Raw genomic sequence first — 144,179 nt, 5'->3', positions numbered from 1 at the left:
TTCATTTAGCACCCACATTTGGGGGTTCTCCTCTTTATCCTCCCAACATGCAGTAAATTATCCTATCAGCCGTCTAATTGGTGTAAAGTGTGCAGCCCCAGTTACTCTGCCTGCTTGTTTTTTTGTTTTTCCTATTAAAAAGAAAATTCTCAAACTGTTAACTTCCAGGCCTGTGACTTAAGACAGTGAAAATGAAGCCAGGAAGGCAGATTTAGCCTGGGTTGGTGGAAAGAGCCTGGCTCCTGCTGGGTGCTGGGTAAACTTGGACAACTCACTCAATGTCTCTTTGCCTCAGTTTCCTTGTCTTTAAAATACCTGTTCTTCCCTCCCCCTTCGACAATGAGTCCCATGTGGGTCTGTGCCCGATCTACTTATTCTGTACCGACCCTAGCAGTTAGGATAGTGTTTGGCGCATAGTAAGCACTTCACAAATACCACAATAATTATTATTGTTATTGAGAGACCTGGGTTCTAGAGCCAGCTCTGACCCTGGCCCGCTGAATGGCATTGGGCTGGTTGTTTAACTTTTCTGGAACTTAGTTTGTTCATCTGTAAGACAAGGATGATATCTGCTGTCTCTCCCTCTTTGACTGTCAGCTCCGTATCCGTCTACCCCAGAGGTCCTCTTAATACCTGGCATAAAGCAAGTATTGAGAAGCAGCGTGGCTCAGTGGAAAGAGCTTGGGCTTTGGAGTCAGAGGTCATGGGTTCAAATCCCAACTCCAGCACACGTCTGTTGTGTGACATTAGGCAAGTCACTTAACTTCTCTGAGCCTCAGTTCCTTCATCTGTAAAATGGGGATGAAGGCTGTGAGGCCCCCATGGGACAACCTGATCACCTTGTATGCCCCCACAGCGCTTAGAACTGTGCTTTGCACATAGTAAGCACTTAACAAATTCCATCACTATTGTTATTAAGAAGGGTCCTGGTAGCCAGAAGACCTGAGTTCTATCCCAGCTCTGCCACTTCCCTGCTTTGTGACCTTGGGTAAGTGAATAGGCTGCTCTGTGCCTTGGTTTCCTTAACCGTAAATGGAGATTCAATTCCCGTTCTCCTGCCTACCTAGACTGTGAGCCCCACGTGGGACAGGGATTGTAACCAGCCTAAGTTGTATCTGTCACCGCACTTAGAACAGTGCTTAACACATAGTAAGTGATTAACAAATATCATTAAAAATTAAGTCAACCACACCAAAAATCTCTTAATCAGTGATGATTTCACTGTGGTGACCATCTCCTTTCTCCCATTCTAACTACCCAATTATCCAGGGGGCAGTTTTCTCCAGCTTCCAGATTATTCTCTGGCAGAGAATATTCCCAGCCAGAAGGAAGTGGAGGGATTCATTCATTCATTCAATCGTATTCATTGAGTGCTTACTGTATGCAGAGCACTGTACTAAGCACTTGGAAAGTACAATTCAGCAATAGAGACAATCCCTTCCCATAACGGCCTTACAGTCTAGAAGATGGGGGACAGACATCAAAAGCAAGCAAACAGGCATCAAAAACATCAATATAAATAATTAGAATTTTAGATACATACACAGCAAAATAACTAAACAGGCATTGAAGAGAGTCCAGAGAATTGAAACAGCAGGGAATATCTAGTGGATAGAGCCCAGGCCTGGGAGTTAGAAGAATCTGGGTTCTAATCCTGGCTCTGCCACTTGTCTTCCGTGTGACCTTGAGCTAGTCACTTCAATTCTCTGGACTCAATGACCTCATCTGTAAAATAATTGTAATAACAGCAATAATAATTATGGTACTTGTTAAGCACTTACTATGTGCCAAGCACTGTTCTAAGTGCTGGGATAGAGAAAAGTTAATCAGGTTGGACACATCTCTGTCCCACATGGGGCTCAAAGTTTTAAAATGGAGATTAATAATAATGGCATTTATTAAGTGTTTACTATGTGCAAAACACTGTTCTAAGCACTGGGAAGTTACAAGGTGATCAGGTTATCCCACATAGGGCTCACAGTCTTAATCCCCATTTTACAGATGAGGTAACTGAGGCACAGAGAAGTGAAGCAACTTGCCCAAAGTCACCCAGCTGACAAGTGGCAGAGCTGGGATTTGAACCCATGACCTCTGACTCCAAAGCCCGGGCTCTTTCCATCGAGCCACGCTGCTTCTCTGATAGTCTTCCCTGATTAAGACTGTGAGCCCCATGTGGGACACGGATGGTGTCCAATCTAATTAGCTTGTATCTATCCCAGTGCTTAGTACAGTGTCTAGCACATAATAAGCACTGAACAAATATGAAAATTCATTAAAAAATTTAATCCAGGTCATCCAGACAAAATAAAGCTAAAATATATTGCTGGCTTGAGCTGTTTTCAGTATACCCACATGAGGAGATCAAAGCTGCAGTCAAGGACCAAACATGAGCCTCTCCTGAGCTGAACACAATCAACAGTTTCAGACGCATCAGCATTGGCATTCTGTGGAAAAGTGTCCACGGCAGCCCACTCTAAAACAATTTTAAGGAACTGCTTTATTCAAGCTCTATCAAGGGCATGATAAAATTGGATTTCCAAAGACCAACAGCCAGCTTGAATACAGTCAACTTAAAGAGGACTCAAAGCTCAAACTTTACAGTACTAGATTATTTTCTTTGCCTTCCTATGAGATTTTTTTTCCTGAAAGGACTTTGTATGATGTTTCTTAAGTGCTTATTATATCAAGCACTGTTCTAAGCACTGGGGTAGATACAAGATAATCTTACCAGATATAGTACCTGCCCCACATGGGGTTCACAAACAAGTGGGAGGGAGAACAGGTACTGAATCCCCCTTTTGCAGTTCAGGAAATTGAGGCATAGGGAAAGTAAATGACTTGTCCAAGCTCACACAGCAGGCAAATGGTAAGGCAGGATTAGAACCCAGATTCTCTGGCTCTCAGGCCCTTACTTAGTCCATTAGGCCTGGAGGCTTCACTGGCAGATATTCTCAGTGCCTCTTTCTTAGGGGTGAAAAAGCACTGTGAACAAAGTTTAAATGTAGTTGTTACCGCTCTAATGACTCTTCAAATCTCTAAACCTCTTAAAGGAAACTAACTGCAGCTTCGCTATAAAGGTCTAACAAATTATTTTATCATTGTTGTTTTTTCTGTTGTCCTTTTAGAATGGATGACAGGATGCGATTGGGTTTAAACTTGTTTTTATGCTTCAAATTCTGCTCGTATCAGTAGGGCTAATTAATGTGAAGGTTTTATTCTGCCGCTAAGGGCATCATGAGCACATCATTCATCGTAACTGGCATTCTGTCATCAGCAGAGGTTCGGGACTGATTAAGAGAGGTGCCATATGTCATACTCAAAGGGCCTTTTCAGAGCCGAGAGGAGCTACTCGGTCTGGGACGGATTTGAGAGAAGAATTAGCACGGGCCTGGGAGTTAGTGGCCCTGGGTTTGAAATCCAGCTCTGCTGTGTGACCCTGGGCAAGTCACTTCACTTCTCTGGGCTTCAGTTCCCTTCTCTGTAAACAGGGGAATATCTACTAGCCCTTCCTTCTCCTTAGACTATGAGCATCATGTGAGACCGGGACTGTGTCTGACCTAAATTCCTTGAATCGACCCCGCTCTTAGTTCAGTGCTTGGCACATGGTAAGCATTTGATAAATGTTATTATTATTATTATTGAGACAGAACTATATGTCTCCAGAACCAGCATATTGGGTCCATTTCTTAAAAACAGCTCTTTATAATTTATGGTGTTTAGTGAGTGATCACTATCTCTGTTAGATCCAGACAGATAAAAACAAGGAATATGAAAACAGAAAACTGGAAGTTTGAGTTGGAGGATGACTCTAGCATTCATTCTGGGGGAGGAGTCCCATGAAGAACTCAGCCTCTAATTCAGGGAGAAAGAAAAACGTAGCCTCCGGGGACTGTCTTTCTTCGATTCAAGTTGAGAAGTGGGGGTATAAGTTCAACTGGATTGTGCGTCTTGGTTTTGGAAAGTAGCAATGGCTCTGCTCAGTAGAAAAGGCGGATGAGGTAATACCATCATAAATAATTGCTTAAAGCACCTTGGGATTATGGAAGCTGAAATTTCAAAAACGGGGGAGGGGAGGAGAAAAAATGGAGTTGGGGGGAGGAAAGAAAGAAAGAAGGCGGAAAGAGAGAGAAAGACAGATACTTTCCGAGACCTGCCGGTGTAAAAACAAGGGAAAGATATGCTCTTAAGGTAACTGAGGGCCTTTCATAAAGTGGAATCTTTTTACAAACCATAGCTCTAAATCCAAATTTGTAGTCCCTGCTAGCTGATAGCTGAAGATCAAAGCAGCACAGAGATTTCTACAGCTTGTGTGGGCTATTACCAACAGAATTAAAAGAACTAAGGGAACATGAGTGATGTAGATGCCTCTCTGACACAGTGGAGGGATGCAATGGGGAAAAGGTGTGGGTCATAATCAACCCAGAATTTTTGAAATGCATCTCACTCCAGATATTGAAATTAATTTTGGCTCATCTATTTAAAAAAAAAACCTCTGTTAATTGGATTGATTTTTAAACATGAATTTTGTATTTCATCTTTAGCTCTTTTCAGAAAGCTGATTTAATCGTGAATATGAAAAGAAAACATACACACACACACCCACACTCCACTATTCTAGTTTTCCAAAAGTCTACTTGTTTTTTATACTTCATTGAAGCAGAGCTCTTCCAGTAAAATTTAGGAACTATATGTCTTTACAACTGCTGCATTCTGTTCTGATTGGAAGTCTAAAAAATTCAGCAATCCAAACATTATAAAAAGAGGGAGAAAGGCAATTAATCAATCAATCATGTTTACTGAGCGCTTACTACTGTACTAAGTGTTTAGGAGAGTACAGTATAACAGAAATGGTAGACACATTCCTCTATGTAGACAGCCAAAGTGGATTATTTAGGGGCAAGGACAATATTGCTTTCATTGGCTATAAAAAAACTCAATCTGGGAGACTTGCTTCATTTTATAACTCATTACTTTAAAAGACAGAGAATGGCTTCTCCAAAGGATGATCTTTCTATATTCCAGTGGATGATCTGTCAAACCATATTTCTGGATATTAAGAGCACGATCAAACTTTATGACTTGTTTTGAGAATCATCTCTTTTTTAAGAGGGTCAAGGAATGATCACGTGATTGAAACCAAGTGCAGAAGAAAAATCAGGCTCAGCCTGCTGATGGACCAGAAACCACTGAACTCTAAAGAAAGAGCAAGCACCAAAATGCTTTGCCTCTCTGTGCTGCCTCTTCAGAAAAATCTGAAGCACTCTTCAAATAATGATCTGGCGCCAACATCCCATTCAGCCAATGGGGCAGAATTTTATTTCTTCAACAGTCCAACTCCTACCAATCCAGCCTCCATCCTGCAAAGTCCCATATGCCCATTGTGTGCACAATTTCCAAGTAAAGGGGACTTAAGAAGCAGCGTGGCTCAGTGGAAAGAGTCCGGGCTTTGGAGTCAGAGGTCATGGGTTCAAATCCCAGCTCCGCCAATTGTCAGCTGTGTGACTTTGGGCAAGTCTCTTTTGCGTGCTCCTCCTCCCCCTCTCATCCCCTTACTGTAGGGGTTCCTCAAGGGCCAGTTCTTGGTCCCCTTCTGTTCTCTATCTACACTAACTCCCTTGGTGAACTCATTCACTCCCACGGCTTCAACTATCATAACTACACTGATGACACCCAAATCTACATATCTGCCCCTGCTCTCTCTCCCTCCTTCCAGGCTTGTATCTCCTCCTACCTTCAGGACATCTCCATCTGGAGGTCTGCCCGCCATCTAAAACTCAACATGTCCAAGACTGAACTCCTTGTTTTCCCTCCCAAACGCTGCCCTCTCCTTGACTTTCCCATCATTGTTGACGGCACTACCATCCCTCCTGCCTACAAGCCCGCAACCTTGGTGTCATCCTTGACTCCGCTCTCCTGTTCACCCCTCACATCCAATCCATCACTAAAACCTGCCAGTCTCAGCTCTGCAACATCGCCAAGATCCACCTTTTCCTCTCCATCCAAACCGCTACCCTGCTCATCCAATCTCTCATCCTATCTCGACTGGATTACTGCATCAGCCTTCTCTCCGGTCTCCCATCCTCCTGTCTCTCCCCACTTCAATCTACACTTCACGCCGCTGCCCGTATCGTCTTTGTGCAGAAATGCTCTGGGCATATTACTCTCCTCCTCAAAAATCTCCAGTGGCTACCAATCAACCTACGCATCAGGCAAAAACTCCTCACTCTCGGCTTCAAGGCTGTCCATCACCTCGCACCCTACTACTTCACCTCCCATCTTTCCTTCTACAGTCCAGCCCTCACGCTCCGCTCCTCTGCCCTCCCCACAGCACCTGTGCATATGTATATATGCTTGTACATATTTATTACTCCATTTATTTACTTATTTTACTTGTACATATTTATTCTATTTATTTTATTTTGTTAATATGTTTTGTTTTGTTGTCTGTCTCCCCCTTCTAGACTGTGAACCCGCTGTTGGGTAAGGACCATCTCTATATGTTGCCAACTTGTACTTCCCAAGTGCTTAGTAAAGTGCTCTGCACACAATAAGCGCTCAATACATACGATTGAACTAATGAATGAATAAAAGTCATTTAACTTCTCTGTGCCACAGTTACCTCATCTGTAAAATGGGGATTAAGACTGTGAGTGCCCCGTGGGACAACCTGATCACCTTGTGACCTCCCCAGCACTTAGAACAGTGCTTAGCACATAGTAAGTGCTTAATAAATGGCATTGTTATTATTATTATTATTTTTTAATTATTATTATTATTTCAGTTGCCGGAGCTAAACAGAGCATCACCTACAGCTCATCCGAAACCCAAATCCGAGTCTGATGAACTGAGGGATGGGCTATCAGTGGGAACAGGGCCAACTTGGACGCTGTGAATTTGGGCTTTATGAGGGAGGAGGATAAGGCAAGCATTAGAAATTAGGAACTCTCAGGTCAGAAATTGGAGATTAAGAGAGGCTGGAAGTCAAGTCCCAAAAGCTTTAAGATGCAATCAGTGTATTCCCCCCCTCCCTCCAGGTGGATAGTTAAGGAGCCAGTGATATACCAAGGCTCCATGGGATTGGCATGTGTGTTACCAGAAATCAGTATGGTGGTTCTTCATTCCCAGCAGTGATATCTGCTGCAGGTGGGTCTGGAGAGTCTCTATGTGGTTACGATTATTTCTTATATGCTCAGTGGGGAAATACACCTTTTTTCCCCCTCCAACATTTGAGCATGTCCTGGCTGACAGGAGTGTATTAAATGGTCTTTACGGTCTGAATTCCTATCACCAACAGACCGCCACTTTGCACAACTCTTTCCCTCCTGCGGTCATACTCACTAAGCATTCAGGAACTCACTGTGCCCAGCAATTGATCAATCAATCAATCATGTTTATGGAGCACTTACTATGTGCAGAGCACCGGACTAAGTGATTGGGAGAATACAACAGACCTGGAAGCCCGGTTTCCTGCCCAAACATTTGCTCTGTATGACTTCCCACCTAATTTGCCTACTGCATGACTATGGGTAAGTCACTTCACTTCTCCCTGCCTCAGTTATCTCATCTGTAAAATGGGGGTTAAGATGGTGAGCCTTATTACTATGTTCCTACATCTGCAATTAGTACAGTGCCTGGCAAATGGTAAGTAGAGAAGCAGCATGGCCCAGTGGAAAGAGCCCGAGCTATGGAGTCAGAGGTCATGAGTTCAAATCCCAGCTCCGCCAATAGTCAGCCATGTGACTTTGGGCAAGTCACTTAACTTCTCTGTGCCTCAGTTACCTCATCTGGAAAATGGAGATTAAGACAGTGAGCCCTCCATGGAACAACCTGATCACCTTGTAACCTCCCCAGTGCTTAGAACAGTGCTTTGCACATAGTAAGCGCTTAATAAATGCCATTAAAAAAGTACTTAACAAAACACCATATACAATATACATATTTTCTCTCTCTCCCCCTTCATATCCAGCAGATCACTACTTTCCCCCTCTTCAAAGCCCTACCGAAATCATATCTCCTCCAGGAAGCCTTCTCTGACTAATCTCTCATCTTTCTACCCTATTTGCCTTCTCTTCTAATTCATCTATTCTTTTGATTCCATATAATAATGATAAAAATGATGGCATTTCTAAGCACTTATTATGTGCTAAGCACTGTTCCAAGCGCTGGGGTAGATCCAAGGTAACCAGGTTGTCCCACGTGGGGCTCACAGTCTTCATCCCCATTTTACAGAGGAGGTCACTGAGGAGCAGAGAAGTGAAGTGACTTGTCCAAGGTCACACAGCAGACAAGTGGCAAAGTCGGGATTAAAACCCATGACCTCTGACTCCCAAGTCTGGGTTCTTGCCATTAAGCCATGCTGTTTCTCCCTATGCTGTTCGATAATCCCCTCCTTTCTCCCTGATACCCACTTGATTCCATACCCCCTAAGCACTTTGATCACCCCCTCAAGGTAGCCTCTGGAGAGTTTCCAATACCCTACCAGTCTTGGCCACGGGAAGGAGAGTCAAGCAAAGGCCTACCCATTCCTTTCCTAGCTTGGCCAGTGGCTAGCAAGTGTCAGACAATCTGCTACAAGTCAAAACTCATCCGTGCTGGACAGCAGCATCGTGAGAGAGAGAGCCAAGGGTGGAGACTCAGGTTTACTGCACAGAAGGAGGCAACTGTGAACCACTTTTGGATTCTTACTAAGAAAACTCTCTGGTTCCACTACCAGAACGATTGCAGAAGGAGGAGGGGCCTCCTGGGAAAGAGGTGTCCATGGCATCGCTGTCGGTCGGACACAACCCGACAGCATAAAGACAACAGCAACAAGCATTTTGCTATCCCCCATCCTCCCTCCTATGCCCTCTTTTCCTCTTCTCCCTCTCCCTTCTGTAGCACCCTGACTTGCTCCCTTTATTCACAGCCTCTCTCAGCCCCACAGCACTTATGTACTTATCTATCATTTATTATTCATTTATATTATTATTTTATATTAATGTCTGTCTTCCCATCTAGACCGTAAGCTTGTTGCGGACAGGGAATGTATCCTTTATATCCAGAGAAGCAGCGTGGCTCAGTGGAAAGAGCACGGGCTTTGGAGTCAGAGATCATGGGTTCAAATCCCGGCTCTGCCAATTGTCAGCTGTGTGACTTTGGGCAAATCACTTAACTTTTCTGGGCCTCAGTTATGTCATCTGTAAAATGGGGATTAAGACCGTGAGCCTGCTGTGGGACAACCTGATCACCTTGTAACCTCCCCAGTGCTTAGAAGAGTGCTTTGCACATAGTAAGTGCTTAATAAATGCCATTATTATTATTATATGGTTTTATTATCCTCTCCTTAGTGCTTAGTACAGTGTTCTGCACACAGTAAGCACTCAGTAGGTATGACTCACTGACCAACTGACAATATGCTCTTGATCCCATATCCCTTAACCTCTTTGCCACTTAAATCCCCCTCCCCAAATCCTACCTTCATATCCTTACACTTTGTTCTTTCCTCTATCTGCAATTCATCTTTAGGTCTGTCTCCCCACCTAGGTTATAAGTGCCTTGAGGAGTAGTAGTAGTAGTAATGATATTTATTAAGCAATTACTATGTACAGAGCACTGCACTAAATGCTGGGAAATTACATAGGTGGAAATTAGAGATGGTCCCCGTCCATTCGGGAAACTCACAATCTAAGAAGGCAAGAAAACTGTCTTCCATCTCTAATTAGTCAATCATATTTATTGAGCACCTCCTGCATGCTAAGTGCTTGAGAGAGTACGGTGAAACAACACAACAAACACATTCCCTGACCACAACAAGCTCACAGGCTAGAGGGGGGAGAAAGACATTAATATAAATAATTCAATTCCAGATATGTACATAAGTGCTCCCCTCTCAGGGTTGCACCTGGAGAGTTTTCAGTCCTCTATCAGTCTCATCTATGTGGGGGGAGAGTCCAGCACAGGCCTACCCATTTTTTTCCTAGCTGGGGGACTGGCTAGCGAGAGGAAGGCAATCTGCTACAAGTCAAAACTCACCCATACTGGACAGCAGCAGCATGGGAGGGAGTCGAGGGTGGAGACTCATGTTTATTCCATAGAAGAAGAAATGATAAACCAATTCTGGATTTTTACCAAGAGAATTCTCTGGATCCATTACCAGAACGATTGCAGATGGAAAGCGGGGCGTTCTGGGGGAGATGTGTCCATGGTGTCGCTATGGGTTGGAAACGACTTGACGGCCTAAGACAAGACACGAGAGCTTTGGGGCTGGGGGAGGTGAATAAAGGGAGCAAGTCAGGGTGACGCAAAAGTTGTACTCTCCCAAACACTCTGCACATAATAGGTGCTCAATAAATATGATTAACTGACTGAATCACTGCCTTATTAAAAAAGCGCTGTGGCCAAACAACCACAGAGATTGTGATTCAAAAAGTCAGATTGGGCACAGCTTAAAGGAAAGAATGCATGCTTAATGTGGAAAATGATTTGCCTTAAAACTCCACGTGGTGTTGTCAGTGAAATTGCACAAGAGAAAAAAACAAATGAAAAGTTGAACACTGAACATCTTATAAAACTTCAGACACTATTTCCTTAGACTTACGGGATCGTACATTTCATGGCACTATCAGTACATTTTTGGACTATCTTCTTTTTTTTCCCTAAAATTTCTCGAGCGTCACGAGGGACTCTCTTAAAGGGATTGTCCCACGTGATCTAATTAAAGAACGAGCCCAACGAAGAGGCCGAAAAAGACAGGTATAGACATCGCCCTTGTGGACCGGAACTCCAGAGACTTGGAATAGTGATTACAATTGGTCCCAGTCTCATCCGGAGATTTCCCAACTTCCTGGTCCATTAAATATTTGGACACCAATTCCCTAAATGGTTAGGATTTTCAAAATGATATCTGGGTCATATGGAAGCGAATTCTCCCAGGATCGAAGCTAATTTCTAGGCGTACCAGGCTCTTTGGGAAATTGTAGCCAGGAAAATTAGCACCAGACGTGCATATACCCAAGGCACTAAAGAAATCAGAGTGGCCCTCTCTGATGGGATTTTTTTTTTCTTTTAAGAGCGTCTGCCTTGAGGGAATGAGAAATTAACGCTTTGGCAGTGAGACTGAATCTACACATGTGAATTCCACCCACCCACCAGTGTAAATTGGAGAACCTCATACCCCTGTTTAAATGCATTGCGGGAGTGTGTAGTGTGTGTGTGTGTGTGTGTGTGTGTGTGTGTGTGGCAGGAAAGGAACAGCTATGTGACATTGTATCCTGTAAACAGGAGATGAAAAATCATGTTTTTATTCATTTATTCATTCAATCGTATTTATTGAGCGCTTACTGTGTGCAGAGCACTGTACTAAGTGCTTGGGAAGTACAGGTTGGCAACATATAGAGACGGTCCCTACCCAACAGTGGGCTCACAGTCTAGAAGGGGGAGACAGACAACAAAACAAAACATTAACAAAATAAAATTAATAGAATAAATATGTACGAATAAAATAAATAAATAAATAGAGTAATAAATACATACAAATATATACATATATTTGGTATTTGTTCAACACTTACTATTATGGTAGAGAAGTGTTGGAGAAGCAGCATGGCTCATTGGAAAGACCCTGGGCTTTGGAGTCAGAGATCATGGGTTCAAATCCCGGCTCTGCCTGTTGTCAGCTGTGTGACTTTGGGCAAGTCACTTCACTTCTCTGGGCCTCAGTTACCTTATCTGTAAAAAGGGGAAGAAGACTGTGAGCCCCCTGAGGGACAACCTGATCACTTTGTAACCTCACCAGCGCTTAGAACAGTGCTTGGCACAGAGTAAGCGCTTAACAAATACCATCATCATCATCAGAAGTAGAGTTTCCTAATGGTCTGGGAGTCAGAGGAGCTGGGTTCTAATCCTGGCTCTGTAAATTGCTGGTTGTGTGCCTGGGAAATTAATTGAACTCCTCTGTGCTTCAGTTCCCTCAGCTGCAAAATGTCAATTCATTAGAGAAGCAGTGTGGCTCCGTGGAAAGAGCATGGGCTTTGGAGTCAGAGGTCATGGGTTCAAATCCCGGCTCCGCCAATTGTCAGCTCTGTGACTTTGGGCAAGTCACTTAACTTCTCTGGACCTCAGTTCCCTCATCTGTAAAATGGGGATTAAAACTGTGAGCCCCCATGGGACAACCTGATCACCTTATAACCCCCCACAGTGCTTAGAACAGTGTTTTGCACATAGTAAGCACTTAATAAATACCATCATTATTATTATAATTCATACCTTTTCTCCCTGTTATTTAGATTATGAGCTTCATGTGGGGCAGGGACTATGTCCAAAATGTTGGTATCTATTCCAGAGCTTAGAACAGTGCTTGACACAGAGGTAGAGCTTAAGAAATACCACAATAAGAATAAGAATAATTTTACTTTCCCAAGTGCTCTTCACATGATCTGCGTACAGTAAGTGCTCAATAAATAACATAGATTGATGTGTTATTGATTGAGATTTATAGATTGAGAAGCAGCATGAACTAGTACACAGGCCATGGGCCTGGGAGTGAGAAGGTCCTGGATTCTAATCCCGGCTCTGTCACTTGTCTGCTGTGTGACCTCAGAAAAGTCTCTTCGCTTCTCTGGTCCTCAGTTACCTCATCCGTAAAATGGGGATTAAGACTGTGAGTCCCAAGTGGGACAGGGACTGTGTCCAACCGGATTTCCTTGTATCCACCCCAGCACTCAGTACAGTGCCTGCCCACAACGAGTTTATAGTCCAGAGTCTAGACTGCCTCCTTAGTGTTGTAAACTCAAAACCAATGTGTTAGAGAATGTGTCTACCAACTTCATGGCATTGTTCTCTCCTAAGAGCTTACACACAATACTCAACAAATGCAACTGATTGACTGATTGTATAGCTGAAACTGGCTGGCCAAGTGTTATCTGTATTAAAAAACTTAAAAAATCGAGGACTTCCGATGGAGTTTTCAACATGGCTTATATCCAAAGTTCTCTCAGTCTTACCTGAGCACTTTCCTTGGTGGAGTAAGCCAACGAAACCCTTCCGTTCTGCCTTATTCCACAGAAGGAGAGAGAAAACTTCTAAAGACAAGCGGGATTTGATTAACTGTGCTATTCGTGGCTTACCGTGGCCTGAAATAGACCATGTCTCCTCTCCTGTTGTCCTCTATTAATATTGTAGCAGGTTCACAGAAGATCGGAGTTTCTGCTAACAGGTTTAACGGTCTCCCAGAGAGAAGAAAACATTCGCTCTGCTGTCAGGGCTTGAGCAGCTGGCTGCTGATTAACTTTATGCCATCTTTCCTAACATTTTCTTTCTTCTCACCAGGCTATAGACGGACAGCTGATGGCACTCAACGAGATTGTTTTCTTTACAATGAAAAGCTTTTTGCGGAGTTCTCTCAGGAAGACTCCAATTACCCTAGCCACATCAAAGAAAGAGCCAACGCGGGAATATGTACTGCGCAGAACTGTCTTTAAAGTAGGTTGTATATGTCAGGATTTGAGAAGCAACACTACCAAGGAAAATCTCAGGGATGTTTAAAAATTCAGAGATAGCGTATTTTCGCTTACACCGAGTGCCAAATTCCCGAATACACAGAAGCGTGAGCGTGGGTGTGTGTATGTAAGAGATTGGATGGGTGGGTGATTATTTCCAATTTCCCTAGTCATAGAAAACAGACAAGTTGTCCCTCTAGACTGTAAGCTTTTTGCGGGCAGGGAATGTGCCGGAATACTGTTATATGGTAATAACAATAATAATGATAATGATGGTATTTGTTACGCACTTACTATGTGCCACACACTGTTCTAAGGACTGGGCTAGATAAGAGGTAATTAAGTTGGACACAGTCCCTGTCCCAAATAAGGTTCACACACTTAATCCCCATTTTACAGATGAGGAAACTGAGGCACAGAGAAATGGCGTGACTTGCCCAAGATCACACAGCAGACAAGTGGCGGGGTCAGGATTAGAACTCATGATCTTCTGACTCCTGGGCCCATTCTTTAACCACTGTGCCAAGCTTGTACTCTTTCAGGCACTTAGTACAGTTCTCTGCACATAATAAGCACTCAATAAATCCGACTGATTGACTGACTGACTGCTTTTCAACAATTTTGGATTTGCTTTTGTCATCAGAGCCCTTGGGTTATATAGTCATAGACCATACAATAATAATAATAATAATAATAATAATAATAATGATAGCATTTATTAAGCGCTTACTGTGTGCAAAGTACTGTTCTAAGCACTGGGGTGGTTGCAAGGTGATCAGGTTGTCCCACGGGGGGCTCACAGTCTTCATCCCCATTTTACAGATGAGGGAACTGAGGCCCAAAGAAGTGAAGTGACTTGCCCAAAGTCACACAGCTGGCAATTGGCAGAGCCGGGATGTGAACCCATGACCTCGGACTCCAAAGTCTGGGCTCTTTCCACTGAGCCATGCTGCTTCTCTAAGCTCGTTGTGGTAGGAGAATATATCTGTTGATATAATGTACTCTCCTAAGTGTTTAATACAGTGCTTTGCACACTGAATATGCTCAACAAATATGATTAAATGAATGAATGAATAATGCACTCTTAGATGGAGAGTGGTTTCAAGGAAAGATCACTGACCAGGAATTCAGAAGCCCTGGGTTCTAATCCTGCTCTATCACTTGCCAGCTGGATGATGTTGGAAAAGGTGTTTAACTTCTCGGTGCCTCAGTTTACTCATCTGAAAAATAAGGATTAAATAACTGTTCCTTCTCCCACCTAGCCTGTGAGCCCCATGATGGATGGGGACTGTGGCTCAATCATGAGGCTCATAGAAACCGCTATGAAACAGTGTTGTCTAGTGGGTAGAGCATGGCTCAGAATTCAGAAGGACATGGCTTCGAATCCTGACTCCGCTGCGTGTCTGCTTTGTGACCTTGGGCAAGTCACTTGCCTTCCCTGTGGCTCGGTTACTTCATCTTAAAATAGGTATAAGAGTGTAAGCCCCATGTGGGACGGGGCTGTGTCCAACTGGATTAACTTTCATTCATTCATACAATTGTATTTATTGAGTGCTTATTGTGTGCAGAGCACTGTACTAAGCACTTGGGAAGTACAAATTGGAAACATATAGAGACGGTCCCTACCCAACAACAGGTATCTATTGAGTGTTCACTGTGTGCAAAGTACTAAGCACTTGGGAGAGTATGATACAACCACAGACACATTCTCTGCCCACAAAAAGCTCTCAGTCTAGACGCTGCATCTACTCCAGTGCTTAGAACAGTGCTTGGCACACTGTAAGAGTTTAACGGTATTATTATTATTATTATTATTATTATTATTACTCCCAGCATGAAGTATCAGGCTTCACCCATATAGAACCACAGTGAAATCTAACTTTGTCCAGAAAAATCCTGTTAAGTAGACCACCGCTCTTGGTCTAGACATAATGTAATAATACTTGTGGTATTTGACTCCACGCCCCTTGATCATGAGTTCCTTAAGGCAGACAGTACAACATTATACTCTCCCAACTGCTTTGGAAATAGTGTGGCTTAGTGGAAAGAGCTCAGGCCTGAGTTCTACTCATTGATTCATATTTATTGGGCACTTAATCTGTGCAGAGCACTGTACCAAGTGTTTGGAAAGTACAGTTTGGCAAGAGAGACAATTTGTACCCAACAGTGGTCTCACAGTCTAGAAAGGAGGAGACAAACAGCAAAACAAAACTAGTAGATAGGCATCAATAGCATCAATATAATAGGTATAATTATAGATACATACACATCATTAATAAAATAAGTAGAATGGTAAATATATAGATATGTACACAAGTGCTGTGGGGTGTGGAGAGGGGTAGAGCATTCATTCATTCATTCATTCATTCAATCGTATTTATTGAGTGTTTACTGTGTGTAGAGCACTGTACTAAGCACTTGGGAAGTACAAGTTGGCAACATATAGAGATGGTGCACAGGGAGGGAGTCGGGATGATGGGGAGGGGAGGAAGAGCGGGGCTCAGGGAAGGCCTCCCAAAGGAGGTGAGTTTTCAGTAGGGCTTTGAAGGGGGGAAGTGTGTTAATTTGACAGATGTGTGGAGGGAGGGCATTCCAGGCCAGAGGAAGTACGTGGGCCGGGGGTCGACGGTGGGACAGGTGAGAATGAGGCACAGTGAGAAGGTTAGGGGTGGCAGAGGAGCAGAATGTGTGGGCTGAGAAGGAGAGAAGGGTTGTGAGGTAGGTGGGGGCAAGGGGATGGAGAGCTTTGAAGCAGAGAGTGAGGAGGGTTTGCTTGATACAAAAGTTGATAGGCAACCACTGGAGATTTTTGAGGACAGGAGTGACATGCCCAGAGCATTTCTGTACAAAGATAATCCGGGCAGCAGAGTGAAGTATAAACTGAAGTGGGGAAAGACAGAAGGTTAGGAGGTTGGGAATCATGGTTCCACCACTTGTCTGCTGTGTGTGACCTTGGGTAAGTCATTTAACTTCCCTGGGTCTCAGTTCCCTCATCTGCAAAATGAGGATTCAATGCCTGTTCACCCACCTACTGAGACTTTGAGCTCCATATGGGACCTGATTATCTTTTAGCATCTACCCTGGTGCTTAGTACAGTGCTTGGCACATAGTAAGAGCTTAACAAAAATCAAAACAATGATGATAATAATAACAATAATAATAATGATAAAAATCACTCTGCACATTATTCTGTACTCCATAACTGCTCATTTAATACCAGTGATTGTTTTTAGATAAAGCTTAGCCAAACTAAATCACCCCAGGCTACAAATCAATCCTTCCACCCAAGGGGAAGTCTTTTGATATGCCTAATGTCCTTGGAAGCATCAAATTCCCACGGGCTCTCTCTACACTCCTCACATCGATGGGCAAACCTCATAATACTACTATTCCTAATAATGATAATAATGGTACTCGTTAAGCACTTACTATGTGCCAAGCACTGTCCTAAACATTGGGGTAGATACAAGCTATCCAGGTTGGACACAGTCCCTGTCCCACATGGGGCTCACAGTCTTTGTTCTGATTTTACAGATGAGGCAACTGAGGCCCAGAGAAGAGAAGTGACTTGCCCATGGTTACACAGCAGACGGGTGGCAGAGCCGGGATTAGAACCCAGGTCCTTCTCACTCCCAGACCCGTACTTTAGCCATTATTCATTCATTCATTCATGCAATCGTATTTATTGAGCACTTACTGTGTGCAGAGCACTGTACTAAGCGCTTGGGAAGTACAAGTTTGCAAAATATAGAGACAGTCCTTACCCAACAGCGGGCTCACAGTCTAGAAGTGGGAGACAGACAACAGAACAAAACATATAAACCAAATAAAATTAATAGAATAAATATGTACAAGTAAAATAAATTAATAAATAGAGTAATAAATATGTACAAACATATATACATATATACAGGTGCTGTGGGGAGGGGAAGGAGGTAAGGCGGGTGGGATGGGAAGGGGGAGCATTAAGCCATGCTGCTTCTCCTCTGTCTCAGTGAAATCGTATTCATACACTAGAGACTCCTCAGACCACCTTTCACAGTACTGAATGCTGCTGAGAGGCAGGAAGGGGTGGTTACTGTTTAATTAGTGGCAGGATCCACTAATTAATAATAATAATAATAATAATAATAATAATAGCATTTGTTAAGCACTTACTATGCACAAAGCACTATTCTAAGTGCTGGGGAGGTTACAAGGTGATCAGGTTGTCCCACATGGGGCTCACAGTTTTAATCCCCATTTTACAGACGAGGCAACTGAGGCACAGAGAAGTTAACTGACTTGCCCAAAGTCACACAACTGACAGTTGGCAGAGCTGGGATTTGAACTCATGACCTCTGACTCCAAAACCTGGGCTTTTTCCACTGAGCCACGCTGCTTCTCCACTAAGAGATGTTTGGTGTTCCCTTTCCCAACCGCAGACTATCTCACCCATTGCAAGAGTACATGTTTCAGGAAATGGAAACAACTCTGGCCCTCTGCTGAGTATGCAATATGTATGATATAATACTGCCATAAATGCATTTAAATTAAATTACAGAAACTGCCTGAATCTTTTCGTTGGTAATCCCCAGACTCTCCTTGTTGGGAAATTCTCTGAGTGAAACAACGACTGCTTCTTAAGCTTGTTATTACCGATGGTAAAGTCCCCAGCACAGTAATGAAAGCTTATAATAATAATGGAATTTATTAAGTGCTTACTATGTGCAAAGCACTGTTCTAAGCGCTGAGGAGGTTACAAGGTGATCAGGTTGTCTCGCGGGGGGCTCACAGTCTTAATCCCCATTTCACAGATGAGGGAATTGAGGCCCAGAGAAGTGAAGTGACTTGCCCAAAGTCACACAGCTAACAATTGGTGGAGCGGGGATTTGAACTCATGACCTCTGACTCCAGAGCCCCTGCTCTTTCCACTGAGCCACACTGCTTCTCATGTTGCTCTCTTCCACTAATAAAGCCCAGATTGAAGAGGCTGTTCCTGGATTATCCCCCTCTTCCCCATTCCTGACATTTGGAGGGGAAATCCCAGATTGAGAAAGTCATGGGGTGGTTTTTGCACTAGACAAGGCATATACTGAAAATGGTCTCCAGCTTCCCTTTGCACTCCCCAGCTCTGTAGAACAGGTTGGAAGTTGCACTGTAGGGGTGCTTAGCATGTAGTATTTTTTTATGGTATTTATTGAGTGCTACCCGTGTGCAGTCCACTGGTTTGGGAGAGCACAATGCAATAGAATGGGCAGACACAATCTCTGCCTAGAAGGATTTTATCATCTAGATGGGGAGACAGACAGCAATGTGTCCATTTATTGTTATGATGTACTCTCTGAAGTGCTTAGTACAGTGCTCCACACACTTTAAGAGCTCAATAAATTAGGCCTTCCCAGACTGAGCCCCCTTTTTCCTCTCCTCCTCCTCATCCCCCCCAGCCCTACCTCCTGCCCCTCCCCACAGCACTTGTATATATTTGTACAGATTTATTATTCTATTTATTTTACTTGTACATATTTACTATTCTATTTATTTTGTTAATGATGTGTATACAGCTATAAATCTATTTATTCTGATAGTTTTGACCCCTGTCTACATGTTTCGTTTTGTTGTCCGTCTCCCCCTTCTAGACTGTGAGCCCGTTGTTGGGTAGGGACCGTCTCTATATGTTGCCGACATGGACTTCCCAAGCGCTTAGTAAAGTGCTCTGAACACAGTAAGTGCTCAATAAATATGATTGAATGAATGAATGACTGAGTAAATACGACTGACCATTAACTCAAAAGGCAGGTCACTGTTCCTACCAGAATCAGATCAGAGCTGCCAAACCCCTCAGAGCATATGGCCAAATAAAACTCTATTCTTTTACCCTCTAGACTGTAAGCTTATTGTGGGAAAGAAATGGGTCTACCAGCTCTGATGCATCATACTCCCTTAAGCATTTAGTACAGTGCTCTGCACACAGTAAGTGCTCAATACATCCAATTGACTGACTTCCTGATAGAAGTGGGTTTGGAGACATGGAAATCATCCTCACTGGCTCCTTGGAATGGGTAAATCTTCAGAAATGGAGAGAAGCAGTATAACAATAATAATAATAATAATTAATAATAATAATAATAATGGCATTTCTTAAGTGCTTACTATGTGCCAAGCACTGTTCTAAGTGCTAGAATAATAATGACATTTATTAAGTGCTTACTATGTGCAAAGCACTGTTCTAAGCACAGGGGAGTTTACAAGGTGATCAGGTTGTCCCACAGGGGGCTTGCAGTCTTAATCCCCATTTTACAGATGAGGTAACTGAGGCACAGAGAAGTGAAGTGACTTGCCCAAAGTCACACAGCTGACTATTGGTGGAGTCAGGATTTGAACCCATGACCTCTGACTCCAAAGCCCATGCTCTTTCCACTGAGCCACGGGCTTAGTGGGTAGAGCTCCCAGGCCATGGGTTCTAATCCTAGCTCCGCCACTTGTCTGTCACTTAATGATGGCATTTATTAAGCGCTTACTATGTGCAAAGCACTGTTCTAAGCGCTGGGGAGGTTACAAGGTGATCAGGTTGTCCCACGGGGGGCTCACAGTCTTCATCCCCATTTTACAGATGGGGAACTGAAGCCCAGAGAAGTGAAGTGACTTGCCCAAAGTCACCCAGCTGACAAGTGGCGGAGCCGGGATTTGAACCCATGACCTCTGACTCCAAAGCCCGGGCTCTTCTCCACTGAACCACACTGCTTCACTTCATTTCACTTCTCTGGGCATCAGTTACCCTATCTGTAAAATGGGGATTGAGACTGCGAGCTCCATGTGGGACAGGGACTGTGTCCAACCCGATTTGATTGCATTCACCCCGGCGCTTAGTACAGTGCTTTACTCATAGTAAGTGCTTAACAAATACCTTGATTTTTAAAAGAAATATAAAAATGTGTCAGTTCTGTTCCCTTTCTTGGTTCGCTGCTGAGATGGATGTTCTCCTTGGTGGTTTGTAAGTGGGCATTTCTTACTAGCTTTCTTAGTTCCCAGATTGGCATTACTGGGGTGTGCGGAGGGGGCACCAGGGTATTATCTTGGAGCATAACCAGAGAGCTCCCACAAAAATCAGACCAGCCCCCAAAATGAGGTCTGTACTTAGACCAATGGCCTTGAAACTGAGCAGAAGAGGAAAAGACATTCTTCCAATAGATCGATCGTTCGTATTTTCAATCAGTCATATCTACTGAGCATTCACTGTATGCAGAACACTGTTCTAAGAGCGTTGGAGCTCTTAGACTGTGAGCCCACTGTTGGGTAGGGACTGTCTCTATATGTTGGCATCTTGTACTTCCCAAGCGCTTAGTACAGTGCTCTGCACACAGTAAGCGCTCAATAAATACAATTGATTGATTGATTGGGAGAGTACAATGTAAGGGAGTTGGTAGACATATCCCCTGTCCACAATGAGCTTTCAGTCTAGAGGGATAGGAAGACATTAATGGAAATAAATGAATTATGGATATGTACATAAGTGCTGTGGGGCTGGGATGGGTGATGAATTCATTCATTCAATCATATTTATTGAGCACTTACCGTATGCAGAGCACCGTACTAAGCACTTGGGAAGTACAAGTTTGCAACGTATAGAGACGGTCCCTACCCAACAGCGAGCTCACAGTCTAGGAGGGGGAGACAGGCAACAAAACAAAACATATAAACCAAATAAAATAAATAGAATTGTCAGAAGAGTGACTTTGGGCACATCACTTCATTTCTCTGGGCCTCAGTTCTAACCTGTTAGGGTGACACAAAAGGGAATGGGAGAAGAGGAAAGAGGGCTTAGTCAGGGAGGAGACGTGCCTTCAACAAGGTTTTGAAAATGGTGAGAGTCATTGTGTGTCAGATAAGAATCAGGAAGGCCTTCCAGACCAGAGGCAGGAAGCGAGACAGATTTCGGAGGCGAGATAGACGAGATTGAAGTATGGTGAGAAGGTTAGCATTAGAGGAACCAAGTGTGCGGACTGGGTTGTGGCAGGAGAGTAATGAGGTGAGGTAGAAGGGGACAAGGGGATTGATTGCTTTAAATCCCGCCCTTCCAGAGGTGGAATTATGTTTTAAGTAACTCTTCAGGACATGACTGTTGCAAAAATACCTCCCATGAGTCTGGCCTTGTAGAGTCTTTGGCTTCCAGTCAGACTTGGTCTGAGACTTGTCCTAAGTATAATATTGTTGTATCGTACTTCCTCAAGCACTTATTACAGTACTCTGCTCACAGTAAGAGCTTAATAAATACGACTGAATGAACTGAATGAATTAAGCCACCCTTTAAGTCACAGAAGACTGGCAGATGAACTTGGGAGCTGTAATCCTCGAGAACAATAATTCCGTGGAGGAAATATTCTAGCTTCCCATTCTTCAGTAATGCTTTGGTTCTTTTGTGATCTCGGATTCCCTGATTCTTCTCTATTGACATTGAAAGTGTTTTCCTTTATCTTGAATTTCTTCACAAGGTTTAAAATAGCAGTTAGACTCGGGGCTTTTCATGATTCTGCACCAAAGAACACAGTGGATTGCCTTTGTAGTTTGAGGGTGGACTAGCTCTCTAAATAACACTCTGTCCTTTTGTTCTTTCTTAACCGTCCTAGTGCCACTCTTTCTAGTTGCCTGCAGTCATCTTCAGCTCTGGCCGATTTCACAACCTTGAGAAGAGGACCAGTCAACCATTTTGTGGGCTGTGTTAATGTCCCAGTCACCATGTGGGCAAGTAGAAAGCAGTTAGAAAAGACTCTGGAGTGGCTGTCTGGGTGACAGGTGTGTTGGTATATTGCTTTGTATCAATAGTTCAATCATTCGTATTTCTCGAGCGCTTACTGTGTGCAGAGCACTGTTCTAAGCGTTTGGGAGAGCACAGGATAACAGAATTGGTAGATGAGTATCTTGCTCACAACAAGTATGTGCTGGTGTGTTTTCTGTGAATGTGGGGATGGGTGTGCACACTTTTTTGTGTGGGTGTGCAGATGTGTGAAGGCTAGTGTGTGTGTGTCTATATGAGCAGGCAGGTGTGTGTGTGTGTGTGTGTGTGTGTGCGTGTGTGTGTGGTTATTCTAGACTGTGAGCCCATCTTCTAGATTGTGAGCCCATTGTTGGGTAGGGACCGCCTCTATATGTCACCAACTTGTACTTCCCAAGTGCTTAGTACAGTGCTCTGCACACAGTAAGTCCTCAATAAATATGGTTGAATGAATGAATGGTATGAAATGTAAGCTTCTTGTGGGCAGGGATCGCAATCTAATAGAAAATTTTTCTCTCCACATTCAAAGCCTTACTGAAGGCACATCTCCAGCCTTCCTGGACTAAACCCTCCCTTTCTCTTCTCCCTCTCCCTTCTGAGTCGCCCTGACTTGCTCCTTTTATTCATCCCCCCTCCCACATCCAAAGCACTTATGTCCAGATATGTCATTTATTTCTTTCTATTCATGTCTGCATCCCCCTCTAGACTGTAAACTCTTTGTGGGGAGGGAATGTGTCTGTTTATTGTTATTATTGTTAGTATTATTATTATTATCCCTTTGGAGATGTATGACCTGTGTCTTATGAAATCTATGGGTAGTGCAATTATTTTGCAGGCTGCATTTGGGGTTGGAATTCATTCAGCAGGAACAAGAAGTGAACTTTAGACATTCTCAACTGGAAATTCTTCAGGCCATTTTCAGCGAGACAGAATGACCTAAAGTCAATTTGGAATTGCACATAAGTCAAGGAATAAATGCCCAAATATTCAGCCCAGTAAGCAGAAAGCATTATAGATAAAGACAGCTCTTAGTAAATATTTAAAGATCTGACCTTTCAGCAAGTTGAGAAAATGCTTTATTATTTTCACAGTTCCAAGAGGAGAAGATAGAAACAAAAAATTCTGACCTATCCATTAGCTACATGCAGAACAAGCCTTGGTTCTTGGATTAAATAAAAAACCACATACACACAAACTCCTTTTTATCTATGTAATGTAATGCAACTTATAAGCACCCTCCTGAGTGCTTAGCAGAGTGCTCTACTCACAGTAAGTTCTCAATAAATATGGATGATGATGATGATGGAGATAATGATGAAAATGCTAGAAATAATAAGCAGAGGACAAGCTTAAAACCCAGGTAATAATAATAATAATGGCATTTATTAAGCACTTACTATGTGCTAAACACTGTTCTAAGTGCTGGGCAGTATACAAGGTGATCAGGTTGTCCCATGGGGGGCTCACAGTCTTAATCCCCATTTTACAGATGAGGTCACTGAGGCACAGAGAAGCTAAGTGACTTGCCCAAAGTCAAACAGCTGACAATTGGCAGAGCTGGGGTTTGAACCCATGACCTCTGACTCCAAAGCCCGGGCTCTTTCCACTGAGCCACGCTGCTTCTCTTACTACATGTTTATGTGTGGAAAATTTGCAAGCTTGGCTGGACTATAGCATCAGTTATGACTTGGAGAACTATTTCATGAAGAAATGACTCACGCGAAGGTTGACTGCTTGATTCTTCTATACAACAAAGAGATGTGGTTTTTTTGTGAGTTTTTGCATTCTTTATTCTTGGTACATGCAAGAGCTGGAGACCTAAGATATCATCTACGTACTCTCCATTTGCTCTCCCTTATATCATTATTAATGGTATTTATTCACTCAGTCAGTCAGTCATATTTATTGAGTGCTCACCATGTGAAGAACACTGTATTAAGTGCTTGTGAGAGTATGATCCAACAATAAACTGACATATTCCCTACCCACAAGGAGCTTAAGTATTTATCGAGTACTTGCCATGTGAAGGTCACAAAGCAGATAAGTAGGGGAGCTGGGATTAGAATCCAAGTCTTCTGCTTCCCAGGCCCTTACTCTTTCCACTAGGTCATGCTGCTTATTATGTGCACAACACTGTGCGAAAAGCTTGGGAGAGTACACTACAATACCATTGGTAGATACGTTCCCCATCCACAAAGAGCTCACAGTCTAGAAGAAGAGCTCACAGTGTTGAAATTCAAATGAGTCCATTGATGTTAAAATGCTTTGGGGTTGAATTTACTCCTATCATTATTATAATTCTTATTGTTGTGGTGGTTATTTTGTTATTGATGAGAATCATGATGATGATTTATTCAATTGTATTTATTGAGTGCTTACTGTGTGCAGAGCACTGTACTAAGTGCTTGCCCGTTGTTGGGTAGGGACTGTCTCTATATGTTGCCAACTTGTACTTCCCAAGCGCTTAGTACAGTGCTCTGCACACAGTAAGCACTCAATAAATACGATTGAATGAATGACTGAATGCTTGGAAAGTACAGTTTGGCAACAAATAGGGACAATCCTTATCCAACAACGGGCTCACAGTCTAGGTTATAATGATGAAAACCAGTATTGTTAATTTGGGAATAAAAATGTGATTAACAGTAATGATACTACTGGTTCCCACCTCTAGATGGTTTGTGAATGTAACATTGGCCTCCTCCTGAACATTCGTTAGTAGCTAAGTATTTGATGTGCCCAGAGAACATCCTAGCTAGAAATAAAACAATCTCTGGAAAAATCTCACTGAGGAAAGGCCTAAAGATCACCAGCATGAAGCAGGTGAAGCCAATACAGAATGAGTCAGGCTATGCAGCCAATGACATAAAATCATTCAAGGCCAAGAATCCACATTACTTCCACTAATCTGACTTACTGAGTGTGCCAAAATGAATTGATCAAATGGACTCCTCTGAACAGAGGCACCGTTTCTCAGCTGCAAGATTTCATGGGAGAAACAGAGGCAGGGGGTGTTGATGAAAGCCCCTAATGGTTAGATCACGTGCCTGGAAGTCAGAAGGACCTGGGTTCTAATCCTGGCTCTGCCACCTGTCTGCTATGTGACCTTGGGTGAGTCACTCCAGTCTAGAGAGCTACATTCTAGAGAACAGTGCATAATAAACCAACTCAGTTATATTTTACTCTCCCAAGCACTCAGTACAGTGTTTGGCACACAATAAGTGCTCGGCAAATGTGATTGATTATGCATTTATTCATTCAATCGTTTTTATTGAGCACTTACTGCATGCAGAGCACTGTATTGAGCGCTTGGAAAGTACAATTCAGCAACAGAGACAATCCCTACCCAACAACAGGCCTACAGTCTAGAAGTGGGGAGACAGGCAACAGAACAAAACAAAACAAGTAGACAGGCATCAATAGCATCAATATAAATGAACAGAATTATAGATTACTACCATTACTATTGCTGAAAATAGACACCAGCTCTAAAGGTGTCCTATACTGCTGTATTTGAATCTGTCTGGGGATTGACCGGGTGAATATTACCATAAAATAATTATGTTTTTGTCAAGTGCTTACTTTGGGCCAAGCACTGTAGAACTAGATACATGCAGATTGGATAAAGGCCCTGTCCCACATGGGGAAGTTCACAGTCTAAGTAGGAGGGAGAATGGACATCGAATCTCCATTCTGGAAACTGAGGCACAGAAAGGTTAAGTGACTTGTCCAAAATCACACAGCAGGCAAGAACTTAGCCAACTTAGAGTGCAAATAATTTCTGGTCTGGTAATCAATTCTATATTACCTATTTATTGAGTGCTTACTATGTGCAGAACACTGCACTAAGAGCTTGGGAGATTACAGTGCAATAGAGTTTGTAGTCGTGTTCCTTTCCCATAACAAGCTTTCAATCTAGAAGGCTAATGAGAAGCACAGTTTAGATTTGAACCAGAAAAGAGGATATTCTGAATAATCTGCTATATTGTATTATCAGATAGTATTGATTGAATGATTGATTGATTGATTAACCCCCTTGGGGGTTGAGAGAGTCTACCAATACTATTGTATTGGATTTTCCCAAGTAGAGAAGCAGCATGGCTTAGTAGTAAGGGCACAGGCTTGGGAGTCAGAGGACATGGGTTCTAATCCTGGCTCCACCACTTGTCTGCCGAGTGACCTTGGGCAAGTCACTTCACTTCTCTGTGCCTCAGTGACCTCCTCTTTAAATGGGGATTAAAAGTGGGACCCACGTGGGACAACCTGATTACCCTGTATCTACCCCAGCGCTTAGAACAAGCACATAGTAAGCACTTAATACCATAATTATTATTGTTATTACATAATGCAGTGCTCTGCACACTGTACAACTTTGATAGATATAATTGCTTGAAGGAACGATTGCTAAATTTCATCCTGAGACTATATTGGAGACCTATACAGCCTGCTGATTTCTCCTATTCCCTGTGTGTTCAAATGTCCTCCTCCTACTGTGAAAAACTTGTGAGCTCAGGAATGCCCCACTTTGGACATCGCCACCCCTTTTTCCTTGAAAGGGACTGCTTAATGTGGTTACCCTCCCCTTCACTTTGGGAAGGGCAGAATGTGATCCAGTATCCCTTACTCTGGCAATCAATTAAATTGTAGCAGGTGGCCCAAGAGACAGGGGAAGGGAAAACAGATGAAAGGAAGTTGAGTGACAACTGCAACAATGCGCTTGATTGAAATAGCAAGGGAGCAGAAATCACCCCAACCTGCCCCTAACTGTTTCCGCCAATCCACGAACATTACAATCATTTCCTCTACATTGAACCTCAGCCAAATCACACACATTTACATTTTAAAACTTATAGACCAAGGTTGCCGGGAGGAATGCTCTTGTCTAAGCTCCTCTCCATCTCTCAGCAAGGAGGCTTTCCGTCAGAAATGCAGAGTCTTATGAAGTCTTCATTTTGGACATGGCCAAGTCTCTTTCCAAACAAGGTAAGACCTCCAAGGAAAGGTGGCTTAAACGGTTGAGAATTGGCACTGTTCTCGTGACTGTCATTCCTTCCAGCTCCCTAGTCTTCGTCTCTACCAGTAAAATAGCAGAAAATAGCAGGAAATGTCCATATGGCCCTGGGGAAAATGATTCTGGGAAATTTGTAACAGCTGCATCAATAAGAGCCTCACCTTGCCCCCTCCTACCTCACCTCCCTTCTCTCCTTCTCCAGTGCAGTCCACACCGTCCACTCCTTGGCCGCCGCTAGCCTCCTCACTGGGCCTCGTTCTCACCTGTCCCGCTGTCGACCCCCAGCCCATGTCCTCCCCCTGGCCTGGAATGCCCTCCTTCTGAACATAATGGTAATAATAATGAGGGCATTTATTAAGCACTTACTATGGGCAAAACACTGTTCTAAGCGCTGGGGAGGTTACAAGGTAATCATGTTGTCCCACGGGGGGGTCACAGTCTTAATCCCCATTTTCCAGATGAGGGAACTGAGGCACAGAGAAGTTAAGTGACTTGCCCAAGGTCATGGAGCAGACAAGAAGCAGAGTCAGGATATGAACCCATGACCTCTGACTCCAAAGCCCGGGCTCTTTCCGCTGAGCCACACCAAGCTAGCTCTCTTCCTCCTTTCAAAGCCCTATTGAGAGCTCACCTCCTCCAAGAGGCCTTCCCACACTGAGTCCCCTTTTTCCTCTCCTTCTCCCTATCCCCCCGCCCTACCTCCTTCCCCTCCCCACAGCACCTGCATATATGTTTGTACAGATTTATCACTCTATTTATTTTACTTGTACATGTTTACTATTCTATTTATTTTGTTAATGATGTGCATCTAGCTTTGTTCTGATGACTTGACATCTGTCCACATGTTTTGTTTTGTTGTCTGTCTCCCCCTTCTAGACTGTAAGCCTGTTGGTGGGTAGGGACCGCCAACTTGTACTTCCCAAGCACTTAGTACAGTGCTCTGCACACAGTAAGTGCTCAATAAATACGATTGAATGAATGAATGAATGAATGAATGAATGAATGAATGAATGAATAAGAGCAAAATGTATTGCTCTGGCTGTTGCTGCTCTCCTCTTTGGCCCTCTCATTCTAATAAGGTGTCTATATGTGTGCGTGTGTATGTATTGTGCGTGTGTGAGTGTGTATTGTGTGTGTGTATGTGTGAGAAAGGAGAATGAAGAATGGGAGGGTGTGAGGTGGGGTGCTGATGGTGATTGAATTTAAGATGAAACTGTGAAACCACAAAGTAGTTTCTGAAAATAATTTAAATTCCTGCTTAGTTCACACACTGGATAAACTCTGTCATGCAAGCCTGATCACGATTCTTTCCCTAGACCTTATGTTACACATCCATCCTTCATCCATCCATCTACCATCCATCATCTGTCCATCCATCTATCCATCCTTCCAGCCATAATAAAAATAATATCTGTTAAATGGTTACTATATGCCTGGCTCTGTACTAAGCCCTGGGGGAGGTACAAGATAACTGGGTTGGACATAGTCCCTGTCCCACATATGGCCCACAGTCTTAATCCCCATTTTGCAGATGAGGTAACTGAGGCACAAAGAAGTTAAGTGACTCGCCCATGGTCTCACAGCAGACAACTAGCGAAACCAGAATTAGAAGCCAGGTCCTTCTGACTGCCAGGCCAGTTCTGTAGATGCAAGGCCATGCTACTTCTCCATCCATCCATCCATCCACCCATCCATCCATCCACCCATTCGTCCATCCATCCATCCATCCATCCATCCATCCATCCATCCATCCTTCCATCCCTCCAACTTTATCCCTTAGGAGATTCAACTTTCAACTTCTCCTTGCTCCTCAATTTGTCATTAACCAAATGATATTAGATTAGAACCCACCTGTGTGTGTATATATATAATATATATATATATATACGCATATATATATGTTTGTATGTATTTATTACTCTATCTATGTATTTATTTTATTTGTACATATTTATTCTATGTATTTTATTTTGTTAATATGTTTTGTTTTGTTGTCTGTCTCCCCCTTCTAGACTGTGAGCCTGCTGTTGGGTAGGGACCGTCTCTATGTGTTGCTAACTTGTACTTCCCCAGCGCTTAGTACAGTGCTCTGCACACAGTAAGTGCTCAATAAATCATCATCATCATCATCAATCGTATTTATTGAGCGCTTACTATGTGCAGAGCACTGTACTAAGCACTTGGGAAGTACAATAAATATGATTGAATGAATGAATGAATGAATGAATATTGGCTCCTACCCTGATGATGACACTTTTGTGCTGGAGGAGACCATGGCTAATTAACTAAAGACCACAAGAAGTATGGCTGAGGAGAGAGATCTCTTTTCCTGTGGTTTGAAGTGTCCATTGTCTTTTACTTCCTCCAACCTGTAGGTCCCTTGATGGCAATCTGTGTGATCTTCATTGTATCAAAGGCCAAGATCCACAAGAATCCCTTTCTACTTACACTGCAGTCAGAGACTTGAGCAATTCTTGATCCTATTTCATGTGTTCTGTGTCTCTCTCACTCCTCCATTCTTCCTGTCTCACTTTTCCCTACTTTCCCCTGCTTCTTTCCTTCCAAGAGAAAGGCAATGGGATATTAAAAAAGGAATAACTTTAATTTTCAGATCTCTGGAAATTTCCTCCTATCTGCTGCATGTAATGCAAGTTAAAAAGTACATGGGAGAGTTCATTAATTTCCATTTCTTGACTTTCTGGAAGGGTTGGAGACTTTAAACATCTTTTTTTTTAGTATCGACGCTCTGAGATTTCTTTTTGTAAACATGTGCAACAAACCAAACCCTGCCACTTATCCTTTCCTGTAGACTTGAAAGAAATTTACATCTAGAATAATACTCTTTTAGACTGTGAGCCCACTTTTAGACTGTGAGCCCACTGTTGGGTAGGGACTGTCTCTATATGTTGCCAATTTGTACTTCCCAAGCGCTTAGTACAGTGCTCTGCACATAGTAAGCGCTCAATAAATGCGATTGATGATGATGATAATAGTCTTCAAAATCTGCTGCATTGGAGAAAGATTTATTTCCCTAGAACTATTGAATTATTACAACTAAAAAAAGGTGCTATAGAATGCAGAAGAGGATTTCGATTGTACCCCAGATGCTGGATTTTTTTTATTTTGGAAACCAATGTTCAAACCGATATCACACCTCCCAAGGATAGACATTTTCTAAATTATTTGCCAACGTGGCTAATGCTGTCGTCTCTACCCCCTTCATTCCCCCTTCAAAGGATAATGATTGAGTTTCGAAGCCTCTATTTCTGATGATATGAAATAGAGTGGATCTGTTACAAATATAACTGTGATATCTGTTATGTGCTTACACTGTACTGTACTGTACAAGCACTGTACTTAGCTCTGGGGTAGATAAAAGATAAACAGGTCCCATATGGGATTCATCAAGTAGGAGGGAGAACAGGTATTGAATCTTCATTTTCCAGTGGAGGGAACATAAACTCAGAGACATTAAGTAACTTAGAGAAGCAGCGTGGCTCAGTGGAAACAGCCTGGGCTTAGGAGTCAGAGGTCATGGGTTCTAATCCCGCCTCCACCGCATGTCGGCTGTGTGACCTTGGGCAAGACACATAACTTCTCTGATCCTCAGTTACCTCATCTGGAATATGGGGATTAAGACTGTGAGCCCCATGTGGGACAACCTGATCACCTTGTGCTTCCCAAGCGCTTAGTACAGTGCTCTGCACACAGTAAGCGCTCAATAAATATGATTGATTGATTATCTTCTAGCAGCCCCAGTACTCAGCACATTAGATTGCGTATAGTAACTGTCGACTAAGTCCCCGTTTCCTTTTTTCCTATTCCTTTCTGTGTCACTCTGATTTGCATCCTTTATTCACCCCTTATTGATATACATACCCATAATTATTTATATTAATGTCTCTCGCCCCCTCTAGACTGTGAGCTCATTATGGGTAAGTAATGTGTCTGTTTATTGTTATATTGTACTCTCCCAATCACTTACTAAAGTGCTTTGTACACAGGAAGCCTGATGGATTGGTTGACTGGTTATTATCATTATAACTGGAATGCATTTTCAGTTGGTTTGTATATGAGTAAGAAAAGCCTTGCTTTTACTTTTCATCACTGGATTGAAGCCAATACTTCATAATCGATACTCACTTCATGCTCAGAGGGAGCTTACTCTGACCTCGGAATCTCCACCTCAAATGGATTAATAACTCAGGATTAATACCCTCCAATAAATTTCAATGCACACTTTATGGGTTAGTGCTATGGGAAGGAGAGGAAAATCCAATTAAATGACAGGAACCATTGTAAAGAGTACTCTGCCATCTTGGAAATGAGATGCCAGCAAACGCAAAGACCTAATGAAAGGAGAATTTACTAAATGTGACCTTCTTAGTGATTTGCCAGTGTTTGTGAAGATTGCGGTCTTGACCATGCTAAACTCTTCACTAAGGGATTTTGCTGAGGAGATTTCCCAACTCCTTGAATGGTCTGGGCTCTGAAATCACTTATAATAACAATAATAATGGCATTTATTAAGCGCTTACTATGTGCAAAATGCTGTTCTAAGCGCTGGGGAGGTTACAAGATGATCAGGTTGTCCCACTGGGGGCTCACAGTCTTACTCTCCCTTTTATAGATGGGGTAACTGAGGCCCAGAGAAGTGAAGTGACTTGGCCAAAATCACACAGCTGTCAAGAGGCGGAGCCGGGATTTGAACCCATGACCTCTGACTCCAAAGCCCGGGCTCTTTTCCAATGAGCCATGCTGCTTCTCTTGGCTTATTTAGAAGCATTGTGGCCTAGTGGAAAGAGCACCAGACTGGGAATCAGAGGACGTGGATTCTAATTTCGTCTCCACGACATGTCTGCTGTGTGGCAAGTCATTTAACTTCTCTGTGCCTCAGTTACCTCATCTGCAAAATAGGGGTTAAGACTGTAAGCCTCATAAGGGACAGAAACTGTGTCTGACCTGATTGCCTTGTCTCTACCCAAAGCTCTTTCCACTGAGCCACGCTGCTTGTACTTCCCAAGCGCTTAGTACAGTGCTCTGCACACAGTAAGCACTGAATAAATATGATTGAATGAATGAATGAATTTATTTATTTTACTTGTACATATTTATTCTATTTATTTTATTTCGTAAATATGTTTTGTTGTCTGTCTTCCTCTTCTAGACTGCGAGCCTGCTGTTGGGTAGGGACCATCTTTCCATGTGGCCAACTTGTACTTCCCAAGCGCTTAGCACAGTGCTCTGCACACAGGAAGCGCTCAATAAATACGATTGAATGAATGAATTTATTTAGTTTACTTGTACATATTTGTTTTATTTTGTTAATACGCTTTGTTTTGTTGTCTGTCTCCCTCTTTAGACTGCGAGCCCGCTGTTGGGTAGGGACCGTCTTTCTATGTGGCCAACTTGTACTTCCCAAGTGCTTAGTACAGTGCTTTGCACACAGGAAGCACTCAATAAATATGATTGAATGAATGAATTTGCTTATTTTACTTGTACATATTTATTTTATTTTGTTAATATGTTTTGTTTTGTTGTCTGTCTCCCTCTTCTAAATTGTGAGCCTGCTGTTGAGTAGGGACCATCTCTATATGTTGCCAACTTGGACTTCCCAGGCGCTTAGTACAGTGCTCTGCACACAGTAAGTGCTCAATAAATACGATTGAATGAATGAATGAATTCATTTATTTTACTTGTACATATTTATTCTATTTATTTTATTTTGTTAATATGTTCTGTTTTGTTGTCTGTCTCCCCCTTCTAGACTGTGAGCCCGCAGTTGGGTAGGGACCGTCTCTCTATGTGGCTGACTTGTACTTCCCAAGCACTTAGTACGCACACAGTAAGCACTCAATAAATACGATTAAATGAATGAATGAATACCCTAGCACTTTTAACAGTGCTTGACACACAGTAAGCGCTTAACGATTACCACAATTATTATATTTGACTAATGACCTAGATGGGCCCTGTTTGTGTCTTTTGCAGCACGGAACCCATCTGTCAGTCAACGGTATTCATCGAGCATTCACCGTGTGCAGCACACTGTATGAAACACTTGGGAAAGTACAATACATCCAAGGTAATAGATATGATTCCTACCCACAATCCATAAATCAATCAGTAGCATTTGCTGAATTCCTACTGCGTGAATTTTTAGATTTGGTGCTCGATAGAGTTCTATAGAATCATTAATAATGATAATAATGTTGGTATTTATTAAGCGCTTACTACGTGCAAAGCACTGTTCTAAGCGCTGGAGGGATACAAGGTAATCAAGGTTGTCCCACGTGGGGCTCACAGTCTTAATCCCCATTTTACAGATGAGGAAACAGAGGCATAGAGAAGTTAAGCGACTTGCCCCGTCACACAGCTGACAAGTGGTGGAGCCAGGATTAGAACCCATGACCTCTGCCTCGCAAGCCCGTGCTCTTTCCACTGAGCCATGCTGGCAGCACTCCTACGCTCAAGGAATTTGAATCTTTAGTGAGGGAGGCGGACACTGAACTAAATTATAGAGAATGTCCAGGTGGACTTCGCATGAATGATGAAACTGGGGAACTAGTTACTCACCCAAGAGATGGAAAATAAATGTAGCAGTAAATCCAAGAAAGTCATAACCTTGTTATTATAAGATCATGCCCTCATTATTATCATTATTATTACTGATAAGCCTTTTTAAATCATATCGCCATATGTTTTGAAAACATATTTAATACCCGTTCTCCTTCATCCTTGACTTTGAGACCTACGTGGGACAGGGACTGTGTTTTATTGCATTGTATCTACTATCCCGGCACAAAGTGCAGTGCTTTGCCCATAGTGAATACTTAAAATTATTATTATTATCGTTATTATCATTATGATTGTGAAACAAAGTCATCTTCCAGTTGAGGCAGCCAAATTAAAACAAAAGCATTATTCCATTCGATTCATAATCACTGGGCCCAGAGTAAGGTTAAAGAGGAGAAATGATATGAGGATTTAAAAATTATCCATACAAAGCAGAAAAGACAATCCTCTTAACCAAGATAGTGGCTCTAACCTTTAGAGCCAGGATAATAAAACATGAAGGGCAAAATATTGACTCATGGGAAGATCTCCCTGGCCTTTGGGGAAATGGGCAGGAAGAGAAAATGAAGGGGAGAAATAGCAGAAAAACACAATTCCCACCCCACCCGCCCAGCAACAGACACCCGCATCCATCACGTGGAAGAGAATTAAGCCTTTGAAAGGGCTCTCTGTAATTTTAGCCACCTGAAAATGGATTTATTCAAAAAGTCATCTGTGCCAATGGCTATGGGCTATTCTCTGTTCCCTGAATGCTTGCCAGGGGCAGACAAGAGGGGATCTCTCTTCTACTTGTTCTCCCTCTAAAATAGGTCCCCATAGGGAAGCAGTTTAATTTCCCTCCAAATCATCCCTCTCCAGAATGGCTGTTTATTTCACATTCCTTTTCCCCACATAGATGCCTCTCGGCTTGGGTGGCTATTTTTTTTTTTATACTAAATTACGCCTCTCCTCAGGGATTGTTTGTTTATCTCCCAATGGCCTTTTCTCCAGGGGAGTGTATGTGTGCCATTTGTTTGTCAATAATAAGTAATGACTGCATTTTACCAGCATTAGCCATTAAAGGATATAAGGGAAAACCTGTCTCTGTGAGAATTCAGCCCACACAACCGTTCTGTGTAGAACTGAAAAATACTTCTTAAATGCCAGGCTTTGAAATTGGTGCATTTCTTTTCAAACTCTTTGTCACTGACTTCTTGAGGCAGAAACCCTGGTTCTTTTTATGGCAGTTTTAGACCTTTCTCCACGCACAGAGCAAAACATCCTGATTTTCTTACACTCAGGCACATTAAGAGTAGGAGTTCCCTGAAACTAAATATTGACAGGTGGCTTTGTTCTATTTATACTATTCATTTAAAAAAAATAGTATTTGTTAAGCACTTACTATAATGATAATGATGGCATTTGTTAAGCGCTTACTATGTGCCAAGCACTGTTCTAAGTGCTGGAGTGGGGAGGGTGGTACAAGATAGTCAGGTTGTCCCACGTGGGGCTTACACACTATGTGGCAGGCACAGTAATGGGGTAGATAAAAGCTAATGAGGTCGGACACATTTCATGTCCCACATGGGGCTCGCAATCTGAATCCCCATTTTACAGATGAGTTAACCGAGGCACAGAGAAGTTAAGCGACCTGTCCAAAGTCACACAGCAGTTGAGTGATACAGCCAGGATTAGAACCCAGGTCCTCTCACTCCCAGGCCCGTGTCCTTTTCACTAGGTCACTCAGCTTCTCTGACTTCATTCAGCCCCAAATCAGAGCGTATATCTCGAGAGTTGCTACTTTATTCAGGGGCTCATTCTATATTTTATTCACTTCTCATTCCCAATTTCATATGTACTTGCCTGAAATAAATTTCCTGGTTTTCTGTCCTATTTTTCTTTTATGGGTCCCTCAACAGCCACCAATGTAAAGGCACTAGAAATTAGACTCATTTTAAAATTTAATTCTTAATGAATGCGATTATACATCTGTGCCCTCTCTTTATATTTGTTCTATGATTCACTGCTGATCCTTCCTCAAATAAAACATTCCCTTTAAAACCACTTAGTTTGTATTTGATTAATTTAGCATTAATGCCACAAAATGAAGCAACACTCCTGTGTCCACTTACTCTGGTACTCTATTATGCTGCTTCTCAGCCAATTTTGAACTATTAGTGTGATCAAGAGTATTGAAGGAAATGTCAAACTTGGGGAAGTCTGCGACAAAAGTTTGGAAGTGCTTTTTGGATCCAGTGAAGAAATGCGGGTGTTTCCAGTACTGCAACTACTTCAGGAAGAACGATATTGAAGAAAAAAATCACTTCAACATATCAGTTCCAGTCCACGTCCCACATGGGGCTCGCAGAATTAAACCCCGTTTTACAGATGACATAGCTGAGGCACAGAGAAATGAAGTGACCAATGTCACACGACAATTGGCAGTTCCAGGATTAGAGCTGAGGTCATTCTGAGTCCCAGGCCTATGCTGTATCCACCAGGCCATGTTGCTTCTCTAAACTACTTGTGGGCAGAGAACATGTCCACCCACTTTGTTATATTGTACTCTCCCAAGCCCTTACTACAGTAAACACTCAATAAATATGAATGATTGATTGATAGCTGATTCTGAGCCAGCTGCTGATGATAGCCATAGTGACCTTCACCACCTGCATTGGCCAGCCAATATTTTGGATTTGTGCTGGGCCTGTCCACTTCGCAGAATGCTTTAGGACGTTTTTTGGTCAAAAACCTTCCCCGGTGATGGCTCAATCACCAGAAGTAAAAGTGGGATGAGATCTCACCCTCTTTTTTAGATTGTGAACCCATTTAGGGACGGGGACTATGTTTAATTCCCACCTGGGCCATCTTTCCCAATGTTTAGTTCAATGCTCTGTACACAGTAACTTCTTAATAGTTTATTTTACTCATACATATTTATTCTATTTATTTTACTTTGTTAATATGTTTTATTTTGTTGTCTGTCTCCCCCTTCTAGACTGTGAGCCCGCTGTTGGGTAGGGACCGTCTCTATATGTTACCACCTTGTACTTCCCAAGCACTTAGTACAGTGCTCTGCACAAGGTAAGTGCTCAATAAATACCATTAAATGAATAAACACTATTATTCATTACTACTACTACTACTAATTTTCCTAGTCCCCGAAACAACGCTCTTTCCACTGGACAATAATAATAATAATAATGACGGCATTTGTTAAGCACTTGCTATGTGCAAAGCACTGTTCTAAGCTCTGGGGGGATACAAGGTGATCAAGTTGTCCCACGTGGGGCTCACAGTCTTCATCCCCATTTTACAGATGAGGTAAATGAGGCCTAGAGAAGTTAAGCGACTTGCCCAAAGCCACATAGCTGACAAATGGTGGAGCCGGGATTAGAACCGATGACCTCTGGCTCCCAAGGCCGGGCTCTTTCCATTGAGCCACGAGGCTCCTGGATCAACAACAAGGCGGATAATTCATTCATTCATTCATTCATTCATTCATTCATTCAATCGTATTTATTGAGAGCTTTTCTGTGGGCAGAGCACTGTACTAAGCACTTGGGAAGTATAAGTCGGCAACACATTGAGACGGTCCCTACCCAACAGCAGGCTCACAGTCTAGAAGGGGGAAATGAGAAATAACATTGAGATATGGAGTTTTTCACCAAAATCCTTATCAATTGATGGCATTTTTACAGAGCACTTACTCTGTGTAGAGCACTTAGCTAAGTGCTTGGGAGAGTACAGCAGAATTCATAGATATGTTCCCTGATCACTCATTTGAACAACCAGACTATGAAAGGTGCCCTATGAAAATGAACTTCTATTCTTAATAATAATTATTAGAATAACTGTTGTATTTGTTAAGCCTTTCCTATATTCCAAGAACCATTGTAAGAACTGGAGAAGATACAAGATAGCAGGTCCCACCTGGGGCTCACAGACTAAGCAGGAGGGAAAACTGGCATTGAATAACCATTTTGCAAACAAGGAAACTGCAGCACAAGATGTGACTTGCCCAAGGTCACACAGCAGGTTAATAGTGGAGCTGGGATTAGAACCCAAGTCCTCTGACTCCCAGCCCTATACATTTTCCACTAATTTTTTTTTTATCAGCTTTAAAGGGGAGTTGATCTTAAGTTAAAGTGGGGCTTGGTAAACTCTGTAGAAGAACACCCAATCTAATGTGGAGACGTATTAGTGTAATTAATCAATCACTCGATAAATGGTTATTTATTGTTTCTTAATGTGTTCAGAGCGCTTTACTAAGTCCTTAGGTGAGCACAATAGAAAAGAGCTGGTAGACACATTCCTTGCTTGCAACAGGTTTCCAGTCTAGGGAAATAGTCCGATGTCTCTGTTTCATCACCCTACTTCAGCGACTAAAAACGCACACCTTCCAAAATCAAATTAATCAGAATATCCACACCAGCATGACTCCGTCTCTCCTACCGAGTTGTAGATACAACTGGAACTTTATAGCCCTTGAGTTGAAATGATCTATCACCGATCCAGCTGAAGAGTTAGCTGAAGAATAACAACAATTTCCTTGATGTCTCCAAAGAGCAGTGAAAATGTGCTCATATTTCTAAATGTGTTTTCCTTTATCCTCCATTTAAAAAAAAAAAAAAGGCTTCTAGGGCAAAAAAAAAAAAATCACAGGATCATTTTGGGGTTGATTCTGTCCTTTCTGGAGAACTCAGGTGCTAAAAAATGCACACTGACATTTTCAGGTATATAAGGGTCAATGGTTTATATTCGATTTGGTCTGTTATGAATTTCTCTAATGATCAGATAGGCTCTATATAGTTGTAGTTAAAGAAACAGCGTTTATTAAGAGCCTACTGTGTGTAAAGCATTGTTCTAAGCACTGTGAAAGAATAGGATAAGATGTGGTCTGGGCACCCTGGGAGTTCTTCATACCTGAAGAAGATGTTACTGACCGTTACACTATGTGCCATGCTTAAATAATAATAATAAATGATAATAATAATGACAATTGTGGCATTTAAGATCTTATTATGTGCCAGGCACTATACTAAACACTGGGGTAGATACAAGTTTTTCAGGATGGAGACAGTCCCTGTCCCCCTTGGGGCTCACAGTCTTAATCCCCATTTTACAGACGAGGTAACTGAGGTCCAGAGAAGTGAATTGACTTCCCCAGTGTCACACAGCAAACCGTGGCTCAGTGGAAAGAGCCCGGGCTTTGGAGTCAGAGGTCATGGGTTCAAGTCCCTGCTCCGCCAACTGTCAGCTGTGTGACTTTGGGCAAGTCACTTAACTTCTCTGTGCCTCAGTTACCTCATCTGTAAAATGGGGATTAAAACTGTGAGCCCCCGTTGGGACAATCTGATCACCTTGTAACCTCCCCAGCGCTTAGAACAGTGCTTTGCACTTAGTAAGCGCTTAACAAATACCATTAAAAAAAAGTGGCAGAGTCGGGATTAGAATCCACATCCTTCTGACTGCTAGGCCTGTTCACAATCTACTACGACATGCTGCTTCTCCAAATGAAAAATAAAATGAAAAATGGAAAATGCCAAAGACTGAAAAAGACACCCAATCCTGATCACACACTTCATTCATTCATTCATTCAATAGTATTTATTGAGCGCTTACTATGTGCAGAGCACTGTACTAAATGCTTGGGAAGTACAAGATGGCAACATATAGAGACGGTCCCTACCCAACAGCAGGCTCACAGTCTCGAAGGGGGAGACAGACAACAAAACAAAACATATTAACAAAATAGAATGAAGAGAATAAATATGTATAAATAAAATAGAGTAATAAATATGTACAAACATATATACATATATCCAAGTGCTGTGGGGAGGGGAAGGAGGTAAGGCGGGGGGGATGGGGAAGGGGAGGAAGGGGAGAGGAAGGAGGGGACTCGGTCTGGGAAGGCCTCCTGGAGGAGGTGAGCTCACAGTAGGGCTTTGAAGGACACTTGCACACTCAAAATTGGTTCCCCAGTTGGGCTCTCCTGATTGGGGTTTGCACTGTCCAGCCCTGTTTGACCTTCTTTTGACACAACTCTTGTGAATTTCTGACTAAAAAGTGGCCCTTCTTTCTAGATTGCAGTGTGCTATGCCAGTCTCTCTGTGGCAATTGACTCGGTTTGCATCTGGAATGCTGTGGGATTTGAGGTTTTGTTGTACCTTGGCCTGACTGAGCGCTTATTGTGTGCAGAGCACCATACTAAGCACTTGAGAGAGTACAATATAACAATGAACAGATACATTCCCTTGTCCACATGTCCACATCTCTGCAGGGTTTCCACCACGTATCTGCTGTGTGACCCGGGGCAAGTCACTTCATGTCTCTGAGCCTCAGTTACCTCATCTGTAAAATGGGGATTGAGACTATGAGTCCCACATGGGACAGAGACTGTCTCCAACCCAATTTGCTTGTATCCAACCCAGAGCTTAGCGCAGTATCTGGCACATAGTAAGCACATAAAAATATCATTATTTACTATGATAAACCATCCCCCCACCTTACCTCCTTCCCCTCCCCACAGCACCTGTTTTTATATGTATATATGTTTGTACATATTTATTACTCTATTATTTATTTTACTTGTACATATTCATTCTATTTATTTTATTTGGTTTATATGTTTTGTTTTGTTGTCTGTTTCCCCCTTCTAGACTGTGAGCCTGCTGTTGGGTAGGGACCATCTCTATATGTTGCAAAATTGTACTTCCCAAGCGCTTAGTACAGTGCTCTGCACACAGTAAGTGCTCAATAAATACGATTGAATGAATGATGATGATGATGATGATGATTATTATTATTATTATTATCCTACAACAACTCCCTGTCCATCATGGACATTTAGCAAATTCAATCGATCATGAGGAAAGGGTTGGGTTTTAAAATTCCTTCCATTTTCCACCTAATTTAATTAGGCCAGGATTCAGTGCTTGGTACATAGTAAGTGCTTAACAAATACCACTATTTATTATAATTAAAATCGTTATTACTATTATAACAAAGTAAAAATAGGTGAAACTACTAACCCTCCAAAACCCTTGAAAGTTCACTTGCATGATCCCTGAGAGAGGGTATTTTCCTATTTCAGCTCACAAACATTCGGTCCCCTAAATCGAGCTTGGAAAAAAAAAATATCATCCGCTCTTCAGTTCCACCCCCAATTCTCCTTCAATACTCCTCTCTCCTTTCCACTTTCCATACTCATGAAATTTTCACAGGAGCAATAATTGTTGTCCAATTTCCTTCTCCCTCATCCCTGTCGTTCCACTTTCCCTATGAGTTATTGCTCTAAGTCTAACCTAGCCAGCTCCATCCCCGGAGGTTTCGGTCTAACCTTCTCCGCCACCGAACATAAACACTTCATGAATAATTGGGAGTTCAGCTGATGGCCCGATTTGCAGACGGCTCATCTACCTTCTGCCAAATTGGCCTGAAGTCCCTGCCCCTAGGGAATGCACATTGTAGGTGGCGTTGGGCAATTGAGGATCGGAAAATGAGAATTTTCATTACGGACTGGAGGACCTTTAAGGGTAGAGGTGCTGCTTGAATACGAAAAGTAAGAAAAGGCATTTAATTAAACAGTAAGTAGCCAATTCTGGGTCAGGTTTCAGGCCCTGCTAGCTTTGCAGATGGGAAATAAAGGGAAAGGAGAGTAAGGGAAGGTTTTTTTCTAATGGCTTCTGTTCTGCCATTTAAGATGCACTGGACATTTCAAGTAAATGAAAGTTGAGTTGGCTGGTTCTGGCCTTTTCCCTTCTTTCTCTTCGGGGGATGGCAGGGGTGGATGGAAGAAACACATTGCATTGGCTCAGATTGTTCCCAGTCCACTCACTGCAGCGTGGTTCAGTGGAAAGAACCCAGGCTTTGGAGTCAGAGGTCATGGGTTCAAATCCCAACTCTGCCAACTGTCAGCTGCGTGACTCTGGGATAGTCACTTAACTTCTCTGTGCCTCAGTTACCTCATCTGTAAAATGGGGATTAAAACTGTGAGCCCCCCGGGGACAACCTGATCACCTTGTAACCTCCCCAGAGGTTAGAACAGTACATTGCACACAGTAAGTGCTTAACAAATACCATTATTATTATTATTATTCATTCATCCAGAAGCAGTGTGGATCAGTGAGAAGAGCACGGGCTTGGGAGTCAGAGGTCATGGGTTCTAATCCTGGCTCCTCCACTTGTCCACTGTGTGACTTCGGGCAAGTACTTAACTTCTCTGTGCCTCAGTTACCTCATCTGTAAAATGGGGATTGAAAGTGTCAGCCCCACGTGGGACAACCTGACTACCTTGTAGCACTTAGAACAGTGCTTGGCACATAGTAAGTCCTTAACAAATGCCATTATTATGATATTATTGTTATTTATTGAGTGCCTACTGTGTGCAGAGTCCTGACCTAAGCATATAGGAGAGTACAATAAAAAATAGAGACATCTTTAATTTTATTTGTAATTTTATTTAAGTGTATAAGTGTCAGTCCCCTCCCCTCTAGACTGCAAACCTGTTGTGGGCAAGCAATGTCACTGTTTATTGTTGCATTGTACTTTCCCAAGTGCTTAGTACAGTGCTCTGCATGCAGTAAGCGCTCAATAAATACGATTGAATGAATGAATGAATGCTCTGCACACAGTAAGCGCTCAATAAATACAACTGAATGAATGGAAGAATGAATGATTGAATGACTCATTCCCTGCCCACAATTAATTTGCAGCCTAGAGGGGGAGACAGACATTAATAGAAATAAATAAATCAATCCACCTACCCAGTGATATTTACTGAACACCTACCGAGTGCAGTGCACTGTACTGATTGCTTGAGAGAATACAACAGGAGCAAAATATCCATTTCCAACCCGTAGAAGATTACAATCTGAAGAGGAGTTTAGTGTATCTCCAAGGACACTAAAACATGAGAAAGGACCCAATCTAGGCTGGAAAGGAAGGCGCTAAGGTGCATACCAGCATAGTCAATCAGTCAGTCGATCACTGATATATTTACCTCGTGCAGAGCACTGTACTAAACTCTTGGGAGAGTACAGTAGACTGTAGACTGTACGTTTGTCGTTTGGCAGGGAATGTGACTGCTATATTGTTATACTGTACTCTCCCAAGATCTTAGTACAGTGCTCTGCACACAATAGGCGCTCACTAAATACACTGACTGACTGCCAAACATATGTGCTTTCCATTAGATCAAACTCCCTCCTATATATCACTTATCCGTGGGGGATAATGGTGGGTAGCACAGTCTGACAGTACAGATGGCAACAAACTAATTGAAGGCTAACTTTGTTCTGCGGGGGGCAAATTCCATAAATATAAACTGCACAGCTAAGGAAAAAAGAAACAGAAAAGGGCCTCCTTCCCTACTGGTTAATCAGGAAAAGAGGCCAGCTGTAGAATGGAAAATGCTAGAAGGCTACAGCTTTTGGCTGTAACAAAGGAAGCTGCACGACCCAGTGGAAATGAGGGCAGGCTTTAGAGACCTGGGTTCTAATCCCCGATCCATCATTTGTCTGCTCTGTGACCTTGGACAAGTCATTTCACTTCTCTGTGCCTCAGTTCCCTCATCTGCAAAATGGAGATTCAATACCTGTGCTCTCTCCTACTTCAAATGGGAGTCCCGTGTGGGTCTATTTATTTTATTTTATTAATGATGTATATCTATCTATCTTTCTATCATCTATCTATCTATCTATCTATAATTCTATTTATTTACATTGATTCATTCATTCAGTTGTATTTATTGAGCACTTACTGTGTGCAGACTGTACTAAGCTCTTGGAAAGTACAATTCAGCAAAAAATAGAGAAAATCCTTACCCAACAACGGGCTGACAGTCTAGAAGGGGGATGCTACTGATGCTATTGATGCCTGTCTACTTGCTTTGTTTCGTTGTCTGTCTTCCCCCTTCTAGACTGTGAGCCCATTGGGTAGGGATTGTCTCTATTTGTTGCCAAATTGTACTTCCCAGTGCTTAGTATAGTGCTCTGCACACAGTAGCACTTAATAAATATGATTGAATGAATGAATGAGTTGATTTTCTCATATCTACCCAGTGCTTACTATAATGCTTGCCACACCTAACAAATGCCACTATTATTATCATTATTATTTAAACCCAGTTTTGATTATTAACTATTACAGTGATCCTTCCCAGTTATTGAAAAGCTAAGCAACGATTCACAGCTCTTTATAGTAAGCCCATTGGTACGATGGGACTTGGATGGAATTGTCAGTGAGTAGCTTCAGGAAGCTTAGAATTTTATGCCCCAACTTGGCTTCCAAATCAGAAAAATCCCGTAGCGTGGAACAGCTCAGAAGAGGGTTGTTATAAGAAAAAGAGGCCAATGCTAGAGGCTAAAGGATCTCAGCCAGATGGGAAAATTTTCATAAAGTTCCGGATGTATCACAAGATGAGTGTTTTTCAATGCTTATGAGCGTGTTTCTGGGACATAAAATGAAATAATCATTTTCATAAGGTTAAACATTTGGATAATTTAAATGTAATTTAGGCAGCAATGATCCTTTGACAAAACCATCCATTCTCTGCCCTGCACTTTGGAAAAGTTGGAGGAGGGAAAGAACTAATTTGCCCTTAAGGACTCCTCTTAAATAATTCCATAATTGTTCTTTAAATTTCTTCAAGGAATTGGTACTGCATCATCGTACCTGGAATACAGTGAACTAAAATCTTGCACGACACATTTTCTTGACCGGAGGACTCAGAATCTGGATGAGATAATAATAACAATAATGGTATTTCTTCCCACTTTGTTCCATGCCTTTCTTTCTTAAAATAAGATAGAAATTTGAATGACTTTGTTTCATAGGCATGTATGACTTCTGTCATAAATCCAGAGATGAATTTCTCTGATCACAGAGGGCATCTGTCAATAGTAAAGATGGATAAGAAGACAGAAAAAGAAGAGAGCAAGGGGAGAAAACAGACAGAGAAACAGAGACAGACAAGTAGGTGGATAGACAGTCAGGACCAAGCACTTAGTACAGTGCTAAGTGCTTAGTACAGTGCTAAGCGCTTCATACAGTGCTCTGCACATAGTAAGCGCTCAATAAATACGATTGATGATGACCACAGAAATAATTTGGTTGATAATAATAATGATAATAATGGCATTTATTAAGCACTTACTACGTGCAAAGCACTGTTCTAAGCACTGGGGAGGTTACAAGGTGATCAGGCTGTCCCACTGGGGGCTCACAGTCTTCATCCCCATTTCACAGATGAGGTAACTGAGGCCCAGAGAAGTGAAGTGACTTGACCAAAGTCACCCAGCTGACAATTGGCAGAGCTGGGGTTTGAACTCATGATCTCTGACTCCAAAGCCTGTGCTCTTTCCACTGAGCCACACTGAGCCACGTATATAACCATTGCATTAATGGTTAATGTAACAGAGTTTACCCATCCATCAATCAATCAATCCATCAGCGGTATTTATTGACTGCTTATCATGTGTTGAGCTTGAGAAAGGACACTATGGTAGAGTTGGTTAATATAATAATAATGATAATAATAATGATGGCATTTGTTAAGCACTTACTATATGCAAAGCACTGTTCTAAGCGCTGGGGGGGGATACAAGGTGATCAGGCTGTCCCACATGGGGCTCACAGTCTTCATCCCCATTTTACAGATGAGGTAACTGAGGCTCCAAGAAGTTAAGTGACTTGCCCAAGGTCACACATGTGGCGGAGCCGGGATTTGAACCCATGACCTCTGAATCCAAAGCCCGAGCTCTTTCCACTGAGCCATGCTGCTTCTCCTATGATTCCTGCCCCCTTATAATCTACAGGGAGAGTATCCCTAGGATGACTGATCAAGGTAGGTCACTGCTCAGGAGATGGAGATCTGTCTGATAGACCATCCCTTCGAAAGGAAATGATTTCTCCTGAGCTCACGGGAGATCCTAAACAAATTATTTTTCCCAGAAGGCACTGGACAGGATTATGGTCTCACCAAATTGGATGCCAGCCGGAATTTTACAAGCACAGTGTGCTCTTCTTGTATAGACAGGAATACATTTGAAGTAAAGGGATTATTACGAATGGGAAGCAGCATGACCTAGTGGAAAGTACATAGGCCTAGAAGTCAGAGGCCCTGGGACCTATTTCCGGATCCCCCCATCTTACCTCCTTCCCTTCCCCACAGCACCTGTATATATGAATATATGGTTGTACATATTTATTACTCTATTTATTTATTTATTTATTTATTTATTTTACTTGTACATTTCTATCCTATTTATTTTATTTTGTTGGTATGTTTGGTTCTGTTCTCTGTCTCCCCCTTTTAGACTGTGAGCCCACTGTTGGGTAGGGACTGTCTCTATGTGTTGCCAATTTGTACTTCCCAAGCACTTAGTACAGTGCTCTGCACATAGTAAGCGCTCAAGAAATACGATTGATTGATTGATTGATTGATTGATTCTTTGTGACCCTGAACAAGTCACTTAACTTCTCTGAGCCTCGGTTTTCTCAACTGTAAAATGGGGATGAAATATCTGTTCTCTCTCCTACTTAGACTGTGAGGCCCACGCAGGACAGGGACTGTGTCTGCCCCAATGATCTTGTATCTGCCCCAGAGCTTAGAAGAGTGTTTGACACATAGTATGGCACCTAACAAATACCATTAAAAAAATGAACTGGTGCAATAATCAATTAATAACTCTATCATATGGATTTATTGACAGGAACTGTGTCTGCCCCAATGATCTTGTATCTGCCCCAGAGCTTAGAAGAGTGTTTGACAGATAGTAGGCACTTAACAAATGTCATTAAGAAAATGAACTGGTGCAATAATCAAACAATAACTCTATCATATGGATGTATTGACAGGAACTGTGTCTGCCTCAATGATCTTGTATCTACCCCGTAGCTTAGAATAGCGTTTGACATAAAGTAGGCACTTAACAAACATTATAAAAAAAACTGGTGCAACAATCAATCAATCACTCTGCCATATCGATTGATTGACAGGGACTGTCTGACCTGATGATCTTCTATCTACCCCCCATGCCTAGTGTACAGTACTTGAACTATGTAGTAAGAACTTAACAAATACTACTAGGATTCTTATTTGCTTTCTCCCCTCATTCAGTGTCATATTCTTTCCTCTAAGCCTGCCTGTAGTGGCTTCCACATCTTGTCCCAGTGTGGTATTTAAGCAATATTTTCACTTAAACCCAACAGAGTGAAAAAATCATGGATGAAAATACAGTCCGATTTTTGGCTGCCTCTAAATCTCCACAGCGACTTCTGTGATACTTGGATGTGAGGCGTATTAACAGTCTTATGGCAGGACTTGAAGAGCATTTAGGTTCTAAAGAGCACTTATAATAATGATAATAATGATAATAATAATAATAATAATAATAATAACAATAATAATAATAATAATAGCATTTGTTAAGCACTTCCTATGTGCCAAGCACTGTTCTAAGCTCTGGGGTAGATACAAGGTAATCAGGTTAGTTACAGTCCCTGTCCCACATGGGGCTCACATTCTCAATCCCCATTTTTCTGATGAGGTAACTGAGGCTCAAAGAAATGATTTGACCAAGGTCATCACACAGCAGACAAGTGGCAGAGCCAGGATTAGAACCCACGACCTTCCAACTTTCAGGCCCATGCTGTATCCACTATGCCATTCTGCTTCCGTTTTGACCCTCTCCACTCTACTCCGCTCCTCTAATTCTGTTCTCTCACCTGCTAATGGACGCCAGCGATTTCCAGTGGTTGCCTCTGCTTCAGTGGGCCCTTGCTTTCAGCTTTTATTCCGAAGACCCATATCTACCAATTCCCCCAGACCGGCAATTTTTCGGAATCCTCTCCTTTATCGGTCATCCTGCCCATCTGTCTTTCCTTAGTAATTTTCTGCCTGTGGTTCTCTGGTAACGTTTCCCGGCTCGTCATTGTTCCGTGGGGGACTCCGAGCCTGCTCCATAAAACCTCCTCCTTTATGTTCAGCTCAGCTGCCCTCCTCTTCCTTCAACACGCTGTATGGTGGTCTGTCCCTCGTCTACCTGCTTAAACTGGCCCTCGGCCTCGGAGCTGACATATGGGTTTCACACATCTGGATCGAGAATTCACGACGACCAAGTCCAAGATGCATTGACTCGAAACGTGAAGTAGACCTCGCCATTTGCAGTCGTAAAAAATATAAATTTAATGATCTGGTGGGGGAGAGAGTGGGCCCTGAAAACTGGAAAGCTAGCCAACGTTCTTATTACAAATAAATAGCCCGCTGTTGGGTAGGTACCGTCTCTATATGTTGCCAACTTGTACTTCCCAAGTGCTTAGTACAGTGCTCTGCACACAGTAAGCACTCAATAACCACGATTGAATGAATGAATATGACCAAAATGTTCTGTTTGGAAGTTTTCAATCAATGGAAGTTATTGAGTGCGTACTGTGTGCAGAGCACTTTCTTAAGCTCTTGGTAGAGTATAATATAGTAGCATTGGCAGGTACATTCCCTGCTCACAACGAGCTTGTTTTCTAGATCCCGTAATCATCATTACCTTTCCTACTTGGAAAATGGCCATTTCTGTCACTCTCTGGATTAAAAATCCTAGACTCCTTGTCCAGATCTTGAATGTAGTTCAAAGGGAAATACATAAAGCAATTCCACAAGGGGAAAGGTGACACTCTCCATTTCACTTTGCAAATTTCGTGTGGCTTTACTGAGTGCGAGAATCAGATGATGATGACTACACCCCATCTTCCTTATTCAAAGAAAAGCCCACCAATAAGAATCTGGCAAGATCCACAATCCCCAACTCGTATTTTCTGAGACCCTGTGCATTTCTGCAGGGGTTTTTCACAATCCATCACACAACATCTGTTTAATGCTCTCGACTAACACAGGCTTAGGTTGGAGTTCGAGCCCCGTGATGTGCTGTTTATTTTTAAGCCAAATATACCTAAGAACGTTCCTGTCTTGTCGAGAGCCAAACCTGCGGAACAAAAGCAGAAAATGCATTGCCCTCCATGGACAACATCGAAAGATGAACATTGGTTTTGTCTTTTTCGTTGCCCAGCTCACAGCCCCCAAAGCTCTCCAAATGGCTTTCCCCACATGAGGCTCCCGCTAACTTATATTATTTTCTCCCTGAAAATAACATTTGCTGGAATTGTGTTCCATCCAGAAATGCTTTGGTTCTCAGTTTCTATGAGCCTTCTGGTTGCTCCATTCCTGGTGCACTGACGGAATTATGAACGTTCTCATTTTCTCTGCTCTTTCCTTCAGCCTCGGCCTGGGTTTAAACAAAAATGTATTTGGATTTTTCTAGAATAATCGTGATCATTCTACTTTCTTTTGGTCTCCTTTGGATCACCAGGGGGTGTGAGAATATGTCACATCGATGGAATATTTACATGAAAAGGAGGTGTATTGAGGAAACTCTTAATCTGACCATTCTCTTCTCGGAGTAGTTCTAAAAATCAATTGTTTTTTCTTTCATGTGCTTTAATTACTCTATTTTATTAATGATGTGTATATAGCTATAATTCTATTTATTCTGATGGTATTGACACCCGTCTACTTCTTTTATTTTGTTCTCTGTCTCCCCCATCTAGACTGTGAGCCCGTTGTTGGGTAGGGACCATCTCTATATGTTGCCGATTTGTACTTCCCAAGCGCTTTGTACAGTGCTCTGCACACAGTAAGTGCTCAAGATATACAATTGAATGAATGAATGATTATCTTTCACTTTCTGTCTTGATCTCTCTCTTTCTCAAGCTTTCTGTTTCTCACAGTTTCAATCTCACCTTCTTTCACATTCTCTCTTCCCATTGCCCTTTCCCTCTTTCTCTCTCTCTCACCACGCAGTCTGTATTTCTATCGTTTCTATCATCCCTTTCAATGTCTAGTCTCCCTTCACACTGAACCCATCCGTCTCTTTAAAGAAGTTATCTGGAGACCTCAGCTGCAGAATCGCCCTCCAATTCTCATGTTTCTTGGTATCGTTCTCCGAAGATCCTTCATTATCCGTATCCGACCTTATTTTCTGCTTCAGTGATCTTGGGTTCCCCATTAATTTAGATTCTAGGCCAAAGGAGATATGTTTTGTTTATTTAGCTGTCTGCGCCTGATACCCAAAGAAAACCTAGGTTTTCGGTGTGAAAGTTTCACCGGTGATTTGGCAGAGTAATAGATTTTCTAATGATCAAGGGGACTGCAGTCTTCTTATCAAGCCCAGTTGAAACCCCTAGGCAAAGTCGGATAGCTGGAGATTACTGACCCACTTTTAGCAGAGAGTCAGAAATAAATTACTCTGTCCTGGCTGTTAAATGTTTCCTTTACTGCTTCTGGATCAGGACCCAAGTGGCCTGAGACCAATAATACTTCCTAGATTGTAAACTCCTTGTGGGCAGGGATCTTATCTACCAAACCTACTTTCCCAAGTGCTTAGTACAGTGCTCTTCATGCAGTAAGTGCTCAACAAATACCACTTATTTTTGTAAAAAAGGTATTTGTTAAGCACTTACTGTGTACCAGGCACTGTAATAATAATAATAATAACAATAATCATGATATTTGTTAAGGACTTGCTGTATGCCAGGCATTGTACTAGGCACTGGGGTGCTTGCAAGCAAATTGGGTTGGACACAGTCCCTGTCCCACTTGGGGCTCACAGTCTCAAATCCCCATTTTACAGATGAGGCTACTGAGGCCCAAAGAAGTGAAGTGACTTGCTCAAGTCCGCACAGCAGACAAGTGGCCTGAGCCAGAATTAGAACCCATTATCTTCTAACTCTTAGGCTCCTGCTCTATCCACTATGCCACGCTGCTTCTCGAGTACTGACATAGATACATGGTAATCAGAATGGACACAGTCCATGCCTCTCATGGGGCTCACAGTCTTAATCCCCATTTTGCAGATGAGGCAACTGAGGCATAGAGACGTCATACAGCAGACAAATGGCACAACTGGGATTAGAAAGCAGGTCCTTCTGACTCTTAGACCAGGGCTCTATCCACTAGGCCAAGCTGTGGAATGTGAACAGATGTCATATTTTGTTGCAGTTTCATCAATACCAACTCTTTTTCATGTTCCTACTTGATTTCCCCATCCTTGTTTTGGGAAAAGAAATTTATGAGCAGGAGTTCCACTGTATTTTGAGGTCTTCCTCTACTAAGCCCTTGTTTTTTTCTTCTCCCTTGCCCTTCTGCATCGTCTTTACGCTTGGATTTGCACTCTTTCTTCACTCTGCCCTCAGTCCCACAGCACTTACGTACAGATCCATGATGTTATTTATTCATATTAATATTTATCTCCCCCTCTAGCTTGTAAACTCACTGTGGGAAGGGAATGTGTCTACCACTCCATTATGTCGTACTTTCCTAATCACTTAGTACAGCGCTCTTCACTAAGTAAGCGCTCAATAAAGATGATTGTTTGATTGACTGGTGTGATAGAAGAACAGGAAAAGGCAGGTGGAGGCTCATTCCATTGAATTGGATAAATCACAGATCGACCCTCGATTTTTCATCTATTTCAGCATGGCCTAGTAGATAGCTGGGGAATAGAGGGTTCATGGGAGAAGGCTTCTTGGAGGAGATGTGACCGCAATAATGCTTTGCAAGTGGGGAGAGTAGTGGTCTGGATTATTTGCCAGGGAGAGGTGTTTGAGTCTAGGTGGAGGACATGGGAAAAAGGAAATGGGAAAGTTCCCCTGGGAAACATCCTGACCTAAGCACTTAGTACAGTGTTAGTACATTGCTTAGGACAATGCTAAGTGCTTAGTACAGTGTTAAGCGCTTAGTACAGTGCTAAATGATTAGTACAGTGTTCTACACAGTAAGTGCTCAATAAATACAATTGAATGAATAATGGATGGAACCCAGGCCTGGGAGCCAGAAGGTCCTGGATTCTAATCCCGGTTCCACTGCTCTTCCTCTGTGTGACCTTGAACAAGTCACTTCACTTCTCTGTGCTTCAGTTCCCTCATCCGTAAAATGGGGATGAAGACTCTGAACCCCAAGTGGGACATGGATTATGTCCAACTTGTTTATTCATTCATTCACTCATTCATTCATTCAATCGTACTCATAGAGTGCTTACTGCATGCAAAGTATTATACTAAGTGCTTGGGAGAGTACATTACAATAACAAAACTAAACAACAAAATGAGTAGTTTGCATTTACCCCAGCTCTTAATACAGTGCCTTGCACATAGTAAGCACTTACCAAATGAAAAAAAAAAATACTGTGACTTCTAATAATAATAATGATGGCATTTGGTAAGTGCTTACTATGTGCAAAGCACTGTACTAAGCTCTGGATAATACTTCTACTATTACTACTGCTACTTCTGGTGAATATTATTGGTGACTGGTAAGTCACACTACTGTCTGTGTTTAGTTAGCTTTTAGTCAAGTGCTGAATGACAAAACTAATATTTGATTAACTTGGAGGAGTTAAGGTAGAAGTTTCCTCCTAGTTTCCTCCAGAGTTGGTGAAGAATTCCCAATCTGGAAAAATGGGATAATGAAAGACTGCATTTTCAGCACTTTAATTTTACTTTGGGTCAGTTCCGTCTGTCAGATGGAGAATCATTCCATTTTGAATAGAATGGGAAGGAAGTTTCCATCTAGAGCTGGGAAATTTGACAACACATGCTTTCTAATCAAGAATGTATTCAGACACTGCTGGTAAAATGACGGGGTGAACTGTGTGAGACGGAAAACACAATGGACAAATCTGATTTTAGCTCGTCCGGCTGTTTGACATCATTCTGTGGGACATTAACGGAGACCCTCATATTTGTTTTCTAAGCTAGAGGGTACAGTGCTTTGCACACAGTAAGTGCTAGATACATATGATTAATAATAAATCTTTCACCGTTTGCAATTAGAGGAGACTAGAAAAAATGGAGAAAAAAGCCACCATGAAAGATCGGTCCATCCTTTTAGAAGTGAGAAATGGTAAAAGACCATCAGACTTCCTCCAGACACCCTAAGATGGTTCTTTCTGGGATAATATTCTGAACTCAGAGAACATTAATCTACCCTAACTCCACTTTTCCTATCAAATGGTGCTTACAAATATTATTATAATTAGTATTATTTGTAATAATAATAATATTAAGACCTCTTCCTTTTCATTTCTGAGACCCTTGAGAAGGAAGGTGACTATGCTTCCCTCAGCATTGTGAGGAAAAAGAGTCAAATTGGAAGTCTTGATTGTGCTGCTCTTGTGAGTCCCACTGTGGGAAGGGAATGGTTACCATGTCTAATTCCCAACTAGGGATTCTTTCCCAGCGCTCAGTACAGTGCTCTGCACACAGCAAGCGCTTAACAAATACTGTTTCTACTAATTTGTACATATGTATTTATCTATAAGAAGTAGATTTAAGAAGTAAGAAGCGTAGAACAGTGCTTTGCACATAGTAAGTGCTTAATAAATGCCATCATTATTATTATAAGCAGCTTGGCTCAGTGAAAGAGCATAGGCTTGGGAGTCAGAAGTCATGGGTTCTAATCTCAGCTCTGCCAATTGTTAGCTGTGTGACTTTGGGCAAGTCACTTTACTTCTCTGTCCCTCTGTTACCTCATCTGTAAAATGAGGATTAAGACTGTGAGCCCCCCGTGGGACAACCTGATCACCTTGTACCCTCCCCAGTGCTTACAACAGCGCTTTGCACATAGTAAGTGCTTAACAAATACCATCATTATCATTATTATTATTATTATAAATTATATACACTGTAATCCCACTGTGGGAAGAGAATGTGTCTACCAACTCTGATGTATCGTATTCTCCCAAGTACTTAGTACAGTACTCTGCACACAGTAAGTGCTCAATAAATACCACTGATGATGATGATGATGATACTATTAGTACTACTATTGCTCCAATTACTATTCCTATTACTACTACATACTATACTGTATAACTACTATACTATATATCACTACTATAATTACCACTTATAATAATAATAATAATAATAATGATGTTGGTATTTGTTAAGCACTTACTATGTGCCAAGTACTGCTCTAAGCCCTTGGGTAGATACAAGGTAATCATGTTGTGCCACATGGGGTTCATAGTCTTAACCCCCATTTTACAGATGAGGTAACTGAAGCCCAGAAAACTTAAGTGACTTGCCCAAAGTCACACAGCTGATAGATGGCAGAGCTGGGATTAGAACCCAAGACCTCTGACTCCCAAGCCCTGGCTCTTTCCACTAGGCCTCGCTGCTATCATTACTACCACTGTTACTACTCTTACTACTACTACTACTAATAATAATAATGATGGTATTTTTTAAGTGCTTACTATGTTCAAAGCACTGTTCTAAGCACGGGGGAGGTTACAAGGTGATCAGGTTGTCCCACAGGGGGCTCACAGTTTTAATCCCCATTTCACAAATGAGGTAACTGAGGCACAGAGAAGTGAAGTGACTTGCCAAAAGTCACACAGCTGACAGTTGGCGGAGCAGGGATTTGAACCCATGACCCCCGACTCCAAAGCCCATGCTCTTTCCACTGAGCCATGCTGCTTCTCTGCTACTACTATTCTACTCTACTACTAATCCTATAATTACTACTCCTATTACTACCACAATTACTGCTTCTATTATTACGTCCATTACTACCACTATTGTTACTCTTATTATTACTACTACTCCTATAACCACTATAATTACTACTCCTATTACTACCACTGTTACTACTACTATTATTACCACTACTACTTGTCATTTTAATAATAATAACAATAATGATGACATTTATTAAGTGCTTACTATGTGCAAAGCACTGCTCTAAGCACTGGGGAGGTTACAAGGTGATCAGGTTGTCCCAAGAGGGGGCTCACAGTCTTAATCTCCATTTTACAGAAGAGGGAACTGAGGCCCAGAGAAGCTAAGTGACTTGCCCAACGTCACACAGCTGACAAGTGGCAGAGCCAGGATTTGAACCCATTACCTCTGACTCCAAAGCCTGGAGCCACTGAGCCACTCTGCTTCTCTATTTACTATTTACTCTTTCACTATTACTATTTCAACTATCACTACTACCAGTATCACTCCTACTATTACTACTAGTCAGAGATACTGCAATCCTGATGGACTGAAGCCACAGTTCAGACACAATCTCATGAGCAGAAAATGTGAAGAATTTAAAGGCTACAGCTGCATGGGAAGGAATAATCTAATTTTCAGGGGTGGAAAAGAAGTCTCTTTCATGCAGGCATTGGCTCAAAGCAAAGAAGAGAGTCTCAGAATAAAAGCAGCAATTTCTCTCCTCACTATCTCATATTTTAAGAAGCCAGGGTGTTGCCTACTGAGTAGAGCTTGGGCCTGGGAATCAGAAGGACCTAGAATTCAATCCCGGCTCCACCACTTACCTGTTGCGTGACCTTGGGAAAGTCACTTAACTTTTCTGCACCTCAGTTACCCCATCTGTAAAATGGAGATAAAGATTGGGAGTCCCATGTGGGACAGGGACTTTATCTAATCTGATTATCTACCCCAGTGCTTAGCATGATGCCTGGCATATAGTAAACACTTAACAAATTCCATAAAAAAAACAGAAAAAAAATGCTCCTCTTCTAATCACCAACCCAAACTGAGCCAAATTCATAGCTACATACATACATAAATGCATAACACAGAGATAATAAGCTGTTCTTCATACTTGAGGCAGAATTCACTGATGATGAATCATTCAATTAATCAATAAATGGTATTTACTGAGTGCTTCTGTGTACACAGTACTGGACTAAGAGCTTGGAATAGTATAAGACAATAGAATTAGGAGACAATTTTCTTGGCAACAGGGAGCTTACGGTCTACAGGATTAGACAGATATTAGAATAAATTACAAAGAGGGGAAAGGTTGAGTATAAGCATAAGTACCTAAATACTGTGGAACTGGGATGAGCATCAGAGTTCTTCAGGGTTACTCAGCCACGTGCCTTATGTGACACTGGGGGAAGGAAAGATAGGGAATATGCGGGTTTAGGGAAATCCTCTTGGTGGAACTGGGATTTTCAGGAGGATTTGGAGGTGGGGTAAGTGGTGAACTGTCAGATATGAATTGGGTGGATGTTCTAGAAGAAGGGAGGATATGATCAAGGACGTGGGCAGTGGAGATATAGGAGAATCAATCCAACAGATGTATTTATTGAGCACTTACTGTGTACAGAGCACTATATTAGGCATTCAGGAGAGCATTCATTCATTCGTTCAATCATATTTATTGAGCACTTACAGAGTACTGTAATAAGCACTTGGGAAAGTACAATACAGCAATAAAAAGAGACAATCCAGAAGAACATTGGTTGGCATTTTCCTTGCCCACAGTGAGCTTACAGTCTAGACAAAGGAGACAGACATCAATATGAATAAATGAATTATGGCTATGAATTATGGCATAAGTGATGAGGGGCTGAAGGAGGGGTGAATAAAGAGTGCAAATCCAACAGCAAGGGAAAAAGCCGAAGGGAGTAGGGGAAGAGGAAATGAGGTCTGTCAAGACAGTATTGAGGTACAGTGAATAGGTTAGCATTAGTGAAGTGTTTGGATTCTCTGGGGTACGTGTGAGTGTGGGTGTTTCAGGGTTTTTTTGTGTGTGTATGTGTGTGTTTGCGTGCATCTGTGTGTGTGTGCACATCTGAAAAGGTCAATGAACATCCCACCTCCCAGATGGCATTTTGCAAACACAAAGATTGTCCCTTCATGCTCTCAAGTTTGCTTTTCCCAGTGCCTTGGTGCCATTTTCGATTTTGTCTCCTTCAGCTTTTTGCTGCTCCTCTCTTGATTCTTGTGAATCAAGCTGGTCGCTTTGTAGCAGTCTGTATATAGGCACCTGTGTAGATTATGCTTATAAATTATTATGTTTATAGATACAGAAAAGGCTCACTATGAAAGGACAGAATCTCAACACTTAGTGGTAGTTTTAAGGCATCCTTCCCCAAGGCAGGAGGTTTGATAAAGTGACCTTTCAAAGAAGCTTCAGGCTCTTTAGCTATCAGAGTCTTTGATCTGGTATCTTGTTTCTGCTCTAAAAGGGAAGAAGGGGATTTGGGTTGTCAAGGGACATTCATTACAGTGCGCAGCGTGTGATTAATTAACAGCCAATGGTGATGATTTTTCAGAAGTGGCCCGACCCGAGTCAGAAGACAGTATCATCTCCATCCTTCCAGAATATCGATCCATAATCCAGGATGTTCTTGGAGAATGGCGGCCGCCCAGCTGTGAAAGAGGTACCGAAATGAGATTCTGTATCTGCACTCACTTGTCCATGTTGATGTGAAAATGCAGTATCTCACCTTATCAGAGGAGGACAGTAAGCGAAGAAATGATAGAGAAAAATTTTCTGCTCGGGGCAGAGAGAGGCCTAGCTTGTAGCTTGGAATATCTTTGGGAGCCAATAGGGGTCTAGACACAGATCGATGACAATCATTTCTTCTCTGTCTTCCTGATTTATGGACTTGGTGACATTTCGCTTTGTCCCGAATAATCGGTTTTAGGATATGTTGTGTGTGTTTTTGGAGAGCTTCTTTTTTTGTTTCTGATGCTCTCCTCAGGTCTCCCCAAGAGGCCAAGTCTTTAGATGGAGTGTATCTTGGAGGATTTATTCAATTCAAGTGGCTTTGTCTTCTCATATTGTGCTGTCAGAAGCACCGATTGACTGGGTGCATGAGATGAACTGGCAACATACCCCATACTGAAAAACAATGGCGAATATTTGGGATAATTGATTAGGGACGTCACCTCGATTGATAGAGCATGTTCCTCAGTTCCCTCCAGGCACTCGACAGTGTAAGCATTTGTAAGCACTGAAAAAGGAGCATTTAATAAACCGGTGAAAGTTACACATTCATTTCTCTTTCTCTCTCTCTTATTTTTTTCTCCACAGTGAAAAAGCTCCTAAGCAATCAGCAGAGAGCAGAGATTAAAAGTTACCTCTGAAGGAAAAGAAAAAGAAATAAACAATTTTTTTGTTTTTGGTATTTTAAATAACAGCCCCGTCTCCCCGATTTTACATTATATGAAATCTTCATCCACTCAGATAACGCTCATTTCACATCTCATATGTTCTGTGAATGAGACAGGAAAATAGTTCATATTTTTTTTTACCCACTGCATAAAGAACCCTTGGTGAATTGCACATTTGCAGTATATGATTATCCATTCCGTCATTTTCGGAAGATTGACTCTTTGAAGTCCCCAGTCCTTATTTTCATTCCATAGATCACACATAGATCGTCCCATGATTATCACAGTCCCAAGTGTTCCTTTGAACGTCCCCAGTATAGTTTGCCTCCCAAATCCAAAGCCTGGGAAACCTCAAGCAGGAGAAGAGATCAATATGGGCAGGAAAGATGAAACAGAAGAAAGGAAGGAATATATGGATCTATACTTCCTTTACTGCTGACATTTTAAACCTGACCACGAGGACTTCCTACCACTTTTTTTTTTATTTCTACTTCCTGTGTTGAAAAAAAACCAGCTATCCCGCAGATAGTAGTTAGAATCTCATCATAAAATACTCTCATAAAAACTATTTAATTTTCCAGTACACGGAGGGAGGGTTTGGTCTCATTAAACATTTTATGGAAAAGTCTACGAGTGCTTTCAATTATTTATCTGAATTGAAATCTAGACCTCGGAAACTGCTGGCAGAACAGACACGCATACCCGAGCCCGCATATACTCAAACACACGTACACACAAACCCACACACAAATACACATGCACACACAAATACACATGCACACACACACACACAATATTATCAGCCCACTGAGGGCCATTTGGTCATAAAACACTGCTCAGAATCATCACTGCTTCAGCTGCTGGTAGCCATGCAACTTTTACTACAGTTATAAAGCCATTTATTACATTTTCTTTATGATGCTAATGCATTGTAGCCTGTTATTTTATTGTTCCCACTGTGATAAAGACTGAAATGTATGATATCAGGCAAAAAAAAATACAGGCCAATAACATACGCTGCTGCATTAAAAATCTCTTAGAGAAGCATAAGAGGCTCATAAAAATATAAACAGGGGGTACCAAAAGGGAAATATTTTGTGGGACATTTTCTTTCATTTGTTTTATTGCTCCCCACAGAAGGTTTTCTAATTGTGCTTTGTCAAAACCCACCGAGGATGATGTGACTATCTGACTGTTATTTTTTTCCTAAATTATGGCATCATCATTGCGGTCCAACATAATTTGCAATTCACTAGAAGGAGAAATGACTGAATAATATCCAAATAATCATATGAAAAGAAGCAGAGTCATTAAAAAATAATAATTTCCATACACCCAAAGGTATACATAATTGATAATTACAACTTGTTCAAACTGTCTAAATTGAACTTTCCCTTTAAACAATTCCATATAAGAGAATGCAGCCTTCTATAGAGGGAGGGAAAATCAATTAACTTAATTAACTGCAACGTGGTGCGATCGCTCAGTTGCAGCCGGGCTACCTAAACCCCTGAAAGTTTGTGGCAAAATTTCCTCTGGGGATTGAACTGTCTGGATCATCTTCCGTGAAGGGATGGGGACTGTGTAGTTTTCTCTGGAAAAATTGTTTCAGGACGGAGAAAGAATCTGAGGTTTCAAATCCATTCTAGAAAGGTCTTGGAAATGGAAGTTCCCATGAGTAGATGTTCAGCTTCGAGGAGACCTTGAGGATTAGAGGCAGGAATTATTTTGGCATAAGTGGAATATCTGAGGAATAACATTCTTAAGGAAAAGCATGGCTTAGTGGATAAAGTGCATCCCTGGAAGTTAGAAGGACTTATTACAGTGCTCTGCACAAAGTAAGCACTCAATAAATATGACTGAACGAAAAGGACCAGGATTCTACTCCTGGCTCCACTCCTTGTCCACTGTGTGATATATCCAAGGTCCAAGGTCATTTAACTTCTCCAAGCCTCAGTTACCTCGTGGCTCAGTGGAAAGAGCACAGGCTTGGAAACCAGATGTCATGTGTTCTCATTCTGGCTCCACCACTTGTCAGCTGTGTGACTTTGGGCAAGTCACTTAACTTCTCTGGTCCTCAGTAACCTCATCTGTAAAATGGGGATTAAGACTGTAAGCCACATGTGAGACAAACTGATCACCTTGTATAATAATAATAATGATGATGATGGCATTTATTAAGCATTTACTATGTACAAAGCACTGTTCTAAGCACTGGGGAGATTACAAGGTGAGACTGTGAGCCCACTGTTGGGTAGGAACCGTCTCTATATGTTGCCAACTTGTACTTCCCAAGCGCTTAGTACAGTGCTCTGCACAGAGTAAGCGCTCAATAAATACGATTGAATGAATGAATGAATAAGGTTGTCCCACAGGGGGCTCACCATCTTAATCCCCTTTTTACATATGAGGGAACTGAGGCCCAGAGAAGTTAAGTGACTTCCCCAAAGTCACACAGCTGACAATTGACTGAGATGGGATTTGAACCCATGACCTCTGACTCCAAAGCCCATGCTCTTTCCACTGAGTCACACTGCTTCTCCACCCCCAGCGCTTAGAACAGTGCTTTGCACCTGGTAAGAACTTTAAAAATGTCCTTATTATTATTATTATTATTACCTCATCTTAAGACTGTGAGTGCCATGTGGGACATGGACTGTGTTCAACCTGACTAGCTCACATCTACCTCAGTGCTTAGTCCAGCGCTTGGCACATAGTAGGGGCTTAAGGAACAAATTTCTAGAATTTAAATTTAAATTAAATTAAAAATTTTTAAATTTTAAAAAATTAAATTTAAATGAAGAAATTTCTAGATTGTGAGCCCATTGTGGGCAGGGATTGTCTCTATTTGTTGCTGAATTGTACTTCCCAAGTGCTTAATACAGTACTCTGCACACAGTAAGCACTCAATAAATATGACCGAATGACGAAATAACATAAAAAGGTGAGTTCAGTTTTGATCAATTGTACTTACAAGCATTTGGTATAGAGCACAATGTAGGTGCTTCAAAGAGTATACTGGAGTTAGTAGATACAAACTCAACCTTCCAAGAACTCAACTGTGAGGATGCTGTTTGTTTTGTTTTTTTGTAATCTGTATTGTTAAATGCACAAATATTCTATCAACCACAGTTGCTCAATCTCTCGACCTTGTCACAACAATTCTGATGGTATTGACACCTGTTTCCTTGTTTTCTGTTGTTGTCTGTCTCCCCCTTCTAGACTGTGATCCCGTTGTTGCGTAGGGACCGTCTCTATATGTTGCCGACTTGTACTTCCCAAGCGCTTAGTACGACGCGCTGCACACAGGAAGCGCTCAATAAATATGATTGAAAGAATGGATGAACAAAGGATTCGGTGTTGTGCACTACTAAGAAGGGAACCTATTGAGTACTCACTATGTGTCAGAATACAGGATGAACAGATCGGATATGGTCCTTATTCCACACAGGGCTCAAGATCTAATAGTCAGGGAGAGAAGGGATTGTGCACCCATTTTACAGTGAGGAAACTGAGGTACAGAGAAATCAGAGAAGCAGAATTGTGGAGGGGATAGAGCACAGGCCCAGCTTCACCTCTTGTCCACTTTGTGAGCTTGGGCAAGTCACTTCACCTCTCTGTGCCTCAGTTCCCTCATCTGTAAAACAGGGATTGAGACTGTGAGCCCCACGTGGGACAGGAGCGGCGTCCAACTCGATTGGCTCGTATCTGCCCCAGCTCTTAGTACAGTGCCTGGCATGAAGTAAGTACTGAACAAATACCATCATTATTATATGACTTGTCCCCCTTCACTCAGGAAGTAAACGGTTGAGCCGGAACTAGAATACAGTCTCTTCACTACCAGATTGCCTCCCTACTTCAATGATGCTTTCCCGCGATGCTTCTTTAGCTTCATCAGTTTCTCTCACTCCTTCAGGATACGAAGCTGGAAACCGGAGCAAAATTAAACAGAGGCTCCATTCAGAGGACGGAGTTTGAAAGAGTGAGGATGGAATGAGCCTGCTGTGATACTTTCCTTACTCAGAGGAGATGTGTGAAAATGCCACATGGATTTCCCTCCTCTCTGAAATTGTGTTGCTGATGGAAGCTAGGGGAATTAAAGACCCTGATCTGCTCATGTTTACACCATATGGAAGCAAAGATTTGAATCATGTTCTATAAACCCTAATTTGTGCAAGGCACGATAGTTCGACTCCAAAAGATCATAAAAAGGTGTATCTGAAAATTACCAAATAAAAATAAGACATGCCATATGGACAGAGACCGTTCTCATACCTGATTCAGTGTGGGCTATGGGGCTGATGATTCAAATCTTCCATATTTAAGGAAAGGAAAACTCTTAAGACACCAATTAAAAATAGTTTTACAGTCAGTTCTCCTATACTGTGGGGACATTTTGTTTTGGCTAAACCTTGCATCGTCTAGACTCGATGTTCCTCGTGGGCAGGGAACCAAAATGGTTCTAGTGTATTCTCCCGAGTGCTTAGTACAGTGCTCTATACACAGTAAGTGCTTAATAAATATGAATGCTTGATTGATTGAGCAAAGAAATCTGGGACTGTTCATCCATTCCAACACATTCCTTCCGATAATATGTCACATTGAGCCCAAACATATTTGTCCTGTCCTCCTCAACCAATCTATTTCTGTAGCTTGTGATGGGGAATTAATTGAAGTGTGGAAGAGGTAAAGGGAACCCTGCTGTTTCCACTGGACCACGTTGCTTCACCAAGGATGGTTAGTAAGGAGGAGGAGTGGGTTTAGGATGGAAAATGAAAAGTTTAGCTTTCAACACCCTGAGTTTGAGGGGACCACAGGTGATCCAAATAGATATCCTACATGTAGGAGGAAATGGGAGATTTTGTGGTCAGAGACAGAGGTGGAGGTTAGTGAGAATGTCTTTTCCCTCCTTCAGGACCCATCTCAAAAGCAAACTGTCAGTGATGTTCTCACTCCCAGCAGCCCTGTGTATGGTGACATTCCTGAAGACAATAAGCAGAGCTGAATCACTCCATCATGCCCACGCTTGGCTATTTTTAGCCCGACTCTGTAAAATGCAGTCATTTTCTACCAATGATGTTTTGCACAGGAACTTTATGGGAATAATCACTCCTTAAAATGACACTTTGGCCAAAAAGCTGCTGGAACTATTTGGACATAAAAAACCTTCCTTTACAGGGTCTTTCTTATTTGTTTATTTATACCCCCCCTCAAATACTTGTGGATATATGTCCGGTCGGTATTTCTATGTATGTCTCCTCCAGCAGAGTAATGATAATAATTATGGTATATGTTATATGCTTGCTAAGCGCCACACACTGTACTAAGCACTGGAGTAGTTAAAGATAACCATGTCAGAAACAGTCTCTATTCCACATGGAGCTCACAGTCTAAGGTGGAGGGAGAAGGGAGATTTAATCAGTTTTACAGATGTGGAAACTGAGACAGAGAAGAAAAGTAAGGTGCCCAGGTTCACATTGCAGGTAGAGCTGGAATTAGAACCCAGGACCTCTGACTTCTAAGTCTGGGCTCTTTCCACTAGGCCACGTTGCTTGTAGGTAGGAAATGCTTTGCTTCTATTTTACATGCTCAAGTACAGAGCCTCGCCTTCAAAAGGCATTCGGTGAATACCATAACTAAAAGTTAGAGAGAGAGGCAGGCTTTAAAATCAATTATAGGTGATGATACTATTGAAAGAGTGCTGCCCGGTAGATAGAGCAAGAGCCTGTGAGTCAAAGAACTAGCTTTTGTTTTTTGTAAATGGTATTTAAATGATCACTGTAAAGTGCTTATTATGTGATAGGCACTGTGCAAAGTTGTGGGGTAGATACAAGCTAATCAGGTTGGACACAGTCCCTGTCCAACACGGACCTCCTAGGCTTAATCCCTATTTTACAGCTGAAGGAACTGAGGCACACAACAGTGAAGTGATTTGCCCAAAGTCACCCAGCAGATATGTGTCAGAGCTAGGATAAGAATCCAGGTCCTCTGACTCATTCATTCATTCAATCGTATTTATTGAGCGCTTACTGTGTGCAGAGCACTGTACTAAGTTCTTGGGAATTTCAAGTTGGCAACATATAGAGACAGTCCCTACCCAACAGTGGACTCAAGACTCCCAGGCCGTGCTCTTTCTACTAGGCCATGATGCTTCTCTAGCCTGGGGTTCTCATCCCAGAAATGCCACATAATAATAAAAATCATAATAATCATCATCATCATAATAATGGTGGTATTTGTTAAGCACTTACTATATGCAAAGTACTGTCCTAAGCACTGGGGAGGTTACAAAGTTATCAGGTTGTCCCACGGCAGGCTCACAGTTTTAATCCCTATTTTACAGATGTGGTAAATGAGGCCCAGAGAAGTGAAGTGACTTGCCCAAAGTCACACAGCTGACAAGTGGCAGAGCTGGGATTAGAACCCATAACCTCTGACTCCCAAGCCCGGGCTCTTTCCACTGAGCCACGCTGCTTCTCATGACCACTGTGTGACTTTGGGCAAGTCTCTTAACTTCTCTGTGCCCCAGTTTCCTCTTCTGTAAAATGTGGATTCAAGACCTGTTCTCCCTCCCTCAAGGACTGCGAGCCCATGTGGGACAAGGTATGTGTCCGACTTCATTATGTTGATTTTACCTCATTACTTAGTTCAGTGCTTGGCACATAGTAAGTGCTAAACAAAGACTGCAGTCATTATTATTGATAGATTAATCACTACTTACTGCTCTTTGATGACAGAGAACGTTATCAACCAGCTCTGTTATGTTGTACTCTCAGAAGCACTTAGTCCAGTGCTCTGCACGCAGTTAGTATCATTGACTGATTGAATGATTGACTGCAAATTCAGCTGTAGTGACTTTTTTAGAGGGGCATCTACAAAATGACCCTCTAACCTGGTCAACCCAATTTTACCAGCTCCTAAGTTCACAAATCCCCTCTAAAAAGACTTTTGTTTTTGGAGGTGGTGTCCAAAAAGTCTAACCAAGAAAGTTATTATAATGGATCAAGCATTATTTAATTGTTATTTTATTGTCCAACTCAATTTCCTTGTATCCACCCCAGAGCTTAGTACAGTGCCTGGCATGTAGTGAGTGCTTAACAAATACCATCATTATAATTATTAGAGCCCAGATCCTTCTGATTCCCAGGTCTGGGCTCTATCCACTAAGCCAGGCTGCAAGAAGAGGTGACACCCAGTGCTTGCTTCCTCAGATTTCCGCCTCTGGAAACAGCCTCACTGATGGTCTTCTTCTCTGCACTCCTCTGAGGAAAGCTCAGAGAGAACCCATTTAGTGTTTCTGCAACAGAGGGATCACCGTATAGAACTCACAGCCACGTATGAGTCCTCGCTCATTACCACTTCCGAGCCGTTTGAAAAACCAATACTTGGCAACTTGACGTAAGGTGATATCGAGAAGCGGAACGGTTACCGTTCACGAAACTAATCACACTCAACAATATACTTTAAAGACACAGGGCTTCTTCGGTATCATAAGTAGATGAGAATTACCCAGGCTGAAATCCCCAGTTTGAAACTAATTTCAGAAGCAGATGGCTCTAGACAACTCTGACGGCCCTCTAGTTTCTTTATTGCAAATAAAATACTTGCTAGGTTTGGTAAAACTAGAGTAGAGCACAGCTGTCTTATTTGTACATATTTTGACTGAGGACACATAATCAGTCTTTAAGTGATGTGACATAGTTAAAAATAAAAATTTTATTTCCATCCCATCCGTCATGCCGTATTGTTACTGAACATATGTGCTAAGCTACCAGTTCCCTCATACCTGGGCCCTGGAGATGATTCATCATAGAAAAATAACTGTATATTGCAGTATATTTTCAAATAACAGGGGGAATCCTCTAGTCATAAAAAGGAGCCTAAAGCACTCTGGCGTAATCAAAATTATAATTAACTGCTACAAGCCTAGAGCAAAGGTAAAGCAGTATCTGTTTTATGAAATTTTGATCACACTCTGATCAGATTATTTTCTGGCAATAAGATGAATAGATTAGCACTCATTATCTGCAATCATCTTATTTGTAAGTAAATCTACCTTGAAATTTCCTGTATTTTTCGTGGGGGGATTCATTCAAAATTACAGATTTTCTGAGTGGTTTTTATTTTATTTTTTTTGGTACGGTACATTGAAAGTTGGTTTAGGATTTTTTAAACGATACACATCCTGATTTATTAGCGGCATTGAAAACCCCCCATTTGGCTAGTACCTGCAGAAGAGAAGGAACTTAAATCCTAAGCACCTACAACAGTGCATATAGTAATAAATATCACTGGTTGATTGATTAATGTTAAAATCTAACAGGGACTTGAGACCAATCTTTCTGTTTCTTCACCTCCTTCTAGTCCCATCTCAACGTCTTCCCTGGACCCCTTCACGATTGACAGGTGATTAGATGATTGACAGCCCATCCCCATGACTGACAGACCATCCTCATGGTTGACAGCACATCCACAAGATTGTTAGGGAGATTTCAGGATTGTCCAGTACCTAGATAGGACTGTTAAGCACTTACTACATGCCAAGCACTGTTCTAAACATTGGGGTAGATACAAGTTAAGTGGGTGGATATAGTCCCTGTCCCACATGGGGCTCACACTCTAAATCCTCATTTTACAGATGGGGTAACTGAAGCCCAGAGAAGGGAAATGACTGCCCCAAGGTCACACAGCAGACATGTGGTGGAGCCGGGATTAGAACCCAGACCCTTCTGATTCCCAGACCTGGGCTCTGTCCACGAGGCCACGCAGGGAGAATATGTTCCTTCCAGAACAGGTAAAGACAGGGCCACCAAATTCAGTCCGCAACCCTGTTCATTTCATTCCATTTTACCTTTTTCATCTTACCCATTTTATAGTTAAACCTACTCGATCTGCTCATTTCAAATTTCTTTAAAGGTAGCTCCATTATTGTGGGGAAGAAGAGACACTTGTTAATTAGAAGAAGTGCCCTCCTGAACCCTATTTTCAGCGACTTCCTAATGGAATTTGATGGTTCGCAATAGTCCGGCCAATATAATGACACCGAGAGAATAATGATGCCATCAAAATCACCGAAAGGCCAACTTTCTTAAATGACGGCAGCGTTAGTGCAAAGAAGAAATACGGAGTCGCTAATAAAAGAGTTGGATCGTATTGGGAGGTAAAGCTGAGTGGGAGGAACTGTTAAATACCAGAGAGCGAAAGAAAGCTAGCGTGTGGTATTAGACAGGCAACTTCAGAGAATCGTGACAGAGTAGCATCGGGGGGAAAAAATACAATTGGTCTTCTAGTTTGTGGAGTGAAAAATATAATTGTTTGAAGGGACATTGTAAACCCTTAGTAACCTACTTAATAAGCTTATTTTGACTGCCCTTTTCACAGCTTCAAAACCAGCTAATCAAAACACAACGATCTCCTCCTTCAGTTCAAAAACCCAGATTGTCCCCGAAAGGATTATAGAAAGAAAGGGAATTTAATCTGAATGAGACGGCTGGTTGATTCTTCCAAGCCTGAATTCACAAGTAAAAACCAGACTTCCTAGTTCTACCTGTTGATTACGTGAGCCGAGACAGACCGCAGGAAAAAGAGGACCCCAGTGACCGCAGTGATTTGGAAAATAGAAAAAAAAAAGCAGGAAAAGATGCATCTTTAGATATTTCCTCCTAACAAGATCATACAGATCTCACCCAGGGATCTGAACTGGAGTTTCAGCTGATACATCACCTAAGCTCCAACCTGAACTTGGGTCTGACTCGCCAGGATAACATAACTTCATTTTTTCATTCATTCATTGATTTGATCATATTTATTGAGGGCTTACTATGTGCAGAGCACTGTACTGAGCCCTTGGAAAGTACAATACAACAATAAGGAGCGACAATCCCTGCCCACAATGGACTCACAGTCTAGGGGGTGGGAGACAGACATCAATACAAGTAAACAGGCATCAATATAAATAAAAAGAATTATATATATGTACATATATACATGTATGTGTATATATAATAATAATGGCATTCATTAAGCACTTACTATGTGCAAAGCACTGTTCTAAGTGCTGGATATTTTATATATATATATATATATATATATATATATATATATATATATATATATATATATATACATGCTGAGTGGCAGGGGGAAGATTAAAGGGAGTGAGTCGAAGTGATGTGAAAGGGAGGGATTTTATCCCCATTTTAAAGATGAGGAAACTGAGTGAGGCACAGAGACATTGTGACTTGCCCAAGGTCACACAGTAGTCAAGCTACTGAGCTGGATTTAGGAACTGGGTCACCAGACCCTCCAGCTCATACTCTTTCTACTAAGCCACACTGTCTACCAAGGATGAGCATTTTTGGAAATCTGGAAAAATAATCAGTACATTTGTTTACAAAAATCTTTAAGCCCAGATGAATTTTTAGCAGTATGGCTTAGTGGAAAGAGCCCAGGCTTGAGAGTCAGAGGATGTGGATTCAGCCCAAGTAGGAGGGAGAACAGGCATTGAATCCCCACTTTATGTTTGAGGAAACTGAGGCACAGACTTGACTTGCCCAAGATCTCACAACAAGCAATTAGCAGAGCCAGAATTAGAACCCAAGCCCACTGAATTAGAACCCAAGCCCACTGACTCTTAGGCCAAGGATCTTTCATTAGGGAGTGCTATTACTCTTATTTATGGCCACCTGGTTTTTCTCCAGGGAAGACAGAGAACACTGAGAACTTTTCTGGGAAAAGGAGCCCTTCAAATGCACATGTGCTAGTGAATTGAGGTCTCATTTTCCCTCCCTATGAATCACATTATTGACCTTCATCTTCGATGCTATTTTCTGAGTATTTACCATGTGCAGAGCAGTATACAAAGCACTTGGATATTCTTCTAAACCTTCTAAATTTCACGAACAAACCCGCCTCTACAGTTTTTCATCGTAAACTTCGTGGTTGAGACAAGACAATCTCTTAGGGCCAACTTCAAGGAACAGTCCAGTTCACTTCCAAATTCATTCATTCAATCGTATCTATTGAGTGCTTACTATATGCAGATCACTGTCCTAAGCACTTGGGAAAGTATGAAACAACTATAGACAGGGACATTCCCCGCCCACAATTAGCTCAAATCCTTTCTGAAAGTCCAGGTCTATTGCTCCGTGCTTAATAATGGTAGGCAGCAAAATCGACCGCACCAGTTTGGCTCCAGGGGTCAGGACATCCAAGTTCTGACATTGGTTTGCTGTGTGACCTTGGACAAGTCACTTGACTTCTCTGGGCCTCCAGTTCCTCATCACTAAAATGGGGATCTTTCTGGCACTTAGACTATGTGGGATGGGGACAGTGCCTAATCTGATTGTCCTGTTTCTACCCCACTGCTGAGCACAGTGATTTCTCACACAGTAACACTTAATAAATATCATTATTATTAAAATGGTATTAACTAATCAAGCACTGGTATGACGAGCAATGAGAAGTGCCTCACAAGAAGCCCTCCAAATTGTTCATCGATTACTGGGCAATGCTAGAGATTTTCAGTTGCAAACTCTACATCATCCGCTTTAACAACAGTCTTTCAATTCGGTTAACTGCCCATCATCTCTTCAGTTTCTTGAATGTCTAATAGAGCTCAAGCATTTTCACGATGGAAAACCATTTTGAGATACCATAACTCAAAATTATGAACCATAATGAATGGCTTTGATATAGAAAATGTGGAGAATAAGACTGTCATAACTCATAACTTAAACGGAACCTCTTGAGAGAATGAAAGCCTGATCCAAGAATTAAAAAAAAAAAAGTCTAGCGTTATCAATCGGCTACTGAAACTTTTTCTTACAGTTCTAAGATCCATTCTCACGACAAAGTCAGCTGGTCAGTCAATCATATTTATTGCGCACTTACTGTGTGCAAAGCACTGTACTTGGAACTCGGGAGAGTATGATACAACAGATTAGGTAGACATGTTTCCTGCGCAGACTAATCCCGTCTGAAGAAGTACCAGTTACCAAATTTTGGAAATAGATGCTATTCTGCAAGTATATCCCTATAGATTCGATTTGATATCGGGCTAAAATAAGAATGAATGTAAAACTATTTGTCTGAGCCCTGCAAGTAGTCCGGCTAAAAAACATTCAATTATTATTATTGATTGCCTAACTGAAGAGCACGGGAATAAGAATATCTGAATCTAGGCTGGTTTGTGTTTGTGGCTGCTTAATTGATCAATCAATCAATCAGTGGTATTTACTGAGTGCTCACTGTGTGCTGAGCACTCTATTATGCACTTGGGAGAGTATGATAAAATAGTCGGTAGACACATTCCCTTAGAGAAGCAGCGTGGCTCCGTGGAAAGAGCACGGGCTTTGGAGTCAGAGGTTGTGGGTTCGAACCCCGGCTCCGCCACATCAATCAATCAATCAATCAATCGTATTTATTGAGCGCTTACTATGTGCAGAGCACTGTACTAAGCGCTTGGGAAGTACAAATTGGCAACACATAGAGACAGTCCCTACCCAACAGTGGGCTCACAGTCTAAAAGGGGGAGAAAGAGAACAGAACCAAACATACCAACAAAATAAAATAGATAGGATAGAAATGTACAAATAAAATAAATAAATAAATAAATAAACAGAGTAATAAATATGTACAACCATATATACATATATACAGGTGCTGTGGGGAAGGGAAGGAGGTAAGATGGGGGGATGGAGAGGGGGACGAGGGGGAGAGGAAGGAAGGGGCTCAGTCTGGGAAGGCCTCCTGGAGGAGGTGAGCTCTCAGCAGGGCCTTGAAGGGAGGAAGAGAGCTAGCTTGGCGGATAGGCAGAGGGAGGGCATTCCAGGCCCGGCGGATGACGTGGGCCGGGGGTCGACGGCAGGACAGGCGAGAACGAGGTACAGTGAGGAGATTAGCGGTGGAGGAGCAGAGGGTGCGGGCTGGGCAGTAGAAGGAGAGAAGGGAGGTGAGGTAGGAGGGGGCGAGGTGATGGACAGCCTTGAAGCCCAGGGGGAGGAGTTTCTGCCTGATGCGCAGATTGATTGGTAGCCACTGGAGATTTTTGAGGAGGGGAGTAATATGTCCAGAGTGTTTCTGGACAAAGATAATCCGGGCAGCAGCATGAAGTATGGATTGAAGTGGAGAGAGACACGAGGATGGGAGATCAGAGAGAAGGCTGGTGCAGTAGTCCAGACGGGATAGGATGAGAGCTTGAATGAGCAGGGTAGCCGTTTGGATGAAGAGGAAAGGGCGGATCTTGGCAATGTTGCGGAGCTGAGACTGGCAGGTTTTGGTGACGGCTTGGATGTGAGGGGTGAATGAGAGAGCGGAGTCGAGGATGACACCAAGGTTGCGGGCTTGTGAGACGGGAAGGATGGTAGTGCCGTCAACAGAGATGGGAAAGTCAGGGAGAGGACAAGGTTTGGGAGGGAAGACAATGAGCTCAGTCTTCGTCTGATGTGTGTCCTTGGGCAAGTCACTTAACTTCTCAGATCCTCAGTTACCTCATCTGTAAAATGGGGATGATGACTGTGAGCCCCACTCGGGACAACCTGATCACCTTATATCCCCCAGTGCTTAGAACAGTGCTTTGCACATAGTAAGCGCTTAACAAATGCCATTATTATTATTATTATTCTCTGCTCCCAAGAAGCTTGCAGTCTAGCATATGTGGGGACATGCCCTTTTCAGTGTGTTGCAACCCTAAAACCCTCTTTTCCTTTTCTCCCATTCCATTCTGGACACAGTTCCTGTCCCAGATGGGACTCATGGTCTCAATCCCTATTTTACAGATGAGGTAACTGAGGCACAGAGAAGTGAAGTGACTTGCCTAAGGTCACACAGCAGACAACAGCAGTGGGTGACTGTAAGCTCGTTGTGGGTAGGGAATGTATCTCTTTATTGTTATATTGTGCTCTTCCAAGTGCTTAGTACAGTGCTTTGCACACGGTAAGTGCTCAATAAATAACCGGAACAGTGAGTGAGAGTGGTGGTGGGAATGAATCATGGAAGGCTTCCTGGAGGAGGTGATATTGCAGAAAAGCTTAGAAGCCTAACTGAGTTGAGTTCAAAGGATTAGATTTAATTCCTCAGCCTATGCTGCTCAAAACTGCCCCACATCCAGCGACTGCTTCTCTCTTTCAATGCTTAAAATGAGGATTGAGACCATGAGCCCCACCTGGGACAGGGACTGTGTCCAGAACGGAATGAGAGAAAAGGAAAAGAGGGTTTGAGGGTTGCAACACACTGAAAAGGGCATGTTTAGTCTTTGCCCACATATGCTAGACTGCAAGCTTCTTGGAAGCAGGGAATGTGTCTACCGACTATTTTATCACACTCTCCCAAGTGCATAGTAGAGTGCTCGGCACACAGTGAGCACTCAGTAAATACTACTGATTGATCGATTGATCAATTAAGCAGTCACAGACATATTTATTCTATTTATTTTATTTTGTTAATATGTTTTGTTTTGTTGTCTGTCTCCCCCTTCTAGACTGTGAGCCTGCTGTTGGGGAGGGACCATCTCTATATGTTGCCAACTTATACTTCCCAAGTGCTTAGTACAGTGCTCTGCACATAGTAAGTGCTCAATAAATCCGATTGAATGAATGAATGAGTGAATGAATGAATGCTTGTGATTCCACGTCTGGGAACAAATTCATTCCACACATACGATGTGAAGCAGTGTAGCCTAGTGGATAGAGCACAGGCAAGTCATTTCACTTCTCTGGGCTTCATTTATCTCATCTGAACTGGGGATTAAGACTGTGAATCCCATGTGCGACACAGACTTTGACCCGGTGAATTAGTGATTCTCTACCCCAGTCCTTAGTGTAATGTTTGGCACATAGTATGTGCTTAACATCCACCATTAGGAAAGTCGAATACACAAAGTAGATTCTACAGTGTGGCTCAGTGGAAAGAGCCTGGGCTTTGGAGTCAGAGGTCATGGGTTCAAATCCCAGTTCTGCCAATTGTCAGCTGTGTGGCTATGGGCAAGTCACTTCACTTCTCTGGGCCTCAGTTACCTCATCTGTAAAATGGGGATTTAGATTGTGAGCTCCCCGTGGGATAACCTGATCACCTTGCAATAATAATAATAACAATGATAGTATTTGTTAAGCATTTACTATGTGCAAAGCACTGTTCTAAGCACTGGGAAGGTTACAAGGTGATCAGGTTGTCCCACGGTGGGGCTCGCAGTTATAATTCCCATTTTACAGATGAGGTAACTGAGCACAGAGAAGTTAAGTGATTTGGCCAAAGTCACCCAGCTGACAGTTGGCAGAGCCGGGATTTGAACCCCTGACCTCTGACTCCAAAGCCCAGGCTCTTTCTACTAAGCCACACTGCTTCTCTACACTTAGGACAGGGCTTTGCACATACTAAGCACTTAATAAATGCCATTATTATTACTATTATCATAATTATTAAAACATTCCATGACGTAGTATCGATGGCTTGGAAGAAGCAGTCTCCAAACTTCTTCCATCAGTTCTGTTCGGTTCTGTTACTTTGGAGAAGAAAATGGAAGATGTATACATTCAGGAAGGGATCTGGGTTTTCACTTCAATCCATCGATCAATCAGAAGTATTTCTCGAGCAATTCCTGGGTGCAGAACACTGTACTAAGTGTAATGGAAAAAATAGAGGTGATCCCTTACCACAAATACCTTATGGTCTAAGTCATTTGGCCCAACCTGTGTCCCTGAAAATGCCAAGTGTTCTGACCAGCACCATAGATGCCAACTTCAAAGGAAAAGCAGACACATGGCATTCTAAACTTCAGGGAGTTTCATCTTGTCTTGTCCTATTCCGTCGAGTTGTCTCCCACCCATAGCGACTCCATGGGCCCATCTCTCCCAGAACGCCTAACCTCCACCTGCAATCGCTTTGGTGGTGGATCCAGAGAGTTTTCTTGGTTAAAAAATCTGAAATGGTTTACTATTGCCTCCTTCCAAGCAGTCAACTTTATTCTCTGCCCTCGACTTTTTCCCACACCACTGGTGCCCAGCACGGGTAAGTTTTGACTTGTCGCATATGGCCTGTCACTCACTAGCAACTGGCCAAGTTAGGAATGGGTAGACCTCTGCTTGACTCTCCTTCCCATAGTTGAGACTGGTAGAGTACTGACTGGAAACTCTCCAGGTGTGACCATGAGGGGAAGTTTCATCTTATGTTCACTCTAATTAAAAAGATTGGAGACTAGGACTCTTCAGGATCATGCTATTAGCTCTGAACTTAGCTTACCGATATTGCTTTTGGCCTAGAGTTGAGGGTATTTTAGTCAAAAGGGAAGTGGTAATTCTTTAACAATACCGTCGTTATTACTCGTTGAAGGAGCACAGAGCTGCCAATTTCCATATCAGGGATCCTTAAGCATATGTCTTGTGCAAGAACACCTTCGTTGATGAGGTCGTTTCATTATTTTCCACACTTCGCTGTCTGATCTGTGAGCGCTGTAAGCATTTCTAACCACGGACCCTGGGATCGGTTTTAATTTGCGTACTTCTGTATATATCTGGGTGGATTTGCCAATGCTGTGAGCATTTCACAGGACGGTAACCTGTGACATTTTACTAATGTTTGCATTTATGCATACCACGGAGAGAGCTGTTAGAATTAGGAGCATTTCCCAGGGATGCATCTGGAGGTGTTTTTGACAAATGTCTCTAATTACATAGATTTTGTCTTTTCTTGTTAATGGTATAGAACCGTGGTATAGAACAACCTATTTCTCAGGGGCAGGATGCTAATTCCTCTCATCCTCTGGGAAGCAGGAAGGGAAGAATGTGTGGGTGGAAGAGAGATGGACCCTGGGGAAACAAAGTATCACAGGTGCGATAGTCTCGCACTTTCTAATGGCATTGGTTAAGCACTTACTATGTGCCAGTCAGTGTGCTAAGTGCTGGATAGATACAAGGTAATCAGGTTGGAAGTAGTTCCTGTCCCACACAAAAAAGAACTATCTCAGGATGAAACATCCAGCTGAATGAGTAGCTGTTCAGAAGAATGTGAAAATAAAAGAGATAAATCTTAATTTTCATATAATAATTATGATATTTGTTAAGTGCTTAAGCTGTGTCAAGCACTGTTCTAAGCACTGAGGTAGATACAAGGAATCAGGTTGTCCCACATAGGGTTCACGGTCCTAATCCCTATTTTACAGATGAGGTAACTGAGGCCCAGAGAAGTTAAGTGGCTTGCCCAAGGACACACAGCAGACAAGTGGTGGAACCGGGATTAGAACCCACCTCCTCTGACTCCCAAGCCTGTGCTATTGACACTAAGCCACGCTGCTTCTACACTAGTGCTGAGTCTAGGAATAAAAGTGCTCCACTACTAAGGGGGAAGCAGATCAGAAAGCAAACATCACAGTTCTATTGTAATCAATCAGTGCAATTTATTGAACGCTTACTGTCGCAAACCCCTGGTTCATACCAACCAGGACCTTTCTGGCCCCGGGAAGCCTCGGTGACACATAGTAGAATTCAAGCCACACCTCCGATCACCAAGGTTATCGTGGAAAGTGTTTTATTTAGTTTTATCAACATGCAAGGGACACGTACACCCACTCACTCACTCATCATCATCATCAATTGTATTTATTGAGCGCTTACTGTGTGCAGAGCACTGTACTAAGCGCTTGGGAAGTACAAGTTGGCAACATATAGAGACACTCCCTACCCAACAGTGGGCTCACAGTCTAAAAGGGGTACACAGAGAACAAAACCAAACATACTAACAAAATAAAATAAATAGAATAGATATGTACAAGTAAAATAAATAAATAAATAGAGTAACAAATATGTACAAACATATATACATATATGCAGGTGCTGTGGGGAAGGGAAGGAGGTAAGATGGGGGGGATGGAGAGGGGGATGAGGGAGAGAGGAAGGAAGGGGCTCAGTTTGGGAAGGCCTCCTGGAGGAGGTGAGCTCTCAGTAGGGCCTTGAAGGGAGGAAGAGAGATAGCTTGGCGGATGGGCAGAGGGAGGGCATTCCAGGCCCGGGGGATGACGTGGGCCGGGGGTCGATGTCGGGACAGGTGAGAACAAGGTACGGTCACTCCATTCATTCATGCATTAATTGTATTTATAATAATAATAACAATAATAATGATGGCATTTGTTAAGCGCTTACTATGTGCCAAGCACTGTTCTAAGCGCTGGGGGGGATACAAGGCAATCAGGTTGTCCCATATGTGGTTCACAGTCTTAATCCCCACTTTACAGATAAGGGAACTGAGGCCCAGAGAAGCGAAGTGACTTTCCCAAAGTCACACAGCTGACAAGTGGAGGAGCTGGGATTAGAACCCATGACCCAAGCTCGTGCTCCTTCTACTGAGCCACGTTGCTTCTCGAGAGCTTTTGAGTTCTTACTGTGTGCAGAGCACTGTACTAAGTGCTTGGGAAGTAAAAGTCGGCAACATATAGAGATGGTCCTTACCCAATAACGGGCTCACAGTCTCCACCACCCAAGGGTCCAATACCAGGCTTCAGTGCTTGCTTCTCTTCATGCTTCTGCTCCTCTTTGTGTGTCTCTCCAGGTGCCCTCTCGTGATTCAAAACAACCACCTTTTATCTGCCTTTGGTTTGGCAGTTGGGCTCTGGGTGGCTGTCACTGATCGGTCCAGGGCCATTACTGGGTAGAACAGAGGGAGAAAGCCCCGCATTCTTCCATGTTCCTTCTAGACTGTGAGCCCACTGTTGGGTAGGGACCGTCTCTATATGGTGCCAACTTGTACTTCCCAAGCGCTTAGTCCAGTGTTCTGCACACAGTAAGCGCTCAATAAATACGATTGAATGAATGAATGAATGTTCTGCCCCCACAAACCCACAATCACCAGTCCCAGGTAGAGCCCATCACTGCCTTCACAAAGTCTCTCCCTTCTTAATGATGGCATTTATTAAGCACTTACTATGTGCAAAGCACTGTTCTAAGTGCTGGGGAGGTTACAAGGTGATCAGGTTGTCACATGGGGGGTGCTCACACTCTTAATCAGCTGAAGCAGCGTGGTTCAGTGGAAAGAGCCCGGGCTTTGGAGTCAGAGGTCATGGGTTCAAATCCCAGCTCCGTCACTTGTCAGGTGTGTGACTTTGGGCAAGTCACTTCACTTCTCTGGGCCTCAGTGACCTCATCTGGAAAATGCGGATTAAGACTGTGAGCCCCCTGTGGGACACCCTGATCACCCTGTAACCTCCCCAGTGCTTAGAACAGTGCTTTGCACATGGTAAGTGCTTAATAAATGTGTAATGATTAATGATTAATGCTTTATTAATGCTTAATAAATAAGTGCTTCTAGACTGTGAGCCTGCTGTTGGCTAGGGACCATCTCTATATGTTGCCAACTTGTACTTCTCAAGCACTTAGTACGGTGCTCTACACACAGTAAGTGCTCAATAAATATGATTGAATGAATGAATAAATGTCATAATTATTATTAATCCCCATTTGACATATGAGGTAACTGATGCACATAGAAGTTAAGTGACTTGACCAAAGTCACACGGCTGACAAGTGGCAGAGCCGGAATTTGAACCCATGACTTCTGACTCCAAAGCCGGTGCTCTTTTCACTGAGACACACTGCTTCTTGTTGTTCATGGGATCACAGTCACTAACAACGAAGCTTGTTGTGGGCTCACTGTGATCTGTGTTAAGTGCTTGGGAGAATAAAACACAGCAGTATCATAGATGTGATCTCTGCTCTCAGAAAGATGACATGCCAAAAGGTGTGACAGGTATTAAAATAAGATTATAGATACGGGAACCAACAGAGGGTAAGGATCTGTGCCAAAGTGCTTTGTACAGAAGCATTTAGCACTTAGAAGGAAAGTGGCTCAGTGGAAAGATCATGGGCTTGGGAGTCAAATGATGTGGGTTCTAATCCCGGCTCCACCACTTATCTTCTGTGTGACCTTTGGCAAGACACTTAACTTCTCTGGGCCTCAGTTACTTCATTTGTAAAATGGGGATGAAGACTGTGAGTCCCACATGGGACAAGCTGATTACCATGTATCTACCCCAGTGCTTAAAACAGTGATCAGTACATGGTAAGTGCTCAACAAATACCATCATTATTGTTATTATTTGTTGCTCAGATAATCCTGGCTCCACAACCTGTCTGCTGTGCCTCCTTGAGCAAGCCACTTAACATCTCTGTGCCTCGGTTACCTCATCTCTAAAGAGGAGGTTAAGAATGTCAGCGCCTCATGGGACAACCTGATTATCTTGCATCTACCCCAGTGCTTAGAGCAATGTTTGGCACATAGTAAGCTCCTAACAAATACTATTATTATTATTATTATTATTATTAGCAGCATGACCTAGTGGATAGAGTACAGGCTTGGGAGTCTGAAGGACCTGGGTTCTAATCCCAGCTCTACCACCCATCTGCTGTGTGACTTTGAGCAAGTCACTTCACTACTCTGGGCCTCAATTATCTCATTTGTAAATTGGGGTTTAAGACTTTGAGCCGCATGTGGGATAGGGATTGTGTCCAACCCGATTAACTTGTATCTATCCCAGCGCTTAGAACAGTGTCCGACATATAGAGAAGCAGCGTGGCTCACTGGAAAGAACATGGGCTATGGAGGCAGAGGTCATGGGTTCAAATCCCAGCTCTGCCAATTGTCAGCTGTGTGATTTTGGGCAAGTCACTTAACTTCTCTGGGCCTCAGTTACCTCATCTGTAAAATGGGGCTTAAGGCTGTGAGCACCCCAGGGGACAACCTTGTAACCACCCCAGCGCTTAGAACAGTGCTTTGCACATAGTAAGTGCTTAATAAATGCCATTATTATTATATAGTGAGCACTTGACAAAAACCATTAAATAAAAAACTTAGAAGCTCTTTGGAGATTTCTGAGGGTTTCTAATTCCTCCAGCAAATGATAGCATTCCTCACCCAATCACCTCAGTCAGGCTGGCAGTGGGTCATGGTCTCGAGAACTTGTTTAATTTTTCTACCTTCCTTTATTATCTATTATTTCAAAGGAAAATCATTGAAAACGTTCCCAATTTCCAGCGTTCTCCCTCCCCTCCCTCCTCTATGCTTCAACGCCCACAATTCCCCTGGAGATTGACTGTTTTGAACACAATGGGTGCTGGGCCCTGGATGTGATGAGGTTTTCATCCTGTAAATTGTTGATCTATCAGTCTCCTACCCTGACATCTGTGGGCTTGACAGAGCGACCGAAGTTTTCCACATCGCTAAAGATTCTCCATGGCCCATTCAACTGCTTTGCTGTCAGCGGCCTGCCATTTACATCAGAGCAACTGACGGACACAGCCCTGACATTTTAGTACTGGGCATGGGGCAGGTGAAAATCCACTTCATTGCATCCTCTTCTCACTTTTAACAACCCTGATTTCCATGCTCCATTTGCTTGGGATCCTCAGGATGGATGCTGAAAGTCCATGCTGAAAGGATTGAGAAGACACACTAGGCCACGGGCCCGGAGTCAGAAGGATCTGTGTTTTAATCCCGGCTCTGTTGTTTAGCAGTTGTGTGACCTTGGGCAAGTCGTTTCACTTCTCAGTGCTTCAGTGACCTCATCTGGGAAATGGAGATTAAGACTGTGAGCCCCATGTGGGAAATGCACTGTCTTCAACCTGACTAGCTTGTAATTACCCAAGTGCTTAGAACAGTGCCTGACACATAGTGAGTGCTTAACAAATACCATTAAAAAAAAATTAGTATTCCCTGCAGAGTTTCCCAAGTGACACCAGGATTTCAAACTCTGCTTCGGTTTATTTCTCCTCTCTGATGATGATGATGATGATGGCACTTGTTAAGGGCTTATATGTGTCAAGCAGTGTTCTAAATTCTGGGATAGATACAAGGTTGGACACAGTCCCTGTCCCACATGATTCCGGTTTACTTGTTTTGATGTCTGTCTCCCCCTCAACCCCAGACTGCAAACTCACTGTGAGCAGGGATTGTCTCTATTGCTATAGTGTACTTCCCAGGTGCTTAGTATAGTCCTCTGCACACAGTAAGTGCTCAGTAAAACAACGGATAGATTGATGGGTGTTCAATGGGAGCTGCCCTGGGTTTTAAACTATAGTGACTCACTTCTGCATTCCCATTCCATTAATTTATCCACACCCTTCCACAATCTGTGATAGTTTCTTCATGCATCACTTTCTGGGAAACAAATTTCATACACTGACCCATCCCACAAAAAAGAAAAAAAAAGGGCAAGAACACTCCTTCAGCAGCAAATTTTCCTTCATATCCTGGGAGGAAATTTCATCTGATATATAATTTATGTCCTACATCTAGTCCATTGTTCTTTCCCAGGAGTTTTTTTTTTCTTCCTTCTCCACATTCACTGACACATATTCTTCCTTTCCCATTTTATCACCTTTTTTATACTCTGAAAGAACTATTGATGAGTTTGGAAATTTGCCAGTGTTTTTTAACAGTCCATCTCCAAATCCCCTAAAAAACAATTCAACACCCTACCTTTCTCTCTCTCTCTCTCTCTCTCCCTCTTCTCTTTTCTACTTGGCATATCTTTCCAGAATACCTCCAGAGTTAACAGTTTAATTATATTTTAAGATGAAGTCACCTTTGACAGGAAGTGTCTAAATGATTTGATAAGAAAACAATAGAATGTACGTAGGGCTTTCTTGTCAACTTTGTTAGAGATGTGGATTTTTTAAGGGAAGAAAATTACCTGATTTAAATTTGGTTTGCATTAAAGCTACACTGAATATCCAGGTGTTGCAATAATGTAGGCTGCTGGGTTTTATTATTATTATTATTATTTTCTTGTATTTCCCCCTCTGCACCCCAATGACCTTTAAAGCACTAACACCTTAGCCTCTCTCCTGAGTGGGCAGAAACAGAGAATCCATCTCCACTAACGAGAGTGTGTTTGAAATACCATATTCACAATACATCCTTATCCTTCCTCCTCAATTAATCAATCAATGGTATTTACTGAATGCTTACTGTGTGCAGAACACTATATTAGGTGCTTAGGAAAGTACAATAGAACAGAGTTAGTAAATGAATTCTCTGCCTACAAAGATCTTACAGTCTTCAGAGAAGTTCACAAGCCCGTCGCTGAGTAGGGACCATCTCTATATTTTGCCGACTTGTACTTCTCAAGCACTTAGTACAGTGCTCTGCACACAGTAAGCGCTCAATAAATACGATTGAATGAATGAATGTAAATAATTTCTTTAATCTTGTCCATTTGATTGTAAGCCCCTTGAAGGTAGTTGTGCTGTGGTTTCCTACTGCTGTGGTCTTCTAAATGCTTAGTGCAATGCTTTGCAATCAGAAGGTCCCAGCAAATACCGTTCAGTAAATCAATCAGTGGTATTTATTGAGTGTGTAGGGTGTGCATGGCTCTATTCTAAGAGCTTGGTAGAGGTCAGTAGACTAGATAGACAAACCCTTGCCCTCAAGATGCTTTACCATCTCTAAAATACAAACTAGATAATGTTGCAACGACTTCCCTGAAAAATAAATCCATTTAACTCTTTTCCAGCTTTAGGAAATCAAATGCTAGTGGGTCAACGGAGTTTACTTCTGCCCCGATGAATATCATTCCAAATCAGAATTCAACCTCCGATTTCTAAAAGACCTGGGTCCTAATTCTGACCCCGTCACATGCCTGCTGTGTGACTCTGGGCAAATCGCTTAACTTCTCTCTGCCTCAGTTGCCTCATCTAGAAAATAAGACTTGTTAGAACCATGCGGGAGATGGAGCGTGTCCAACCTGATTAGCTTGTATCGACTGCAGCACTTAGTATGCTGCCTGGCACATAGGAAGCACTTAACAAATACCATTAAAAAACCTCAGAAATCTTGAAAGAAAGGCTAATCTACCTGAACTTTCCATCTGGCACCAACAGTAGTATTTTTACTGCTGAAGTACTGTCTTAGTGGGAGACGGGAGCCCTCACTCTGCAATGAGCTCCTAACTGCTCGTTGCAGAGAAGCAGTGTGGCTCAATGGAAAGAGCCCGGGCTTGGGAATCAGAGGTCATGGGTTTGAAACCCCGCTCCGCCAACTGTCAGCTGTGTGACTTTGGACAAGTCACTTCACTTCTCTGAGCCTCAGTTCCCTCATCTGTAAAATGGGGATGAAGACTGTGAGCCCCCCATGGGACAACCTTGATCACCTTGTAACCTCCCCAGCACTTAGAAATGTGCTTTGCACATAGTAAGCGCTTAATAAATGCTATAAAAAAAAACCTGCCAAGAGATCGGCCTGAATTTGTTCATTCATTCAGTCGTATTTATTGAGCACTTACTGTGCGCAGAGCACTGGACTAAGCTCTTGGGAAGTACAGTTGGCAACAACTAGAGACGGTACCTACCCAACAACGGGCTCACGGTCTAGAAGGGGGAGACGGATGATAAAACAAAACATGAGAAGCAGCGTGGCTCAGTGGAAAGAGCCCAGGCTTTGGAGTCAGAGGTCAGGGGTTCAAATCCCGGCTCTGCCACTTGTCAGCTGGGTGACTTTGGGCAAGTCACTTGACTTCTCTGGGCCTCAGTTACCTCATCTGTAAAATGTGGATTAAGTCTGCAAGCCCCACGTGGGACAAATGGATTAACTTGTATCTACCCCAGCACTTAGAACAGTGCTTTGCACATAGTAAGCACTTAATAAATGCCATTAAAAAAAAAGATAAATCCTGGGAATCCATCCTAAGAGATCCTAAGAGATCTGGGGATTAATTTGGGGTCTAAAGGGGTCTGACTCTATTTGGATAACCTTTATATCAAGTGGATAGAAGGTCTGTTCTTCTGTAAATCGAACACAACATTGAGATGTTTCAATCTTTACCTCACTTCTCTCTCATAACAATGAGGACCCTGGCCTATTCTCTTGCAGCTGTGTGTTGTGTAACAAATACCACAATTATTATTATTATTATGTGATTTTTATGGTATTTGTTTAGCACTTACTATGTGCCAGGCACTGTACTAAGTGCTGGGGTAGATAGAGGCCAGTCAGGTTGGACACAGTCCCTGTCCTATATGGGACTCCCAGTCTTAAATCCCCATTTTACAGATGAGGTAACCAAGTCCCAGGGAAGTGAAGTGACTTGCCCCGGGTCATTGCAGGCAAGTGGCGGAGCCAGAATTAGAACCCAGGTCCTTCTGACTCCCGGGCCTGGGCTCTAGCCACTAGGCCATGCTGCTTCTCATTTCTTTGTGTGATATGAAGTTGTCTGTGGTGTGAATCTGTGGGTCAAATGAAGGTGTGTGCTGTGTGACACTGCATCTTGTGAGAAGCTTTGTGTGGTGTCAAGTTGAGTGTGAAGTAAAGGTCCCTGGGGTGGCAATTTGTGGGTGTGTATGCAGTTATGTGTCGAGTGAAGGTGTGGTTGCATAAAGCTGTTTGTGGTGCGAAGTTGTGTGTGGTGTAAATTTGTGTGTTGTGCGTGGTGCGAAGAGTCACCATAATCCCCAGAAAGGCACCAAAACCTTGGAGCTGTTTCTGTGAAGACTGTCCTCATTCTACATAGAAGTCAGTCACATTATTCACTGATTCCTTTAGCCTAGTTTAGTTCATAACTACTGTCAGACAAATCAGATGTCCCCGTTTTCTCTGTGTATAACTCAAGAAGAAAAAAAAAGGGTGGAAAAAGGAAGTAGCTACTTCCCCACACTTCCTTCATCTTCTACTTACTGAAATCTATCTCCTCTTCCGTTAGAGTAAGATCATCCTGTTTGATCTTTTCTTCTACTTACTGAAATCTATCTCCTCTTCCGTTAGAGTAAGATCATCCTGTTTGATCTTTTCTTCTCCAGAGCTATTGCTATCGATGCCTGGGACCCAGAAATCATTTCCCCAGAATTATGAGGAGTCATTATAACACCTAAATCTCATTTTCTATCTATCAAGGAGGAAATTTTTGTTTTAGATTAAATCCTGAAAGACATGGGAGATAGAGAGAGGATATATTACGCCCCAATGCACGATAGAAGGCTGCATTTTTAACCCGAAGTTTTGAATAAATACAAACCAAAAAAGAAATGTTCAAGTACCTGTCAACAAGACCCGATGATAAAATTTTACCTTAAGTCACGTCTGCCGGAGAAGGTTATAATAATTTTAGTACTTAACTTTATTTTCAGAGGAAGCAAAAAAAAAAAACTTGAACATGTTCTGAATGTCAACCTTGTAATGTTTATTTAACAATTTAAATAATTTATTGCCTTTATTAATGCAGTCTTACTTGATTTATTTTTGCATCAATTTTTTCTTTATGCGCTCCTGATGCATTAATAAATCTAAGCACTTTCAAAGACAGTTTGCTGCAGTGTAGTGACTATCTAGGATATATATCGTTGCTAGATGGCTGGATTTAGCTAAAGTGAAGAAGACATAAATGATATATTCACAGCGGAGAACCGATGATCCGAGCTCAGAGGGACGGAGATTGTTTCAGACCATTAGTAATTTGGTTGAGAGAACAGAGGGGGTTGAATTTAGTTAGCCAAGCACACGTCTGAATTTCTTCCATCGCGTGACTTTTTAGTATCCGTTCTCCAAACAAACCTTGGTTTGGATAACACACAGACCGCCCAGCTGTTATCTTCTTCCTGCCCCACTTCTGACTTGACTGTTCTGCCTGGATACTGTTTCTAAAAAAAAAAATTGCTCTGTTCATGTCTCTCCACTTCTCAAGTGCCTTCAGCTGCCGTCCATCCATCGCCACATCAAGTAGAAACTCCTTTCAAATGGAATCGAGACACTCATCTTTTCCCTCCCTCATCCTAGCTCCTCTCCCATTTTAGCCCAGCTGGTTTACTTTACTCCACTAATACCCACCGAATCATTATGTCTCACTCATTTCTCTCAACGTCGACTCCTTGTTCTTGTCCCTTCTCCTACCCGGAACTCCCTCCCCTCCCACGCTTGACACATGGTAAGTTCTTAACAAATACTACAATTATTATCCTTATTATTATCCTTATTATTATCCCTCCCCTCCACAGAATCAGGCAATTGGCCTTTCAATGCGGACTGTGGGTAGCTTGTACCGTGCAGTAAGGCCATTTTGCCAATGATATTTTTCGGCCCTCCTTTTCCTTATTTTAATCTCTTTCCCTCTAAATTGGTGGGGAATATTTAGAGATGCGATTTCTCCACTCTCCTTTTCATGGATGTGGTTATCAGTCTGTCGGTGATGTTTATCGAGCAATCGCTGGATGCAGAACATTGTACTAAGCACTTGGGAGACTACAGTGTAGTTGGTGGACATGATCCCTGGCCTCAGTTTAAAAAATCAAACTAACAATAATAATAATAATCATAATTATGGTATTTGTGGAGGGTTTACTGTGTGTCAGGCAATGTGCTATGTGCTGGGGTGGATACAAGCAAATCGAGTCGGACATTGTCTCTGTCCCGTGTGGGGCTCGTAGTCTCGATCCCTATTTTGCAGATGAGGGAACTGGGGTCCAGAGAAGTTAGGTGACTTGCCCAAGGTGACACAGTAAATATGTGGCAAAGCCAGGATTAGAACCGCAGGGATTAGGGGATTGAATCCGGGGATTAGGTGGATTGAAGTGAAGCAATGTCTTCCCCATTCCTAAAGGAGAGGAAGGGACTGGTCCCATTTTTAGTTTTGTTTCAAGTTGGGACCATTCTGTTCCTAATGCACAACAGATGGACACTTCTCAATGGTATCTGTTAAACACTTGCTATCAGCGAGGCACTCAAGTGCTGGGATAGATACAAACTAATCAGATTGGATATAGTCCATGTCCCACATGGGACTCCCAGTCTTAATTTCCATTTTACAGAGGAGGTAACTGAGGCATAGAAAAGTAAAGTGACTTGCTCAGGGTAACACAGCAGACAGGTGTTGGAGCCAGGATTAGAACTGAGGTCCTCTGATTCCCAGGCTTTCCACTAATAATAATAATAAAAAATAATAATAATGGCATTTATTAAGCACTTACTATGTGCAAAGCACTGTTCTAAGCACTGGGGAGATTACAAGGTGATCAGGTTGTCCCACAGGGGGCTCACTGTCTGAATCCCCATTTTACAGATGAGGTAACTGAGGCCCAGAGAAGTTAAATGACTTGCCCAAAGTCACACAGCTGACAATTGGCGGAACTGGAATTTGAACCCATAACCTCTGACTCCAAAACCCATGCTCTTTCCATTGAGCCATGCTGCTTCTCTAGACAGCACTGCTTCATGCCGATTGAATTGTGAGATCCCTTTGGGCTTTGTGAATTAGTAGAAAGAGCCCGGGCTTGGGAGTCAGAGGTCATGGGTTCTAATCCTGGCTCTGCCACTTGTCAACTATGTGACTTTGGGCAAGTCACTTAACTTCTCTGTGCCTCAGTTCCCTCATCTGTAAAATGGGGATTTAGACTGTGAGCCCCATATGGGACAACCTGGTGACCTTGTATCTACCCTACTGCTTCAAACAGAGCTTGGCACATAGTAAGCACTTAATAAATACCATCATTACTATTCAACGCTTCCATCAATCTGGTTTTCCCAGTCAATCACTCAATCGATTAAGCATATTTATTGAGCGCTTACTGTGTGCAGAGCACTCTACTAAGCTCTTGGGAGAGTATGATATAACACATTTGGTAGACATGTTTCCTGCCCACAATAAGTAGAATGGTCTTGTGGAAAGAGAATTTAAGAGAATTTGCCTATTTCTTCCTCCCCCTTAGACTGTGAGTCCAATGTGTTTGATATACTGTAAGCTTGTTGTGGGCAGGGATTATGTCTGTTTATTGTTGTAGTGGACTCTCCCAAGTGCTTAGTACAGTGCTTTGCATGCAGTAAGCTTGTAATAAGTATGAATGAATTTGTATCTACTCCAGGGTTTAGAACAGTGTTTGACACATAGTAAATCCTTAACAAACAACATTAAAAAAAACCCTGAATTTTATCCAACCAATGAACTGGAGTGGATGGATTTTTAATAGACCATCAGGAAGAGTAATAAAAAGAAAACCCCTCTACAGGCGGGGTTATCTGGGAGGAGATCATCGAGCCCATAGAAGCCCAATCTTCCCGATTTAGTTATTACCTGAATCTTTGCTGTTGCTGGAAGCTGTTGTTGCTTTGGCTTATAATTTTCATTAAATCAAACTTTAATTAAAAAGTTTCTGCCTGAAGACTCTCCCTTCCGTAATTTCTGAGGCTCCCTAGGACTGTTAGCCTGTTTGTGACAATATTAAATGTCAGACTGAAAAATGTCAGCTAGGCAGATGGAGAATTTTGTATATTGCAGCTCACGGAACGTGCAGATATTTTCTTTTTTTAACATGAATCTTAACAGCATCAGCGAATTAAGTCATTAATCAGTGTGGCTTAATTGCCTACTTAGAGTGTGAGCCCCATGTGGGACAAAAACTGTGTCCAACCTGATTAACTTGTGTCTATACCAACCCTTATTGACTGTAAGCCCCCATGGGACAACCTGATCACCTTGTAACCTCCCCAGCGCTTAGAATAGTGCTTTGCACATAGTAAGTGCTTAAATGCCATTATTATTAATATCATTTTTAATACTTAACACATTGGAGGCACTTAATAAATGTCATTATTATTATTATCATTATAAAATAACTTGGGTCTGGAAATCATGAGATCAAAATGTTCTACTCTCACTTTCACCACTCGCCTGATACATGGCCTTGGACAAGTCACTTAAATTCTCTGGGCCTCAATTTCCTCATTTTTTTTTTTTTTTTTTTGGTATTTGCTAAACTCTTTTTATGTGCCAGACACTGCAGTAAATACTGAAGTAGACTTAAGATGATCAGACTGGAGCCAGTCCATGTCCCAGATGGGGCTCACTGTCTTAATCCTCATTTTACAAGGTAGGTAACCGAGGCCCAGAGAAGTGATGTGAGTTGGCCAAGGTCACACAACAGAGGAGTGACAGAGCCAGGATTAGAACCCAGATCCTTCTGACTCCCAGACTCGGGCTCTATAATAGGCCATTCTGGTCCTCATGGGTAAAATGGGAATTAAATATATACCATCCCACACACGGCCCATGGGTTATGAGGCTCGTGTGTGACAGACTGTGTCCAATCTGATTATCTTCTGTCTATACCAGTGCTGAGCAAAGTACTTAGCACATAGTAAGTTTCACAGCATGGCTGAGAAACAGTGTGGCTCAGTGGAAAGAGCCCGGGCTTTGGAGTCAGAGGTCATGGGTTCAAATCCCGGCTCCTCCAATTGTCAGCTGTGTGACTTTGGGCAAGTGACTTCACTTCTCTGGGCCTCAGTTCCCTCATCTGTAAAATGGGGATTGACTGTAAGCCTTCTGTGGGACAACCTGATCACCTGGTAACCTCCCCAGCACTTAGAGCAGTGCTTTGCACATAGTAAGCGCTTAATAAATGCCATCATTATTATTATTATTGTACTTATAATAGTTGTATTTATCAAGCACTTACTATGTGCAAAGCACTGTTCAAAGCACTGTTGAAGACCACTGTTATTGTACACGAATGGAGAGCCAGTCATTCACTAGTCTGAGTAATCTCCAGTATCATTAAGAGTAATAAAAACTCAACGAATGCCATCTTGGCTGAAGATCCTCAATATTTTGCATCAAACTATCCATTTTTCTACATTTCCAAAGTCATGATTGGGGAAAAAACTCTTGCTTTTGAGAAGGGTGGGGAAAATGAATTGCCTCCCACTTCAAAAATGAGAAGCAGAGTAGCTTAGCGGCTACAGCCCGGGCTTGGGTTCTAATCCTGGCTCTTGCACATGTCTGCTGTGTGACCTTGGGCAAGTCACTTCACTTCACTCTTCACTCAATCGTATTTACTGAGAGCTTACTGTGTACAGAGCACTGTACTTCACTTCTCTGGGCCTTTATCATCTTATTTGTAAAATGGGGATTAAGAATGTGAGCCCGCTGGGGGACAGGGACTGTGTCCTACTCAACTTGTATCTACCCCAGTGTTTAGAACAGTGCTTGGCACATAATAAGTGCTTGGCAAGTACAATAACTATTAGAAATATAACATGTGATTCTCCCCTCCCAACACCGGGGTGGGGGGGAACAACTCCAGGAGACCAACATCATTATTGGAAAGAGCCCGGGCTTTGGAGTCAGAGGTCATGGGTTCAAATCCCAGCTCCTCCAACTGTCAGCTGTGTGACTTTGGGCAAGTCACTTAACTTCTCTGGGCCTCAGATACCTCATCTGTAAAATGGGGATTAAAACTGTGAACCCCCCCACCGTGGGACAATGTGATCACCCTGTAACCTCCCCAGCGCTTAAAAGAGTGCTTTGCACTTAGTAAGCATTTAACAAATACCATTATTATTATTATTATTATTGTTATTTTTAATCGTATTTATTGAGCACTTACTGTGTGCAAAGCACAGTACTAAGCACTTACATGGGGGACTTGGGGGTGGCGGAGGGGCAGGGGAGGGGAGGTTAATTCATTCCATTGTATTTATTGAGAGCTTACTGTGTGCAGAGCACTGTACTAAGCGCTTGGAAAAGTACAATGCAACAATAAACAGTGACATTTCCTGCTCACACCAAGCACATTCCCAGCAGATCCTAGGGTGTTGGGGTGTCTTTCAGAGCTCGTTTTCTTTCCTTTTTTTTCAGTTATTTTCCTCTGCTGATAAAACCTACTAAAAGCTTTTATTGGAATCTCAATAATCCTTTCCCAATTTTCTGGCTGCTCAGGACCACGCACTGTAATTACTTTCCCAATGTCGCCTCCACGAAAGTATTTTGTTTCGAATCTCATTACCTTACACTTCGTACATTAAACTGTATGAGTAATTTATCAGCTCATAAACCTAATCCATCCCAAATAATTAAATTAATTTGCTCAGCTCTGTATTTTCTGTCACCATAATTTTGTGTTACCATTAAACCTGGACAAATTTAAATTTCCCAGCTCACGGCTAATTTCACGATGGACGGCAAAATGATTCTGGTGGTGGATCTTTAAGCCTCTCTGTGTTATGTTTCTGCAATCTCCTCTCCTCTACCATTAAGGCTCCTTTTCGTAACCCACATCAATTCACTTTATTCTTCCCACAGATTGTGGTTCCGGATTTGACAATCTGTTTGCTATGGTTGGGGATGAAAATACCAGCTGTGGTATGTATTCATTCATTCAATCATATTTACTGAGTGCTTACTGTGTGCAGAGTACTGTACTAACTGCTTGGGAAGTACAAGTTGGCAACATATAGAGACGGTCCCTACCCAACAGTGGGCTCACAGTCTAGAAGGTTATGTATTAATAAAGTACTTTGAGCTAAGCACTTTAGAAATAATAATAATAATAATCGGGGTATCTGTTAAGTGCTTACTATGTACCGGCCACTATACTGAGCACTGGGGTGGATACAAGCAAATCAGGTAGAACACAGTCCCTGTCCCACAAGGGGCTCACTGTCTCAATCCTCATTTTACAAATGAGGTAACTGAGGCCCAGAGAAGTGAAGTCACTTGCCCAAGGTCACACAGCAGACATGGGGCAGAGTAGGGATTAGAATCCATGACCTTCCGATTCCCAGGCCCGTGATCTATCTAGTATCCCGTGCTGGGATAGATATAAGATGATCAGGTGGGGCACGGTCTAAGTAGGATTGAGAGTAGATTTCGTGTGATCCACATTTCACAGATGAGGAAACTGAGGCCTGGGGAAATCAAGGCAGCAGACAAGAACAGAGCTGAGATTAGAACCCAGCTCTCTGAATCACAGGTTGGTGTTCTTTCCATTATGTCACATTCCTTCTCTATAGTTTAGCCTTTCCTGCCATACCCATGTACAATAATAATAATAAAAAATAATGATGGCATTTATTAAGTGCTTACTATGTGCAAAGCACTGTTCTAAGTGCTGGGGAGGTTACCAGGTGACCAGGTTGTCCTACGGGGGGCTCACAGGGTTAATCCCCACTTTACAGATGAGGTCACTGAGGCACAGAGAAGTTAAGTGACTTGCCCAAAGTCACACAGTTGACAGTTGGCAGAGCTGGGATTTGAACCCATGACCTCTGACTCCAAAGCCCGGGCTCTTTCCACTGAGCCATGCTGCTTCTCAATAATAATTTTGGTATTTGTTAAGCGCTTGCTATGTCCAAAGCACTGTTCTAAGCGCTGGGGAGGATACAAGGTGATCAGGTTGTCCCATGTGTGGCTCACAATCTTAATCCCCATTTTCCAGATGAGGTAACTGAGGCCCAAAGAATTGAAGTGACTTGCCCAAAGTCACACAGCGGACAAGTGGCAGAGCGGGTACTTGAACCCATGACCTCTGACTCCAAAGCCCAGGCTCTTTCCCCTGAGCCACGCTGCTTCCTACAATCCCAGGGCTTCGGACATCAGATACAATCTTCTCTTTCCAGTGTAGAACCCTGCTAACCTTCCCTTTCCAAAAAGCAGATTTTAGAATGGTAGCTTGAACTTTCAAGAGTCTGTGTTTTCCTTCCTCATAAATACGCTTTACGCGCAGTCATTTCTGCTAGAACTGCGCAATTGTAGTCTTGAAGAAAAAAAATCACACTGTAGAAACCATCGGTTCGGTGGGCCTCACTGGGTCAAGGGGTAGCGGTTTGAAGATAACACTAGAGCTGACATTTTGCAGTAGAAAATTCCTATATGGAATTACTGTTTTGTCAGCTGCTCACTGAGTGTTTATATCCCTGACACTTATTGTTATTTTACTGCACAGCACGCTGTGACGTTTCAAACCTAAAGAAATGGAATGAACTTCAAGGGACAGTTCAGCAAGGCTCAGGCAGAGGCCGATGAGAAGAGGAGGACTTTGAGCCCCATGTGGGACAACCTGATTACATTGTATCTACCCCAGCGCTTAGAACAGCGCTTGGCACTTAGTGAGCACTTAACAAATACTATCATTATTGTTTAATGATGGCATCGTGGCTCAGTGGAAAGAGCACAGGCTCTGGAGTCAGAGGTCATGGGTTCAAATCCAGGCTCGGCCGCTTGTCAGCTTTGTGACTTTGGACAAGTCACTTCACTTCTCTGTGCCTCAGTTCCCTCATCTGTAAAATGGGGATTAAGACTGTGAGCCCCACGTGGGACATCTGATCACCTTGTATCTACCCCAGGGCTTAGAACAGCACTTGGGGCATAGTAAGTGCTTAACAAATACTATCATTATTATTATTATTATTATTATTATTGGGGGGGAGACTGACATTAATATAAATAAATCAATGCTTAAATTACAGGTAGGTACATAGGCGCTGTGGGTCTGGGAGGGGAGATGAACAAAGGGAGCATGTGAGAACAAGTGAGGGCACCTCTATACATGTTTTGTTTTGTTGTCTTTCTCCCCCTTCTAGATTGTAAGCCCATTGTTGGGTCGGGATTGTCTCTATAGTTGCCAACTTGTACTTCCCAAGTACTCAGTACAGTGCTCTGCCCACTGTAAGTGCTCAATAAATGCGATTGAATGAAAGAATAAATGTATGACAATGCAGAAGGGAGATCACATATCCTGTCCAATCCCAGTCTCTCCTCCCGCCTCCCCCCCCAGACTCTGAGGATGTTCACTTTTATACTCAGAAAGAGAATGCTTTTTTTAGTTCATTCTTCGTTTCCATTAACCTTTGGAAAATGCACTTTTGTCTTGCGAAGTATATGATCCCACATTGGGAAAGACGGTGAAAATGATGGATGACAGGTCACAGTTTCCTTTCAGTTATAAATTGTTATCCCTGTTCCCCTCACTGAGGCTCCTGGGAGAACCATGGTGATTCTTAGGAGCAGCAGAAGAGAAAGCTACTCATGTAACCTCTCCCTACCCCTACCCCAGCTTTTTCTGTGGTATTTGTTAAGCCCTTGCTATGTACCAGGCACTGAGGTAGATTAAGGATGGACACAGCCCCTGTCCCAAATAGGCCTCACAATCTTAATCCTCACTTTACTGAAAAGGTAACTGAGGCATGGAGTAGTTAAGTGACTTAACCAAGGTCACACCACAGACAAGTGGCAGAGCCGGGATTAGAACCCAGGTCCTCCTGGCCTGAAATTGTTAGTACAGTGAACAGCCACACTAAGTGTTTGCTGCCCACCAAGAAACCAATTTTTTGGTCAATCGATAGTATTTCATGAGCACCTAATATAAGTGGAGTACTCAACTTGGAGAGTTCAATAGAGCTAGTGATCTAACGGTAGCGACACACTAAAATACAATTGCAGACTGAAGGAAGAAAGAAAAAGAAGTTTGAGATAGTTCTTAAGCCAAAGGGCATGGGAAATATGTTCAAAAACATTATGGAAGATTGTGAGTCCTTAAACGCTTAGATGACAAAACTGTTGAACAGGCAATAGGGGAGAGAGAAGAGGAAAATTAGAAATTCATCAGAGAACTCCTGGAGGAGATGTCATTTCAGAAGGGCTTTGAAGGTGACAAGCATTATTGTCTGTCAAGTTTGCAGGAGGGAGGGAGTCCAGGCAGAAGGTGACGATGTGAATAAGAGGTTGGTAGAACGATAGGTGGATTCAAAGCATTGCGAGTTGGTTGGCACGAGAGGAATGAAAAATGTGAGCTGGGGGGAAATGGGATAAGGAGGTGGATAAGTAGGAGGGAGAGAGATGATGTAGTGTCTTAAAGCCAAGGTCTAGAGTTTCTGCTTAATAGCCCGCACGCCCACGTCCTGCCTCTGGCCCGGAATGCCCTCCCTCCTCAGACCTGACAGACGATGACTCGTCTTTTTCAAAACCTATAGAAGACACATCTCCTCCAAGAGGCCTTTCCTCTTTTCCCACTCCCTTAATAATGGCATTTAATAATGGCATTTATTAAGCGCTTACTATGTGCAAAGCACTGTTCTAAGCGCTGGGGAGACTACAAGATTATCAGGTTGTCCCTCATGGGGCTCACAGTCTCAGTCCCCATTTTACAGATGAGGTAACTGAGGCACAGAGAAGTGAAGTGACTTGCCCAAAGTCACACAGCTGACAATTGGTGGAGCCGGGATTTGAACCCACGACCTCTGACTCCAAAGCCCGGGCTCTTTCCTACTGAGCCATGCTGCTTCTCTTCTGCGTCTTCCTGACTTGCTCCCTTTATTCATCCCCCTTTCCAACCCTACAGCACTGACATACATATCTGTCATTTTATTGATTTATATAAATGTCTGTCTGTAGATCGTAAGCTCGTTTTGAGAAGGGAATGTGTCTGTTAGATTGTTATATTATTCTTTTCCAAGTGCTTAATACAGTGCTCTGCACACAGTTAGCGCTCGATAAATATTCATTCACTGATCCAATTCAGTTGTATTTAGTGAGCGCTTACTGTGAGCAGAGCACTGTACTAAGAGCTTGGAAAGTACAATTCAGCACCAGATAGAGACAGTCCCTACTCAACAACTGATTCCCTGGTGTCTCCCACTCATTCGTCCCCATGATTTCTCCTCCTCCCTGGCTATAAACTATGAAGCAGTTTGACCTACTGGAAAGAGCCCAGGGCAAAGAGTCAGAGGACCTGACTCAGTCACTCAGTGACAAGTTCACTCCTTTAAGAAGCCTTCCCTGATTAAGCCTCCTCTTCTCTTCTCCCTCTCCCTTCTGCACCTCTTACTTGCTCTTTCATTCATCCTCTCTCCCATCCCCACAGTGCATCTGTAAATATCTGTAAGGTATTCATTCATTTAATCATTTATTTATATATTCAACTATTCATTTATTTATATTAATGTCTGTCTCCCCCTCTAGACAGTGCATTCCTGGTGGGCAGGAATGTGTCCATTTGTTGTTATATCATACTCTTCCAGACGCTTACTATAATGCTCTGCACCCAGGAAACACTCAATTAATACGATCGAATGAACGAATGACTAATGGTCATGTAGAAATGTGGTTCCCAGTGGTGACCCAGGTGTGAATGGTTCCATATTAAAACGCATCGATTTCCTCCCACCCCCTCACGCATCCCCATGATTTCTCAGAGAACAGCACCTCCCCATCCACACCTTCAAAGCTTTATTGAAGGCCCATCTCCTCCAAGAAGCCTTCCCTGTTTCAGCCCTCTTTTCCTCTTCTCCCACTCCCTTCTGTGTCACCCTAATTTGCTCCCTCAATTCACCCCCCTACCTCAGCCCTACGGCATTTATGTCCATATCTGTAAGGTATTTATTTATATTAACATCCGTCTCCCTTTTTAGACTGGAAGCTCATTGTGAGCAAGGAATGTTTTTGTCATATTGTCCTATAGTACTCTCCCAAGTGCTCAGTACAGTGCTCTGCACACAGTAAGTGCTCAATAAATATGATTGATTGATTTCCCTGCAGTTTGGGGTGGGATGAGGGGGCTCTCTCTGTAATATAACCTCCCCAATCTAAGACTGCCATCGTGGACAGGATGAAATTGTGCTAAAATGTGCCCCACTGTAGAACCTGGTTAATGTAAGCACAATCTGTAGATGTAGCCAATCTCATTCCTACTACTTAATGTACTCCAGTCTATAATTTGGTAGTAAAAACTTCCCATTATTTCTCCTGCAGCCTTTTATACTGTTTTAAATGCTCAGTCATTTTAATAGTCCACTTGCTCTTTTTTGTCAAGTGGTTTAGAACGCATTCCTTTAAGCACAATAGTTCATGTCCTAAAACATCCACAGTGTGAGTTCATAATGGCTTTATACCCCCACCTCCTAAGCCCTTCTTTCAGAAGGCCTAATAGAAATGAACAGTTAATAAAACACCCCTGAGTGTGTGTGTGTGTGTGTGTTTTCCTAGTCAAAAGTACCTTTTCCATCTGAGCCAAAGGGAGGATTCCCCGCGGCATGAGCAGGGATCTTGTCAGCTAATTCTGCTGTATTGTCCTCTCCCTAGTGATCAGTACAGTGCTCTGCCCAGAGGAAGTGCTCAATAAATACCGTTGATTGCTGGATTGATTGAATCACAGATGTGTTCATTGCAGGTTTCTCACAAGAGCCGAAAGTTTCCCATCAGGGTTAAAAAGAGACCCAAAATGGTGTCTTTTTGGCCTTGTTATCTCTTTGATTCCCATTCCCGCTCAGCCCTCATGCCCCTCTAAAATCTTTGCCCCACATTTTTACTGCAAGGTGATGCCTCTGACATTGAATTTCACCGTTATTGGTGCATGGAAAGTCCCAATCTCAGCCACACTCCAAGAACAATTAATCAACCAATCAATGGTATCTACTGAGTACTTACTATGCACAGATCAATGTTCTAAGATCTTGGGAAATACAATACAACAACGAGCGTACAAATACTATCCCTTGTTGTGTGTTTTTTCACATCATTTCACATTTATCAAAAGGTTAATGTCCCTCTTTACCACTAGACTGTAAACTGCTGGAGAACAGAGATTTATTTTATTGTACTCTCCCAAGTGCTTCTTACAGTGGTCTCTACCCGATATATAACACTGATTGATGGACACAGCAGAGCAGCCTGGCCTAGTGGCTAGAACACAGTCTAAGCCTCAGAAGGACCTGGGTTCTAATCCCAGCTCTGCCACTTGTCTGCTGTGTGACCTTAGGCGAGTCACTTCACTTATCTGTGCCTCAGTTCCCTCAACTGTAAAATGGAGAGGAAGAGTGTGAGCTCCATGTGGGACTTGGACTGTGCCCAGACTGATTAGCTTGTATCTACCTCAGTGCTTAGAACAGTGCCCGGCACATAGTAAGCACTTAACAAATATCATTAATATATATATATATATATATATCTGAGAGATGTCTATAGACCATAGCCTACTTCATTCATTCATTCAATTGTATTTAATGAGCACTTACTGTGTGCAGAGCACTGTACTAAGTGCTTGGAAAGTATGTCAGCAATATTTAGAGACGATCCCTACCCAACAGTGGGATCACAGTCTAGAAGGGGGAGACAGACAGCAAAACAAAACATGTAGACTGGTGTTAAAACCGTCAGAATAAATAGAGTTATAGCTATATGCACATCCTTAACAAAATAAATAAAATAGTAAATACGTACAAGTAAAATAGAGTAATAAATCTACAAATATATACAAGTGCTGTGGGGAGGGGAAGGAGGTAGGGCAGGGGTGGGGTGGAGAGGAGGTGAGGAAAAAGGGGGCTCAGTCTGGGAAGGCCTCCTGGAAGAGGTGAGCTCTCAGGAGGGCTTTGAAGGGAGGAAGAGAGCTAGTTTGGCGGATTTTTGGAGGGAAGTCTCTCAGTGCCACTTCTCAGTGGTACTTCAGTTATACTAGCTTTACCTCTTCATGGATTCACTGGAAAAACAGGGATGATCTCCCTACAGATATTACAGTCCTTCTAGACTGTGAGCCCGTTTTGGGGTAGGGATTGTCTCTGTTGCTGAATTATACTTTCCAAGCACTTAGTACAGTGCTCTGCACGCAGAAAGCACTCAATAAATATAATTGAATGAATGACTATTACAGGGAGCAGAAGAAAACATACATCTAGTCAAAAGAAAGGCGGAGAACGACCAGAAAGCTCAAATGAGACATCCTGTCACTGAAGGTAGTGTTTCTCTTCCTTTTTAGACTAGTTAGGTCTGTCACAGAAAAAAAAGCAAAAACTAGATGCAATAGGGGGATGGGTGGTTTGAGAACAGAAAAAAAAATAGAAGGAGTTAAAAGACTGATTTATGAGGAAAGGCGTTAGAAGCTGAATTGTCTGGCTAAGTGATGTCTAAAGGGAGATAAGATAAAAGTCTATAAGCGTTTGAAAGATATAAACACTAAGGAAGCAGAAGAACTATTTATCTTCTGGGATATTCGGCTCTAACGAGAGGTAATGGGATGACATGAAGTGGAGGCAAATGTGGGCTGACTCTCTAAACAATAAAGAGTACTGTGAGATTAAATATTCCATTTCCCAGACAATTGGGAGAAATTCAAGGAATCGGGACATTTTTAATGGCTCTCGCCTACACCAGAGAAATTCAGGTCTGCCAGCTGGAAAAATTCAACAAGAGAAAGACCAATCAATCCAAGGAGAGTATTTATTGAGCACCTGCTGTGTACAGAGCACAGTGGGGGATGTGATTTGCATTAAAGATGTTTGGTTGGATTACAAATTTTTTTTAATGGTGTTTGTTAAGCGCTTACTCTGCGAGAAGCAGCATGGCCTAGTGGATAGAGCACGGGCCCGGAGTCAGAAGGTCATGGGTTCTAATTCCAGCTCCGCCACTTGTCTGCTGTGTGACCTTGGGCAAGTCAGTTTACTTCTCTGTGCTTCAGTGACCTCGACTGTAAAATGGGGATGAAGACCGTGAGCCCCATGTGGGACAGGGACTGGGCCAACCTGATTAACTTGTATCTACCCCAGCGCTTAGAACAGTGCTTGACACATTATTACTATTAGTAGTAGTAATAGAGTGGTAGAGTGACATTCCTCAGTATAAAAAGTTCAGCTGCCTTTCTCAGCTCTGCTCGGAATTCAAGTGACTACAGTTTCACTGCAAAAACACAGAGCATCGAAGACTCTGGGCTGTTTGCCTTATCTCAGTAGAATTTCAGCCTCCTTTTGTAAGTCTTATGAGTCATTTACAATATTGGTAATAATAATTGTGATGGCATTTGTTAAGCACTTACAATGTGCAAAGCACTGTTCTAAGTGCTGGGGGGATACAAGGTGATCAGGTTGTCCCACATGGGGCTCACAATCTTAACTGTGAGAAGCAGTGTGGCTCAGTGGAAAGAGCCCGGGCTTGGGAGCCAGAGGTCATGGGTTCTAATCCCGACTCAGCCACTTGTCAGCTGTGTGACTTTGGGCAAGTTGCTTAACTTCCCTGTGCCTCAGTTACCTCATCTGTAAAATGGGGATTAAAAGTATGAGCCCCACATGGGACAATCTGATCACCTTGTATTCCCCCCCAGTGCTTAGAATAGTGCTTTGCACATAGTAAGTGTTTAACAAATGCCATTATCATTATTATTATTATTAATCCCCATTTTACAGATGAGATAACTAAGGCCCAGAGAAGTTAAGTGACTTGCCCAAAGTCACACAGCCAAAAAGTGGCAGAGTCGGGATTAGAACCCATGACCTCTGACTCCCAAGCCCATGCTCTTTCCACTGATTCACGCTGTGGTAGAGTTCAATAAAGACCAATGAGCCTTCTTCTGTTGAACTTTTCTAAACACGTTTTGCTGTCCGTTGAATTTGAAGAAGACACCACTGATGGGAATATCCATCTAAGAGATCATGTGCGTCTGATCCAGTCACAGTGTACCCACAAAGTACCCCATAAACACTACTGATGTATTAATAATGAATAATCATTATTGGATTATAATAAATATTACTATAATTATCATATATTATTATTATTATCTAATTATTATTAGAATATTAGAGAAGCAGCCTGGCCTAGAAGATAGAGCACAGGCCTAGAAGTGAGAAGGACCTGGGATTTAATCCTGGCCCTGCCACTTTTCTGTAGTAGGGGAAAGTCAATGTTTTTCTCTCGGCCTTGGCTCCCTCTTTTATCACTCTAGACTGTAAGTTTGTTGGGTACAAGGAATCGAAATCTGTTATATTGCTATATTGTACCCTCCCGAGCTCTTAATACAGTGCTCTGCACACAGTAAACCCTCAATAAATATGATTGACTGGCTGACGTGATAACTCTTCAACCTTAATCACTTCACAGTTAAATCTCTTATATTGCTGTATTGTACCCTTCTGAGTGCTTAATACAGTGCTCTGCACACAGTAAGTGCTCAATAAATACGATTGAATGAATGGATGAATGAATGAACAGTAAGCCCTCAATAAATATGAATGACTGACAGATGCGATCTCTTCAACCTTAATCACTTCACAGTTCAAAGCCATTCTATGAAAATTAAAAGTATTTCTTGCCCTATTACGTCCTTCGTTGACCCCCATCGAAAACTCTCATTTTGTTGTGAAAAAATTATTTCAGTTCCCATCCCAGAAACCAAAATCTTAGCTCTCTGAAATACATGAAAATACATAATACGTAATGCATAAAACCACCACCCCAAAATTCCTCATCTCTTCAGCTACTTTATTTCAAACATCCTAATAAAGCCGAGAGATCCGCATGGCAGGCAGAGTGAACTAGAGCGTTTGAAACGATGACCCGGTGTCGTCTCATTAAAGAAACGCCTCCCTAAAATATGTAAAATGATGGTTTTCCTTGGTCACATAAGTCCTCAATTGTCTGGCCCAGTATACAGAGAGATCAAATGAACAGATATCATTCTTGACATCATCTTTACACACCGGTTGAAACTGTCAGGAAAGATAAGAAAACCAATGGCATGATCCTTTGAATCATCATTTTCCTTCATTCAGGCTTTTTCCACATTACACATTTTATTTAACCTTACAAATGTAAACGCTGGATTTCTGGGAGGAAGCTAGGGGCAAGGTCTTTTGCTCATTAGACTGTTCCAGAGAGTTAATGGGAGCCTCTAGGATATATGCAAACCTCAAATGTAGCTAAGCAAAAAAGCTTCACCTTGAGGAAATTGCTTATTACATAAAGATCATTCTGAATACAATCTCAGGGTGTCAAAGGCAACATCTTTCCAGCTGCCTACTCTTCTGAAGTTACGCTAGAATTCTCAGATTTTTTTTATAGTGTAAAGAATATTTCAAATGGGTTTCTCCTAAGCATACCTCTGTTGATTAAAGCGTTGTTTCGCTAGAAAGTAATACGTGCCTTTGAAAGGCACGAATCAAAGGTAAGGTTCATTTCTAGAAATTAACCTTACTTTACCGTTGCATAAACGTTCTCATCCAAAAACACCTTCCAGACCAAAGTCACCACATTTACTATTCATAGCCATGAAAAAAAAAAATACAGGCATTTTTATGATTCATATACCAGGTCAAATTTTCCAAAGCAACCTCTGAAACTCTCGTTCTAAGATGCTGTGGGCATGCAATTTTCTGCATGAAAGTCTTTTAAGGTTTTCAAAAACTTGAGTATAATGAAAGTTGGTCAGAGACGTTCAGACCAAATCACGAGTGTGAATTTCGAGGTTGGGCAGTGTTTTTTTGAAACTGTTAGATTGTTCCTTTATCTTCGTGTGACCCCCATTCAGGCTGAGTTTGATACGTAAAGGCCACAATGTTTTTTGAAAGGGATATCTTGTAGTCTGCATACTGTACTCAGAGTTCAACAGAAACAAGAGATTCATTCCCTGCCTACAAGGAGGTTACCCTCTAATGAGATGTGAACCTGATGTTCAGGACTTTTATATCAATTTTGGCATTTGTTAAGCCCTTACTATAGTCCATTCATTCATTCATTCATTCAATCATATTTATTCAGTGCTTACTGTGTGCAGGGCTACTGCACTAAGCACTTGGGAAGTACAAGTCGGTAACATATAGAGACGGTCCCTACCTAACAATGGGCTCACAGTCTAGAAGGGGGAGACAGACAACAAAACAAAACATGTAGACAGGTGTCAAAATCATCAGAACAAATAGAATTAAAGCCATATGCAAATCATTAACAAAATAAATAGAATAGTAAATATGTACAAGTAAAATAGAGTAATAAATCTGTACAAATATTTGCAAGTCCTGTGGGGAGGGGAAGGAGGTTAGAGGTGGCAGAGGAGCGGAGGGTGCGGGCTGGGCTGGAGACGGACAGAAGGGAGGTGAGGTAGGAGGGGGCGAGGGGATGGACAGCCTTGAAGCCAAGGGTGAGGAGTTTTTGCTTGATTCGTAGGTTGATAGGAAACCATTGGGGATTTTTGAGGAGGGGAGTGACATACCCCAAAGCGTTTCTGCACAAAGATGATCCGGGCAGCAGAGTGAAGTATAGACCTAAGTGGGGAGAGACAGGAGGATGGGAGATCAGAGAGGAGGCTGATGCAGTAATCCAATCGAGATAGGATGAGAGATTGAACCAGCAAGGTAGCAGTTTGGATGAAGAGGAAAGGGCGGATCTTGGCGATGTTGAGGAGGTGAGATCGGCAGGTTTTGGTGATGGATTGGATGTGTGGGGTGAACGAGAGAGTGGAGTCGAGGATGACACCAGGTTTGTGGGCTTGTGAGACGGGAAGGATGGTAGTGCCGTCTACAGTGATGGGAAAGTCAGGGAGACGGTAGGGTTTGGGAGGGAAGATAAAGAGTTCAGAGGAACACTTCAGTTCCAAACACTGAGGTAGATATAAGAAGATCAGGTGAGACACAGTACCTGTCCCACATAGGATTCGCAGCCTAAGATGGAGGGAGGAAAGGGTTTGTAGATTTTACAGATGAGGAACCTGAGGCACAGAGGAGATAAGGAGATAAGGAGATCTCTCGCTCCATCCCTTCTCCCCTCCTTAACTTCCATCTTCAACCGCTCACTCTCCACTGGTTCCTTCCCCTCTGCCTTCAAACATGCCCATGTCTCTCCCATCTTAAAAAAACCCTCTCTTGACCCCACCTCACCTTCTAGTTATCACCCCATCTCTCTCCTACCATTCCTTTCCAAACTCCTTGAACAAGTTGCCTACACGTGCTGCCTCGAATTCCTCAACACCAACTCTCTCCTCGACCCCCTCCAGTCTGGCTTCCATCTCCTACATTACACAGAAACTGCCCTCTCAAAGGTCACCAATGACTCCTGCTTGCCAAATCCAATGGCTCCTACTCTATCCTAATCCTCCTCGATTTCTCAGCTGCCTTCGACACTGTGAACCACCCCCTTCTCCTCAACACTCTATCCAATGCTGGCTTCACAGACTCCGTCCTCTCCTGGTTCTCCTCTTATCTCTCCAGTCGTTCATTCTCAGTCTATTTTGCAGGCTCCTCCTCCCCCTCCCATCCCCTTACTGTGGGGGTTCCGCAAGGTTCAGTGCTTGGTCCCCTTCTGTTCTAGATCTACACGCACTCTCTTGGTGACCACATTCGCTCCCGCGGCTTCAACTATCATCTCTACGCTGATGACACCCAGATCTACATCTCTGCCCCTGCTCTCTCTCCCTCTCTCCAGGCTTGCATCTCCTCCTGCCTTCAGGACATCTTCATCTCGATATCTGCCCGCCACCTTAAATTCAACATGTCCAAGACTGAACTCCTTGTCTTCCCTCCCAAACCCTGCCCTCTCCCTGACATTCCCATCACTGTTGACGGCACTACCATCCTTCCCATGTCACAAGCCTGCAACCTTGGTGTCATCCTCGACTCCGCCCTCTCGTTCACCCCTCACATCCAAGCCGTCACCAAAACCTGCCGGTCTCAGCTCCGCAACATTGCCAAGATCGGCCCCTTTCCTCTCCATCCCAACCACTACCCTGCTCGTTCAAGCTCTCATCCTATCCCGTCTGGACTACTGCATCAGCCTCCTCTCTGATCTCCTCGTGTCTCTCCCCACTTCAATCCATACTTTATGCTGCTGCACGGATTATCTTTGTCCAGAAATGCTTTGGGCATGTTACTCCCCTCCTCAAAAATCTCCAGTGGCTACCAATTAATCTGCACATCAGGCAGAAACTCCTCACCCTCGGCTTCAAGGCTGTCCATCACCTCGCCCCCTCCTACCTCACCTCCCTTCTCTCCTTCTACAGCCCAGCCCGCACCCTCCGCTCCTCTGCCGCTAATCTCCTCACCGTGCCTTGTTCTCTCCTGTCCTGCCGTTGACCACCGGCCCACATCCTCCCCCTGGCTTGGAATGCCCACCCTCTGCCCATCCGCCAAGCTAGCTCTCTTCCTCCCTTCAAGGCCCTACTGAGAGCTCACCACCTCCAGGAGGCCTTCCCACACTGAGCCCCCTCCTTCCTCTCCCCATCGTCCCCCCTCCATCCCCCCGTCTTACCTCCTTCCCTTCCCACAGCACCTGTATATACGTATATATGTTTGTACATATTTATTACTCTATTTATTTATTTATTTATTTTACTTGTACATATCTATTCTATTCATTTTATTTTTTTAATACGTTTGGTTTTGTTCTCTGTCTCCCCCTTCTAAACTGTGAGCCCACTGTTGGGTAGGGACTGTCTCTATATGTTGCCAACTTGTACTTCCCAAGCGCTTAGTACAGTGCTCTGCACACAGTAAGCACTCAATAAATACGATTGATTGATTGAATCTGTTGTATTTATTGAGTGCTTACTGTGTGCAGAGTACTGCCTTAAGCATTTGGTAATTCTTTTTAGTATCATCGGTGCAATTTTTATCGATGCATTTTTTTACTGGGGGTCGGGGAAGTGGTTTCATGACTGAGATAGGAGCACCACCAATCCCCGAGCATCAAAGCTATGCTCAGCTCAGCACAGCTACACTGGGTGGGATACGTGAAGAGAATGAGCAGCAACAGGCTACCCAAACGACTGTTGTATGGCGAGCTGAAGTGGAGAAACAGCATGTCAGAAGGGCAGAGGAAACATTTTAAGAACAAAATAAAACAAAACCTCTCCCCTCTCGGGGTTGCATCTGGAGAGTTTTCAGTCTTCTACCAGTCACAGCTACAGGAGGGAGAGTCAAGCGGAGGTCTACCCTTTCCATTCCTAGTCTGGCCAGTGGCAAGCGAGCGAAAGGCCATCTGTACAAGTCAAAACCCACCCGTGCTGGGCAGCAGCAGCACAGGAAAGAGTCAAGGGTGGAGACTCAAGTTTACTGCGTGGAAGGAGGTGATGGTAAACCTCTTCTTGATTTTTACCAAGAAAACTCTCTGAATCCTCTACTGGAACGATTGAGTATGGAGAGCCGGACGTTTTGGGAGAGATGTGTCTGTGGTGTCACTATGGGTCGGAAACGATTCGATGGCATAAGACAAGACAAAACAAAGCCTCAGACAATAATTCATTGCAACTTCAAACTGGGAGCCAGTTTGTGAGGAGATAACAGCATGGCGCACTGCTCTCAAGAAAAGATAGGCGAGCGAAAACTCTGTACAGAATGAGAGACAAGGAGGCAAAAGACACCCTCTCCCCTTTATATACAATGACCACTTTCAAATCCTTATTAAAATCATACCTCCTCCAAGAGGCCTTTCTGGATTAAACCCTCATGTCCCTTCTTCCTTGTCCCTTCTTCCCTGTCCGTGCATCTGGACTTGGATATGTGACTATGAAGAGGGAGGATGTTCCAATCAATCAATCAATCAGTCAATCAGTCACATTTATTGAGCCCTTACTGTGTGCAGAGCACTGAACTTAGCTCTTGGGAGGGTACGATATAACAGTATGACAGGCACATTTCCTGCCCATAATGAGCCTGCTGTCTAGAGGAGGAACGAAATCAGCCCATCAGAAGCAACATAGGAGGAAAGAGAGGAATACTGTGTAACCCATCAATTTCTTCCTAATCAACCGGGTGCCATTTCTCGGCATCCTCACAGTCTGAAGCATTTCATGGGGAAAGCTCAGAATGGTAGCCTCCTTCCACTGAAGGTGACTCCTATCACTCTATGCATGGTTGCGAGACAAAGGATATTTTTAGTTCTTTAGAGAACTGACTTAGTGCAGTTTGGGCCATTACACAGCACATTAGTTTCCCGAGCAGGAAGGTTTAACAGTAAAACAGGTTTGAGGCCTAGCGCCCTTTATGATTTTAATGTTAAGTCCCTTTAGCTTGAAGAATCTCTTCTTTTCTGCTTCACCTCTCTTGTTCCTCCATTTCATTTCCTTTTATTTTTGCGGTGTTTGTAATACCATTACATTCCTCATCTTTTTTTTTTATTTCTCTTTTTTCTGTTGTCCCCTAGTTGGATCGAAGTCATTGTGGGCTGCACGTCTAGACTGTAAGCACTTGTCTCTAGACTGTAAGCTATCTATTGACTCCGTTATACTGTACTCTCCCAAGTGCTTAACACAGTACCCTGCTCACAGGAAGTACTCAGAAAATACCATTGATTCACTGTGGTTTCCTCTGTAGAGTTGCTCTTTCCACTGAGCCACGCTGTTTCCTATCCGACTCCCAGATCTGGGCTCTCTCCACCCAAAGGGTCCCACTTAATCGGCGGTTGAGACTGTGACTGATTTAAGTGCTCATGCTAAACATTCAGCCTGGTGGCCTCCAATGGCAATTTCTTGAAACCTATTATCACCAGAGCAAAATTTCTGGCAGACTATTATCTCGTGATGCGACTCTGATGCTTAAATCAACTCACACTGCAGCTTTTCTTCAGAGAAGGTCAGTTTTGACAAACAACCTCTTGTCCGTGACGTTGATTTCCTGCCATGGTCTGTTGGAATCTTTACGCTCATTTGTAGTGATCCGTTAGGCATCTGAGATGTTTACTGGGGTCGATGGAGTGTAGACCACTAGAAAGCCCTCCATCACTTTGCCCCCTCCTACCACACCTCACTACGTTCCTATTACAGCCCAGCCCGAAAACTTCGCTCCTCTAATAATAATAATAGTATTTGTTAAGCGCTTACTTTGTGCAAAGCACTGGTCTAAGCGCTGGATGCCAACCTTCTCACATTACTTCCATCTCATAATAATAATAATTTTGGTATTTGTTAAGTGCTTCTTCTGTGCAGTGCACTGTTCTAAGTGCTGGGGAGGATACAAGGTGATCAGGTTGTCCTATGTGAGGCTCACAATATTAATCCCCATTTTAGAGATGAGGTCACTGAGGCACGGAGAAGTTAAGGGACTTGCCCAAAGTCACCCAGCTGAAAAGCATCGGAGCCGGGATCTTGCTGTTGACCACTAGCCCACATCCTGCCTCTGGCCTGGATTGCCTTCCCTCCTCGTATCCTACACATAATGACTTTCCCTCCTTTTAAAGGTTTACCAAAGGCACATCTCCACCCAGAGGCCTTCCCTGATTAAGCCCTCTTTTCCTTTTCTCCCACTCCCTTCTGCATCACCTTGACTTGTTCCCTTTATACATTCCCCTCCCAGCCCTACAGCACTTACGTCCAGATCTGTCATTTATTTATTTATTGTAATGTCTGTCTCCCCCTCTAGGCTGTAAGCTCATTCTAAAATGTGTCTGCTATATAATAATAATAATAATAATAATAATAATAATGGTATTTATTAAGCGCTTACTATGTGCAAAGCACTGTTCTAAGCGCTGGGGAGGTTACAAGGTGATCAGGTTGTCCCACGGGGGGCTCACAGTCTTCATCCCCATTTTACAGATGAGGTAACTAACTGAGGCCCAGAGAAGTTAAGTGACTTGCCCAAAGTCACACAGCTGACAATTGGTGGCGCCGGGATTTGAACCCCTGACCTCTGACTCCAAAGCCCGTGTTCTTTCCACTGAGCCATGCAGTGTATTCTGCCAAGCACTTAGAACAGTGCTCTGCACACCTGAATCACTCAATAAACATGATTGACTAATTGTTCCAGAAACATCTGATGCCATTTTCCCCCCCGGACCTCTCTATCCCCTTCTGCACTGTACTAAGCACTTGGAAGAGTTCAACACAACATAATTAGTGGAAACGTCCCCTGCCCATAATGAGTTTACAGTCTAGAGGGGGAGACAGACATTGCTATAAATAAGTTCATTCATCCATTCAGTTGTATTTATTGAGTGCTTATTTTGTGCAGAGCAGTGTACTAAGCACTTGGGAGAGTACAATACAACAATAAACAAACAAATGAACAAACAGAAGTCTTTGTTTTGATATCTGTCTCCCTCTTTCTAGACTGTGAGCCAGTTGTGGGCGGGGATTGCCTCTGTTGCCAAATTGTACTTTCCGAGTGCTTAGTACAGTGCACTGCACACAATAAGTGCTCAATAAATACCATTGAGTGGATGAATGAATGAACAATAAATAGACACATTCCCTGCCGACAATGTGCTTCCAGTCTAGAGCGAGAGGAATAAATCATTTATAAGTCCCAAGTGTTGGGTAGGGACCGTCTCTATATGTTACCAAATTGTACTTCCCAAGCGCTTAGTACAGTGCTCTGCACACAGTAAGCACTCAATAAATACGATTGAATGAATGAATGAATGAAGAGGAGAACTTGCAATTGTTTAGACCTTTAGACTGTTCTCCACCTCTAGACTGTAAGCTCGTTGCAGGCATGGAATGTGTCTGTTATAGCGTTCTCTCCCAAGCACTTAGTACAGTGCCCTGAACACAGTAAGCACTCAATAAATACAACCAAATTGGGTGGAGTGATTGGAGCCAGTTATCCGAGAGACTGGAAAGTCTTCTTGGGGGAGACAAAATCATCCATGAGAAGGGTGTCCTTTAAAAAGCACAAAGGTATATAACGTAAAGCGGATGCAGGCGGGGGCCAGGAAAGAGAAATAAATAGATTTCTGCAGGTGGTTTCCCGACCCACCTAATCCCAACCAATTTGACGCTCGAGTTCCCTGGGCTGTTTGGGTCAATGACTCCTTCCCTCCCAGCTGTGCTTCGAACTCTCTGTGGAAGTTTGGATCATGGAACATCCCATCATGACTGCCAACTGACTGACATTCACAGATAGAGATCCAATTAGATCGGCAGCTAGACCAGCAGGGAATGTGTCCGTTTAAATGTTGTATTGTGCTCTCCCAAGCGCTTAGTACAGTGCTCTGCACCCAGTAAGTGCTCAATAAATACAACAAGGAATGAAGTGGGGAGAAAAAAATCCCTTCATCCCATCATTAAATACAAGTAGTAGTTATTGAGTGCCTACCATGGGATGGGCACTGTAGTGAGTGACAGCTGAGCACTTACAACAACATTTACAGTGTACAGAGCATTGTACTGAGTGATCATCGTTGGCAGGGCATTGTGCCAACAGCCTGCTTAGGCAGGAAACTGTACTGTGTGCCCACTGCAAGCAAGGTACTGTACTACGCACCTCTGTTTTTGTTTTTATTTTGTTTAATGGAATTTGTTAAGTGCTACTATGTGCCAGTGATGGTACTAATCACGGGGTTAGATTCAAGCTGATCAGGTTGGAAATAGTCCCTATCCTAAATGGGGCTCACAATCTTAATTTCCATTTTGCAGAAAACGTCATTGAGGCATAGAGAAATTTAGTGACTTGCCCTAGGTCACACAGCAGACAGGCAGTGGAGCCAGGATTAGAATAATAATAATAATGATGGCGTTTGTTAAGCTCTATGTGCCAAGCACCATTCTAAGCGCTGGGGGGGATACAAGGTAATCAGGTTGTCCCACGTGGGGCTCACAGTTTTCATCCCCATTTTACAGATGAGGGAACTGAGGCAGAGGGAAGTGATGTGACTTGCCCAAAGTTACACAGCAGACAAGTGGCGGAGACGGGATTAGAACCCACGACCTCTGACTCCCAAGCCCGGGCTCTTTCCAATGAGCTACACTGCTTCTGAAACCAGGTGCTTCTGACTCCCAGATGTGTGCTCTATCCATTAGGCAAAGCCACTTATCTTCCCTGAGCAGAGCACTGTATTTAGTGCCACCTATGTGGCAAATACCTATTTTGGGTAGGGCACTGCACTGAGTGCCTACTGTGAACTGGGCACTGCGCTAGGTGCTAGGGAGAGTATAAAAGAAGAAAAGACCAGCAATCCTAGTCCTTGAACTTTCACAAGTGATTAATACAGTGCTTTGCACATTTTTTTTAATGATATTTGTTAAGAGCTATGTGCCTGTCACTGCAGATGGCACAACCATCCTTCCTGTCTCACAAACCCTTAACTTTGGTGTCATCCTCGACTCTGCTCTCTCGTTCACCTCAAACATCCAATTCGTCCCCGAAACCTGCCGGTCTCACCTTCACAACATTGCCAAGATCCGCCCTCTCCTCTACATCCAAACCGCTACCTTGCTGGTTTAATCTCTCATCCACTCCCGACTGGGTTACTGCAACTGCCACCTCTCTGACCTCCTAACCTCCTGCCTCTCCCCACTTCACTCCATACTTCACTCTGCTACCCAGATTATCTTCCTACAGAAACTTTCTGGGCATGTCACTTGCCTCCTCAAAAATCTCCAGCAGTTGCCTATCAACCTTCGTAACAAACAAAAACTCCTCACTATCAGCTTCAAAGCTCTCCATCCCCTCACCCCCTCCTACCTCACTTCCCTTCTGTCCTTCTCCAGCCCAGCCCGCACCCTCCGCTCCTCTGCTGCCTCTAACCTCCTCACTGGGCTTCATTCTCACCTGTCCCACCATCGACCCCTGACTCATGTCCTACCTTTGGCCTGGAATGCCCTCCCTCCTCAATTCCACCAAACAAGCACACTTCCCCTCTTCAAAGCCCTACTGAAGGCTCACCTCCTCCAAGAAGTTTTCCCAGACTAAGCCCCCTTTTCATTAGCCCCCTCCCTTCTGCATCACCTTGACTTACTCCCTTTTCTCTTCCTCCCACTTTCTACCCCACAGCACCTATGCCTATATGTATTTATCTACAATTCTATTTATTTATATTGATGCCTGTTTACTTGTTTTGCTGTCTGTCTCTCCCAGTCTAGACTGTAAGCCCAGTGTGGGCAAGGATTTCCTTTCTATATTGCTGTATTGTACTTTCCAAGCTTTTAGTACAGTGCTCTGCACACAGTAAGCACTCAATAAATACCATTGAATGAATGAATGAATGAATGCCAGGCACTGTACTAAGCACTGGGGCAGATATAAACTAATCAGGTTGGACACTGTCCATGCCCCCATTTTACAGATAATAATAGTAACAATAATAATAATAATGACATTTATTAAGTTCTTACTATGTGCAAAGCACTATTCTAAGCACTGGGGAGGTTACAAGGTGATAAGGTTGTCCCATGGGGGGCTCACAGTCTTCATCCCCATTTGACAGATGAGGGAACTAAGGCCCAGATAAGTGAAGTGACTTGCCCAAAGTCACACAGCTGGCCATTGGCGGAGCCAGGATTTGAACCCATGACCTCTGACTCCAAAGCCCAGGCTCTTTCCACAGAGCCACGAAGCAACTTCCCCAAGGTCACACAGCAGGTACCTGGCAGCACTGGGATTAGAATCCAGATCCTCTGACTACCAGAGGACTGTTTCTCTAAAGACATTGTGGTCGATTAATACCATTGATTGATTGACTGATTGAAGTTCTTCCCCACTTTCTGGTTACTTTCTCAAGTGGCTCAGATGTTCGATGAAGATGCTGAAAGGAGAGGTGGATGATGGGTGATTTGAGAGCAGCCTGGGAGTAAAGAGCAGTTGGAGGGTAATCAGTCGATCAATCAGTGGTATTTATTGAACATTTAATGGGTTTAGAAAATTCCTTATCCCTAAAAGACACCAGCACTCAACAGGAGCTGAAGCCGGACTGAGTGTGGTAGATTGTAAACTCACTGTGGGCAGGGAACGTGTCTACCATCTCTTTCCTCTTCCAAGCAGTTAGTACAATGCTCTGCACTCACTAAGCACTCAATAAATATAATAATAATAATGGCATTTATTAAGTGCTTACTATGTGCAAAGCACAGTTCTAAGCGCTGGGGAGGTTACAAGGTGATCAGGTTGTCCCATGCGGGGCTCACAGCTTTAATCCTCATTTTACAGATGAGGGAACTGAGGCCCAGAGAAGTTAAGTGACTTGCCCAAGTCACACAGCTGACAATTGGCGGAGCTGGGATTTGAACCCATGACCTCTGACTCCAAAGCCCGGGCTCTTTCCACTGAGCCACGCTGCTTTTCTATGCTATCACGCTGCTATCAAATATGATTGATCGATCAGTAGAGATGTAGTATGGTTTCTTTAAGTGGTGCAGCTGTACTGCTGTTTCGGAGTTGAGGAGAAGCAGTGTTGCTCAGTGGATAGAGCACCGCCCTGGAATCAGAGGATGTGGGTTCTGATCCTGGCTCCACCACATGTCTGCTGTGTGATCTTGGGCAAGTCGCTTCACTTCACTGCACTTCCTCTCCCCCTCGTCCCCCTCTCCATCCCCCCGTCTTACCTCCTTCCCTTTCCCACAGCACCTGTATATATGTATATATGTTTGTACATATTTGTTACTCTATTTATTTATTTATTTTACTTGTACATATCTATTCTATTTATTTTATTTTGTTAATATGTTTGGTTTTGTTCTCTGTCTCCCCCTTCTAGACTGTGAGCCCACTGTTGGGTAGGGACTGTCTCTATATGTTGCCAACTTGTACTTCCCAAGTGCTTAGTACAGTGCTCTGCACACAGTAAGTGCTCAATAAATACGATTGATGGATTGATTGATTGATTCTCTGGGCCTCAATTGCTTCAGCTGTAAAATGGGGATTAACAATATGAGCCCTAGGTGGGTCAGGGACTGTGTCCAACCTGACTAGCACGGATCTACGCCAACACTTAGGACAGTGCTTGGCACACAGTAAGCACTTAACAAGTTCCATAATTATTATTATTATTGGATTAAAAAAAAAAGCAAATCTCCTGTCAAACAGCATAGTTTGCTAGGGGAAGAAAGCTCCCAGGAACAAAGATGGAAGTAGAAATAAGTAGCTAATGAGTCTTTTAACTTTCATCAGCTGCTAGATCTGACTTTCCTCTAGACTTTAAGGCCCTTGTGAGCTGGGAACATTTCTCCCAACTCTATTGAACCATCCTCTTCCAAGCATTTAGAGAAGCAGCATGGCTCTGTGGAAAGAGCCTCGGCTTTGAAGGCAGAGGTCATGTGTTCAAACCCTGGCTCCGCCAATTATCAGCTGTTTGACTTTGGGCAAGTCACTTCACTTCTCTGTGCCTCAGTTTCCTCATCTGTAAAATGGGGATTAAGACTGTGAGCCCCCGTGGGACAATCTGATCACTTTGTAACCTCCCCAGCACTTAGAACAGTGCTTTGCACATAGTAAGTTATTAATAAATGCCATTATTATTATTTAATACAGTGCTCTGCACATAGTAAGCACTCAATAAACACCACAAATTCATTGAGGGAAGTTTGATTGGAAGTCTATTCACAGATACTGATTAGTGTTTATCTACAACGTGGAAAGTTCAGTGGTTACTGGTTCAGAAGACATTTTCCACATATATTTTCCTAACAGTTTTCTTCAGAAAGATCTCATCAAAGCTGACACACAGCACAGTTGGGACTCATGAATGAAGATGAATTGGGCTTCTCACACCCTGTTGTGTTATTCTTTGCCAGTTCCTTATGAGCCAACAAGAAAGAAGTATCCAGAAGGGCTGTGTTACCGCCTATGGTTTCCCCCGCTGCCCCCTGCTTCCTCTGTAAATCTTTCGAGCATCCAGAGGGGCCTGGAGAGAAAACAGAGGAACCCATCAGTTGTGTTATCACCTATTGCTTCCCCTCATCGCTCTCCTTTCAAATCTCACATCTTCATGTGGGTCTCTTGGAGGAGGCAGGGGAAATTAATCCACATTTCTATTTTCTGAAAAAGGTAGATACAAACACCACATACAGCGCCCAAGCAAACTAACATCCGGGGGAAGAACAGGTTTTGTGTTACAGATTCATTCATTCATTCATTCAATTGTATTTCTTGAGCGCTTACTGTGTGCAGAGCACAGTACTAAGCGCTTGGGAAGTATAAATTGGCAACATATAGAGACTGTCCCTACCCAACAATGGGCTCACAGTCTAGAAGGGGGAGACAGACAACAAAACAAAACATGTAGACCGGTGTCACGCTTACTATGTGCAAGCATGCAAGTGAGAAGCAGTGTGGCCTACTACCTAGAGCCAGGGCCTGGGAGTTAGAGGACCTGGGTTCTAATCCCCGTTCTGCCACTTGTCTGCTGTGTGATCCTGGGTAAGTCACTTGACTTCTCTGAGCCTCAGTTATCTCATCTATAAAGTCGGGATTAAGACTGTGAGCCCCACGTGGGGCATGGACTATGTCCAACCTGATTAGCTTGTATGTACTCCTGTGCTTAGTACAGTGCCTGGCACATAGTAAGGGCTTAATGAATACCATAAACTCCCCCCCTAAAAAAACAGGTTATCTTGTACTCGTTCATTCATTCAATCAATCGTATTAATTGAGCGCTTACTGCGTGTAGAGCACTGGACTAAGCACTTGGGAAGTACAAATCGGCAACATACAGGGACGGTCCCTACCCAACAACGGGCTATCTTCACCGGCAGTTGTGTGGTGCCTGGAAATCAATCAATCATATTTTTTGAGTGCTTACCGTGTGCAGAGCACTATACTAAATGCTCGGGAGAATATAAAAGAGTTGATAGACCAGTTCCCTGCCCACAGCAAGCTTACCGTCTGAAGGGGGAGACCCTGCTTAGGCCCTGGATGTGGTGTTTGCTTCTACCTTTTTCAGGAAATAGAAATGGGAATGAATTTCCCCTGCCTCCTCCAAGAGCCTCTCATGAAGATACAAGAATTTGAAAGGACAGCAATGAGGGTAACTAATAGATGGTAACCAAACCAACCAGTTCCTCTGTTTTCTCTCTGGGCCCCTCTGATTGATATCAATAATATTATAACATTGATTAATTATAATTATATAATAAAATAGATAATATAAATAAGTAAATTACAGATAAGTGCTGGAGGACTGGGGTGAAGGGGTGAATAAAGAACCCAAATCCAAGCATTGTTTCTTATGTCCATTCCAGATGATGGGGAATCCCATGCTATTTATTGCAGCTTCAATAGCATACTCTTCTTTCCCCTGTGAAAGGGAAAGAACACAGTGGTAGTAAGTAGTAGCAGTAATAGTAATATTTATTTATTAAGCACTTTGTGCAGAGCATTGTACCAAGCTCAGGAGAGTATACAGGTCAGAATTATATGTGGACCCCGACTAAAGAGAATGGGAAAGGGAAAGTGGAGGGAGAGGGATAGTGGGGAGGTGGGGGGAAAGAAAAAGGAGAAGGGGACAGGAAAAGAGGAAGGAGAGAGACAAGAGAAGGAGAAAGAGGGAGAGACCTAGAAAGAGAAAGGGGAAGGGAGAAAGAGAGAGGAGAGGGGAATGCTACGCACATGAGTTTCAGAGAATCCACAAGATGCAATTTTGTCCAAAAATGAAAAATATCATTTAAGTACATTCATGCTTATTCATTAAAGGATTATATGGAATTGTGCACTCAAAAATACCAGAAATAAATTGCAAAGTTTATGAACAGATTCACCTTCTAGGTGAGAAATGTTCGATGGTGTGACACGCACTAAGGCCCCAGAGAGGAAGCAGAGATTACTAGCAGAATCGAGTATTGAGAATGTACAATGCGCTATTTTTTTAGAACAGATGGAAATGGTACTTATTGTGACACCCCATACTCCTTACTGTACTTTAAAGTATATGAGATTCATGATAAACTTAATTCGAATTCAGTGAATGCCATCAACAGATTGTATGATGGGCTGTTTTCTCAGTGGGGAGTTAGGGTACTATAAAGAAAGTTGACAGACAAAGCATATTAAGAAGCAATCTAGTAAATGTGATTAATGTTACTAGCAAAGTAGCATTTATTCAGTAAACACTCTAGTCTCTTTTTTCTCCATTTTCTGCACACAGAGCAAGGAGGAAAATCTCCAACCACCCTCTGAGAAATCATAATGAAGATAAGCAGCTACCGGGAGGTGAATTATGGGCTTCGGCAGTAAATACAATCTATGATTTCTCCTGAAAACAGAATGACATATCATTCAGAAAACATTTTTTGTCATTGCCCATAGCAACAGACTGGATCAGTAAGTAACTTGATTCAGGATTACTGCAGGTAAATTCAGATTAGAAAGGGCAAAGATTCATTCATTCATGCAATCGGATTTCCTGAGTGCTTATTGTGTGCAGAGCAGTATACTAGGCGCTTGGGAGAGTATCATACATCAATAAACAGGCGTGTCCCCTGCCCACAACTAGCTTAGAGTGTAGAGCAGGGAAGAGAGATATTAATACAGATATATAAATGACAGATCTGGATTACAGTGCTGTGAGGCTGGGAGGAGGCAAGTTTAGAGGAAGCAAGTCCAGGTGACGCAGAAGGGAGTGGGAGAAGAGGAAAGGGGGGCTTAATCAGGGAAGGCCTCTTGGAGGAGATGGGCTTTCAACGAGGCTTTGAACGGAGAGGAGAGTCATTGTCCTTGGGATTTGAGGAGGGAGGGCATTCCAGGCCAGAGGCAGGATGTGGGCAAGGGCTTGTTGACGAGCCAGGCAAGATCAAGTGAGAAGGTTAACATTAATAATTATTATTATTATGGTATAAACTAAGTGCTTACTACGTGTCAGGCATTACGGTATACGCTAAGCGCTTACTATGTGCCAGGCACTGTACTGAGTGCTGAGGTGGATACGAGCAAATCAGATCGGACACAGTCCCTGTCCCAACTAAGGCTCGCACTCTTAATCCCCATTTTACGGATGAGGGAACGGAGGCCCAGAGGCGTGAAGTGGCTTACCCAAGAACCCATTAGAGGAATGAAGGGTGATATGGTAAGAGAAGCAACGTGGCTCAGTGGAAAGAGCCCGGGCTTGGGAGTCCGAGGTTATGGGTTCTAATCCCGGCTCCACCGCTCATCAGCTGTGTGATTTTGGGCTAGTCACTTAACTTCTCTGTTCCTCAGGGACCTCATCTGTAAAATGGGGATTAAGACTGTGAGCACCACGTGGGACAACCTGATCACTTTGTATCCACCCCAGCGCTTAGAATGGTGCTTTGCACATAGTAAGCGCTTAACAAATGCCATCATTATTATTATTATTAAGTGAACATCCCTCATAATCTCAGGATGCCTGGGAAATTGGACCAGAGAAAAGTAGCATTGCCCCCACCTATCCTAGGGACCCCCCAAACACATCCCCGACCCTTGGTTCAAACAAACAGACCTTTACCAGGTTGTACTTCTTTTCCACACTGGGGAAGAGCCCTTCCTCATGGAAGAGAGTGACTCCCACATCCCACTTCCCCTAAGAAATAAGGATATCCCGACACTGTGAAACGCACAGTAGCCTAGTAGAGAGAGCACAGGCCTGAGACTCAGAAGGACCTTAGTTCTAATCCCGGCTCAGCCACTTGTCTGCTGTATGTGACCTTGGGAAAGTCACTTCACTTCTCTGGACCTCAGTTATCTCACCTGTAAAATGGGGATTAAGAGTGTGAGCCCTAGCTGGGACAGGGACTGCGTCCAACCTGATTTTCTTGTATCCATCCCAATGCTCAGTACAGTGCCTGGCACATAGTAAGCACTTTAGCATATACTGTTATTATTATTATTATTAATGTTAACCTTCTCACTATGCCTCAATCTTGCCCGTTTCGCCAACAACCCCTTGCTCACATCCTGCTTTGCACATAGTAAGTACTTAACAAATGCCATCATTATTAGTACTATATCCTGCTATTGCCCTCTTTTTTTTTTTTTTTTTGTAATGGTAAGCACTTACTATGTTCCAGGCACTGTAGTCAGTGCTGGGTAGATACAAGGATCAGTTACCTCATCTGGAAAATGGGGATTAAGGCTGTGGGCCCCATGTGGGATGGGGATTGTGTCCAGACCGATTACCTTGTCTAACCCAGCACTTAGTGTAGTATCTGACACATAGTAAGTGCTTAACAAATGCCACAATTATTATGATAATGACAGCCCGGGCTTGGGAGTCAGAGGTCATGGGTTCGAATGCCTACTCAGCCACTTGTCAGCTGTGTGACCTTGGGGAAGCCACTTCACTTCTCTGCGCCTCAGTTCCCTCATCTGTAAAATGGGGATTGAGACTGTGAGCCCCACGTGGGACAACCTGATTACCTTGTATCCCCCTAGCACTTAGAACAGTGCTTGGCACTTAGTAAGCACTTAACAAATACCATCATCATTATTATTATTATTATTATTAATATGGAGCAAGTTCAGAGGCTGGAAGTATGCCTACATTATCTGCCATTAGCCTGCTGTGTGACCTTGGGCAAGTCACTTAGCTTCTTTTGGCCTCAGTTTCCTCAACTGTAAAATTTGGATTAAATAACCATTCCCCCTTTTACTAAGACTATGAGCCCCATATGTGAGAGGGACAGTGTCCAACCTGATTGACTTGTATCTACCCCACCTCTTAGAACCATGTTGGACATATAGTAAACACGTAAAAATCCCATAAGAAAGCAGTGTGATCTAGCTGAAAAAACACTCGGCTCCACCACTTTCCTGCTGTGTGACCTCAGGCAAGTCACTTAACTTCTCTGGGTCTCAGTTTCCTCTACTGAAAAATGGTGTGTTTTCTCTCCTACTTACACTGTGAGCCCCATGTCCAACAGGAGCTGTGTCCAACCTTATTAACTCCTGTCTACCCCATCATTTAGAACAGAGTCTGGCACAGAGTAAGAGCTTAACAAAAACTATAATTATTATCAATGTTAATATATCAACATTATTATCATTATTATAATGATGATGATGATGATTGTTATTATTATTAACTCCTGTCTACCCCATCATTTAGAACAGAGAAGCAGCGTGGCTCAGTGGAAAGAGCCCGGGCTTGGAAGTCAGAGGTCATGGGTTCAAATCCCGGCTCCGCCACTTGTCAGCTGTGTGACTTTGGGCAAGTCACTTCACTTCTCTGGGCCTCAGTTCCCTCATCTGTAAAATGGGGATTCATTCATTCATTCAATCATATTTATTGAGCGCTTACTGTGTGCAGAGCACTGTACTAAGCACTTGGGAAGTACAAATTGGCAACATATAGAGATGGTCCCTACCCAGCAGTGGGCTCACAGTCTAGAAGGGGGAGACAGAGAACAAAACGAAGCATATTAACAAAATAAATTAAATAGAATAAATATGTACAAGTGAAATAAATAGAGTAATAAATTCATACAAACATATATACATATATACAGGTGCTGTGGGGAGGGGAAGGAGGTAAGGTGGGAGGATGAGGAGGGGGAGGAGGAGAAGAGGAAGGAGGGGGATTAAGACTGTGAGCCCCATGTGGGACAACCTGATTAACTTGTACTGCCCCAGTGCTTAGAACAGTGCTTTGCACATAGTAAGCGCTTAGCAAAAGCCATCATTATTACTATTAACAGAGTCTGGCTCAGAGTAAGAGCTTAACAAAAACTACAATTATTGTCAATGGTAGTATATCAACATTATCATCATTATTGTAATGATTATTCTTATTGTTATTATTATTAACCTTATTAACTCCTGTCTACCCCATCGTTTAGAATAGAGTCTGGCACATGGTGAGAGCTCTATAAAAACTACAATTATTATCTTTGTTAGTAAAATCCCAGCTCCTCCACTGGTCAGCTGTGTGACTTTGGACAAGTCGCTTAACTTCTCTGTGTCTCAGTTCACTCACTTGTAAAACGGGGATTAAGACTCTGAACCCCACTTGGGACAACCTGATTTCCTTGTATTCCCCTCCAGCACTTAGGACAGTGCTTGGCATATAGTAAACGCTTAACAAATGCCATTATTATTATGATGATGGTATCATCATTATTATAATGATGATTATTATTACTATCATTATTGTTAACCTTATTAACTCCTGTCTACCCCATCATTTAGAACAGAGGCTGGAACATAGTAAGACCTTAACAAAAACTACAGTTTTACCATTGCTAGTTCATCATCATCATTATCATTATTATAGTGATTATCATTATTATTATTATCATTATCATTATTATTATTATTATTATTATTATTATTGTTGTTGTTGTTGTTATTATTATTATTATTTCAACTGCTGAGGAAGAGAAAGCAGAACTCCCTTTCCCACGCAGTCTTATAATAGAAGAGTGGAGAAAGTTAGCATATGTTAGAGAAGGCAAGGTACTCAGACCTCTGATATATTACTGGCATAAACATAACCAGTCTGAAGTTTTTCTATAGTGGTTTTTCATATGTAAACTTTGACTCTTCTGGCTCATTTCTGGCTGTTAGTTTAATTTACAATCCCTCCCTCTGTAACCCCACAGTTGTGATCCATCACTTGATGTCTGCCTAGTTTGGCTCCAGGTAAATGTCTAATGTCTATATAAGTCAGTCATTCAGTCAATCATGTTTACTGATCACTTAATGTGTGCAGAGTCCTGTACTAAGTACTAGGGAGAGTATAATATGACAATAAACAGACGCATTCCCTGCCCACGGCAAGCTTACAGTCTAGAGGGACTTTGGAGCATTTCCCTTATAATCAGAGTTTGTTTTGGATTTTTTTCCTTTTCTTTTAATGGTATCTGTTAAGCACTTACTATAATAATAATAATAATAATAATAATAATAATAATAATAATAATAGCATTTGTTAAGCATTTACTATGTGCCAAGCACTATTCTAAGCAGTGGGAGGTTTACAAGGTGATCAGGTTGTCCCACGTGGGGCTCATAGTCTTAATCCCCATTTCACAGATGAGGTAACTGAGGCCCAGAGAAGTGAAGTGACTTGCCCAAAGTCACACAGCTGACAACTGGCAGAGCCGGGATTTGAACCCATGACCTCTGACTCCAAAGCCTCGGCTCTTTCCATTGAGCCACGCTGCTTCTCTATGTATTCAGTCTCTATATGTTTCCGATTTGCACTTCCCAAGAGCTTAGTACAGTGCTTTGCACATAGTAAGCGCTCAATAAATATGATTGAATGAATGAAATCCCCATTTTACAAAAGAGGTAAGTGAGGTCCAGAGAAGTGAAGTGATTTTCCCGAGGTCACACAGCAGACAAATGGCAGAGCTGGGGTTAAGACCCAAATCCCAGGCCTGGGTTCTTTCCACTAGGTCACGCTGCTTCTGGTGATAATAATAATAATAATGATAGCATTTATTAAGCACTTACTATGTGCAAAGCACTGTTCTAAGCGCTGCAGGAAAGGCAGGCAGCATTAAAAAAGCATGTTAGACTTGTTCCTTGCCTATAATAGGCTTATTGGATTGTCTCCTGCCTTCGGGATATCTCTGCTTGGATATTCATTCATTCATTCATTCAATCATATTTATTGAGTGCTTACTGTGTGCAGAGCACTGTACTAAGTGCTTAGCACTGTACTAAGCACTTAGCACTGTACTATATCCCACCTGTATCTCAAACGTAACGTGTCTGAAACAGAACTCCTCATATTCCCAGCCACACCACGTCTCCCTTCAACTCTCCCCTCACTGTAATAATAATAATAATAAAAATGGCAATTAAGCGCTTACTATGTGCAAAGCACTGTTCTAAGCTCTGTAGACAGCGCCACCATTCTCCCCATCTCACAAGCCTGTAACCTTGGCATTATCCAAGATTACCATCTCTCATTCAACCCACATATTCAATCTGTCATGAAATCCTGTCTGTTCGGCCTTCACAAAATCACTAAACTCCATGAAGGACTGTGCTAAGCATTGGGGTAGATATGAGATTATCAGGTTGGACACTTTCCCTGTATGGGACTGCATATATGAATTTAGGGTGGGGCCTAGAGGAATAGCATGGGTTTGGGAGTAAGAGGACCTGGGTTCTAATCCTGACTGTGTGACTTTGGACAAGTCACTTAACTTCTCCGTGCTTCTGTTTTCTCATGTAAAATGGTGATGAATTGCGGTTTAAAATGTTCTTAAGAACCACCAAGACTTTAACCCGGATAACATAAAGTCCCTAAAATCGGTGTTTTCAAAACCTGACAAATTCAAGTTATCCCAGCCCATTTAATCTGCCTTTAATGAAAGTCTGAAGGAAAGACAATGTCACGTCTATATGACCCAGACACAAAAGCGTCAATTAGAGGAGTTTCTACCGAAAGTCAGGAGTTCCCGGCTTCTGTCAATTTGAGTCGGATAAGTTCAGTATTTTAATTAGGCTGTGCAAAAGTGTGGCCAGCTCAATATCCTCACTAATAGATTATTTAAGTGATCTGTCCATTATCTCTTTAAAAGTCTCTGCTAAGAGAAAGAGAGAAAGATACCATAAACGTATGAGATTTTCTAGAAAGAAAATGGCAGGATGATTGGGAAAGGGAGTGTCGGAGAATTGTTTCAATTACAGATCCTGATAAAATCACCCAAACTCCTAGAGCTGAATGTAACTTGATAATTATCATTATTGTTGTTGTTATTAAATCTGTTATCAATAATAATAAGTATTTTTATTAATAATGATGATGGCATTTGTTAAGTGCTATTTGTCAAGCACTGTTCTAAACCCTGGGATAAATACATGGGTCTCACAGTCTAAGCAGGTGGGAGAACAGTAACTGTATCACCTTTTTCTGGATGAGGAAACTGAGGCACAGAGACGTTAAGTGAGTCACACAGCAGGCAAGCAGCAGAGCGGGATTAGAACCCATGACCTCTTGACTCCTAGGCCTATTTTCTTTCCACTGGCATGTACCAATCAATCAATTGATCAGTCACATTTATTGAGTGCTTAGTATGTGCAGAGCACTTTAGTAAGTGCTTGGAAGAGAGTACCATGTGGGGAGCAGCATGGCCTAGTGGTTAGAGCATGGATCCAGGAATCAGAAGGACCTCTGATATTCAATCATATTTATTGAAAGCTTGGAGAGCACTGGACTAAGCGCTTGGGAGCCTACAATATAGCCCTCAAAACCTGGGTTCTAATCCTGGCTCTGCCACTTGTCAGCTGGATGACCTTGGAGAAGCAGCATGGCCCAGGAGAAGCAGCGTGGCTCAGTGGAAAGAGCCCGGGCTCTGGAGTCAGAGGTTATGGGTTCAAATCCCGGCTCTGCCAACTGTCAGCTGTGTGACTGTGGGCAAGTCACTTAACTTCTCTGTGTCTCAGTTCCCTCATCTGTAAAATGGGGATTAAAACTGGTGAGCCCCCCCGTGGGACAAACTGATCACCTTGTTAACCTCTCCAGCGCTTAGAACAGTGCTTTGCACATAGTAAGCGCTTAACAAATGCCATCATTATTAAGTCAATTCACTTCTCTGGGCCTCAGTTCTCTGGCTTATAAAATGAGGTTTAAGATCGTGTGCCCCACCTGGGACAGGGACTGTGTTCAGCCTGATTAGCTTGGATCTACCCCAGTGCTTAGAACAGTCCTTGACACATAGTAAGCACTTAACAAATACCATCATCCATTCATTTATTCACTTAGTACAGTGTCTGGTACTTCGTAAGCACTAAATACCTTTTTAAAAAAATCAGAAACTAGAGGAATGATGTCTATAGCTGGATTTAAAAACTCTGAAAAATCAGGCACTGGATGAGGATGCAGTGTGGTCTTAATTCATTGCATTGTATTTATTGAGTGCTTCCTGTGTACAGAGCACTGTATTAAGTACCGGGCAGAATACACTACAACAATAAACGGAAACATTCCCTGTCTTAATATAATCATTCTTGATGATTGAAGGACTATGACTTGAAGATACGGAAAGCAGTCTTGTCTAGTGGATAGAGCACGGGCCTGGAAACCAGCAGGTCAAGGGTTCTAATTCTGACTCTGCCACATTCATTCACTCATTCATTCATTCATTCAATCGTATTTATCAATCAATCAATCAATCAACCGTATTTATTGAGCACTTACTGTGTGCAGAGCACTGTACTAAGCGCTTGGGAAGTACAAGTTGGCAACATATAGAGACAGTCCCTACCCAACAGTGGGCTTACTGAGCATTTACTGTGTGCAGAGCACTGTACTAAGCGCTTGGGAAGTACAAGTTGGCAACATATAGAGACGGTCCCTACCCAACAACAGGCTCACAGTCTAGAAGGGGGAGACAGACAACAAAATAAACATGTAGACAGGTGTCAAAGTCGTCAGAACAAATAGAATTAAAGCCATATACACATCATTAACAAAATAAATGGAATAGTAAATATGTACAAGGAAAATAAATAGAGTAATAAATCTGTACAAATATGTATGCAAGTGCTGTGAGGAGGGGAAGGAGGTAGGGCGGCGAGGGAATGGGGAGGAGGAGAGGAAAAAGGAGGTCAGTCTGGGAAGGCCTCTTGGAGGAGGTGAGGAGCCACATGTCTGCTGTGTGGCCTGGGCCAAGTCATTTGACTTCTCTGTGCCTCAGTTACCTCATCTGTAAAATGGGGATTAGGACTGTGAGCCCTATGCAGAACAGGGACTGTGTCCAACCCAATTTGCTTGTAACCACACATCTGCAAAGATAATAATTATGGTATTTGCATGTAATAAATATATTACATAATTATTATCTTTGCAGATGTGTTCTCTGTATTGGCTCCCCCACCTCTGTCATCCGTGTAGTCCTGACAATTAATGCAGCTTCTTCAGTACTCCCTACTTTATTTCCATTGTCAACACAGGATAAGACATTTGTTTGGCCAAGCCATATCAGTTGAGCGTGTCACTCTGTATTTTGGAATACCCTACCGTCAGTTTTAGAGGTAATAATAATGGTAATGATTGTGGTTTTTGTTATGTTGCCAACTTGTACTTCCCAAGCGCTTAGTGCAGTGCTCTGCACACAGTAAGCACTCAATAAATATGATTGATTGATTAAGCACTTACTTTGTGCCAGGCACTGTACTAAACGCTGGGGTAGATACAAGCTGATTGGATTGGACACAGTCTCTGTTCCACGTGGGACTTCCAGTCTTAATCCCCATTTTACAGATGAGGGAACTGAGGCACAGAGAGAAGTGAAGTGACTTACCCAAAGTCACACAGCAGACAAGTGGCCCTGCTGGGATTAGAACCCGGCTCCTTCTGACTCCCAGGGATCTATCCACTTGGGCACGTAGTTATCACTTCCACTGTGGGCAGGGAATGAGTCCATTTATTCTTATATCGTACTCTCCCAATTGCTTAGTACAGTGCTCTGCACGCAGTGAGCGCTCACAAAATATGATTAAACGAATGGCGGTGTCTGACCCGATGATTTTATACTTATCCAGTGCTTAGTACATTGCTTGGCACATAGTAAGTGCTTAATATTTATTTATTAATCATGTATTTATCATTTATTATTCATACGTATTAATCACACCACCATTAAGATTACTAAGCGGCTTCTTCCTTTAAATACATCATGGCTGGAGGCTCTAAGTCGCCTTCTTCCTTCCCCACTGTAGTGTGAGCTCCCTTACTCTGAATTTCCAGCCCAGCACGGTAATGTGAATCAAGAGAACTCTCTCCTTGCAGAAAAGCATTCTGCAGAATCACAACAATAAAACCCAAATAAAGTAGCATCTAAATTAATTACTAGTAAGAAAATAAAACATTTTATAATCCATTTAATTAAGAAGCCATTTGAAGACCCTCATAACTAATAAGTTATAGATTTTTATCTGCTCACGGGGAACGATGTCGAGAGAAGCCTTGCTTTTAACAGTCTCTGAGCAGGAATTTATTTTGGAGACTTTTTATATTTTTGTAATTTTAAAATCAAATGAAAAAATCAATGATCTCTCCCGTGATTTTTAAAGTGCCTGTTACAGCAAACTGTAAATATTATTTAGGGATTATGCAATATTCAACATTTACTCAAGATAGCATAACTAGAATGCTCCATTACATAAATATGTATTTAGAGATTTTCATCACTGCTTCAGCTGGGACTTCTGTTCCCGAAATTGTATGTTGATGGCGAGAGATTTTTTAAAATGGGTTAGATCCATTGTACTAACTCAAATGACCCATTATGGTCTGTTGGGTGAAGCGCAGCCTGGTTGCTAAGAAACGTAAACTTCGTGAGGAAAAGTCACAGTGGGATAAATATCATTCCCCGGGTCAGGATTTCCTCCCGGAATTGGCCTGAGATTGTTGGTCACTTGCTCGCCTCTGAAATCCACCGGGCTTCACCCTCTTCAATCAATCAATCAATTGTATTTATTGAGCACTTACTGTGTGCAGAGCACTGTACTAAGCGCTTGGGAAGTACAAGTTGGCAACATATAGAGACAGTCCCTACCCAACAATGGGATCAAAGTCCTCTAGACGGTAAACTCGTCGTGGGCAGGGAATGGGTCCATTACATTGTTATATTGTACCCTCTCAAGCGCTTAGTACAGTACTCTGCACACAGTAACTGCTCAGTGAATACCACTGACTGACTGACATCTTCATAACCCTCTAGACTGCCATCTCATTGTGGACAGGGAATGTGACTGTTATATTGTTATATTGTGCCCTCCCAAGCGCTTAAAACAGTGCTCTGCGCACAGTAACTGATCAATAAATACCTTTGACTGAGGAGTTGAGGTTTGTGGATTTGTTGGTCACGGGAAGGTAAGTTGGGACCAAATGGGATTTTCTGACCATGGAAAATCTTCGGGGTTTGAGAGATCAGAGGTCAATGGGAGGGAACAGGACAGATTTTCAGGGAGTCAGTTGGATGAGAAGGCTGAAGAGGAAGTTATGTTCAGATAGAGGGATTTCAGAGTTGGTGAGGGTAGAGATTCCCCCTCTCAGGGTCACACCTGGAGAGTTTCCAGTCCTCTACCAGTCTTGGCTATGGGAGGGAGAGTCAACCAGAGGCCTACCAATTCCATTCCTACCTTGGCCAGTGGCTAGCGAGTGGAAGATCATCTGCTACAAGTCCAAACTCACCCATGCTGGGCAGCAGCGGCACGGGAGAGAATCGAGGGTGGAGACTCAAGTTGACTGTGCGGAAGGCGGTAATGGTAAACCACTTCCGGATTTTTACCAAGAAAGCTCTATGGATCCACTATTGCAGATGGGGAATGGGATGTTCTGGGAGAGATTTCTCCGTGGTGTCTCTGTGGGTCGGAAACGACTCAACAGCACAAGACAAGATAAGGTATCATTAGTGTCCGGCTCCCCTTCTAGACCATAAGTTCGTTATGGGAAGGGAACTTGTCTGCCAATTCTGTTGCAGCGTACTCTCCCAAGTGCTTAGTACAGTGCTCTGCATATAGTAAGTGCTCATTAAACATGATTGACTAATTGGTAAGAGCTAGATGATGAGAGGTATGATGCAATAGCAATAATAGTAATTATTGAGCACACACTGGACCCAATGCCCTGTACTCACACTTGAGGAATAATAATAATAATAATGATGGCATTTTTTAAGTGCTTACTATGTGCAAAGCACTGTTCTAAGCGCTGGGGAGGTTACAAGGTGATCAGGTTGTCCCACCGGGCGCTCACAGTCTTAATCCTCATTTTACAGATGAGGGAACCGAGGCCCAGAGGAGTTAAGTGACTTGCCCAAAGTCACACAGCTGACAATTGACAGAGCCAGGATTTGAACCCACTACGTCTGAGTCCACAGCCCGTGCTCTTTCCACTGAGCCAAGCTGCTTTTCATAAGACTTATGTACATATCTAGAATTGATTTATTTATATTCAATCCTGTCTCCACCTCGAGACTGAAGCTCGCTGAGGGCAGCAAATATGCCAACCAACTCTGTTTTAGTGCATTCATTCATTCATTCATTCATATTCATTGAGTGTCACCTGCAAAGCACTGTATTAAGCACTTGGGAGAGTATAACAATAAACAGACATATTTCCTGCCTACAACGAGCTTACTCTCCCAAGTACTTAGTACAGTGCTCTGCACACAATAAATTCCACTGACCGACTGGTTAAGAAAGAAAGAATTCCCTCAACATGTTGAGGAAGCACTAGAAGAAAGAGAAATTTTCCCTACCCACTTGGAATTTACACTTTACCCAGGGAGTCAGACAGTAAAAATATTTCCAAATGGGTTGCCAAAATAAATCCATTTACTGCACAATCAATTATATAAAAATAAATAAATCCTGAAGGAGGGTCAGCAGGACATAGTGTACAGAGCACAGGCCTGGAAATAAGAAGGTCATGGGTTCTAATCCCAGCTCCTCTACTTGTCTGCTGTGTGACTTTGAGCAAGGCACTTCACTTCTCTCGGCCTCAGTGACCTCATCTGCAAAATGGGGATTGAGACCGTGAGCCCCCTGTGGGACAAGGGACTGTCCAATCCGATTTGCTTGTATCCACCCCAGTGCTTAGTACAGTGCTTGGCACATAGTAAGGGCTTAACAAATACTATTATTATTATTATTCATTATTATTGTTAATAAATCATTTAATATGGAAGTACTAAGAAGGGCTGGTGAGCTGATATGCCTTCTGTTTTCCTCTTTAGATTGTGAGATTCTTGAGACTTTTGTCTTGCTCCTGTTATTCCCTCCCAAATGCTTAGTTATAATAATAATCACAATACTAATAATGGTACGTTTTATGCACTTACTATGTGCCAAGCACAGTTCTAAGTGCTGGAGTAGACACACGTTAAACAGTATGGACACAGTCCCTGTCCCCCATAGGGCTCTCAGTCTTAATCCCCATTTTACAGATAAGGTGACTGAGGTCCAGAGAAGTTAAGTGACTTACCCAAGGTCACACAGCAGACAGTGACATAGCCATGATTAGAATGCTGGTCTTTATAACTTGGAGGCCCGTGTTCTATCCATTAAGCCACACTGCTTCTAGTCAGTCAATCGTATTTATTGAGTGCTTACTGTGTGCAGAGCACTGAGTGTTTTCCACCAGGTAGGTGTTCAAACGTGCTACCTAGCGATTGCTTAATGTATTGAGTAGTAGGGGTCTGCTCCTCTTTTTGGCATTCAGTCATCAACCAATTGCTAGGAGGGAAAGTGGTTCAATAAATAGCCAACCGACTCAGAATTCTGGTCTATGGTGTCTATTAAGCCCTTTCTCTGTGTGACGTGCTGTCTTATGTTCTGGGGTTGATACAACAAAATCGGATCGGGCAGAGTCCCAGTTTAGGGAGGAACTCACAGTAGAGGAGCGATGGAAAACAGGTGTCTTACCCCCATTTTACAGAGAAGAAAACTGAGGCACAGAAAGGTTAAGGGGCTTGCCAGTGTAAAACAACAAGCTACTGGCAGAGGTGGATACATACAAGTGTTCTAAAGTGTTCTTAAGTGTTCTAAATATATATATATAGATATATATAGATATAGATATACATACAAGTGTTCTAAATATATATGTACATATTTATTTTTCTATTTATTTTACTAATAATGTGTATATATCTTTAGTTTTATTTATTTATATTGATGCTATTGATACCTGACTACTTGTTTTGTTTTGTTGTCTGTCTTCCCTCTTCTAGACTGTGAGCCCGTTATTGGGTAGGGATTGTCCCTATTTGTTGCCGAATTGTATTTTCCAAGTGCTAAGTATAGTGCTCTGCACACAGTAAGAGCTCAATAAATATGATTGAATAAATGAATGAATGAACCTAACTCTGGTGAGCTAAAATGGGGGCAGGTCTCTCAGTGATGACAGAATATTGTAATGAATCAGGAAAATGAAACCTCAAATGTCGAGGTGTAGCAGCAGAGGATTGACTAGCCTGATGGCAGAAATTAGGAATGGGGCAACTCCCAGCCCAAAGTTTGAGAAGACTGTCGTGCAGAGAGGAAGGCACCAACCATAGACAGAGGAAGAAACCGTCCCAGCCATAAAGAGGGAGAAAACATTCATCCACAATTAGGGAGATCTCATCCATTAGGAGGGAGAATCCATCCATCCACGAACAAAGGGATTCCATTATAAAACTGAAGGAACCATCTATCCCCAGAAAGAGTTCAACTGTAAAGGGAGAAACCATCCATTCTCAAAGGGGGAAAAAAGTCCATCGTTGAAGGGGAGAATTTACCCATCCAGTCAAGAAAAGGCACGCCTCCTATTTAGAGTCAAACAATTCCCTAGTCTTCTTGAGCACTGGATAACTCATTTCTGTAAATCAATTCTTGGGAATTCTTAAGGAAGTAGCATGGCCTGGTGGAAAGAGAGCATGGGCTTGGAAGTCAGAGGATCTGGATTCTAATTCTGGCTCCACCGCGTGCCTGCTGTGCAACCTTGGGCAAACCACTTAACTTCTCCATGCCTCAGTTCCCCCAGCTATAAAATGGAGATTCATAACCTGTTCTCCCTCCTACTTAGACTGTGAGCCCCATGTGAGACAGGGACTGTGTCCAACCTGATTAACTCAGAGCCCGTTGTTGGCTAGGGACTGTCTCTGTATGTTGCCAAATTGTACTTTCCAAGTGCTTTAGTACAGTGCTCTGCTCATAGTAAGCGCTCAATAAATACAATTGAATGAATAAATGAATGCTTAGAACAGTATTTGACAAATAATGATTTCATAAAAAATGGCTATGTTGCCAATTTGTACTTCCCAAGCACTTAGTAGAGTGCTCTGCACACAGTAAGCACTCAATGAATATGATTGAATGAATGAATGACTCCACAAAATGTATTTTTTAGTGTATTCTCTGTGGAAATTAATACCACACAATAAAATGAAATGGCACCAAACCAACAAACTGAACACCTGCTTCCTGCCCCTAAAATCTGACTTCCAGAGGATTCAGCTTCTTCAGATTGGAAACAAAATATGCTCACTTCTATCTATGTTGTCATTTGGAATTTAGAGGGAGAAAAGTTTATTCAAATCAAACCTCTCCGTTGGATCGGATTGCATTGATCTGGATAGGAAAATGATGCCCAAATAGGAAAAACCATCCCATTAGGGAGAGGGAATATCTGCTGTTTCCCAACACCGCCGTGCGGGTTTATGCTGGGAAGTGAAGTAGATAATAAAATTAAATGCACTGAGCCTAAGCAGAGAGGCAGCATTAATCCTGCTTTGTTTCATCGGCTGATCTGTGTCTCCATTCATCCAAGGTGCCATTTTTCTCCTTTAGAACTGTTGTGTAAGGGGGTAAAATATTTTGAAACAATTGAGCTGCACCATTAGGCTTAAGTTCATTTTGGGCAGTGGAAGGTGAAATGAAGTTAAGGATTGTCCATTCAGGAAGTGTTCCTAAAAGAGGAAAATATGCATCTGGGAGAAGCAAAAAAACCAGTGAATGCAGTAATTCAACTTTGGGTTGCACTTTCCTATTCTTTTTTGATGGTATTTCTTTAGTGCTTACTATATGCCAGGTGTTGTACTAAGCACTGTGGTAGTTACAAGTTAGGTTGGCCAGAGTCCCTGTCACTCCAGTCTTAACCCCATTTGATAGATGAGGAAACTGAGGCATGGTTAAGTTCATTCACTCATTCAATCATATTTATTGAGCGCTTACTGTGTGCAGAGCACTGTACTAAGCACTTGGGAAGTATAAGTTGGCAACATATAGAGACGGTCCCTACCCAACAATGGGCTCACAGCCTAGAATGGGGAGACAGACAACAAAACAAAACATGTGGACAGGTGTCAATTCATCAGATCAAATAGAAATAAAGCTAGATGCACATCATTAACAAAATGAATAGAATAGCAAATAAGTACAAGTAAAATAAAGTGACTTACCCAAGGTCCCACAGCAGGCAAGTGGCAGCGCTGGGATTAGAACCCAGGTCCTTCTGATTTCCAGGCTCTTGCTCTCGCCACTGAGCCACACTGCTTCTCATATTGCTCTGCACATGGTAAGACTCAGTCGTTATCCACGGTATTTATTGAGTGCCTACTGTGTGCAAAGCATTCTACCAAACTCTCAAAAAATACCACCGATTAGACTGAGACCGTGAGCCTCATTTGGGACAGGGACTGTGTCCAACCTAATAAGCTTGTAGCTACATCAACACTAAGACAAGTTCTTGGCATAAAGTAAGAGCTTAACAAATACCATTAAAATAATTAGATGGATGGCTTGATTGCTAGCTGTCTTGTGAGAGACAGAGAGAGAGAGAGAGAGAGAGAGAAAGTGTGCATAGTCCAACACAATGGCAAGTCAAGCCTCGCAGCATGGCTCAGTGGAAAGAGCCCAGCTTTTGGAGTCAGAGGTCATGGGTTCAAATTCTGGCTCCGCCAATTGTCAGCTGTGTGACTTTGGGCAAGTCACTTAACTCCTCTGGGCCTCAGTTACCTCACCTGTAAAATGGGGATTAAGACACTGAGCCCCCCATGGGACAACCTGATCACTTTGTAACCTCCCCAGCACTTAGAACAGTGCTTTGCACATAGTAAGCGCTTAATAAATGCCATTAATATTATTATTATTATTATTATCAATAACCTTTGACTCCCCCCCTCTACCAACTTACCTTGCCGGAGCCTTCATCCCAACCTGCCTTTCTCCACCTTGGGAGAGCAACAGAAGCAGTGCCCACAAAATAAAGAACATCAGCTGGCCGCTATGTCTGTGAGCCTCCAAATTTATTGAATTCTTTATGACATTTGTTAAGCGCTTACAAGGTGCCAAGCACTGTCCTAGGCACTGGGGTATTCATTCATTCATTCATTCAATCATATTTATTGAGCACTTCCTGTGTGCAGAGCACTATACTAAGCGCTTGGGAAGTACAAGTTGGCAACATAAAGAGACGGTCCCTACCCAACAGCGGGCTCACAGTCTATAAGACTGTGGTACATTAATCAGATTGGACACAGTCCCCATCCTACATGGGGCTTACAGTCTAAGTAGGAGAGAGAATCTCCATTTTACAGCTGAGGGAACTGAGGCACAGAGAAGTCAAGTGGCTCATCCAAGCGAATTGCAGAGCCGGGAATAGAACCCAGGTCCTCTGAATCCCAGGCCTGTGATTTTCCACAAGGCCATGCTGCTTCCCTGAGTCATGAGAAGCCCAAAACACTGCTTATCTAGACCTAGTGTCCCACAAAAAAAAAAAATCCTTTATTTCTTTTCTCATCTTTCAGGTTGCTTTTGTGTTCTTATTGTTTCCAGTCCCCTCACACCCAGCGGAAGTGCTTATAAAACCCTTAGGGAAACAGCATGGCTCAATGGGAAGAGCATGGCCTGGGGGTCAGTGAATCTGGGTTCTCATCCCCACTCCACCATCTGTCTGCTGTGTGACCTTGGACAAGTCTCATGATTTTCCCATACCTCAGCTTCCTCATCTATAAAATCTGGGTGACATGAAACTTCTCCCTTCTCTGATAGAGTTTGAGCCCATGGGGGACAGGGACTCATTTAGGGTTAGGTATTATGTCTAACCTGATTATCTCATATCTATCTACCCCGACTCTTAATACAATACTTCATTCAATCAAATTTATTGAGCGCTTACTGTGTGCAGAGCACTGTACTTGATATGTACTTGGTATGTACTTTTTTAATGGCATTTATTAAGTGCTTACTATGTGCAAAGCACTGTTCTAAGCGCGGGGAGGTTACAAGGAGATCAGGTTGTCCCAAGGGGGGCTCACAGACTTAATCCCCATTTTACAGATGAGGTAACTGAGGCACAGAGAAGTTAAGATACTTGCCCAAAGTCACACAGCTGACCGTTGCCGGAGCCGGGATTTGAACCCCTGACCTCTGACTCCAAAGCCTGTGCTCTTTCCACTAAGCCACGCTGCTTTCCACTTGGTATGTACTTTCCACATGTACTTGGTATGAACTTGGTATGTAATTGGAATGAGAGTCCACTTCACTGTCTGTGAACTTTCCTTCAAGGAGGATGACCAAAAGGAAAGTGAAACGGCTTTTAACCGCTTTAACGCATAAGGATGATGATATCTCAAATTACACGTGTTTTCAATATCGGATAATTCATATAATTGTTCTGTTTGGGTTTGCTAGGCCCTCATAATTGCTGAGATTTTTTCTGGGCACGATTCAATGACAAATACATGGCTGTTTTATCAGGTGTTATTAGCATATCAGCATTCAGGAGACATAGGGAAACAGAGGCTCACGTGGAAAGGGAGGGAAGTAGTTTTTTCCAGACCCAAACCCGGGCTTGGGATCTGGGCTCTTGCATGCCCCCTCCCCTTTCGGATTGGGAAATGGGAAGCAGATGGCTTGACTATCCAAGCATCAGATTTACCTTCTTAAAAACAAACAAACAACAAACAACAACAAAAACCAGAGGTCTTAAAGAAAGCCAAGAAGGAGGAGAAAAAAACACGTCTCCCAAGTCGAATCTCATTTTTTTGTGTGTGTTTGTAGTTCCAATTAGGGTTAAATTGTGATATTTAATTCAGACTGCTGAATTCTCATTGTTTGCCTATGACACATTTACAAACTCCAAAACACAGAGGGGAGGAAAGCCTACTGAGAGAATCAGTTCCCTCTTATTTTTTTCTTTAAAATGGTCTAATTTTCTACCCACCAGGCTCAAGACTTAATTAAAAACAGTGCAGGGGAAAACATTTTAAATATTCTATTTGGGTAGCAGCCTCTTCATCTTTTCTCCCTCCCAAGCTCTAGCCACACCAACCAAACATTAAAAAAAGCAGTACTAGAGAACTTCCTCCACCTCCACTTCCATTCTTCTCCCATGTTTTCATTTTCCCAATGTAATCTTTGGGTTCCATTTTCCTCTTCTTTTATCGATGCCCTCAATTTGTCTCAGGTCCCTCCCTAAGAATAAACATCCTCATGCTGAATCTTACCCCTCTAGACTGTAAGCACAATGATAGTAATAATAATGATAATAATAAGTTGTTCAGTGCTTACTGTGTGTCAAGTGCTGTTCGAAGAATTGGGGTAGATACAAGTTAATTAGTTCGGACACAGTCCCTGTCTCTTGGGGGACTCAAGGTGTAAGTAGGAGAGAGGCTAGGAGGTCTTCAATCAATCCTATTTATGGAGAATTTACTGTGTGCAGAGCACTTTAGTAAGCACTTAGAGGAGTGGAATATAGTAGAGCTCTTAGACAGGTTCCCTCCCCACAAGCAGCGTGGCTCAGTGGAAAGATCCCGGGCTTGGGAGTCAGAGGTCATGGGTTCTAATCCCAGCTCCGCCACTTCTCAGTTGTGTGACTTTGGGCAAGTCACTTCACTTCTCTGAGCCTCAGTTCCCTCATCTGTAAAATAAGGATTAAGACCGTGAGCCCCACGAGGGCCAACATTGATTACCTTGTACCCCCCCAGTGCTTAGAACGTGCTTGGCACATAGTAAGCGCTTAACAAATACCGTATTTATTAAGAAAAGCAGTGTGGCTCAATGGAAAGCACAGGCTTGGGAGTCAGAGGTCATGGGTTCTAATTCCGGCTCCCCCACATGTCAGCTGTGTGACTTTGAGCAAGTCACTTAACTTCTCTGTGCCTCACTTCCCTCATCTGTAAAATGGAGATGAAAACTGTGAGCCCCCTGTGGGGTGACCTGATCACCTTGTAACCTCCCCAGCGCTTAGAACAGCGCTTTGCATGTAGTAAGCACTTAATAAATGCCATCAAAAAAAAAGAGGAGCTTACAGTCTAGCAGTATGGAGGAAAAGTTTTAGTGAAGTAATGAATTGTTAGATCAATCAATTCCATTTATTGAAGCCCCAGACACTTTAGCATGTGCAAATCTTGGGCCAAGTAGATGTATTCCAGGCCTGGAAGATGATCATCAAGCAGTCAATCAATCAATCAGCTTACTGAGCATTAACTGTGTGCAGAGCACTGTACTAAGCACTTGGGGAGAGTATGACAGAGTTAGTAGACACATTCTCTGCTCAGAAAAAACATCTCATAATAATAATGATGGCCTTTATTAAGCACTTACTATGTGCAAAGCACTGTTCTAAGGGCTGGGGAGGTTACAAGGTGATCAGATTGTCCCACGGGGGGCTCACAGTCTTAATCCCCATTTTACAGATGAGGTAACTGAGGCACAGAGAAGTGAAGTGACTTGCCCAAAGTCACACAGTTGACAATTGGCGGAGCTGGGAACCCCTGACCTCTGACTCCAAAGCCCATGCTCTTTCCACTGATCCACGCTGCTCCTATGATGATCTACTATATTCCACTGATCCAAGCTGCTCCTATGATGATCCAATCCTCTCAAACCTACCCTTTTCTGGCCGGATGGGAAGTTAATGTGCCTCCACATGTAGAAGTTGAAAGATTAATGATCAAAGGAAAGAAGTGTTGGAGGGGAAATTGGATTTAATGGTAGGCTTAGATCTGAGATCACCCGAAAGTCATTGCTGTACAATGTTCCATGCTGGATTAGGCCACTGGGAGCAATGTGGCTTAATGGATAGAGCACGAACCTGAGAATCAGAAGGACCTGGGTTTGAATCCTGACCCTGTCACGTGTCTACTGTGTGCCCTTGGGTAAGTTGTTTCACTTTGGGATTTAGTTTACTGCATCTTTCAAATGGGGATTGAGGCTGTGAACCCCATGTGGGACATGGACTATGTCCAAACTTGTGTCTACCCCAGCGCTTAGACAGTTCCCGGCACCTAATTAGCATTTAACAAATACAAAAAAAAAAACACACAAAAAAAAGATTGGTTCTCTCAGGCCCAGTTTCAGTCTCCAGCATTAGCCACAAGATGATTGGAAGATTCATTCGTTGATTCAGTCGCATTTATTGAGCACTTACTGTGAGCAGAACACCATACTAAGTGCTTGGAAAGTACAAATGGACAACAGAGACAATCCCTACCCAACAATGGGCTCACAGTCTAGAAGGGGGAGGGACAAAACAAAACAAGTAGACAGGCATCAGTACCATCAATATAAATAAATAGAATTATAGATATATGCACATCATTAATAAAATCTATAGAATGATAAATATGTATATATATACTCAAGTGCTGTATGTGTGGAAAGGGGGTAGAGTCGGGGCGGGGTGGGGGTGGGGGCAGATTCATTGTTGTCCTCTACATTAAGAGACCACATCAACAATCCATCAATCATTGGTCTTTGCATAGTACAGTGAATAACTAGACCTTAAATAAGAGCTTCATGGACCTCTCTCTCCTCCACAAAAATCTCAATTCTTCTTGAGTCTTCTTACATTCCCATTACTGTCCCATTATGGATGTTTGGCCATGAATTTATTTGAAGCCCTCTTGAACTTATTGCTCTCTTCTGCCTGCATAACTTCTTGTGGTAACAAATTTCACAGCTACGTTTCTTGATGGGGAACCATTTAGTTCCTAAGATCATTTTTCACAGCATTTTATTTAATATATATTTATGGACTGGTTTTAAGTGAAGTGTTCCATGGGTTTTAAGTAAGTGCACCATAAATTCTCCATAATGCCCCTCTACCAAATGGTCCGTGGCCAGATATGGCATTTTCAATCTCAGAGTCAAAACTCAGAAGTTCATCTGTCTGGGCATCTGATTACATATATATTTGAAATCAATAAATGACACTAGGGCACAGGATAATGTACCCTATTATAATGTGTGCTTCTATTTGAGAATGAAGAGAATTTTTACCGCTTAATAAATAATGCCACTTAATGAATTCTGACTCCATGGACGGTTTATTTATTCTATTAAAGACAGTCTCCTCCAGAAAATGATTCAAAGCAACGACCACAGGTATTAAATGGAAAAAAAAAAAACCTTAATTTAAACGTGAGCCTGATTGAAGACTATGTTCTGAAAATGATCCTTCATAAGTACAGTGGGCCCAATCCAGTTCTGCAAGGGTATTTTATCAAGTAAAAATACGTCCAGCTCTCAATTATTCAAAGTAATAGGGGAGAGCATTGGCATAGAAAATGGCACAGAAAATAAAATAGACTAGGCAAATTAGTTGCCAACCGCAGGCTGATTGAAAATTCCATTTGAACTCTAGACTTCAGCTTCATACGCCTGTCTCTCCCCATTCCAGTTGATACTGCATTCTGCTGACCAAATTGTTTTCCTTCAAAAACGTTCAAACCATTTTTCCCCACTCCTCAAGAAACTCCAGCGGGTGCCCATCCACCTCTGCATCAAACAAAAACTCCTCACCATCCGTTTTAAAGCATTTAGTCACCCTGCATCATCCCACCTCACCTCGGAAATCTCCTTCTACAACCCAGCCCGCACACTTGGCTCCCCTAATTCCAACCTTCTCACTGTACCTCAATCTTGCCTATCTCACTGCTGACCTCTCAGCCACATCCTACCTCTGGCCTGGAACACCCTCCCTCCCTCAAAAAACTCCAGCGGGTGCCCATCCACCTCTGCATCAAACAAAAACTCCTCACCATCGGTTTTAAGGCATTTAGTCACCCTGCATCATCCCACCTCACCTCGGAAATCTCCTTCTACAACCCAGCCCGCACACTTGGCTCCACCAATTCCAACCTTCCCACTGTACCTCAATCTTGCCTATCTCGCTGCTGACCTCTCGTCCACATACTACCACTGGCCTGGAATGCCCTCCCTCCTCCTATCAGACAGATAATTGCTCTCCCCCACTTCAAAACCTTATTGAAATCACCTCTCCACCAAGAGGCCTTCCCTGACTAAGCCTCCTCTCCTCTTCTCCCACTGCCTTCTGTGCCGCTCTTACTTGCTCCTTCATTCATCCTCCCTCTCCTCCCCAAAGAATGCATGTATATATCTGTAATTTACTTATTTAACCATTTATTTATATCAATGTCTCCCTCTCTAGACTGTGAGCTCATTGTGGGCAGGAATGTGTCTGTTGTTATAGTGTACTCTCCCAAGAGTTTAGGACAGTACTTTGCGCACAGTAAGTGCTTAATAAATATGATCGAATGAATGATCGAAAGTATAATTTCCTAAAGCTAGACAATGTTAGCCTCAAGATGAAATATCACCCTCAGATCGGAAGAAAGACCTTTTCTGAAGGTTCACGTCGCCCCCCCCCAAATTTTCTAGACAGTTCAGATGATTTACCTTACTCAATCATATCTTTGGGGGAGCTGAATGCATCAAATTGGCCCATAAAAGGAATGCTTAAAATACCCTAGGAAAAGTAGTAATGATAGGATTTACTGGACACTCACTGTGGGTAACACACCGTACAACCTGTCGACTGTGTGACCTTGGGCACTTAACTTCTCCATGCCTCAGTTTCCTCATCTGTCAAATGGGAATTACCTGTTTTCCCTCCGTCTTAAAATCTGAGCCCCATGAAGGACAGAGGATTGTGTCTGACCTGATTATCTTATATCTACCCCAGTGCTTATTGAAGTGCTTGGCACATAATAAGGGCTTAAAATATCATTATTATTATTATAATTATTATTATCATCACTGTTATTAGTAGTCTCATCCGACACCTAGTTTTCATATACAGCCTTCCCCTTCCAGGCTTTTGCAAAGATCATTTTCTCCTTTTACATACAAGTTCCTCTAAAAGGATTAGCTAATGCCACCATTTCATCAGATTTCATTTATAATCCGAAACCTGTATTGGCTCATTGTCAGATCTCTTTAACAAAGAACAGTCCAAGAAAACCAAGTCTTATTTAAGCTCACAAGAGAAGCAGCTCTTTCAGTGGAAAGAGCCCGGGCATTGGAGTCAGAGGTCATGGGTTCAAATTCCAGCTCCGCCAATTGTCAGCTGTGTGACTTTGGGCAAGTCGCTTCACTTCTCTGTGCCTCAGTTCCCTCATCTGGAAAATGAGGATGAAGATTGTGAGCCCCCCGTGGGACAACCTGATCACCTTGTAACCTCCCCAGTGCTTAGAACAGTGTTTTGCACATAGTAAGCACTTAATAAATGCTATTATTATTATTATTATAATCAAAGCAACATGAACTAATGGGAAGAGCTCAGATATGGAAAGAGCACAGACCTCAGAGTCCAAGGAACTGGGTTTTAATCCTGGCTCTGCCACTTTTCTGCTGCATGACCTTGGGCAAGTCACTTCACTTCTCTGTACTTCAGTTGCCTCATCTGTAAAATGAATATTAATATGGTGAGCCCCATTTGGCATGTGGACTATGTTCAAACTGAATATCTTGTATCTACCCCAGAGCTTAGAAAAGTGCCCGGCACATAGTTAGCACTTAATAAATGCTACTAAAAAAAAAAAAAAAAAAAATAATAATAATAATAATAATAATAATAATAATAATAATAATAATAATAATAATAATTGGCATTTGTTAAGTATTATTCCCCCATGCTAGAAAGGTGGCCTTGTTATGTTTACAATCACACAGGTGTTTTCAAAGAGAGCACGTTATGTTTGCGTGTCTTCTGTTTTGGCAAAACCTCTCCAGAGAGATTGAGGTTAATGAGAGGCTCATTCCGGGCCCGTTCGATAGGCGAAACTCAAATTGTGTCAACAGATGTGCCAAGAATTCATGCCAAAGGAATATGATGGAAATCCCTTCACTCCAAATGGCATCTCAGACTGAAAGCGAGGCTTTGATGCTGCCAATTCCGGCTAGATCCTGTGGGATTTATTTCTGCAAGGGTCTTGCGGCATCCTGGTCTGCTAGGTCTTTGAGTGAAAAGCACCCGGGAATCCGAGATGGCAGAGTATGGATCTACATAGGGACACGGTACTTTATAAGCACTTACCAGATGTTGTGCTAAGCACTGGGGTAGACCCAAGAGCAGCAGACTGGGGTGAGTAACCGCTCCACTCAGGATTCACAATCCTAGAGAGAGAACGAGTATCCTGTCTCCATTTTACCGATGAGGCAACTGAGGCCCAGAGAGGTGAAGTGACTTAACCAAGGCCACATGGCCGACTTGTACTTCCCAAGCGCTTAGTACAGTGCTCTGTACACAGTAAGCACTCAATAGATACAGTTGAATGAATGAATGATTGAATGGCAGACCAGTGGTAGTTCCATGATCTTTCCACTACACACCGTCACCTCCAAATGTATCACCTCCAATAATGTCAGCAAAAGTCTCTTTGCAGAGGCAAGGTATCTTTATACATATATATATATCATCATCAATCGTATTTACTGAGCGCTTACTATGTGCAGAGCACTGTACTAAGCGCTTGGAAAGTACAAATTGGCAACATACAGAGACAGTCCCTACCCAACAGTGGGCTCACAGTCTAAAAGGGGGAGACAGAGAACAAAACCAAACATACTAACAAAATAAAATAAATAGAATAGATATGTACAAGAAAATAAATAAATAAATAGAGTAATAAATATGTAGAAACATATATACATATATACAGGTGCTGTGGGGAAGGGAAGGAGGTAAGACGGGGGGGATGGAATGGGGGACGAGGGGGAGAGGAAGGAAGGGGCTCAGTCTGGGAAGGCCTCCTGGAGGAGGTGAGCTCTCAGCAGTGCCTTGAAGGGAGGAAGAGAGCTAGCTTGGCGGATGGGCAGTGGGAGGGCATTCCAGGCCCGAGGGGACAAGGGGATGGACAGCCTTGAAGCCCAGGGTGAGGAGTTTATATATATATATATATATATAATATTTGTTAAGTACTGACTCTATGATAGGTACTGTATCAGGCGTTGGCGTAGATAATAATAATAATAATAATAATAATAATAATATGGCATTTGTTAAGTGCTTACTATGTGCAAAGCATTTTTCTAAGTGCTAGAGGGATACAAGATAATCAGGTTGTCCCACGTGGGACTCACAATCTTAATCCCCATTTTCCAGATGAGATAACTGTCTCATTGAGTTACTCTTACTCTTTATTGCGTAAGCGCTCAATAAATACGATTGATGATGATGATGATGATAACTGAGGCACAGAGAAGTTAAGTGACTTGCCCAAGGTCACACAGCTGACAAGTGGCAGAGCCAGGACTAGAACCCATGATCTCTGACTCCCAAGCCCGGACTCTTCCCACTGAGCCATGCTGCTGGTCCACATCCTTCATGGGGCTCACAGTCTTATTCCCCATTTCACAGATAAGGTCACTGAGGAATACAGAAGTGAAGTGACTTGCCCAAGGTCACCCAGCAGATGAGTGGGCGGTGGAGTCAAGATTAGAACCCGTGTCCTTCTGATTCCCATGGTCTGTGATCTATCCTCAAGGCCATGTCTCATTCATTCATTCAAGCACATTTATTGAACACTTACTGTGTGCAGAGCACTGTATGAAGCACTTGAAAAGTACAATTCAGCAACAGAGACAATCCCTACCCAACAACAGGCTCCCTGGCTCCCCAAACATGTTAATACATGACTGTGATATATGTTATGTGCTTAGTGTGGCTCAGGGGAAAGAGCTTGGGCTTGGAAGCCAGAGGTTGTGGGTTCTAATCCTGCCCCCACCACTTGTCAGATGTGTGACTTTGGGCAAGTCACTTCACTTCTCTGTGCCTCAGTTACCTCATCTGTAAAATGGGGATTAAGACTGTGAGCCCCCCGTAGGACAACCTGATCACCTTGCATCTATCCCAGTGTTTAGAACAGTGCTTGGCACAAGGTAAACACTTAACAAATGCTATTGTTATTACTATTATTATTATTAAGAGAAGCAGCATTGCTTAGTGGTATGAGCCTGGGCTCGGGAGTCAGAGGTCATGGGTTCTAATCCTGGTTCCACCATATGTCAGCTGAGTGATTTAGGGCAAATCACTTCACTTCTCCATGTCCCAGTGACCTCATCTGTAAAATGGGGATTAAGACTGTGAGCCCCATGTAGGATGACCTGATAACCTTGCATCTACCCCACTGCTTAGAACAGTGCTTGGCACATAATAAGCACTTAACAAATATTATTATTATTATTATTATTATTATTATTATTATTATCATCATCATAAAGAGAAGCAGGGTTGCTTAGTGGTAAGAGCCTCAGTTACCTCATCTGTAAAATGGGGACTAAGACTGTGAGCCCCATTTGGGACAAACTGATGCCAACTTGTACTTCCCCAGTGCTTAGTACAGGGCTCTGCACACAGTAAGCGCTCAGTAAATACGATTGAATGAATGAATGAATGAATGAATTATCTTGTATCTATCCCAGAGCTTAGAATAGTGCTTGGCACATAGGAAGCGCTTAACAAATACTATAATTATTATTATTATTACTAAGCACTGGGCTGGATACCAGCAAATCGGGTCGGACCCAATCCCTGTCCTATGTGGGGCTCACAGTCTCAATCCCCATTTTACAGATGAGGTCACTGAGGCCCAGAGAAGTGAAGTGACTTGCTCAAGGTCTCACAGCAGAGGAGTGGCGGAGGCAGGATTAGAACCCGTGACCTTCTGATTCCTAGGCCAATGCTCTAGCCACTCCAATTTGCTGCTGGGTCAGTTGCCAGACGTTGGAAGTCAAATGTGTCTGTGCTTTAAGCGATGTTTTGTAGGAGCTGGACTCCATCTTGGTCCAGTAATAGCAGGGAGGGAAAGAAACCAACCCACACTTCTGGGGTTTTTTTCTGCTCTTCTCAGCATTGGCTGTATTTAAACTCCACTCTCCAAAAAGTAGTTGAAGTACCTATTACTCAGCAAGCTCAAGGCATAATCACCCAGTGGAATTTTACATCCCAGATGCTCAAGTGGCTCATTGAAGAAAAAAGTGTATTCAGCATCTACCAGGAAGAAGAATTCAATGTTTCTTCCTTGGCAATCCTGCCAATGGGCTTGTGCTGAGTCTGGAAGGAGAGGCATGGAACCGTCACGGAATTACCCAGAGGAGCCCATCCATCAGTCCATCAATCATATTGATTGAATGCTTATTGTCTGCCGAGTACTGTTCTAAGCGCTTAGGAGAGCACAGTACAACAGCTTCCCCTCCTCCCCCTCTCCATCCCCCCGCCTTACCTCCTTCCCCTCCCTGTGTATATGGATATATGTTGGTACGGATTTATTACTCTATTTATTTATTTATTTTATTTGTACATATCTATTCTGTTTATTTTATTTTGTTAATATGTTTTGTTTTGTTGTCTGTCTCCCCCTTCTAGATTCTGAGCCCGCTGTTGGGTAGGGACCGTCTCTATATGTTGCCAACATGTACTTCCCAAGTGCTTAGTACAGTGCTCTGCACACAGTAAGCACTCAATAAATACGATTGAACGAATGAATGAATGAATGAATGAACAGATGGTAGACGCATTTCCAGTCCACGTGAGCTTACAATCTACCTGAAGGATTCAGGTTCACAGCGCAGACTGTGTTCAAGAGGGAAAATATGTCCTTTGAAGGCAGAGGTTCTGAGTGGTGGGGGGTGTTAAGAGGTAGAAAAGAGTTCCCTATTAAACAGGAAAAATATTCCATTTCTACTGGGATAAGAACTGCCTGGGATTCCATTCTTCGCTGTCATCTCCAATTGGCCTTACTACATCCCGCCCCATCCCTCTGGTTTACTGGGATTTGGTATAGTGGAAAAGCAGGGCTGGACATCAGGAGACCTGGGTTCAAATCCCAGTTCTGCCACTTGCCTCCCATATGACTTTGGGCAAGACACTTAACTTCTCTGCACCTCAGTTTCCTCAAATAAAAAAATGGAGATTCAATACTGTTCCTTGCACCTCTTAGGATTGCACCTGGATAGTTACCAGTCTTCTACCAGTTTTGGCTATGAGAGGGGAGAGTCAAACAGAGGCCTGTCCATTCCATTCCTAGCTTGGGCAGTGGCTAGCGAGTGGACGGAAATCTGATACAAGTTAAAACTCACCGATGCTGGGCAGCAGCAGCATGGGAGAGAGTCAAGGTCAGAGACTCAAATTGCGCGGAAGAAGGTGATGGTAAAACACTTCCATATTTTTAATCAATCAATCGTATTTATTGAGCACTTACTCTGTGCAGAGCACTGTACTAAGCACTTGGGAAGTACCAGTTGGCAACATATAGAGACGGTCCCTACCCAACAGTGGGCTCACTTTCTAGAAGGGGGAGACAGAGAACAAAACAAATCATATTAACAGAATAAAATAAATAGAATAGATATGTACAAGTAAAATAAATAAATAAATAGAGTAATAAATACGTACAAACATCTATACATATATACAGGTGCTGTGGGGAAGGGAAGGAGGTAAGGCAGGGGGGATGGAGACGGGGAGGAGGGGGAGAGGAAGAAGGGCGCTCAGTCTGGGAAGTCCTCCTAAAGCAATAAATTTTATCAATAAATTAATAAATAATTAATAAATAATTTCATCAATAAA

At 42.7% G+C, this 144,179-nt stretch overlaps 1 non-coding gene across 1 annotated transcript; it reads left to right on the top strand.

Annotated features, from left to right (window-relative positions):
- The first annotated feature begins 125,863 nt into the window (after window positions 1–125,863).
- On the top strand, window positions 125,864–126,001 carry LOC119935923. Its single transcript, XR_005453521.1, has one exon. It is a non-coding gene; the product is annotated as a small nucleolar RNA SNORA7 (small nucleolar RNA).
- Window positions 126,002–144,179: the final 18,178 nt, after the last annotated feature.

This window comes from Tachyglossus aculeatus, chromosome 12 (genome assembly GCF_015852505.1).
Source record: "Tachyglossus aculeatus isolate mTacAcu1 chromosome 12, mTacAcu1.pri, whole genome shotgun sequence".
Lineage (NCBI taxonomy): Eukaryota > Metazoa > Chordata > Mammalia > Monotremata > Tachyglossidae > Tachyglossus > Tachyglossus aculeatus.
This window is presented reverse-complemented; position numbering and strand designations above follow the sequence as displayed.